The sequence below is a fragment of the Budorcas taxicolor genome, chromosome 3 (genome assembly GCF_023091745.1).
Source record: "Budorcas taxicolor isolate Tak-1 chromosome 3, Takin1.1, whole genome shotgun sequence".
Classification (NCBI taxonomy): Eukaryota; Metazoa; Chordata; class Mammalia; order Artiodactyla; family Bovidae; genus Budorcas; species Budorcas taxicolor.
In genome coordinates, this window is record NC_068912.1 from 10306518 (window position 1) to 10429623 (window position 123106).

The 123106-nt window shown below is 45.9% G+C and overlaps 2 protein-coding genes and 1 long non-coding RNA gene across 3 annotated transcripts; 2 read left to right on the forward strand and 1 right to left on the reverse strand.

Annotated features, from left to right (window-relative positions):
- Nucleotides 1-20265: 20265 nt before the first annotated feature.
- Nucleotides 20266-45570, reverse strand: LOC128045301 (uncharacterized). The gene is made up of 3 exons (XR_008199143.1): nt 45330-45570; nt 35538-35621; nt 20266-20401 (listed from the first exon to the last, which is right to left on the reverse strand). It is a non-coding gene; the product is annotated as an uncharacterized LOC128045301 (long non-coding RNA).
- Nucleotides 34009-35148, forward strand: KCNJ10 (potassium inwardly rectifying channel subfamily J member 10). The gene has a single exon (XM_052637798.1). It carries the CDS (start codon nt 34009-34011, stop codon nt 35146-35148), a length of 1140 nt encoding a protein of 379 aa, XP_052493758.1.
- Nucleotides 45571-45799: 229 nt separating the features above from the next.
- PIGM (phosphatidylinositol glycan anchor biosynthesis class M) lies at nt 45800-47544 on the forward strand. The gene has a single exon (XM_052637731.1). The coding sequence runs from the start codon at nt 45854-45856 to the stop codon at nt 47123-47125; it is 1272 nt and encodes a 423-aa protein (XP_052493691.1). The 5' UTR covers nt 45800-45853; the 3' UTR covers nt 47126-47544.
- The last annotated feature ends 75562 nt before the right edge of the window (nt 47545-123106 follow it).

The window sequence follows — 123106 nt, forward strand, 5'->3', positions numbered from 1 at the left end:
TGCTCTTCTAGAACATCTAAGTGCTTCTAACTGTCCTGTCCTGCCACACCTTGAGTTTCCGTGAATGACTTTTCTGAATTACACAGAAGTGAAGACCTTTTGTAAGGAACTTCTCCAGAGACGTCTTCACCACTAGGTATCTCTTTCTGCTTCTGCGCTTTGATTCTTCCGCCCCCCACTCCTCAGAGGAGTACTCTAAGCGTCAAGCTAGCGAGTTTGGGTTGTGACCTGTTAGCAAGGGCCACCAGTTTGGGGTTTTGATCCAAGGACACAAGGAATGACATGGTGAATATAGGCTGCCTCTTCCTTTGAGACTGGAGGGAAAGGTGAAGGGCGGGTCAAGGTCTGGGGCTGCTAGGGATCGTCCTGACCCTAAAAGTGGCCATGGAATGAAAAAGAATATCCTAGAGACACAGGCCAAAGGGAGACATGACAGAATTTAGTTGACATGCCGATGGATGGAGCACAGGGTAAGGGTGAGAATGAAGATGACTTCTAACTTTTTAATCTGATTGACCGGGAGAAACACAGAGTAAGCCATGAGAAGTCACGGAAGTCATGAGGAGTGTCACACTTGGGGTGGAAGATGATGTGTTCAATTTGGTGCCTGTCCAGTTAAGAGTGGAAATCCCCAGCAAGGAACTGGAATTGTGGAGGTAACCCTCTAAAGACAGCCTAAGACTGAAGACAGAGATCTGGGTATAACTCAGGAAACATTTAAGCCATGTACGCCATGAAAGCTCCAGCGGCAGGACAGGGAAAGAGAACATAAGATTAAACCTTGAGTGTCGGAGAAGGAAACTGTAGGTTGGGATGTAGGGGCAGTGGAAGAAGATGAGACTGGAGTGGTCCAGGTCACCAGAGGCCTTCTGTTCCATGGTTATGAATTTGGACTTGATTTGTAGACAATGGGCAGTCATTGAAAACTTAAATTGGGAAGTGAAACAGTCAGATTTGTGTTTCAGAGGCACTGGTGTTTCTTTTTAAAAGAAAGACTTCATGATTTGAAGGATTATTAGAGTGGAGAATGACTAAAGGTAGGTGTTGGAAGGCTGCTGCAGTAATCCTGTGAGAGGTGATGGGGTCCTGGACCACTGGCAGGATGATGCGCTAGGGAGGAAGGGAGCGGGATTTAGGGGATTTAGAAGGTAGATGCAGTGCTTAGATAAGGGAGGTGAAGAAAGAGTCTAGGATTGCTGCCAGGTTTCATCTTGAGTCACCTTTTTGTTCAGGAAAAGCCTAGAATTGTTGCCAGCTTCCCTCCTGACCCACCTTTTTGCTCAGGAAGAGTCTAGGATTGCTGCCAGATTCCCTCTTGAATCACCATTCTGCTCACGTCCAGATCAACCTCCCTAAAATTCTGCTCTAGCTTTGTCTCCCCCCTGCTCAAGACACCTTCATAGCTCTCCATCGCCTTCAGAGTTGACCGTGAATGGGCACAGCTCTTTATTTGGTCCAGGTCTTCCCCCACCACAATCACTATACCTGTGGCGCTAACCTTCAGCCCAGTACAACCCCCTCTGCCCCTGTGCCCCGCCCCATGGGGGCTGTTTGAATGGACATTTATCCATCATAGGGCATTTAGCAGTTGAACTAAGCTAAAATTTCAAGTTTCTTTCCTTTTCTCCCCCCAAGATGTTTATCAACTCAATATGATAATACGGTTTACTGATTAGTAGTTAAATATCTCGGAGAAGGCAATGGCACCCCACTCCAGTACTCTTGCCTGGAAGGTCCCATGGACGGGGGAGCCTGGTAGGCTGCAGTCCACGGGGTCGCTAAGAATTGGCACGATTGAGCGACTTCACTTTCGCTTTTCACTTTCATGCATTGGAGAAGGCAATGGCACCCCACTCCAGTATTCTTGCCTGGAGAATCCCAGAGACAGAGGAGCCTAGTGGGCTTCCGTCTATGGGGTCATACAGAGTCGGACACGACTGAAGCGACTTAGCAGCAGTAGCAGTAGCAGTTAAATATCTATGATGTATAGAAACGGGGAAGTAAATGTTTTCTTTCTTAATACATGCCAAGAATGGTAGATTGTAGAGAAAAACCTCTCAAAACATGGATTCAGATAATCAAGTAAGTCCCTTGTGATGATAAGGTTGAGAACCGCCACTCTATATTCCAGTCCAATGGACCACTTTGCTGCTGTTTCTTTCCCAAGCCTACTTGCATTTTCCTGTCCTCCCAGAACTGTTGAATGCAGTTGTCTCTGCCTTAAATTCCCTCCCCATCATCTCCTAGTACCTGAATCCTCTGCATTCTTTAGGGACCTTATCGGAAGTCTGTCCTCCCACCTAAGACCTCCTAAGTAGAGTGCTCTTTCCCTTTCTGCAGCCTCTAGCACGTCCCAGGCACTAGGGCTGCGTGTTCTGCCCCCTCTCAAACCAAGCCACTGCAGGTGGGAATGATGTCTGCGCAGTTCGCAGGACCTCACTCAGAGCTTAGAAAACGGCAAACAGCGTAGAAATGGTGCCGAGGGCTATAACCCCGGAGCCCCCGGAGCCCGCCCCTTCGGCGCTGCCTGTCGGGCCACTGGGCGGGTGCTGAATTCATTTCCACATCATTAACTCGGCCCCAGGCCCGCCCCCGCCAGCTCCCGCTTCTGTTCCCCATCCCTGACACGACCGCCTCCTTTTTCTTCCTTCTCTTTTCCTCTGTCACCTTGCCAGCTCGGCTTCTATCGCTTCGCCTATCGTCTCTCCCTCTCTTTCTCCTGAGTCTGTCTGGGTCTCTGTCTTTGGGTGTTGCTCTCTGCCCCGTTCCTGCAGCTGTCTGGGGCTCCGCTTCGTTGCTCCACACGCCCCGCCCCCTGCCCAGGCCCCTCCAATCCCGGCGGCTCGGGCCTGGCGCTCCACGTTCCCATTGGCCTGCCCGGAGCCCCCCGCCCCCGCCCGCCCGGCCCCTCCAGGTCCCTCCATTCACGCAAAGTTTGGCTCTGCGCTGCGGAGGGAGGGGGCGGCCCGGCCCGGCCCAGCTCTGCCCCCGGCCGGCCCGACCCCAGCCCCGGCCCCTGGACCAGCCCTTATCTGATCCCAGCTCCGGGTTTAAGAGTCCTGGCCCTGCCGGTCGCACAGCTCCGTTCCTCACGCCTGCCCGCCCCATCCGTCCGTCTGTCCCGCTGCCCATCCGAGGGGCCACTCCACCCTGGACCCAAGGTAAGACCCTGGCCCTAATGAAAGAGTGCTGCCGCCTAGGCCGGGGTCCTGTTTGCCTCACTCTTCAGAGATACCGGGGCCCCCAGTCCCTGGGTCCCTACCCTGACTGGCCTCAGTGGTGCGGTCTATTCCTTAGCTTTCCACCTTGGGCGTCTGGGAAGGGCTCTCCAAGAAGGGAAATTTACCTAAGCTGGTCACCTCAGCGCTTTCAGCCCAGGAAGGGGCTTTCCTAATACCCCTTCCTATTGGGCAGACCTGCAGTTGCATCACAGCTTTCCATCTAATGCAGTAACTACCGCAGATAACCATGCACGCCCCACAGGCACTCCAGACAGCGCCCCCTTTTCCCAGGATCATCAGGTTACTCCCACTCCCATGCCCAGCCCCTTTCCCCCTCCCCATGCTGTGACACATAGTGACACCCACACAGAATTCACACAGGGGAAGAAAGCTGTATGTGTAACTACTGCTCATATTATTCAGCTCAGATTAGGGAGATGTAGTAGCTTGGTATAACTGGGACCCCCTGCCCACTTAATTTCTTCCCTCCACTCCAACTTGCCTCCCATTTCAAGACATGCCTCCCCGTTAATAACCCCCTCCCCACTGCAAGGTGAGACAGTTGGGAAAGTGGGGTGGTGAAGAAGCCAATACAAATTTGGACCCCGAGGAGGCCTAGACTTAAAGCCTGATGCTGTTGCTTATTGATACACATTCTGGCTAAAGATTTTTAGCCTGTCTGCCTTGGTTGTGGTGCTTGAATTTTTTTTCCCCAGCAGGACTGCTTTAGGCATTTCTGGGTGGGAAGGAGATGGTGAGAGATTTGGTGTCCTGTGAGGAGTGACGCTTGTTTAGGAATGAGGGGGGGCTTGGGGTGGCTATCAGGAAACTGGTTTGAGGAGAGACCAGCAGCTACCACTGAGTTCCATTTAGTTTCATCTTGAAACTGTCTCCCTAATCTCCAAGGATTTCTGTTCTATGTTCCTGGCATGATGGTGGGCACCATCCTGTGCTGAGGAGCAGGCTTATTAATTCCTCATAGTATAAGCTGGGTTCTAGGGACCAAGTGTAGAAGGAACCAGGTGTCCTGGTTTATAGTTAGTTCTTCAGGGAGGAGGAAATGAGGGAGGAGGGGAGGGAAGGCATCATGCCAAGGAAGGGGGCCAGGGCTGGTCCACAGAGGCAATAGGCATGGCCCAGGCAGTGCCAACTCCTTTTCACCGCCCTCCAGTCCTTTGGTGGTGGTGGCGCGGGAGGGAGAGAGGGGGTGTTGGGGGTGATCTGGGCCAGTCCAGCCTCCCAAAGCCCTTGCCAACCTAGGTCCTGAAAGGAGCTGCTGTTTTCTGAGTCATCCCCCCACCCTCCACCCTGAGCAGAGCAGCCAACTTGTCTCAGTGGATATCAAATGGCAATGACAGGGGGGGTTGGGGGGCAGGGTTATGGTCTCATCCCTTGTGTGGTTCAATGCGAAATCCCACTGCTGCCCCCTACTCTGGGGGAAAAAAATCTGTCTCCCCAACATTGCCCCACATGCAGTCTGTGGACATGTCTGCTTGTGTGGGAGGGTTAGTTGTCAGGCCCTTGGCATCTCCCACCTCGTCCCTGTGCCCCACTGGACGGTGGGTGCCCCATCTCTGCACCTGTACCTCTGTGCACACTGGTTTGGGCTAGAAGGGAAGGGCATGGCATAAGACCCAGGGGCCTCCTTCCCCAGTCCTCCCTAGGGACCAGAAAGGCCAGGACACTTGGATCTGGGTGAGCTTAAATGAAGTCCTCTGGGGCCATGCTGGGATTGATGGAATAAGGGGTTTAGGGCTCTGGGTGGGGGAGTGAGTCAGGCAGAAAGACCCACTTCTACAAAAAGGAGAAACGGCCTCTTGCACCTTTTAGTAAAATGTTTGATTTCTGCACACAAGATGGAAGGTAGGCTGAACCCCCTGGCATTGGTGGGGAGGAAAAGAGATGTTGGGCCATAGAGCCCCTCAGCTTTCCTGCCAAGGGTTATTTAGGACAGAATGAAGAAACTTCCACTCTCAATCCCCTCCCCAGCCAGCCTAGATTCTTCTCTTGCCTGACTGGTCAGTGCTATGGTCCGGGTTGAGGCCAAGCTGTCCAGGATGGTGGTGAGGCCCTGGAAGGGGCAGAGAGAAGGGAGAGTCCAAGGCACACTGTTAAGATGAAACTGCAGAAAGATTAGAAAGATGGGAGATCTGGAATCCAACTGTTTTAGCACCCAGTGAAGGGTGGTTGGAAGGGGCACCTCTTGGGAATCAGAACTTTCTGAGTTTATCACATCACCCCTTCTCTTCCACAGGCTGAGTTCAATGCTTTTGTCCCTTCATCCAAGCTTATTATAGGTGTTGCCTCCATTTTCATGGAGGCTGTGGATTTGCGTGGTCCCTCTTCATCCCCTCCTCCCATCAGAACCTTGAAAGGGCAGAGAGAAAGGGATTATGGGAAAAACCCTCCCGTGGGTGTCAGCCAGCTGGAAGCTGGATTTGAGGTGGTGGGGAGAAGGGAGGGGTTGGCTGTGGAATGCAGGAGGGAAGTGAGAACTGAAATGGTGGCCTGGAGAAGGAGCCTGGAGAAGCATGGGCTTGAGAGGGCTTAAACAGCACTTCAGGTCCCTGAAAAGGTGTAGTATTGAAGGAGTGGATGTGGCCAATGGCAGAAGACCTGGGGAAAGGGTTGGGGCTGCAACTTGAAGGACTTAGGCTAGATTTCAGGAAGCATGTCCATAGAAGGAAAGAGATCTGAAATGGAGTTTGGAAAAGAGGGGGAGATCACCCTGTGGACTCTAGCAAAAACAAAAAAGCTCCAAAACAAACAAAAAAAGCCCATCATTAAGGCTTGTGAGGGGAGCTGGGAAACTCAGAGAAATGCACAGGTTACTGTAACAGGTCAAGAGGCCTCTTCTGGAAGGAAGGTGCGACCCGCAGTGCATCCCAGGGTGCATTTCTGTTGCCTGAGAGGCAGAGGCATAGCAGTTAGGAACACAGCCTTGGAGTCGGACTTCCTGGGTTTACAATCTATCTTCTGCCGCTTCATAGCTGCACATTCCCTCATCCTTACAATGGGGCTAAAAGTTATAGTTATGGATTAACAGAGTCAGTATTTGTAAAGGGCTTGGAATGATGCTCAGCAAGTGAAAACTAAAAAGTGCAGTTGTTGGCTGTTGTGGTTCCCCCCCATACGTGACTCTTTCTGCTCCATCATCTTGCCTGGCTCCTGGGCCTGCCACAGCCCTTCCCTGGGGCTTTTTCTGAGGTCTGTCCTGAGTCTCTATCTCTCCACCCTTCTAGACTTTGGAAGGGTGGGAGAATTATCAAGTTGTTTAAGATGAGCTTCCTGTCTTCATTCCAACAGTCTGGCCACAGCCAGAGCCTGGGTCTCCATGTTCCTGGCCCTTTCATTCCATAAGTTTTCACCTAGCAGTTGTCTTGTGTTCAGCTCAGATATGACAAATGTAACTGAGCTGGTGAGCTTCCCTAAAAGAGTGTCTTTCCCCATTCTGGGCAACTTATTTCTTCCAGCCAAAGATGGCAGCTTCTTTCTGTCCCCTCATCTCACCCTGGTCCCTCCATGGCCCTGCCTGTCCCCTCCCTGCCCATTTCCCCCCACCCCCCACAACTCCTTTCAGGTGTGTGAGCCAGCCTCTTCCCTGCCCCCCGATCAGCCTGTCCATCCCATTAGCCTGGGTGCCCATAGCAGCCTCCTTAGGACTGTCCTGACTCCCGCCTTTCTTTCTCCTTGATTCTCTCCCTTTACTTCATGGACTCAGCACTGGAATTGTCATCATGAAGCATCAGTTTTACCTTGCCCCTTTCCTACCCAGACATCTCTATCGGTTTTCAGACTAAAGTTCCCAATCACAGTCTTCAAGCTGCTTTATATAAGCCTTTCTCCTATCCCCTCCAGCACCCCCTCTTTAGGGACCCCAATCTATTCAGACTTTGTACTGGGGGAGCATATCCCACGGCAATCCCTGAGCCACACCCTTCTACCCTGGGCCCTCACACAGGCCTATGGATCTTAACCTTGTCCCTCCTGCAAATCTCCATTCTCCTATTTCCCTATCTGCTCTATCATCTTGTACCCCTTCTTTTCAGCATCCTGCATATCCCTTGTCCTTTGTGTCTGTGACTTTGCCCAGGACAACCTGGGCACTGGTAATATTGGAGGGGACATCCTGTCTCCTTCAATAATGGGAGCTCTTCTAGGAAGGGGCCTACACTCCTGTCAGACTGTGGACTCCCTGAAGCAAGCGGATCTTTTCCCTCCCTGAATCCCTCTACCCCAGGGCACAGAGTGCCTACTGACCAGCTTGATTCTAGGGAAAAAGTCTTTCTGGTTGCTAATTCTGGGGGAGGATCTTGACCTTTAAGGCTTTAGAAACTTAGGAGTGTCCTAGACTAGGGTGCACATTCGTGCATGCTAAGTCACTTCAGTCATGTCCAACTCTGTCAAGAATACTATAGTGGGTTGCCATGCCCTCCTCCAGGAGATCTTCCTGACCTAGGGATCGAACCTGCATTTCTTATATCTCCTGCATTGGCAGGCAGGTTCTATCCACTAGTGCCACCTGGGAAGCCCAGACTAGGGTATACATAAGGCCCTATTATCCAATTCTCCTGGGAACTGCCAGAGACATTTATCTCCTACCAAGCTCCCCATTCTGTGGAGACAGTTTCATCCTAAGATTACAGGAAGCAGATTAAGCATTGCTGGCCCAAACACAAAAATCCACACGGGTATCCACAGAAATTTTCTCTCCTCACCAGGAAGGTCTGCCCCTGCCCGATGCTGGACTTGTCAGCGGGTATCTGGATTGTGAAAGGGGCGGAGACCAGAGTCCAGCCTGAGACAGGCCCGTGGTCTTGAGCATACTTCTGGGCGGGAGCTTGCAGGCTAGGAGACATGTGGAGATAGTTCTCAAGTGGGGGTAGGCCTGACCTTTTAGCATTATATACTCAGCTTCAGCCCTCATCCTAGTTCCAACCCCAAGACCTTTTCCCCACATCCAAATCTCCCTAGTTGATCTGCTTAAAAAAAAAAAAAAAAAAAAAGCCACAGGCAACAGCAAGAGGAGAAGGTAACGATGTCTGAGTCTAAAACGGTGGCTCTCACACTTGTTGATTTCAGGACTTCCTTCACATCTTAAAATTTATTGAGTTTTGTTCATGTGGATTACATCTGCTGATAGGTTAGAAAGGAAAGCAAACTTAAAATATGCATTAATTCATTCAAAAATAACAATCAACCTGTTTTGGATGTCAACTTTAATGACTTATTTTTAATGAAAGATAGCTATATTTAAAAACAAACAAAATTTAGTAAGTGGCACTGTCTCACTATCTCAAATCTGTGTGATATCTGGCTTAACAGAAGACAGTTGGTATCTCATATCTGCTTCTGCATTCAATATGTTACAATATCACATTGATTCTGGAAAATTCTACTGAACACCCATGAGAAAATCAAAGTGAAAAAATAAAAAGCAAATGACATATTAGCATTATTATGAAGATAGGTTTGGAAAAGCCCTCAGTGATATGAATATCCTGGCTGATTGCTCCCAGCTGCCCATGGTCTTCTGAATATTTTCACTAGGGAGGCTGCATGGGGTAGTGATTCATCATGTGGGCTCTGGAGACAGACTACCTGCTTGAGCTTGAATCTCAGTTCTACCACTCGCTAGTTGTACAAGCCTGGGCAAATTATTAACATCTCTGGGCTTCAGTTGTCTCGTCTATAAAATGGAACTTTTAAATAGTGTCTAGTTTTTAGAATTGTTGAGAATTAGATGATGTAAGGCTAGAAAAGGGCCTAACATAATGCTGAATAATATGAGCTCTTAGTAAATCCCAGAGCCTTGTCCCTGAATCCCCTGCCCATGGGCCCAGAAGGCAGGGTGATGCAGAATTGACCTTTCCCATGTTGCAGATGTGGGCTTCTTGAACCAGACAGAAAAAGTGATTTGTGCGAGGTCCCAGAAAAAGTTAACAGGGTTGTTGGGCCTGAACCCAGGAGTCCTAATTCTTAGTCCTGCACGCTCCTCATCAGACTGTTTCAGTGGAGGGAAAAAACTCAAGATGCTCAGAGAGGGGAGCAGACCTTACCTTTCCCCCAGCAATCCCAAGTGTGCCATCCATGGCTAAGGGCAGAGCAGAAGGCGGGTAGCAGGGAGGACCTCCTGACATCAACAGCAACTGTAAAAGGAGAAAGCAAGCCAGGAGAAGACATTCCTCAGCCCAGGTTTTCCATTGTTCCTTGGGGGAAGCACTTCTGTAAAGTGGGCCCAACCCTCTCTCCTGTGGGTTCCTGACCCAGGGCAGAGGATGTCTGTAACCAGCAACACTGCTTCTCCGTGGTCCCTTTCCTGTCCCTTCCCTGCTGTCTGCCTGCAGCCCTTTCTCGAGCATCACTCCCTCTGTCTGCCAGCCCTGGGGTGCCTTTCTGCGTTGCTCCAACCCTGCCCTTTGTCCTGTGGTGCCACAGGCAGTGCACCTTGGGAAGGCAGGGGTGGTCCTGAAGGTGCTAGTTGAGGTGGAGGAGGGATGGGGGTGGGGGTCCCTGGCCAGGAGGAGAAGCCTCTTCCCACAGCCTGGGGAAGGGGATGAGGCAGATGGGGGAGACACACAAACATATGGTGGGGGGGGGCAGGGGTGGAGGGGAGCTAGTTCCGGCTCTTCATCTATCAGCCAAATCCCCCTGGGCTGAGCCGCAGGCACTACCTTGTCTGAAGCCTAAACACCCCGAACTCCAGGCACACACCCTGAGCAGAAGGATTCTGGACGGTCAGGACCCACATGCAGCCTGGCGACTCTGAGACATGGCAGGCTGAGGTTTGAGACCTTGCTCCCTATTGCTTGGTTTTGCCTCTCCCACCCACACAGTTCCCTTGAATAGATGGGAAAACTGAGGCCAAAAAGTGGGTGGGCTCAGACAGCCCACGTGCTTCTTCAGGAGTCCAGCCTGGGAGGAAGGAGCCTGGTCTCCCACAGCACTGCCCCTCCTCCTCCCAGTCCCCCTGGCTTTTTCCACTTGGAGAGCCCTGACAAGTGGCAGGTTTGGGGGCCCCGGTCTAGTTTCCTTCCCTGTCTCCTGGGCAGTGCCCCCAGGGGAGCCCTTGGGGGCTAAGATCTCTACAGCCTCAGCCCTGCTCCATCCCCTGCCTCCACCCACGAGGCTGGCAGCAGCGCCCCTCCTCCCCCTGCCTCCCCTGGGCTGTGGGACAGGGAGAGGGCCGAGGGGCTGGCCCTGCATACTAATGTCCTGCCCATTGTCAAAGCCCCTTTGTGCCCGGGAGCTCCATTGAGGCGGCTCCGGGGCGGGCACAATGGGGGCTCTGTCCCCGAGTTCCCCCAAACAGTCACCTGCTTTCAGAGCCTCCCCCCCACCACCCCCACCCACCCCAGTGTCCAGAGGGCTCAGTGAGGGCGGGGGAATGAGCCCAAGGCCAGGGGGATGGGCAGGAGGCGACCCCCCCTTCTCTGGGCAGGCTGGGGAGATGGGCACCCGGCAGGGAGTGGCCCCGGCTCCCAGTGGGGCGGGGCCGGGCAGTCTGTGGACGGACTTGGAATTCAGGTTCCATGAGGCCGGCCAGGGGAAGGGGCACGCAGCCTGCCCACTCCTTGGCTCCACAGGCCCAGCCACCGCGGCCGGTGGCTGCCCGCCTCTCCTCCCCCTCCCACCACAAGGCTCATATATGCAGAGACACACAGGCGCACGCTCTTGTATGCGGCCCCACACACGCTCTCGTCCGCACATCTGAGCGGAGGAGGCGCCTGGATCCAGCAGGCCGACTCAGGTGCACCGACCCACCCCCCACTTGCATATATGCACCTGCACACCTGCCCTCCACACCCTTTGCGCCCCTTCCACCAGCCTCGGGCAGCTCAGCGCAGGCGCTCCCGCCCCCCACCATGCCCTCGCTGCCCCCTGCTGCTCCAACACAGGTTATAACAAGTTTGCACTTGTGACTTCAAGAATGTAGCCCTGAGGCGGGAAATGTCCCACTGCTCCAGACCGCTCCTGCTTACCTGTTAACCACAGACACCGCCTCCGCTGAACACTGACCAGGCTCCCCCTCGCACCCCCACCCCCCGCCCGCCCCGTTTCACCTCCCACAGAGAGGTGTGGTGGGCCCAGGATCCCCGGCCCCAGGGCTCAGCCAGACACTGAATGGAGAGTGTGGGGAAGATGAACCCCAAGCCGCCCCAGCCCAGCCCCAGGGCGACCACCCCTGCACCCGCCCAGTGCACTCCGGGTCACAGCCTCTTACAACCCTGTGAGGTAGACGGCAGCGTTACTATGTTCCCATTTTACGGGAAGGCTCTGACCAGCTGACATGATATATCCAGTTGGCACTCTATTCTGGAATGGGGGTTTCTTGCTGCTTGGTGTTTTTCTGTTGTTGTTTTTTTTTTGGTGGGCGGGGGGGGGGGGGTGTTGGTCACTGTCTGCCTAGGGGCTTTCTGGTTGGCTTGGTGGTAAAGAATCCACCTGCAATGCAGGAGACTCAGTAGACTCGGGTTCGATCCCTGCGGCAGGAAGATTCCCTGGAGGAGGGCATGGCAACCCACTCCAGTATTCTTGCTTGGAAAATCCCATGGACTGAGGAGTCTGGCAGGCTACAGTCCATAGGGTCGCAGAGTCGGACATGACTGAAGGGGCTGAGTACACACACACACATACACACACACACACACGCAGTCTCTGCCGCTTGACGTCCTCAGATGACCTACTCCATGTGGAATTTTATCAGAGCTATCTTTTGCCCATCTTTGTTGGGAAGAGTCAGGGCATATTGGGATGGGTGGTAGAGGGGGGAAAAAGCCTAAATGGGATTCCCAGTCTAGAAAGAACTTTGAAAGGTCACCTTGACCTCTGACTGCCTCTGGGCAGAGTGAGTCTACCTCCTTTCATTTCCTGCCTTCCCATGAGCCCCGCTCCCCGCGGCTGAGGGAATCACTGGAGAGAGAAGCCACATGGCCTTCTGGGCTAGGGTTTAGGGATTGAGATCTGTATTGATTTTAAGTGCATGACACCTGATTCTGACCTTCCCTGTTAATATCCTATGTCTGTATAAGGATCTATGGGCTTTCCTGGTAGCTCAGCTGGTAGAGAATCTGCCTGCAATGCAGGAGACCCCGGTTTGATTCCTGGGTCAGGAAAATCCCCTGGAGAAGGGATTGTCTACCCACTCCAGTATTCATGGGCTTCCCTGGTGGCTCAGACCTGGGACCATACCCAGGTCTCCTGCATTGCTGGCGAAACCTTTACCAGTAGGCCCCTTCTATTGCTTACGCCACTGCTCCTCTTGGATGCTCCCTGGCTCGCTACCAGATTCAGCTTCAGCTGCATGGTTCATCCGTCTTCCTCCATGCATGAACCCTCTGCCCCAGTCTTTATTCTCTGGTTCTTCCGTCTCCAAGTGCCCCTTCCAGTGCTCCCTGTTGGAGAAGGGGGCCTGGCCAAAATCTTCAGCCCCTCCAGCAGCACTCTGGCTCAGAGGAGGGATAGGGAGAAGCCACCTCTGAATCTAGTTCCACATCTAGTCAGTATCTTCATGCCACCCTGCCCCCAAACTTCTACTCAAACAAGGACTGTGGATGAGGAATAAGTGGAGAGCTGGGGAAGGACGGAGGGATTCCCTCCCAGGGCGACAGGAGGCCTTCCCTGGGTTTCTCTGTATGAGGGTCAGGGATTGTTTCTTATGCGTGAAACCAGAGAAGGAAAGGGAGTGGCGAGGACACGAGTCAGGGAAGGTGGATCAGTGTCCTGAATACACATCAGAAGCACAGGGTACCTATGGGTTTCCATCTCCATCGAGGGTAAAAATAAGAGGAAATCGCTTAGGCAACAGCACGTCAATTTTGTCTTAACGGGAAGCACTTCCTGGGTGTAAGGGATTACCAGGCAAAGGGGAAGGATGGAGAGAGGTGGGCAACCCACTCCCCTTGAGGAGAAAGAGAGGCCTGGTTAAGTCTCCTATTGAACAGAGGTGCTGGGGGGGGGGGGGGCGGCGGGGGGGCGGGGGGGTCGTCTAGGAGACAGTTCCAAAGGGGCTCAGAGCCCCTGTGGGCCACGTGATTTCCAGCTGTCTCAGAGAAACTCTCTTGATCAGCTTCACAAACCCCACAGAGAGTGTCATTGTATCTGCCCTCTCCTAATGGGCCCCCTATCTGCTGTTCCTTCCAGCTCCTCTGGGTCTATCTCTGGGCCAGCTGCTGTTGTGGGAGGGCGGGTTAGGGTTTGGGTTAGATTCCTGAGGCCTGCTGATGGGCGGGGCACACTGCACACCCTGGGCTGGGGCTGTGGTTGGAGGGGAAGACCTCAGTGGCGAATGCTCTCAGGTTGGCCCTTCAGCACCCGAGGATCAAGAAAGGATCTTGTAGGAAGAGAGAGGCTGGGATGAAGAAGCAAGCCAGGGTCATTCTCTGATTCTGGTGCTACAAGCCAGCTCTGTGACTGTGGGAAAGTTACTCAGCTTTTTTGGGACTTGGCTTCCCCTTCGGTGGGATGAGGGGATTGGACAAGATGACCATGGGGGCCTCCCAGTGCCGACACGCCATGACGGTAGGGCGGTCAGAGGAGAAGCACTGACCTCGATTTCAGCGGGCCTGGGTTCACCTTGCAGTCACCTCCTCCTCACTAGTGGTCCTCCTGGGCGAGGGTGGTTCCCCCCATTCATATGAGGGCAATGGCATCACCTAGCTCCCAGGGAGGATATAGGATGATGCAGTGTGCAAACACGCAGCACTCGGCCTGGCTCATTGTAAGGCCCAAGGCAGGGAAGTCCACAGCACACGGGGACACGGAGGAGGGGCAGCAGCTCACAACGAGGCTGTGGGCATCCAGAAGGGCTTCCCAGAGAAACTGACATCCACACTGAGGCTTGAAGGAGGGGTAGAGATCGACCTAGGAGAGCGGGGAGAGGAAGGGAGCTTCACAGAAGAGGCCCCGCTGTTTGCCGAGAACTGTTGGTGAGAGAAAGTGTGGCCCGTTCAGGCGCTGGGAGCAGCTTAGTGTGGCTGGAGGACAGAGGCCGTGTGTGAGGGGCACGTGGAGGGCCGAGAACATTGATGCTGGAGAGGGCAGCGGAGGGCAGCTTATTGCACGGTCTGTGCTGCCTGTAACCCTAGGAGCTTGAGAGCTGGGCGCCTCCACTTCTACCGCATCTTCCTTTTCCTACTTTTCTTTTCCCCAAGCTCAGTCCCCTTGCCTTTGGTCATGTGGGTACAGGGAAGCACTGGGCTCCCCAAGAGGACCTGGGTGGTCCCAGGAGGAGCTCTGGGCCCCAGTCGTCTGACTTGGGCCCAGTCTGGGATCCAGGTCTGGAGTTTTCTGCCTCTCCCCTTTCCCGCCATTAAAGAAAGATCTGCTTTCTGCTGAAGACTCTGGATTTCTGGCCTTGAGGCTCCCTGTGTACCCACTGTGGACCCTGGCTGCCACACTGCCCCCTCATGATATAGAGGTGTGAGAGTGTTGGTGGAGGTGGGCTGAGGGCAGTGTGGAGTGAGCACGGAGGGAAACCAGAGGAAGACAGGTCTTCAGCCTGGAGTAAAGGCTGATGGGGAGACTGAGTCGGCGCCCTCCGCTGTTCAAAGGCTGGCACTGTCATGGGAAACTCGGAGGAAGGGCTTCCCAAGGATGAAGCAGGTCACACGCCAGAAAGGGGGCCTGAGGGAGGGAAAAGAGATGTACAATATCAATCCTATGGGTTCTTTTAAAGCCAAAAACTACTTAGCGAAAGCTCTGTACTAAGCACTGAGGAGGTTACAAAGATGAACACCGCACTGGTCAGGAAGCAGTTCAGAAATGATTCTCCTGGGGTTTTCCTGATGGTCTAGTGGCTCAGACTCCACGCTCCCAGTGCAGGGAGGCCCGGGTTCCATCCTTTGTCTGGAACTAGATCCCACCTGCTGCAGCTAAGACCCAGAGCTTCCAAATAAATAAATAATTTAAGATAAAAGAAACGATCCTCCCGCTTGGGAAGGGTTGCATGATCCTTCCTGGAAGAAGTGGAACAGATAAAAGGCCCCCTCTGGCAGCTTCTGAAGGTGCTTCCACACTGTGGGTAACGCTCATGCCTCCTCCGCTGCCTACATTGCCTCTTGGAGCCTCCACCGACTAGCCACACAATGTCTAAGGTCCCAGACAAGAAAGGGGATAGAGAAGGGGCCCCTCAGCCAGGAGGTAGTCAGCCTCCCTGTTCTCTCTCAGGTGGGAAGTCGCACTGGCCCCAGGACCCTAAGGAGCCAGTCCCATCAACCTGGCCTCTGGTCTCCCAGGTTCTGGTTGCAGACCTGGTGATAGCTCAATGGCTCCCTGGCCTCCACCCCAGAAACCTTATCTCCCGGGGCCTGGCATCCTGGGCTCCGTACAGTTTTAAACAAAATTTGTTTGATCATTGCTTAGTGATTTATTCTTTTAAGGCTCCATCAGGAGGGGGAATGGAAGACCGCTTCCACCCTGACACCTTGGGTAAGCAAGGCATTTTCATCCTTTGGACCCACACATCAGTGCCTTGTTTCCTGAGGTGCTCCACGGTTAATGGGGGTACCTTCCAGGCCTCAGTCACCCCCTGGCCAATCGCAAGGATCTGCACACCCTTCTTGACAACTTCCTGCTCATCTGTAGCCTGCACACCAGGAGAATTCTCAGTTCCTATCAAGACTTCCCCCAGCCACACTTTGTAGTCCTTATAGGTTTTGGTAGAGCCTGGTATTTCATTTGCCCCCGTGAGAGGGTAGCAGTTTCAGATGAAGACATAAGGAACTTAACTGAAATCCAGTGTGCTCTCTTCAGAGATGCATTTTGAAACAGCTCTGTGCTTTACCCCTCATCCTGGGCTTTGAACAGCTTGCCAGCTGCCTGGAGTCATTAAGGTGGGGGGTGGGGGGAGCAGGAGGGCAAAGGGCTGCAGGGCATGATGGAGGAACTGGATTCTATTGGGCATCCCTCACTGAACACCTTTCCTACCGTTTGGTAGGGTGAATGGGTTTGGAGGGAGCTTCGCCTTGGGAATTATAGGGAAGTAGGATGAAGGAGGTGGGCTGAAAGCCTCCTCCAATTCCAGGGCTATAGTAAGTCTTACTTCATGAAGCACTGTTACCCTGGAGAAAGGAAAAATAAGACGGGGAGCTGGAGCACCGTCAAGCCCGAGGAGGTGTGCAGAGGCTCCACGGGGCTTGGAGAACAGAGGGTCCAGCTTTGCCATTATATAAACGTTAGCAAGTTACGTTACCTCTCGGAGCCTTGGTTTCTCTAATTTGGTAGATATTTTTCTTTCATCTGCAAAGTAGGCTAATAATAATACCTTATATTTACATAAGGGCCATAGAGATTTCACAAACGTTAACTTCTGTAATCCCAACCACACAATGGAAGGTTTTATTGCCTCCTTAGGTGAGGAAATGGAGCCCTAGAGAGATGAAGAGATTGATTGGAGTTCCCGTGCCTGGTAAATGGCACAGACCAGGATGGCAAATAGTGGAAAAGAAGAATAGATAGGGACCTCTGGCTGTGACTCAGACCTGCCAAGATAATAAACAGGTTTCCTGTGTAAGGAAAATGGCTCTTTGTATCACCATGTTGAGAAAGATTCTGAGGCTCAGTAAGAAAAAAAAAAAGGACTGTGATGAACTGGTGATATCTTTGAAGGGCGGGAGGTGGAGTAAGTGGCGGCCCACCTGCAGTATGGTTGGCATCCCCAGCCAGGAGTCAGACCAGGACTGCATGTCTAAGTCCTTTCCCTATACTAATCAACTAGGTTAGGTTCAAAGGCACCTGCTTAAAAGAGAACTAAGATATAGCCTCTGCCTTCAAAGAGCTCACCATCTCTCAAGGACAGAGGAGTGCTAAACTGATGACGTGGTAAAACGTCCCAGGAATGTAGAGGGCATCTAGAGGGCATTCTAGGTGGAGGGGCCTGCTTGATAAAGCTTGGGGACCAGGCAAGTGGGGGTGCAGGCTGCATTTGAAGAGCCAATGGCAGTTCTGTATGGCTAGAATATGAGGCCCGAAGGGGAAAAGAACCAGAGGGAGAGGCTGTGAAAATCAGGGTGGCATCAGATGGGGAAGGATTCAGAATGCTATGTCTAGATGTTTGGGTTTTATTGCAGAAGCTGTGGAACTCCTTGAGGATGGAAAGCCAGAGTGATGGGATGTAACTGTGTTGTTGAAAGGCGCTGCTGCGGCTGAGGAGGTGGAGGTGAGGGAGGCGAGGCTGGGGGCGGGGAGACAGAAGATCACTGCAGTGTTTCAGGTGAAAGAGAACTTGGGCAGCCTCAAAGGAGACTGAGAGAAGCCCACAAAGGCAGAATTGATAAGACCTAGTGAGCCGCTGGATGAGGGGCAAGAGAGAAAAGGAGGGTGACTCTAAGGTTGCAGCTTGGGTGCTGAATGGGGGGGTGATTCTGCGTACAAGAGGGGAAGCACAGAAGACTCCCTTTTGAGGATAGCGCGTGAGTCTGAACATGGTAAAACTGTTATCTCCAGTTAGAGGGAGCCTGTAAGGGTTGGACCTAGGGGGCAGAGGTGAGGGGAGATCCATGGGAGTGGCTGAAACAGCTGAGGAAGTGAGAGCAGAGAGGTTAGAGATGAGAGCCAAGGAGGATCCCTGAGAAACATCAGTAATTCAGCGTCAGCAAGAGGCCACAGCAAGAGAGATGGGCCAAATGTAGAGACAGGGAGATGGGATTTCCGTGGTGGTCCAGTGGTTAAGACTCTGCGTTTCCAATGCAGGGAATGCAGGTTTAATCCCTGGTTGGGGAACTAAGATGCCACAAGCTGTACTGTGCGGCCAAAAAATTAAAAAAAAAAAAAAGAAAAGAGAGAGGGAGGAGAAAGCCTGGAGGAGCAACTCAGAGAGTGATGCTGAGCCCTCCACACCGTCTGTACTGGCTCACCCAGTGCTCTTGGTACATCTGTGTGCTTATCTAACTCTCCCAACACCCTGGTGAGGTAGGCGTCATTAGACCCTTCTTTTTTGCAGATAAAGGAAAAGGAAACTCAAAGAGTTTAAGTGATTTTTCCCAAATCCCAAAGCCTAGACGTGGCAGAGCTACTAAGAGCTAATCAAGGTCTCCAGATCAGTGGGTCCCCATCACATCACAGTTAAGAGTCAAAGGGCAGTCAAAGGAGAGAGCGTCCAGAACAGACAGGCTGGTCATCAGTCTCACACGAGGCAGAGAGACGGCTGGGGTCAAGGGCTGACAAAACGCCCTTGGATGTGATGACTGGAAGTTCAGCTGTGACCTTGGAGAGAGCTTCTTGGAGCTCTAGCTGCCGCCCAGCTGGCTGTGAGAATCAAGTGAAATTGCTTCTAACATGCTTTGCAGAATGCAGACCCTGGTAGTTTGAAGGAGACTGGTTCTCTTGTTTTTATTGTTATTAAATATTAATGGCGTGGACCACTTGAGATTGCTGACATTTTAAAAAATGGGTAATTTCGTATGCTTTAACCTAATAGTAAAAGGAAGGGGCTGGGGTGGAGGTAGGGCGGCTAGGGCACTGAATGGGGAGACTCCAGCTGCCCTGGGCACAGGCAGGCTCCTGGGGCTTGGGTGCCCTGCCCCCTGGTGGTGGGAAGGTGAGCTTCAGCACAGACCAGGGGGCAGGGTGTGGGGGGCAGGTAACCTGGTGAAGCTTGAATTTGTGGAGTCCTCTCTTCTGCCCCTCCAGCTATCTGTAATCTTGCCAGCACCCTCTATGCTAAGTGCAGCTGGGCGTGGGGGTGAACTCTCCCAGCGGGGCTCTGTCTGGAAGAATACTTCTAACTTCCAAACTAGGGTGATCCTCTCAACTAGTACCACTGGGGATCAGTTGGGTTCTATGGACAATCTCAGGAACCCAGGCCAGGTGGTGCCTGATTAAAGAGTCCGGGCAGGCTGACACATGAACATGAGGTCTTGAACCAACCCGTTGGTCATCGCCAGCCCAGCTCCTCTGAAACCTCCCCCAGTGTTCGTGGCGACCTCTTCGGTGTCTCAGATCTTACCGAAGACAACAGAATAACAATGACAATTATTTGTATTAATGCTATTGCTTCTCAGCGCCTCAGCTGTGTCTTAGCACCTGCTTTTTCCGGTTCTTCAGTCGAGGTGAGGAGAGGTGGGTTAATATCTCTGAGACGTTCTTCTGAGGCGAGGACCCAGGCCGGGAGGCTCCCGGGATGGCTGGAGCTGGGGCTGAGGAGGCACTGGCGTGTCCTTTGTCCTCAGCTGAACTCTGGATGGTGCCAAGCTCCTCACACAGGACCAGGATGTGCAGCCCTGCTGCCCCACACAATGGGTAGGGGCAGACGCTATGGCCGGGTGGTGACTCACAGAGGGAGCGCACGCTGGGGGCAAGGGGAGGCAGGTGCATCAAAGAGGCAGTCGTCACAGGCTGCACGTGCCAGGAAGTCTTCTCCCTCTCCAGCTGGGGGATGGAGGTCCCCCAGGAACCACCCCCCTCCCCCCGCCCCAGTGGTTCTTTGCAGGAACGCTGGTCCCTTCTCGTATGGGACAGAAGTCACTGCCAGGGAATTGAGGTGGAGGAAGGGGCTGTGGTCCTAATCAGCCCACACTGACTGGGGTGGCGTCTGGACAGAGGAGAACATCTGACAGGGATCCACCCCTGTGTTCTTCCCTCTTCTGACCGGAAAGCACAAGAGGGTCAGAAGGGCCAGATGGAGGTCACAGGCTCCCAGGAAATGCTTTGAAGGCTTTTATCCTTTCTTTTGATCAGACTATGAGAACTTTCCAAACGTTGACACAAGGGAAGAAAAGCCTATTCTTCCTTGGGCCAGGGCCTTGTGTCAGGCCGAGGCTAGAGGATGGGAGGGAAGGGGAAGGAGACAGGAGGGTGGGAGGCAGAGCCTGCGGTGACTCAGCTGGCAAGGCAGGCCCCGGACACACACACGGCCCTTTTTTCCCCACCTCAAGATTTGTGTGCATCTGGCTCGGTTTCTATTTGTTTATTTTCTTTGGGGCAGGACAGCAGGAAGATAAATGAACAAAGATGTCAACTTTCAAAAGAACCCCAAACCCAGCTCCATTCCTCTCCCAACCTCGAGGGCTTACATAATCCTGCAGTGCTTTTCTTCCAGGCCTTCCTTGACACCATCTCCTTTCTCCTCTTCCCCTCACTCGCATTTGGAACACTTGGAAGCCTAGAAATGCTTCTTTTCAGTCCCCACTGTGCAGCTGATCTCCTCCTGGAGGCCTCCAAGGTCGCTATTCAAGTTGGAGCTGGTATCCAAAACAGAGATAATACGGTTGGTGAGAGGAGGCTAAGTAGTAGTCTCCTGTCTCCACCAAGGCCAGTGGGAGGGATGGGACCCATCTGCATGGGGAGAGGCTCAGGCTAGACATGGACTTTTAAAGCAGGACATGACCTTGATAACTCTCAAGCACAGTGCTTCCCAAACTGACCCAGCAACAGGTTCTAAAAGGCAGAAGGAATTTTATCCCAGAAGATACAGGGGTGGGTCATAAGCTCCCACACCCTGGATATCCTTGAAATCTGTTTTGTCTTTTAAATTACATAAAATTTTCACTCTACTCCGTTTTACATCGTTTGTTGAATACTGGGGCTTCCCTGGTGGCTCAGACAGTAAAGAATCTGCCTGTAATGCAGGAGACCTGGGTTCGATCCCTGGGTAGGGAAAATCCCCTGGAGAAGGGACATTCTCTGGTATTCTGGCCTGGAGAATCCCATGGACAGAGGAGGCTGGCGGGCTATAGTCGATGGGTCGGAGAGTTGGACACGACTGAGCAACTAACACTTAACTGTAATATTAACTATGTTTAATAGTAAAATAAGATTTCCCCTCAGAATCCTTGAGTGAAATTGATATCTTAGGAAGGTGTGTTAAATTTAATCCTGTGGCTTTGGGCACCTCCTGGCACCCTAGTTTGAAGTATGGAGCTAATCTGATGCCCTTTTTTCCCACAATTAAGGAAATAATGGCTGAAGAAGTTTAAATACTTACTCAAGATCACTGTTAGTCAGAGGCAGAGTTGAGGCAGGTACTGAAAGCTCTTGTTCCCAGTCCAGCCCCCTGCCTACCTATGAGTTCCTGATACCCTGGCTCCGTCTTCAGGACATAGGCTCAGACACACACCTAACTCAGCTGTCTAAGATGTGTATGGGCTTGGAGAGCCGCCCAGCCTCCAGCTCTGAGCCCGATCATGCTCACAACCCCACTGTTTGTGCACAGGGCTCTCCCAGCACACAGCACCTGAGCATGATGGGCAGTTGTTGGGACAGAGTGAGCTGGCACTATGACTTCCTGTTTCTAGCCCCCCATTCATTTATCTGTACCCCACTGTGATTGGTTCAGGTATTCCTGTACCTTCAAATGTAGAATAATTGGATAGTGGGAACTCTTCCTATCTTCCTAGAAACTGCCTCCCTTTCTGACCCCACTTCCAAATCCCTGCATCAAGAAGCCATCTCTGGAGGGAAGAAACAGGGCGAATGGGAGGTTGTGGGGCTTAGAATGCCTCTACTAACATGGGCACCTTGGCTTGGGGATGTGGGTGGGGATATAGTGTGACAGATTTTGGAGGTCAGAGCTGTGATTTGATGGACAGCACAGTATTCCTTCGGGCTTCCCTGGTGGCTCAGACAGTAAAGAATCCACCTGCAATGCAGGAGACCTGGGTTTGATCTCTGGGTCGGGAATATCCCCTGGTTAAGGGAATCTAACCACTCCAGTACTCTTGCCTGGAGAATCCAATGGACAGAGGAGCCTGGTGGGCTATAGTCCATGGGGTGGCAAAGAGTGGGACACGACTGAGCGACTCACACACACACACACAGTATTCCTCCATATCACCATCTTCCAAAATCACATGTCCAGGTTGCAAGACAGGAGGCAGAAGAAAGGTGGAGGAGAAGAAGGGATGGGCCAGACAGATGTAGGGGGAGTGAAAAGACAGAGAGGAAAGTGAAAAGGAGGACAGATAAGGGGAGACACATTTTGGTAAAACAGCCAGTATGAAATATGAGCAGGGCAGTGCAGATGATAGAAGAGATGAGAAGAGAGTTGGGAGCAGAGTACAAGGGAAGGAATGGGGAGGATAAAGACCTGTCACGAGAACCTAGAAGGAACACTAGGACGGAGCGGTCACACAACAGAGAGCATGACCACCAACCCTCAGACGCACCCTGGGTGATTGCTGTGCATTCTTCACACCTGGCTGGCTCCTGCGAGCCCCCATCCTGCTCCAGGTGCCCATCTTCTCTGTGAAATCTGCTCAGCAAAGGCAAGGTCACTGTAATATTAACCTGAAGCTATAGTGGAGAGAACTTTGTAATGCACCCAGAACTAAATACTGATCTCAGCTCTGCTACTTATATACTGGGGCTCCTTGAATCCCAGTTCCATAAGGAACTGAAGAATGGAAATTCTGCCTGGGACATCCTGGGCAGTCCAGTGGTTAAGATTTCGCCTTCCAACACAGGGGGTGCGTGTTTGATCCCTGGTTGGGGAGTTTAGATTCCACATGCTTTGTGGCCAAAAAACCAAGACATAAAACAGAAGCAATATTGTAACAAATTCAATAAAGACTTTAAAAATGATCCACATCAAAAAAATAAAACCCTTAAAAAAAAAGAAAAAAACAAAACTCTGTTTCTGAATTGCTGCGAGGATGAAATGTGATGTGCTGGCCTAAAGGAGGCATTCAGGAAATGATAGTTGCCCTCATTCTCTCTCCTTCTGTTTGAAGAAGACTCCCCTGGGGGGCTCTGAGTGGGTGTGCACTACAGGGAGGGGACCAAGTCCCTGCATCTGATCCCCGTGGGAGGCGCCGGGCTCCATACCCAGGCCATGTGGCTCTTGCCCCTCATTCTAACAGCCCAACCTTTAAATCCATGAAGCTGACCCCAAGGCAGGAGGGTGTTATGGGATCAGAGCCCATCGTTGTTTTCCCATTTGTCCCATTAAGTCTCATGTGCTCTCAACGATTCTCCCAAAATGACTGGCTCCTCTCCCCTGCTGGCCCTGGATTGCCTCAACGCTATACTTTTTGTTCCTACTGCTCCCTTCCCTGAGGGGCCTTCTCTTTGACCCCACCCCAAAACTCCAACCTCTAAGGGTCCAAATCTTGCCTTCAGGCTCAGTCCCAGTGCCACCGTCCTCTAACATAATCTCCCCTGGGTGAAACAGTCAGGTGTGCAGAAAAATCTCAACTCTTGCTTGTTACTTACTGATTATGTTTCCCGGTAAAAAAAATTAGGATAATAGCAATTATATAACGTTAAAATATCCCCAACAACTTAGCCCAGTGCCTAGCACTTAATAGGTGCTCCATCAATACATATTGGTTGTCTTTCCAGCCCCGTCACCTTGAGCTAGATGTCACCTTTCCCTTTGCAAAGTCCCCCAGGACTTCAGGGATCTTCCCCCCACCCCGTGGCACTTATCACAGCTTGCCTGCTTTGTGGTTGCCTCCTTTGATTGTAAGGTCCTCAAGGCTAGAGTCTATATCCAACTTACCTCCATAATTTCAGTGTCCTGTTCAGAATCTGGCACCTAGTAAATGTTCATTGTATAAATGCACGAACACACACCTGAGACTGCATAAATATGCCTATGCAGCGGGTGCATCATTACAGATGAGGATGTTTGGTTTGTTTGCATATCTAATAGTGCTGATAATTAGTTATTGGCATTTCAGTGGATACAGGAAAGAGAAAAATCATCATAAGAAAAAATCAAAAGAGGATACAAATGAGAATGGGGAGTGGGAAGGCCCCAGAAGAAGAGAGACCCTGAACAAGAGTGAAGTTCAACCAGAGTGTTGTCCCCAGGCCAAGAGCTTCCATATGCCCTCAGTCCTCATGGAGGAGGATTCTCAATATGCTTACATTGGCCCCTGTGGCTGGAGTGACTTGGGAGTACCCTCCTCCTCATTTATTCACTCATAAACTACTTCTTGATAAAGAAGACTCTACACATGGACATCACCAGATGGTCAACATCGAAATCAGATTGATTATATTCTTTGCAGCCAAACATGGAGAAGCTCTGTACAGTCAGGAAAAACGAGACCAGGAGCTGACTGTGGCTCAGATCATGAACTCCTTATTGCCAAATTCAGACTTAAATAGAAGAAAGTGGTGAAAACCACTAGACCATTCAGGTATGACCTAAATCAAATCCCTTATGATTATACAGTGGAAGTGAGAAATAGATTTAAGGGACTAGATCTGATAGACAGAGTGCCTGATGAACTATGGACAGAGGTTCATGACATTGTAAAGGAGACAGGGATCAAGACCATCCCCATGGAAAAGAAATGCAAAAAAGTAAAACGGCTGAGGAGGCCTTACAAATAGCTGTGAAAAGAAGAGATGCAAAAAGCAAAGGAGAAAAGGAAAGATATAAGCATCTGAATGCAGAGTTCCAAAGGATAGCAAGGAGAGATAAGAAAGCCTTCCTCAGCGATCAATGCAAAGAAATAGAGGAAAACAACAGAATGGGAAAGACTAGAGATCTCTTCAAGAAAATTAGAGATACCAAGGGAATATTTCATGTAAAGATGGGCTTAATAAAGGACAGAAATGGTATGGACCTAACAGAAGCAGAAGATATTAAGAAAAGGTGGCAAGAATACACAGAAGAACTCTACAAAAAAGATCTTCACGACCCAGATAATCACGATGGTGTGATCACTCACCTAGAGACAGACATCCTGGAATGTGAAGTCAAGTGGGCTTTAGAAGGCATCACTACGAACAAAGCTAGTGGAGGTGATGGGATTCCAGTGGAGCTATTTCAAATCCTGAAAGATGATGCTGTGAAAGTGCTGTGCTCAATATGCCAGCAAATTTAGAAAACTCAGCAGTGGCCACAGGACTGGAAAAGGTCAGTTTTCATTCCAATCCCAAAGAAAGGCAATGCCAAAGAATGCTCAAACTACCGCACAATTGCACTCATCTCACATGCTAGTAAAGTAATGCTCAAAATTCTCCAAACCAGTCTTCAGCAGTACATGAATCGTGAACTTCCAGATGTTCAAGCTGGATTTAGAAAAGGCAGAGGAACCAGAGATCAAATTGCCAACATCCGCTAGATCATCGAAAAATCAAGAGACTTCCAGAAAAACATCTATTTCTGCTTTATTGACTATGCCAAAGCCTTTGACTGTGTGGATCACAATAAACTGTGGAAAATTCTGAAAGAGATGGGAATACCAGACCACCTGACCTGCCTCTTGAGAAATCTGTATGCAGGTCAGGAAGCAACAGTTAGAACTGGACATGGAACAACTAACTGGTTCCAAATAGGAAAAGGAGTACATCAAGGCTGTATATTGTCACCCTGATTATTTAATTTATATGCAGAGTACATCATGAGAAATGCTGGGCTGGAAGAAGCACAAGTTGGAATCAGGATTGCCAGGAAAAATATCAATAACCTCAGATACGCAGATGGCACCACCCTTATGGCAGAAAATGAAGAGGAGCTAAAAAGCCTCTTGATGAAAGTGAAAGAGGAGAGTGAAAAAGTTGGCTTAAAGTTCAACATTCAGAAAAATAAGATCATGGCATCTGGTCCCATTACTTCATGGCAGATAGATGGAGAAACAGTGGAAACAGTGTCAGACTTTATTTTTGGGGGGCTCCAAAATCAATATATATGGTGATTGCAGCCATGAAATTAAAAGACGCTTACTCCTTGGAAGAAAAGTTATGACCAACCTAGATAGCATATTGAAAAGCAGAGATATTACTTTGCCAACAAAGATCTGTCTAGTCAAGGCTATGGTTTTTCCAGTAGTCATGTATGGATGTGAGAGTTGGACTGTGAAGAAAGCTGAGCACTGAAGAATTGATGCTTTGAACTGTGGTGTTGGAGAAGACTCTTGAGAGTCCCTTGAGCTGCAAGGAGATCCAACCAGTCCATCCTAAAGAAGATCAGTCCCGGGTGTTCATTGGAGGGACTGATGCTGAAACTCCAATATTTTGGCCACCTCATGTGAAGAGTTGACTCACTGGAAAAGACCCTGATGCTGGGAGGGATTGGGGGCAGGAGGAGAAGGGGACAACAGAGGATGAGATGGCTGGATGGCATCACTGACTCGATGGACATGAGTTTGAGTGAACTCCGGGAGTTGGTGATGGACAGGGAGGCCTGGTGTGCTGTGATTCATGGGGTCGCAAAGAGTCGGACACGACTGAGTGACTGAACTGACTGAAACTACTTCTTGAGTACCTACTGTGTGTCAAACATTGTGTTAATCATATGTCAGGCTAATCGAAATATGCTGTACCTGGATCCTTATTTCAATAAGCTTCTTGGTAGTAGAAGATACATGTTATACCAAGTAGATGTGCAATAGAAGATATAGATGGAATATAAATACACACACATATATATATATTTTCAGAGGCTTTACGTAAGGCTGTGGGGGTCAGAGAAGTCCTCATGGAAGAGGAATCATTTGAAATGGGCTCTGAAAGATATCTCGGCTATACGAAGACAAGGAGAAAGGGAGACCAGGAAGAAACAAGAGCATGGACAATCCTTTGAAGGCAGGAAAACCTGGGTTTGTGCAATCGGGAGCAGGGGACTGCTGGTTTGTCTGAAGTTTGCCAAGGACAGAAGAGGCAGGAAATAAGGCTGGAAAGAAGGTACAGAAGCAGACTCTGCTAATGCTCCAGACTGAGTGTGGCCTCTCTTTGATATGTAGTGGACACATCATCTGTCAAACCTACACCAAGAGTAGAAGGGATTGAGCTGGGGAAGGATCTGAGGTAGTTACAGGACAATGACAAATGGAGTTTGGAGGCAGAAAGGTTTGGGAGGCCAAAGACCTCGATTTACCGATCACAGCCTCTCCCTTAGCTGTAGTTTCCTCATTCATAAAGTAAGGATCGTAACCTCCATACCTCACAGGAATGCCATGAGAGTAGACGTGCTATGTGAAGTACTGATGCGTGTGCACTGGTTCGTGATCAGAGGCGCAGCTTAGGAAGAGCGATCCAGCAGCAGTGTAGGAAGCATTTGGGGAGAGAAAGAGTAGAGACAGGCAATGAGTAGGAGGTTGATGATTCAGCCAAAAGGTATTAAGGACCTGAACTCTGACAATGAAATGAGGGGGAAGAGACATAAGTAACAAATCCACAGCGTGTGGCGCCTGATGAATATTGGGATGAGGAGGGAGCAGAGTTTGAGATGTTATCAAACATTTTCAATGCAGTTAACTTGGAGGTCATGGCACTGTTAACTATTTAAAGAATCTTTGGCTGCACCATTCAGGCAGGATCTTAATTCCCTGACCAGGGATCAAACCTGTGCCACTTACATTGGGAGTACAGAGTCTTTTTAAAAAATTTTTTCATTGCAAGGTATTTGCTTTACAATATTGTGCTGGTTTCTGCCATACATCAACATGAGTCAGCCACAGGTATACATATGTCCTCTCCCTCTTGGACCTCCCTGCCAGCTCCCTCCCCAGCCAGCCCTTCTCGGTTGTCCTGGAGCACTGGGTTGAGCTCTCTGTGTCACACAGCCAATTCCCACTGGGTATCTAGTTTACATGTGGTAATGTATGTTTCCATGCTACTCTCTCAATTCGTCTCATCCTCTCTCTCCCACACCGTGTCCACAAGTCTGTTCCCTATATCTGCATCTCCACTGATGCCCTGCAAATAGGTCCATCAGTACCATCTTTATAGATTCCATATATATGCTTAATATACAGTATTTGTCTTTCTGACTTACTTCAGTCTGTACAATAGGCTATAGGTTCACCCACCTATTAGGACTGACTCAAATGCATACTTTTTAAAAGCTGAGTAACATTCCATTGTATATATGTACCACAATTTCTGTATTCATTCATCTGTTGATTGACATCTAGGCTGTTTCCATGTCCTAGCTACTGTAAAAAAGTGTGCAGCGAACATTGGGATACACGTGCCCCGTTCAGCTACGATTTTCACAGGATATATGGCCAGTAGAGGGATTGCTGGGCCATATGGTAGTTCTATTCCTAGTTGTTTTTTTTTTTTAAGGAATCTTCATGTTGTTCCTTAGAGGCTGTATCAATTTACTTTCCCACCAACCATGCAAGAAGGTTTCCTTTCCTCCACATCCTCTCCAGCATTTATTTGTAGATTTTTAAATGATGGCCATTCTGATTGGCATGAGGTGATACTTTATTGTAGCTCGTATTTGCATCTCTCTAATAATGAGTGATGTTGAGCATCTTTTCATGTGTTTGTTAGCCATCTGTATGTCTACTTTGGAGAAATGTCTGTTTAGGTCTTCCACCCATTTTTTTTTTTTTTGATTGGGTTGTTTGTTTTCCTGGTATTGAGCTACGTAAGCTGCTTGTATATTTTGGAGATTAATCCTTTGTCAGTTGTTTCATCTGCAATGATTTTCTCCCATTCTGAGGGTTTCCTTTACTGGAGCACGAAGTCTTAACCACTGGACCACCAGGGAAGTCCTGGCACTGTTAACTATTTAGGAAACGAAAGAGGGGCAGAAGTAGAAGAAAGAGAATTCATTCACACGTGGAAATGGATGCATTTAGGATTCGTATCCCAAAGCTTCTTCATTAGGCTTGCTCTTGCCAGAGAGGACAGATAAAGCTCTTTGCTCAGGGCTGCTTCCCCGCCCACCCCACTCCCAGCCTGACAGGCACACAGCTCTAACCTGCCCCTCCTCCACTGCCTCAGGGAGGGGGCTGAAGCATCCTTTCTGGTCATGCCGTTTGGCAGAGTCCTCCCCAATGCCCACAGCTGTGTATAGGCATGTTCTCCTCCTTCATCCTCTTGGAAAGGGAACTGCAGATCCAGAGGGAGCTGGGACCTGTGCCTGGGGCTTGCTCTATCCCACCTTTTGAAAAAAGAATTTGTAAACATCTGTGCACGTATAAACTTGGGTCCTTGTGAGGTAGACCTGGCCTCTGTTTGTCCAAATCAGGGTTCTAGTCTTCCTTTTACTCAGACTTTCTTAACAAACTGCACTCAGTACTAGTGAAACAGGTGATGTGCACAGTCTGTGGCCTTAAATTCAGAACTCACAGATGGCAAACAATTGTAAACAAACCGTTGCAAAACACCATGATGTTTGAAAATAGGAATGTGTACAAACTATGCTTAGTAAACTCTTGCTGGAGGCGGGGAGGTGGAGATGAACTGTTTCTTCAATGGTCAGGCAGGCTTCCAAGGGTGCAACTAACACTTGAGTGAGTTTTGAAAGATAAGCTGAAGGTCATCATCCTGGCGGGCAAGGAGCGGGGCAGAGCAAAAGCAGATCCAGAGGTAAAGGTAGATGTGAGCGGCTTTATGGAGCTGGAGTCTAGGATATGAGCAGAAATGTGGCCAGACCAAAGCCAAGGAGGAGGCAAGGACCAAATCACGAAGAGCCTTGAATGTTGTGCTCAGAGCAATGGGGCGCCAGGAATCAGTTTTAATCACAGGAGGAGTGTGCATACTGCAGAGCAGTCTGGTACTCAAGAAAGGCTCTGATAAATCCATTCTGGAGGGTAAATGACTCATGAGCTCTTAGATAAAGAAATAAAGCTTAGATCCATCTGCAGGTGTGAATCAGGAGGGAGAGGTGTTTGCTAAGGGAACGTGCCGGACATCACTGTAGGTGTGACTGGCCTTTGTTTTAGGGACTCATTAGCTTAATTTTTGGAGTAGAAAGAAGGTGATTGTGTCTGACTGCTGAGAGGCTGCTTTTGTTTTCAGAATTCTTCAGCTACTGTCCCTGGTATCTGGCTGGGACTGTTCTGGGGAAACAGCACCCTCTAGAGGAGACAGTTATGTATGTTTCCGGTGGGGCAGCAACAAATCATTTCCAGAACTCTATGCTGCCCCCTTCTCCGGGGCCCAGCCAGCCCTGGGGGTGGAGTGTAGCAGATTTGTTTATACGCTTCTGATTCTCACTACTGTGGAGAACAAAGCTGCCTGGCGGTGGGAGGTAGCGCAATAGCTGGGAGCAGCATATAACAGCTGGAGCAGGCAGATACAAAGGCTGGCAGCAGCAGGCCCACAGTTGGAGGCGGCAGTCACCACTAGCCAGTAGCCAAAACCTCCACTGCCCAAGAAACTGTAGTCTTAACACTGGCCTCTAGAAGCTCTGGGCCCCGTCTTCTCTGTCTCAGCTGTGCTTCTCTATACAGGAGACTACAGAGGTGCCTCCTGAGAACATGAGATGGTGAGAACGAACTTGGGATATACGGAAGCACCTGCTATAATTTAAATGTCCTGGAGCCAGAAGACAGGTTCTGGCTCCAAATTCACTTGGAGCAAACGTCTCTGAACCTTAGTTTTTAATGATGTGTTTCCTACTTACCTCATGGTGTGGGGGTCAAATTATATGTCTCATAAACTGTAAAATGATATAGAAGTGAAGTAAAGTGAAAGTCGCTCAGTTGTGTCTGACTCTTTGCAACCCTGTGGACTATACAGTCCTTGGAATTCTTTAGGCCAGAATACTGGAGTGGGTAGCCTTTCCCTTCTCAAGGGGATGTTCCCAACCCAGAGATTGAACCCAGGTCTCCCACATTGCAGGCAGATTATTTACCAACTAAGCCACTAGGGAAGCCCCCAAATGACATATAATCATAGGCTATTACATTGGGAACGATAAGCAAGACTTTCCTTGAGCCCCAAGAGCTTCCATTTCCCCAGACAGGGTCTCTCCACAGCACAAAGTTAGGACTTCAGTGCAGGATCTCTGGATGTCAGGGTATAAAGTGAGGGGACAGAGACGGGGAGGAGGCAGGCATCTTGATCTTCTATGAATGTAGTCAGAAACTTAAAGACAGTCTTTAAACCTCCCATCCAAAGCTCTAGTCTCCTCTATAGAATCTCTGTAAAGTTCTCATCCTACCCGGCGTCGAACACTTCCAGGGACAGGGTACTCTCTACCTTTTGAGATGCTCTTTCTACATTTGTTACAGTGTTCTTCATATCAATCTGGAATCTTTTTCTTGATGGTTTAAACTCAGTGGTCCCGGTTGTTCCTCTTGGAGCTTAAATTCAAACTTCTGTTCACATGGCAGTGCATTCAAGTAAACTTCTCCATTACCTTCAACCACTTCTCACGTGATTTGGTTCCGAAGACCCTCATGTCCTAATTGTTCCTGGAGACTCAATACTGCAGATGTGAGATGAACAGAGCAGACTCAACTGAATCCTTAGATACTTTAGTTCAACTCAAGGAACTTACAATTGCACTGCTTTTTTGGCAACCAAAATACATAAGTAACTCACATTGGATTACTTTCTGCTAAAATGCTTACATTTACTTTCATGGTTCTGCTTATGAAATCACATCTTTCCAATTGCAGAACTTGCTCAGGTAATTTTTAGACCCAAATATGTAATCCAATGTTTATCCTTTTTGTTATATTTGGCCCACTCATCTGGCTTCTTTTTGATCTGTCCCAGCTCTGTGTCATCTGCATAATCGATGGCCACGTGTTCTGTATTTTTGAGTAAAATTAGTGTTAAGAACATTGACTGAGGGCAAGACCAAAGATAAAGCTCTCTGGCACATCATTAGAAAGCTTATTTCAGGCTCTCATGACCCACTCACCAGTAACACTGATTTTTTATTTTTAAGCCACCAATTAGAGACACATTTTGTTCATTTGTCTCTATCCCCAAGGACATAATGAGAGATCTTATTAAAAAAAGAAATCTTGCTTAGATGCACTTTCTCTATTGCATTTCTCTGATGTGCCAAATTAGTAACCTTGTCAAAGAAGAAAATTAGGTTAGTGTCATTTGACTTGTTCTTAGTAATGCCATGCTGGGTCCTACTGATAACTGCCTTTCCCCAACCCTGTCCAAGTATTCACTATCTTAACGTTCCATTCTAGAGTCTTGTCTATGGTCTACCTCTTTGTAATTTGTGAAATGCACTTAAATTTTCTTTTTGAAGATTAAAATCATGCTCACTCATCCACAACTTTCTAGCATGCCTGTTTTAGATTCCCCTGTTCTGCAAAATCTTCTATAGAAGTTTCACTTCTTTCAAGAGTTTCAGGGTCAAAGGAGAAGCATGCTAACATGTAAACTGTGCATGGCACACAGATGCAAGTTTTGTGGTGATTGTTTCTTTTATTAATATTACTACTGAGTACTGAGTGGGACTTTACTTGGGCCCTAAATAAGATTTTTTCAAACTTCAGAATTATAGGGTCTCCTTCTCCAAAATAGCCATGTCTGGCTGAGGAGTCTCATGTTGATGAGTTCCAAGTGGGCAGTGTAAAATGCGCTGCTGGTTGTCTCTGAATATTCCTGGATTCTTGTCTGTTGGTGATCTCCAATTTTGTGTCTACTTGGGTGAAGCTCCAATACTTTGGCCACCTGATGCAAAGAACTGCCTCACTGGAAAAGACTCTGATACTGGGAAAGACTGAAAGTAGGAGGACAAGGGGATGGCATCGATGACTCAAACTCGAGTCTGAGCAAGCTCCGGGAGTTGGTAACGGACAGGGAAGCCTGGTGTGCTGTAGTCCATGGGGTCGCAGAGTTGGACACAATGGAGCAACTGAACTGACTGACTGGCTGAATATATGAATGGACCTAGAGAATTTAGAGTTTTCTAGCAATAAGGCCATGGAAATACAGGCTAAGGGGCAATGTGCAGAAGGATAAAATGCAATGGGACAGACTTCTGAGAATGGAGAATGTGATGAGCCTCTCTGTGTTCTCCAAGAAGAAACAAACTCCCCAGAGATCACCTGCTCCTCCCCAGAAGGTCTGGCTGGCAGATCTCAAGTCCAAGGGCTCAATTTATTATAATTCTTTCTCTGCAGGGAAAAAACAAGTTATTCCTTGGGCAGAGGTGCCAAGCACCGTGTATTAAATGAGTTGTCTCCTATTTCAGAGACTTGTCCCACTTTCTACTATCAGGACAAACAGCATTCCTGAATCTGAACTTGAGCACACATAGTCACAAGCTAATATACTCTCCCCTCTCTCTACTTCACTCAGTCAAGACAATTTTGCCACTACAATCTGGCATCTCTCCCAGTCCTTGGGAAAATGGCCCAGTGCTGCCAGGAGGCTTCAGTTGGATGTTTTTCCTACACCATCGCTTGTTTACTTTTACTCAGTTCTGTCTATGCTCTTTCTGACACCACTCCAGACCCCAACCTAGATAATGAAAAAAGATGATGATAATAATGATGATGACAATAATAAATAGTGAAACGGGCTGGGTGCTTAGAGAACATCTTGAGGGCTAGAAGAATGGGTAGTTTCTGCTATCTTCTCAGCTAGAAGAGTATCTTAGTATCGCCAGTGAGCACTGATGTGGAGGTTGAGGACAGAATGGAGAAATTAAGGGCATATGTGTGTTCAGGGGGACTGACTTGGAAGGATAACAACAGGATAGTCTTCCTTGCCGGTGCCATTCAAGACGGTAGGGAGGGATCCTATTTCAGGATTAGGGATCTTCCCAGGACCAGTTTTGTGGTGAGAGGAGACCAGCAGAGCCCTCTTTAGTCCCACTGCCACCTTCAAGGAACTGGGAACGTATTACTTTTTCTTCTCTGCCTTTCCTAATAATTAAAAATATCAGACTACATTGCAATTGTTTGCTTTGCTGAACAAGTATCTTTCTCACTAGGCTGTGAATTCTTGGAGAGCAAGGTTGCTGTCAGCTGTCAGATTCATTTTTGACTTTCCAGCATCTTGCACTACAGGGCCTGGCATGTTGCAAGTGCTCAAGAAACATTTGCTAATAAGAGAACAGATCAGTGGCACTGAAATGAATACTTCTTCTTCCTTCCCGTTGGGAAGGGGGTGGCTGGGAGTTGGCTGGATTTCAGCAGTAACTCTCATTATGCTGTCTTGCTCTCTGCAGATGACTTCGGTTGCCAAGGTGTATTACAGCCAGACCACTCAGACGGAAAGCCGGCCCCTAATGGGCCCAGGGATCCGGAGGAGGAGAGTCCTCACTAAAGATGGTCGAAGCAACGTGAGAATGGAGCACATCGCTGACAAGCGCTTCCTCTACCTCAAGGACCTGTGGACCACCTTCATTGACATGCAGTGGCGCTACAAGCTCCTGCTCTTCTCTGCCACCTTCGCAGGCACCTGGTTCCTCTTTGGTGTGGTGTGGTATCTGGTGGCCGTGGCCCATGGGGACCTGCTGGAGCTGGGTCCCCCGGCCAACCACACCCCCTGCGTGGTCCAGGTGCACACGCTCACCGGGGCCTTCCTCTTCTCCCTCGAGTCCCAGACCACCATTGGCTATGGCTTCCGCTACATCAGTGAGGAGTGCCCACTGGCCATTGTGCTTCTTATTGCCCAGCTGGTGCTCACCACCATCCTGGAAATCTTCATCACAGGTACCTTCCTGGCAAAGATTGCCCGGCCCAAGAAGCGGGCGGAGACCATCCGTTTCAGCCAGCACGCAGTTGTAGCCGCCCACAATGGGAAGCCCTGCCTTATGATCCGAGTGGCCAACATGCGGAAGAGCCTCCTCATTGGCTGCCAGGTGACAGGCAAACTGCTTCAGACCCACCAGACCAAGGAGGGGGAGAACATCCGCCTCAACCAGGTCAATGTCACTTTCCAAGTGGATACAGCCTCTGACAGCCCCTTTCTCATCCTCCCCCTTACTTTCTACCACGTGGTAGATGAGACCAGTCCCTTGAAAGACCTCCCCCTCCGCAGTGGTGAGGGCGACTTCGAGCTGGTGCTCATCCTAAGTGGGACAGTGGAATCCACCAGTGCCACCTGCCAGGTGCGCACTTCCTACCTGCCGGAGGAGATCCTTTGGGGCTATGAGTTCATACCCGCCATCTCGCTGTCAGCCAGTGGCAAATACATAGCAGACTTCAGCCTTTTTGACCAAGTGGTGAAAGTAGCCTCTCCAAGCGGCCTCCGTGACAGCACTGTACGCTATGGAGACCCCGAAAAGCTCAAATTGGAGGAGTCATTAAGGGAGCAGGCTGAGAAGGAGGGCAGTGCTGTTAGCGTGCGCATCAGCAATGTCTGATGGCTTGGAGTCCCACCTCCCCATCCCTCTGGTTTCTCTTCTTCTTGTGGCTCCTGGGTGAGGGATGTTTGTTACCCAGGCTTACTGGGGAGCCCCAGGAACATCCTTCTCCACTTCTTCTTCTTTAACCCAGAGGCCCCCTGGAATCCACATTTTCCTCCCTTCACCTCACCCCACTTTGGGCCCAAGATGCACAACTCCCTTAAGCCAGGATGGGGGAAGGAGAGGGAAGATTAGGCTGAAGTGGCTTAGAAGGCCTCAGCCATGCTTGGAGACTCCCATTAGAAGGACCGTGCGGCTGGATGAATAGACTCCCCCCCACCTCCCACTACCACCAATGTCTGGTACTTTGAGGCTGGAGCCCCCTCCCTCTCTATCTTCCCACTTACCATGTTACCTAAGGCAAGACTGTCTCTGATGGGGTATATGCCCTCAGAAATATAGTCTGCAGAATAATGTTTCTCCGCCGAAACCTGTGGAGAGAAGCCAGGGTTTTTCATGGTGTAGTTTACTTTCTGTTGGCAACTTCTGACTCTAACCTAGGATCTTGGTCCCCACTGTTCTCCTTTCTAGTTTCTAAACTGGACTCTCTCTTTGGATACCCAGCTCCTACACAGATGTCCTCTACTCCCAGGGAATATAAAGCATAAAGACGCAACCACCACACCTGTACCCAGCCTGAATACTGAATTCTTCACTGTGGGGTGACTAACGCAGAGCTACTGTTTCAAACCTTGAACCTGTCCTCCAGGTAGCCCTGTTTCCCTGTGTCCCATAAAGTGATGACCCTCCCCAATTCATTCCCCTAGAAAAAGTCCAATGCCCAGGCCCCAGAGAAAGGTCTGGAAATAGTGTTCCTGATTACTCTGCCCCTGGCTTCCCTGATTCTTTCCTTCCTAGCCCACTCTCCCCTTAACCCCAGCTCTGAAGGAAGGGATGGAAAATGCAACGGCCTTCCTCTCCTAACACTCATGCTTGACTAAAACTAGACTCACAGGGCACAGAGTCGCAGGAAAGTTAACCCAACCCACCAAATGCGAGGAGTACATTCTCAGATTTCCAGACTGCTGTATACAGCTTCTGGGAATCGGCATGGCTTTAAGGTTTCAGCAGAGGCAGAACTCTGTGGCTGGTAGACACTATTCACTGTTACCCCTCCCAGTGCCCTTCTGAAAAGTGCCAGCTATTCTGTTAGGCAGTGCTGGGAGGGGAGGAAATTACACCTCCTGTTCAAGTAACTATGGTCTCCCTCAGCCATTCCCAAGATAGTATAAAACGAGTATCAGTCTTCTCTCTTCTCTCCTCTGCCATGAAGCCAGTTTCAGGCAAGTTAAAAGGCATATTTTACAAGATCAGACTCAGGCCGTTCCTTGTTCCCTGATGGGGACTGTGGTATGAGGTCATGAAGGGTGTATGGATGCCAGAACTTTCTCTAAAGCTCCAAATCCCAAGAGTGTTCCCTGTTCTCATTTAGGTACCAAGGAACACTCTCCCCAACCCCAGATGGATTCGTATAGAATCAATGTATGAATCAAGTGGCAAATTATTTAAGGTAGACCAGCCAATTATTATGGGTTTCCCTGGTGGCCTAGATGGTAAAGAATCTGCCTGCAATCTGGGAGACCCAGATTTGATCCCTGGGTCAGGAAGAGCTAGAGAAGGAACTGGCAACCCACTCTAGTATTCCTGCCTGAAGAATCCTATGGACAGAGGAGCCTGGTGGGCTATAGCAACTAATGCACACACACACACACACACACACACACACACACACACACACGATTGTTATAAGTTACACACTTACACAGAATGTGTATTTGCATCTGTGTAAAGATTAGCCTTACAGAGAAACCCACAAAATCTGGAGAGTGGACCCATGGTTATCATTTACTACAACTGCCCAAGATCCTCTTATATTGATCTCTCCTTGAACTCAACTAACCCTTCATTCTCCACTTACTGTAAACCCCGCCATTACTCCATAGCTCTCAAGCAAACAAGAACCAGAACAACTTGAAAATCTGAGACAGAAAACAAGGCAAAGAGTCACCTTCTGGGCTCTACACTTTATTCAATGTTTGACTCGCTTGATTTCTTTCAATGTGTAAGGGCAAAGAGCATTGCGTTGTGTGTGTATGTGTGTGTATCTTCTTATCTATTTGCAAATTATCCTCCATCTAGTTTCTTCTACACAGTTGCTTCCCTCCTGAGAGAAATGTTCTTCCCATTCCCTCGCTGTCTATTCCAAGCCTCCAGACTCCTCAGATTCTTGGATAACAAAATGAACACTTTCTGACTTACCCTTTTTCATTCTCCTGCACAATCCCTGACTTTGCTCTAAATTGCACTTTAAATCATACCATCCTTGTGATACAACCTGGCTTATAAGCCCCATCAGAGAACAACACTCCCTTGACCTCAACCCTAAGTGGTTTTCTAGCCTACAGCCCCCATCTCTTCTGAGCTGAAATCATTTTTCCGGCTATCAGGCAAGCTTTAGAAGCAGCCAGGTCTGGTGAGCAATGGGATCCCTGACCACACCAACGATGGACCTGGACTGTCGGGAGAGCACTGGGCACAGATCTTAAGGGAGGAGATTTCAGAGGATGGGCAACATGACTCATGTGGGAGGATACTCAGGGTGCAAAGATGAGAAAGGGTGGTACTGGGGGGACCTAGTGAAATCGATGAAACCCTTGAGTCTTACTTGGGCTAGCAGACAAGAAGTAGCTGGAGGCTCGGGGAATTAAGCTATGATAAATAAATGAAAGGTTTATCTAAGAAAGAAACAGAGATAATATATATATATACATACACACACACATATATAGAGAGAGATGTAATATAGATGTACATAGGACCAAATATACAGAATGTACAGAAAGAAAGTATTCAGAGAGCTCAGCATGGGGGCAGGTATCTTGCTCTCGTTTGGGAGGTAGGACTCCCAGGTTCCCAGAACTTACAGCCAGTGATCCTGATTTCAACATGCAAAGCCTGACAAAGGCTTTCAGGTTTGATGATGGGAAAGGGAGGGGTGGAAGTTGCTCTTCAGAATAAAGAGGTGTCCACTGAGGCTTCTGATAAACCCTGTGCTGCTGACAGGACCAGGAGGAGGGGAGACACTCCATCCATGGAAATCTAGGATGGCCTACCACGTAGCCGACGTGCTTGCACACCCAATGTCCTGTCCCTGTGGGACTTAAGAATCCTGTTTCCCTCTCTATTTCCCTGCTGTCATGGGGTGGGGCAACTGCAGCTCCAGTCCCAGGAGGTGATGGCTATTAAACTGAGAAGCTGAGCACTTTGGTGTATCAGAGGTACTAAAGGGAAACCTCAAGCCTAGAATCTAAATGTCAGGACTAAAGAGCTGCTGGACCCAAGATATTCTCAAGGCAGAGGTGCAGCTTTCTGTGTGGCTGCAAGCAGCCCAAAGAGAATGCCTTCTGTGCTGGAAGAGTCCCAATTCCAGCACCTGGGCATGGGGCAGGGCGTGGTGCTTTAGCTTTGATGGGAGAGGCTTCTGAAATCCCCACTCTGTGCTTTACCTCATTACCCGCCTACCCGCCTAACCCCCTAACCCAGCGTCAGCTAGTAAGACCATCAGGGATTTCTCTCTCAGACCTGAGCAGAGAAAAGAAGCCAGTTATACTACTGCTACTAGTCAAGGACACTGCCCCCTCCCAAGGCTGCTACCCTGGTCCTTTACCCTTGCTAGTTAACCTAGCTTATTTGTAACATAACATAACACACTATCTTTGCTGTAAAGTTAGTCTGGGCTTTGGGCTCAGGCATGGCCAACTCTATTGAAAGCAGAAATATCTAGGGATGGTTTTTCCATTCACTGCATTAAAGACTAAACCAGGTCAAACGTACCTAGGAAAAATATGTGGGGTTGTTTTTTTTTGTTGTTGATTTTTGTCTGTTCAGAACAAGTTACTATTACTAAATAAAATGGCTGAATCTCTGTTCTTCACTCCAGCTTCTTTTAGAACTCAAAACCAAACCTGTTATTAAGGCCTAAACTCACTGGCCTTCCTTTGGGAAAGGAGGGTGGAACCGGGCTGTGCTGGAGGAGCCGCTGACAACATGGTCAGGTCTTTCTCCTTTAGTGTTATCATCAGTCCCCCAACTCCTTTCCCACACCTCCCCTCATTAACTTTAGGACCCTCTAGCAAATACCTTTTACACTCAGTTTTAAAAGGATTACAAAAAAGTTAAGAATGAGAAATCTGAAAACTGTCTCAGCTTAATCCAGGAAAGTCAAGTTGCTTTGGAACCCAGGCATTGCCCCTTTTAGCCAGCGATCACGAATGCAACTTCCCTCCCACGCTGCCATGTAGTAGTTCCGTATATGTCCTCAAGGCTCTATATGCCTATGCATTTAATCATCAGGTATTTCTTGCCCCAGTTCTCAAAGAAGTGGGTTTCTCTTCTATGCTTATCTATCAATAGCCTGAAAAGGGCTTGGTTGGTAATATCCAGTCCTGAATTGAAAAAACAGACCCCCATGGTTACTGACTCTTGTTCTCCAGAAAAGGAAGGACAGAGGGAGAAGACTGGGTCTCTTACCATCATCAATAAATACTTATCTACAATGTTTGGGAAACACTAGGTTTTAGGGATGAGTCATGGGACATGGGGCTTCCCAGGTGGTACTAGAAGTAAAGAACCCGCCTCCAGTGCAGGGGACGTAGGAGACTGATTTGATCCCTGGGGTTGGGAAGATCCCCTGGAGGAGGGCATGGCAACCCACTCCAGTATTTTTGTCTGGAGAATCCCATGGACAGAGCAGTCTGGTGGGCTATGGTCCACAGGGTCACAAAGAGTCAGACACAACTGAAGTGATTTCATGCATGCACACATAAAACAGGTTTTCATATATCATATATGAAATATACAGACCCATAACATTTGAAGAAACTTGTCAACTTGTGAAGAAAAAAAGATAAAATAAATGTAGCATACACTAGGGCCAGATACACCATTAACATTATATTCTAAACAGTGAGATCTCTGTGGGAAATGTTCCCCAAGGATGGGCACCAGGCAACGGATGGTATCAATCTAAGAGGTGTGGTTAGAACACATCTGACATAGGATTCAAGAAAAATCAGCAAAAACTGAGTTCCTATTATAAGAAATGTACCATTCAAGACACAAACAAGACACGAAACATACCATCAAGGTGCATACAGTTTTTTCTGACTTTATACCTGCTATTCCTTCTGGGGAACTCTCCGTACTGCTTGCAAACTCCCATGTTAACTCTCAGTAGACAAAACCCTGTTAAAAGCTGTGACTGCATCATGTACTCCTTTCATTACACTTGTCACAGCTGCAATTTTGCTACTTGTCCGTTATCTGACTAAGATCTGCCTCACTCACTAGACTTTAAGTGCCGTGTGACTTTAAGTGCAATTCTTGTCAGTGCTGGGTCACCAGTACAGCTGGGCATCTAGCATGCACCTGCAGGCACGCGTGCCAAGTTGCTTCAGTCATGTCCAACTCTGTGCGACCCCGTGGACCATAGCCCTCTAGGCGCCTCTGTCCCTGGGGTTCTCCAGGTAGGAATCCTGGAGGGGGTTGCATTCCTTTTCCAGGGGATCTTCCTGACCCAGAGATTGAACTCACGTCTCCTGCATCTCCTGCATCGGCAGGTGGGTTCTTCACCACTAGTGCCACCTGGGAAGCCCACCTGCAGGTGCGATGTTCAGAACTGGAGAACGAAGGATGGAAAGAAAAGAGGGAGACAAGTCTGTTCTTGTACTGAAAGATAAGTAATAGATAAATAAGTGAGGAGAAACAGGAACCTTTGTAGGTAGGACAGCATGAAAAAAAGTATCACAGTTAAAAAGGCAAAACGTATATTTAAGGAATGGTTAATAAACCTAAGATATAATCAATAAGGACCTAATGCATAGCACAAGGAACTGCACTCAGTATTCTGAAATAACTTACATGAAAAAAAAAAAAAAAGAAATAACTTACATGGAAAAAGAATCTGAAAAAGAATGAAAAAAAATATATGTGTGTATAAATGAACCACTTTGCTGTACACTTGGAACTACCACAACACTGTAAATTAACTGTACCTCAATATAAAATAAAAATTATATTATAAAAAACACCCTAGAATAGAGGGCTTTCTCGGTGAATAAGTTTAAAACACAAGATAATGGAAGGATTTAATATCAGGTTAAATAGTTTACTATTTTTTTCTACAGGCTTGGGAGCTATTGAAGATGTTTGAGGAAAGAAAGCATCTAATTAAAATACTGTTTATGAATAACAATCTGGCTGCAGAATTGAGAACCAGGAGACACTGAACCAGTTCGAGACTGGCAAAATCTTAGGGGAAAGGCAACTGCCACAGATCCTAGTGTAATACAAGTGTCAATACTGTTATCAAATTGAGCTGTTGAAGTCTGGACTAAGGTGTAGGATGCTGAGCACAAAAAGAATTAGGGACAGACTCAAAAGAAATTACAAAGCAGGAAATATAAGCAAGATCCAGACAAAAAAAGAAGGGGATTGAATTAGGGCATCAGCAGGAAGCAGATGCTTATACTCAAAGGGCTAACTGGACATGATTTAATGAAAAGATTATCTGCAGAGGTATCGGGAGGCTCAGGGCTGGTGAAGCACCCAGGGACTTGGAACAGTAGGAAGACTTCGTGTGTGTGCCTGCTAAGTCGCTTCAGTTATGTCTCTTTGTGACCCTATGGACTGTATCCCACCAGGCTTCTCTGTCCATGGCATTCTCTAGGCAAGAATACTGGAATGGGTTGCCATGCCCTTCTCTAAGGAAGCTTTACTAGCCTTAAATCTGAAGGGACTGTCATTGAAACCTGGTGAGAGTTGTAGCCAAGGGAGAGGGCTATAATTTCAGCAGGAGCCTTGGCCTTAGGTAGAGGAACTCATGCCACTGCCAAAGTTCTGCTAATGCCTGCCACTGGCCTATTCTAATGAGAAACCAGGGGGCCAGGGAAACTGTGTGACGCTGAAAGAACAGGGACGAATAGACAGAGTGGACCTAAAAAGCTAATGAGAGCACACACAGCGCAGTAACCAAGGCCAAGGTCCTCACTAACGATGCCAGGGCTTAGGTATGCGTGTCTGTGTGTTTTCCCTAGCCACTCGTTCTAAAAAACTGGAAAGCAAGAGACAGACAATGAGAAGGAGAATTAGGAAGGATTTTAAGTAATAGTTCAAGAGGTAACGAACAGTGGAGCATTTGAAAAAATGTAGCTTTTTCAGGGAGAAGTGAGAAGACACAACTCCTATGCCCAATGCAAAAAGCTCAATATGGGGCCCTCAGGGCCGTGATACTTCTGTCTCACCTAGAAATAGGAATGTTGCCTAGAATTACCTTTCCTAATCTACTCCCTTCTTAAGTCCCACAAACACTATCTACATCTTGCTTTGAGCCAAACTTGTTTCTTTTGATTAGCTGTTTACTGTTTCCTTAATTTCCCAAATTTGATGTGTTTTATGTTTACTAGGTTAAGCTCTATAGGGACAAACTGGTTGAGGCTTTTCTGCCACACTATCTAAACCAATCCAACCAAAGGAACCCCTTTCTCCCTCTGGGGGATTAACTAAGTTAATACTCAGACATCTACCTCCCATATCCTCTACCTTCTGGGACCAGCCCTCACTTATCTATCACTAGCAGAGGGAAAGAATATCAGAGATAAATTACAGTGAGAGAAAATATCAGAAAGATTCAAACAAGAGATCGATGAAGGGAGGGAGAGGGGGAAATTAGATGTCATAATCAACATTCTATTTGCAGGTTAGCCATACAGTAGTTAAGAATACTCTGGGCCATCTGCTTTTGAGTTCCAGCTCTGCCACTAGCTGACTATGTGACTGAGCAACATTACTTAACCTCCATAAGCCTTGATTTCTTCATTTGTGAATGTGGGACTATCTTACATGGTTAAGCATTTAGTGTGACGATGGACATACTGTAAATAAGTTGTCAGCAAAGCTGGCTATTAGAAATCATCATCATCATCATTTGAATGATGCAAGAAACTTAACTGCAAGGAAAAAAAAAAGGTTAAAAGTAATTATTGGGACTTCCCTGGTGGCTCAGTGGCAAACAATCTGCCTACCAACACAGAAGACACAGGTTCCATCCCTGATCTGGGAAGATCCCGCAAATACTGAATGAAGTTCATGTGCCCTAGACCCTGCGCTCTGCAACAAGAGAAGCCATCACAATGAGAAGCCTGCACACTGCAACTAGAGAGTAGCTGCTGCTCTCCACAACTGGAGAAAAGCTCCCGCAGCAACGAAGACCCAGCACAGCCAAAAAAATTGAAGTAACTATTAATATAAGGTATATATTTATACTAAGGCACAGATTGGAGAAGGCAATGGCACCCCACTCCAGTACTCTTGCCACCCCACTCCAGTACTCTTGCCTGGAAACTCCCATGGACAGAGGAGCCTGATAGGCTGCAGTCCATGGGGTCGCGAAGACTCGGACACGACTCAGCGACTTCACTTTAACTTTTCACTTTCATGCATTGGAGAAGGAAATGGCAACCCACTCCAGTGTTCTTGCCTGGAGAATCCCAGGGACGGGGGAGCCTGGTGGGCTGCCGTCCATGGGGTCGCAGAGTCGGACACGACTGATGTGACTTAGCAGCAGCAGCAGCAAGGCACAGATAATGACAAGGAGATATCAGAATGTGAATACAGGCTGTGTGAGATTAAGACAGTTCATTCAAAGAATAAATGTAAATTGTATGAGGGATGAATGAATGGAGGGTAGTCCTGGGAGCTGCATGCTCAGACGAGATGGAGTCATTTACTTTCCTTATGCTAGTATAGAAGACTTCCCCTAGGAAGTAGGATCAATCTGTAAAGTCAAGAAAGTCAGCATTTACTGAACATGTACCATGTGCCTAAGACTGTAATAAGTTACAAGTAATTATAAAAAAAATAAGGATAAGATATAACCCCTGGCCTCAAAAACCCTACAATCTCATTGAAAGGGTTATGAATACAATATAAAATAAATGATGAAATTCCGAAGTGCAGACTATAAGTTCAATAAGTGCCCACAGAAGGCCAAGAGATCATGGGTTAGAGTCCTTGGTGAGAAATTCATGGGAACAGGGTTTTGGAGTGGGATGAGTAAACGGGGTAGAACTTGAAATAACGGATATTTCAAAGACAAAAGGACTGGGAGTTGGAAGCATCCCTAAAGATGACACTCCAGAGGTTCTGCTATGAGTAACCTGGAAAATCAATTCAACGTGAATCGAATGCCATAAGTCTGGTAATGCGATATTCGCTGAGGTACAGAGAAGAACAAGATCATCTCTATTCTCAAAGAACTCAAAGTGTCCTGACAGAAAACAAGGAAAATGAAACCAAAAAAGTTACCACTGACAAATGGTATATTACAGGGATAGTGATTCCAAAAGGGAATTTTAGAGCAACAGGACAGCAGGCACTGGACACAGGAGCTTCTGTGTGAATGATTTTCTAGAACTTAGAAAATCTCTGTCTGTACATCCTCAGCCAAAAGAAAGAAAAGTGAAAGTGAAGGCACTCAGTCGTGTCCGACTCTTTGCGACCCCATGGACTTCAGCCTACCAGGCTTCTCAGTCCATGGGATTTTCCAGGCAATAGTAATGGAGTGGATTGCCATTTCCTTCTCCAGGGGATCTTCCCGACCCAGGGATCGAACCCGGGTCTCCCACATTGTAGACAGACGCTTAACCGTCTGAGCCACCAGGGAAGTCCCTTAGCGGAATGGCATCTAAATCACAGTGCCTGATGAAAAAGTGAGCTGAGAGCCAGGATATGCTTTCAGGAGTTAACAGGTGAGCCGAAGATTGAAGGGCTACGTAGTGACTGAAGAGGAGACGGCAACGTTGACAGAAAGAACAGGAAATACAATGACACTGAAGTACGAGGGCATGACATATTTTAGGAACCCTACGAAGCTTCCCGTTCTCCCTTCCCGTTCCTCCACCAAGCGTTGTCGGATAATATACAGACTGACCAGTTCAATTCAAATTTAGATAAACAATAATTTCAAAATATAAGTATGTCCCAAATACTGCACACACGTTGGGCCTCCTTTCAATTCATCCCAGCTCGGCTCTCTGGTAGCCCACAACCCACCTCATTTCCGCCCCCGGCCCCCGAATTACCCTCGAGCAGGAGACGTAAAGCGTGAGAAATCATCACAGGTTTATTTTTCCTTCACTCCTATTTTTTTCACTCTCGGGTCTCCCGCCCAGGCCAGAGGGATGTGGCTAGAAGTTTGCTCCGCTCTAGGAGTCAGTCTCTCCCAACTGGAGTTGAGGCGGGGGAAGTACACGGCCACCGACAAATAACACACTTCCAGCTCTGTAGAAGTCCCCCCTGAGCCAGCCGGCCCGGCAAGCGAAAGTGGCCTATCCCAAAGACCGGAAATCCCGCCTTCGCCGGAGAAGGAGCGGAAGCGAGACAGCCCGCGCAGAAGGGAGTTCTGCCGCAGGGGCCGCTGAGAATCCAGCCCCTGGTATGTGGCCGGAAGCAGGACGGGGGAGGGTCTTCCTGCCGGAAGTTGTTTTCGATTGGCCGCCTAGCTGATAGATGTGCAGGCATTCTGAAGCGAGGAACCGAAGCGAGGATTAAACATTCCGGGGCAGTTTGAGTGCTGGCAACTGAGCTGCTGTGGTGCCGTCAGATCATGAGCCCGACCACACACTGGGGAGAGAAGTTCCTGAATCTGCGGGTTCCCCCCGCTGGGGTATTTGTTGTGGCCTTCCTTGCCCGAGTGGCCCTGATTTTCTATGGGGTCTTCCAGGACCGGGCCCTGCTAGTGAGGTATACAGACATCGACTACCAGGTTTTCACGGACGCCGCGCGTTTCGTCACGGAAGGGCGCTCCCCCTACCTCAGGGCGACGTACCGATACACTCCCCTGTTGGGGTGGCTACTCACTCCCAACATCTATCTCAATGAACTGTTTGGAAAGTTTCTCTTCATCAGCTTCGACCTCCTCACCGCCTTCCTCCTATACCGGCTACTGCTTCTTAAGGGGCTGGGTCGCCGCCAGGCTTGCGGGTACTGTGTCTTTTGGCTTCTTAATCCCCTACCTATGGCGGTGTCCAGCCGAGGCAATGCGGACTCGATTGTCGCCTCCCTGGTGCTTACGACCCTGTACCTAATAGAAAAAAGACTCGTCGCGTGTGCCGCTGTATCCTATGGTTTCGCAGTGCACCTGAAGATGTATCCGGTGACCTATATCCTTCCCATTGCCCTCCACTTGCTTCCGGAACGCGACAGTGACGAAGGTCTCCGTCAATCCCGATATTCTTTCCAGGCTCGTTTGTACGAATTCCTGAAAAGGTTGTGTCATCGGGCTGTGCTGCTCTTCGTAGCAGTTGCTGGACTCACGTTTTTTGCCCTGAGCTTCGGTTTTTATTACAGATATGGTTGGGAGTTTTTGGAGCACGCCTACCTTTATCACCTGACCAGGCGGGATATCCGACACAACTTCTCTCCGTACTTCTACATGCTGTATTTGACCGCAGAGAGCAAGTGGAGTTTTTCCTTGGGAATTGCCGCATTCCTGCCGCAGTTCATCTTACTTTCAGCAGTGTCTTTCGCCTATTACAGAGACCTTGTCTTTTGCTGTTTTCTTCATACGTCAATTTTTGTGACATTTAACAAAGTCTGCACCTCCCAGTACTTTCTTTGGTACCTCTGCCTCCTGCCTCTTGTGATGCCACTAGTGAGAATACCTTGGAGAAGAGCTATGGTTCTCCTGATGTTATGGTTCATCGGGCAGGCCTTATGGCTGGCTCCTGCTTATGTTCTTGAGTTTCAAGGAAAGAACACCTTTCTGTTTATCTGGTTAGCCGGTTTGTTCTTCCTCCTTATCAACTGTTCCATCCTCATTCAAATCATTTCCCATTACAAGGAGGAACCCCTGACAGACAGAACCAAATATGACTGATAAGCTCCAATCCTTCTGCGACTTGGCTTCTGATTGTTCTGAATGGATCAGAGAGAGCTTTGGAGAAATTTTTTTGAACATCCTAAGCACTCTAGTGAAAGTTCAGTTTGAGCATAAAACTATTCCAACAAATTTTAATGAATGTTTGCTTACTTATAGAGGGCTCAGTAATTGAGTTTCACCCTTTGGGAAATCTCAGGACTCATTCATCCGGGACATGATGGGAAGTAAAGGTTCAGTTCAGTTCAGTTCAGTCGCTCAGTCGTGTCCGACTCTTTGCGACCCCATGAAATGCAGCACACCAGTCTTCCCTGTACATCACCAAAATTCACCCAAACTCATGTCCATTGAGTCTGTGATGTCATCCAGCCATCTCATCCTCTGTCATCCCCTTCTCCTCCTGCCCCCAACCCCTCCCAGCATCAGGGTCTTTTCCAATGAGTCAGCTCTTCGCATGAGGTGGCCAAAGTATTGGAGTTTCAGCTTTAGCATCAGTCCTTCTAAAGAACACCCAGGACTGATCTCCTTTAGAATGGACTGGTTGGATCTCCTTGCAGTCCTCTTGTTTGAAAATGGAAGGGCTAATGAAATAATCAGATACTAAAAGGTTTTTGTAGAAAGGATAGAGAAACACAGTCAAGATATGAAATCTAAGCCAGTATTTGTTACAGTTATACTGTGGTACTCTCTGAAACTGTCTTTTATCTCCCACTTTTTTGTTCTAAGGCTTTCCTGGTAACTGAAAACTCAAAGTGTTCCTAAAGTATAGCTTTTAGATATAAAGTCTTAAGTAATACTACTGAAGTTGGGAAAGTTAATTCTGTATTAAAAGTGGGGGCTTAGAAGATAAAGAATCCAAAGAATTTAAATTATAGTTATGTTTCATGTATTTGTTTTATAACTTAGTTTTTCAGCACTTAATTCTAGTGGTATTAATTTACTGTTTGGTTTTATACAAAAAGGATTAAATTTAAATTCATCCGTCTTGGGACTTCCCTGGTAGTCCAGTGGTAAAGAATCCACTTTGCAATGCAGGGGACTTGGGTTTGATCCCTGGTTAAGGAACTGAGATCCCACATGCCACAGAGCAATTAAGCCCATGTGCCACAACAAAAGAATGAAGATCTCGCATGCTGCAAATAAGACCCAGTGCAGCCAAATAAATATAAATAAATATATATTTTTAAAAACGATAAATTCATTCATCTTTAAACTTCTCAACATTTTAAAATAGCATCTTGCTTTTGATGTTTGAGGTCACATACTGTTATGACATTTTAGAACTCTCTTTTGTCTCTGTTTTTAATTTTCTAATCACTAGAAAAGACTTTTGATACAGAATATAAGTTAATCAAGTATTATCAGTGTTGTCAAAATGATTAGAGATTTTAGGTGATAAAAAAATCATTAATAGGCATTTACCAGCTTAAAAATACCTCACTTATGAAAATTTTATGATAGAAATGAAGACCTGCATAGGAGGCTCCTAAAAAGTATAAGAAGCATTCTAATAGCCATTAGTCTTTTAGACCAGGAAATTGATGGAGAGATTGTGAAAATGGGCTTTAGCCAGATTCACTTTCCTTATTACTCTTAATTTTCTAGGAAAAAAATGCTTTGTGAGTTTCAAACAAGCAAGCTAAAAAAAAACCAACCCATCTAGACTGGGGACTCCCTAACACTCTAAATGTATTAGCAATGAGTGACTTTGGTTTTATGATTTTGATAGTAAAAGATGAGTAATGTGACAACATTGTTCTTTCACTAAAACCAAAAAACTGCAGAGGAAGTAGTATATTTCATGTCAGTTCAAGCCTAAAAATGTCTGAAAATAAGATGTCTGTAGACAGGTCATAATTAAGAATGCTATTACTGGCAGCACTTCTTCAATGGGTACCTTTTACAACCCACCATGAAAAAGAAAGAGTACTTCTCTGGTGGTTCAGTGGATAAGACTCTGTGCTTCAGATGCAGGGGGCCTGAGTTCAATCCCTGGCCAGGGAGCTAGATCCCACATGCCACAACTAAAGGTCCCATGTGCTGAAACTAAGACCTGGCAGAATGGAGCCAAATAAATATTAAAAAGAAGAAGAAGGGGAGAATGGGTGACTTTGCATGGGCTGCTGTTTGGATGAAAGTAGTGGAGAGAATTAATTGTTGAGGACAGAGACCTTTCTTTTAACAGTCTCATATGCAACATTAACGTTTGTATATGACTGTTCAATAGTGGCCTTCCAGCCATAGCAGTCTTACTTTTTTTTTCTTCATTCTTTTATAATAATAATTAAAAAAAATTTTTTTTCCTGGTAGAACTGGGAGGGAAAGGGAATCAGAAATAGATTTCCAACATCTCAATATAATTGGTTTTTTGGTATGTTTAATAGTCACAAGTGTATTTACTTATTCATTTCTTTTTTACTTTAACATTCTTTGTTGTGCCTTACTCTTCATATTTACATTGAAATTGCTAAATAATACTCTACATATGAATGTTCACATTATAAATGCATCATAAGAGTAAACATTTTCCACATTTTAAATTACCTTAACATTCTTAGAAATCAGTGGGGTTCTGTTGGGATGTTGGAGGGAATTTCATCAGCAAATCCTGCCTTATAAGAAATTCTCTACCAAAGAACTACAGGCATTTCTTAGAAGATGCTGAAAGTGTTCTTTTATGCTACAAGTCATTTAGTAAATTAACTCAAGAAAAGATCTTATTTGATCTCTTGGGCTTTTAAATTTTTTTCATTTGTTTTTGTTTTTTGGTTTTGTAAAATTTCTTGTCTTCTTTTCATGTGAAGTCCTTTGGTTTCATTGTGAATCCTATGATAACACTTTAAAATTGAATAGCACTTTGGATTTTTTCCTATATAATACTTTTTGTTCTTATGCCACCCTTTAAGATCAATATACCCATTTATAGATAAACATTAATTATTAACATGTGAAGGATGCTTCTCAAGATGGTGTGTGTTCTAAACAGAGGGACTGCATGACTTATTTTCTTCTGTGTTTGCCTTAATGTCTTCAAAATGTGGTCCCTAAATATCCCTAGATAAAGTCCCTGAATTAGGTCCATTTGAAAGGACCTCTTTCTTAAAACCATATTCTTCAGTTACTGACTTCTCATCACCTTGCTGAATGACTCTGAGTGACATAACATGGTTTCAAAAGCTTTGCAGTACTTGTCTTTTAGTTAATTCACTTGTTGAATATATTACTGAATATATTACTTCTCCAGCTATTTTCTGTTGTACCACCCTTACCTCAACCATCTGTGCAATGAGTAGAAATGGAAAAGATGGAAACCTTCATGTGGGACAGGCCTTAAAAGCAATTTCTTGTTTGTTTCCCCCCTCCTCATACCCAGTACTTTACCATGAGCAGTTTTAAACATTATCCATATGCCTACCATATTTAAGTTCAACAACTGACATTTTGCCATGCTTGCTTTATTTACATACAATTTTTTCCTGAACCACACAAAGTTGAAAACATCATTGAACTTTACCACTAAGTACATCAGCATGCATTGTGTAAAAATACTCTTCCTGTAAAACTATTATATTGTTATCTAATATAATTTTGCATCCTGTCCATTTTCAAGTTTCTCCAATTATTTTGTGTTTAATTTTAAAGAATAGACATTCTTGGATCTCAAAGATTCCCTGAAAGAGATGATAAATAATCCATAATTAGGGAGTTTGGATCTTTCCCTGTTCTTGAAAGCAAAGTGAGAACTAAGGGATTTACCTTCTATCAAAGTCGACTGAACAATTCTTTTGTGCAAATCTTTCTGTCTTCCTCCTAAGAAAATGCAGGGCAGTAATCATCCCTAATAAGTTTTCCAAATAAAAGATTACAGGTTTAGATTTTTTTGGCTGGGCCATGAGCCTTGAGGGATCTCAGTTCCCTGATCAGAGATTGCCCCTGGATCACGACAGTGAAAGCCAGAATCCCAACCACTAGGCCGCCAGGAATTCCCCGTGTGTAGATTCTTGATATCTACTTCTCTCTTCCAACAAGTGATTAACTGATTTTATATCTTGATGATAAGTTCTGGCTTTTCATGGCTAAATGATTCGGGGTACCTATGCTGACATATGTGGTTTCATTTAATTTTCACAGCAACACTTTAGAATTGATATTTGTACTTCCATCTTATAGATGAATGAAGAAGCTCAAAGATTAAATGGCTTAGAAATAAATTACAGGGCTAGAATTTGAAGCACATTTTGCCAGACTACATGTCATAACCTTTCCACTATATTAGGCTTTGGGATTTTCCGAAGTGTCTAGATGCAACAGGTGGAGATTCTGGCAAAATAAATGAAACTCAGCACTACTCTTAACAATTGCCTTGCCAATCAATTTGTCCTTACTTTTTTATGTATTTGCTTGAGGGGCAGTTCTCTTGCAGTTGGGCAAAAGTTTATGTCATTCCCCAACTTTAGTAATTCCAGACATTTAATAACCCCTTCCCACGTCCAAACCCTCTCACCAAATTGTATAATTTCTTTGTTACTGCTGACTTTGTAATGTCCTTTCCCTCCATAGCCTGGTCTAAGAAGTTGATTTGCTGAGCCACATGTTAGCCTTCTATTTATAAATCAGTGATTTCCAAATTATTGTTAAATTCCTCTTGCTCTACAATTTACCTTCTGCAGGGTGCATTCATATGGTTAAAACTCATGTCCTATACTAAAAGTATAACAAAAGAAAACACAGATTTATATAGTTTAGGTTTAAATCCCAGTGTGTAACTTTGGACAGATTTCTTCTATCTAGATAAATTAGTTTTCCATCTGTGAATTGTGGATGATAATATAATCTTCATAGAATTGTTTGTAAGAATTAAATGAGTTAATATACCCAAAGTGCTTATGCCCGCCTAGGACAAGCTGTTCCCCATCACCTCCCCAGGTTTCACATCTGTTTACAAGCCTTTAAAGAAGGAACTCTTTTTAGAATCTAGACTTGTCTTTTTCTCCCAATTTACTAGAATATAGGAAAAGAACCTGGATTTGTATTAAATAATTGTTTTCAGTTCAGTTCAGTTCAGTCACTCAGTTGTTTCCGACTCTTTGTGACCCCATGAATCGCAGCATGCCAGGCCTCCCTGTCCATCACCAACTCCCGGAGTTCACTCAGACTCACGTCCATCGAGTCAGTGATGCCATCCAGCCATCTCATCCTCTGTCGTCCCCTTCTCCTCCTGCCTCCAATCCCTCCCAGCATCAGAGTCTTTTCCAATGAGTCTATCTGTTAATATAAGCTATATTCCTTCTAATTATGATCTGGTTCTCTGAGAAGATAGTAGTTATGTGTGAGAATGTATGCACAGGTTTTTCAGATTTCTGGTTCTGACCTGACAGTTTTGTATTTGTGCATTCGTGTCATACCTTGGCTGACACTACACATTGGCGATTTGGGTCTAGCCCCTAAGTTACACAGCACTTCTTTTCTCCATTGCGTTGAGGGGTCATTCAAGGGTTGGCGTTATGTTGATGGAAGTACATGTCCTCTGTCTAGCTGAGAACCATCAGAATAATAGCGCAAGCATTTATTCAGTGCTGATCCAGGAGAACCATTCATTTAGTCAAAACAAGCATTCATATTCATTACCCTGAACAAAAACCAGACAAAATGGGAATATTTCTAGCTGCTCAGACACTTTGCTAATTGTTATGTCTGCTATATAAGATGAAATGACATAGAGACTATTTAAAGATAATTTGTAGTGTGAATATTTGAAGCTCAGTGATTTCACAAAGGGAGTTTTTAACCTTTGCTCTCCATCCTTTTGGTGATTATAGATCCAGGCATATGCCAAGTCTAATAATAGATGAGTAAGACAGGGTCCATACTATTGAAGAGTTAACAGTAAAGACAGACATTAATATAATAAATTCTATAGGAGACCTCATTAAGTTTCACAACAATTTGGTGATTCTTAAAATGAGGCAGTAGAAAGTATTCTTTTATTTCCATTTTACAGATAAGAAAATAGAGGCTAAGAAGCATGTGACTTTCCAAGACCAAACGGCTTGTTAGTGAAAAGAGTAAGTGTTCTGATTCTAATTCTGTATTTTGCAAGTCCTTCTTAATTCCGTATGGTCACAGGTGATTACAGTGAGAAACTTCACTTATTTACCAACTGCTGTTCACATAACAAAGGCCCCAAGTATCTTTTATGTGCCAGACATTGTTCTAAGCAATGTAGATGCGTCTCTGAGTGAGTGAGGCAAAGAATGTCTTCACAGAGCTTACAGTTTCATGGGAAGCAAAGAGTAAGCAAATACACGACTGTGGCGACTGTCACGAAGGAAAATTAAGCAAGCTAAGAAAGTAAAGAGTGACGGCAGTAAGAAGTAGGGGTGCTATTTTAGATAAAGTGGTTGCAGACGGCATCTTGAGGTGGCATTTTAGCAGAGACCTGAAGGGAGCAAAGCCCTAGCACTCGTGAAGCTCTCTGAAGAGTGTACCTTGCTGAGTGGAGGCCACTGAGACAGGAGAGAGCTTGGCAGGCTTAAAGAACACCAGGAAGGACGGTATAATGCACGGGAGTGTGCGAGGATGAACCAGAATTGCATGCACAGTATCCAGTAGAACATGAATGCTAGTTGAGAAATACAATTAACATTAGTATTTTTATTGGCCTGTAATAGAATAACTTGGAGGTCTGTTTTTCCTGACTTTTGATCACATGTTAATTTGTAAGGAAGATAATATATATATTAAAAAAACTAATCTGAGCAGAGTTACAAAGTACTTTCACGTGTTATTTTGAGATATGAGGATTTTCTTGAATCTGTTGTCACAGATGAGAACCCTAAGGCTCAGAATATGTGCCCAAGGTCAGAGTTAGTACATAAGATAGGACCAGAACCCACATCTTCCAGAGCCGAAGTTACCACTCCTCTCTCTGTGTTACTCTTATCATTTACATGTGGACTCTAGAAGGCAGAAGTTTGGGGGAAAGTTGTCCAATAGAGCATTCACTCATTTAGTAAATTTTTCCTGAATTTGTTTTGTTCCATGCTTCGGTCTTGTTCCATGCACTCAGCTAGGCTGGGGTTGTGAGGATGATTGTGACAACATTCCTCGCTTCAAGGAGCTCACAGTGTCTCACAGAGGACACAAATGGAAAAGTGATTATAATTCAGTGTGACAATGGCAAGAGCAAACACACATAAAGTAACTGGAAGCGCTTCACTAATCCACCCATTGGACAAAGCCAGCACAGAACATGGTGCATATTAGTGTTAAACTCGTTAAATAAGGAGACCATTTAACTAAGGTGGTTCTAGAACCTTAGCAGCCTGCATGAGCAAGCTAAAACCTAAGCCTGTAAAGGTTAAGAAGGCCTTAACCTCTCAAACCGAAACCTAAGGAAAGCTGGTTACGGACAGCTAAGTAAGTTTTTTCCAAATAACGCAACACCTTGAGCTATAGCCAATCACATAATTTCCTTGCTCTGCTTCTGCTTCTTCCCTGTAAAAGTCTTTCCCCTAGTTCCTGTAGGTAGACTGCTCTTAACCACTTCCAGTTTGATCTGCCCAATTTGAATCAATTTTTGCTTATATAAGCTTAAAAAAATTAATTGCGCAAGTTTATCTTTTAGCGATAGGTTCTGAGATGTTTGTTACTTACCTGTTTTCCTTCCATACTGAGTAAATATTGGGGGCTGTCTTTGAAATTCCCTTGCTTAAGTCACTCAGTGATTAAGTACACTTTAGATTATCCTTAGCTTAGGCTCACGAGACCTTTTATGATGTGGCCCTGGCCTATGACTCCAGCTTCCTCTTGGGCCTCAACCCACCCTGCAGTCATACCAAACCACACCACCTCTTCACGCCTCTTCATCTGCCATTTCTTTGGCCAAAACGTTCTACTCCTCCCCTTGTCTCTCTCACCAGCCCCTGTTCAGTTCAACAACGACCTTCGTGAAACGTTCTCTGATTCAGTGCCCCTATTACACAGTGCAGATAGCACTGTGCAGTAACTTCCCGCTTGTGTGTCTGAGCTACCCAGACTGAGTTCCCCAGGGACAGTGATTATTTCTTAGTTACTGATGTTATTTTCCTTGGGTGTTCCCGGGACCAAGAAGAGCCAAACAGCAGTAACACATGTCGCCGAGCTGTTGTGGGTGCCACATACTCTCCTGGGTTTGTTGAATTAAGTTGTACATGAATCTGTCAAGTGGGAACCAGGGATAGTGAGCTTCTTTGCCCAGTGTCAATGGTGGCAGCTGAGAAAAGAAAGGGAGCAGTTTCTGGGTGCCTGTCATTTCTAAATGCCGTCTATCCACCTAATTTTCTAAGCTAGAATCTTATAATCACCTCCTATTCCTTCTTCTTCGCTTGCTGCCTGCCTTCCCATCTAATCAGTCACTGAATCCTGTCAGCTCTACCTTTTAACGTCCCTGGAGCCTGCTGGCATCTCGCCATTGTCACTGCTGATTCTACAGTTCAGGTCCTCATTATCTCTCATCTGGAATCGATGGCTCCTGACTGGTCCTCGCAGATCCCATCTCTCCCGCCCTCCACTGGGCCTCTCATTTATCCTCCCGACTGCTGCCAGAGCATGCTTTCCAAAGCAGACTGATCCTCTCACCATCCCGATAAAAGCGTCCTAGAGGACTCCGTGCGTGACCGGCAAGAGAAGGTCTAAATTCTGTGGCATCCTCCATCTTGGGCCAATTTCTTCTGCTCAGCCTCTCTCTACCTGCTGAATGATGCAGGGTTTTCTGAAATCACCACACTATTAAGCCTTTGCCCTGGCTCGCTCTCTTTCTCTGCCACATGTGCTTCTCCTGTTCTTCAGATGAACAGTCACTCATTTTTTAAGACCCAACTCACAGGCCCCTGTGTCTACTAGGAGGCATGCAAAGTGAGTTTATACAGAGATATTAATTAGTAAGAAAAGAAAGAAAAATAGGACCAGAGTTGTAAGATGTGGCAAACATTATTACTGCACTTGGTCGAGTGTAGTATTATACTATTATAATATGTGTCCGTATGCCGTTTCATGTACATGTGGAAGCCGGCAGTATTATCTCCTTTCAGAGTGGGTTGCCTCCTGGAGGACAGGAATTGCTCTCTGCTTGTATCTTTAGCATCCAGCATACGTTCTCAATAAATATTTGTTAAATAAATGAAGCTGGAATGGGGAGGGAACAAATGCTTACTAAACACCTGTTGGGAGCTCAGTGTTAACGATAATGATAATATACGCTTTTCACACATTTCATTTCATTCTCAAAACAGCTTTTGAGATCAGCATTTGCTGACCTGAAAACAGGCTCAGGGACTTCCCTGGTGGACCACTGGCTAAGGCTCTGTGCTCACAATGCAGGGGGCCGTAGTTCAATCCCTAGTCAGGGAACGAGACCCCACATTTCACCTCTAAAGACCCCGCGTTCTGCAACTAAGACCCGGTGCAGACAAATAAGTAAATTTGTTTAAAAAGAAAGAAAATAAGCTCAAGTAAATATTATTTTGTTTGTTTGCTTTTTAAGGATGTAAAGGATGGAGCTAGAATTGGAACCTAAACCTGAGTCTGCAACCTTCCTCTGTTGAGTGATTCTCAGCCAGGGGAGATCTTGCTCCCCACCCTTGGGACATTTTTAGTGGCCACAACTAGGACTTGCTACTGGCATCTAGAGGGTACAGATCAGGAACGCGGCTAAACCTCCCACAGCGCACAGGACAGTGCTGACAACGGGCTTTTTGGCCCCAGACGTCAGCAGAGCAGAGGTTGAGAAACCCCACTCTACACCATGTTGACTCTATTCAAGAACGAATAATCATACAAAGTAAACGCATCTACCGGGGAGGCTACCTGGGTGAAGAGACACCTTAGGGGCTTGAGGCCAATCAGGAGCCACTGGCTTTTATAAGAAAAAAATAAGACTCATCTGATCAGCTTCTGGTTTTCCCGTTCTTTCTCTAATGCACTCATCCAGTCTTTCGTCGCTCAGTTGTGTCCGACTCTTTGCGACCCTGTGGACTCCCGGCGCCCACCACACTCCTTCGTCTATGGGATTCTCCAGGCAAGAATACTGGAGTGGGTTGCCATTTCCTTCTCCAGGGGATCTTCCGGACCCAGGGATCGAACCCAGGTCTCCCGCATTGTGGCACTCTGAGCCACCAGGGCAGACCCCTAACAGACTCTGATTTAGCTTGTAGAAGGCAACCCAGAAAACACCAATTTTTTCTAAGCTCTAATTAGAAGGCAGAGTCAGTATATGGGAAGCTGCAGGTTCCAAACTGATAACATCTCTAGAATCTGGGAACAGGGCCAAAAATGTCACCTTCTGAAACTGACAATGAAAAATGGATGAGATTAATTACTGTGATAATCTACCCAGGAAATAACCCACCTAAGAAACTCTTGATAAGTGTGCTACTGATAAAACTTGTCTGTTTTCCTAACCTCAGTCAGAGTCCAAGAGTGCTTCCCCGTGAAGGAAAGCACTTAAAATGTAACTTGTGTGAGATGAACTGTAATCTAGGAAATTTTTAAATGTTTGTCCTGGGGAAGTGTTCTAATGGGGGAAGCTTCTGATGACTCATAAATTTAACTGCCTATAATTGTTAAGGATGCTTTGGGTGTTTTTTTTTTTTTTTTCTTTTCCGCCAGCAGAATAAACCCTAGAAGGGAGGAACCACATTTAATTTATCAGTATCTTTGACAGCAGAGGCATGGATGAGTCATTGGTAGAGAAAGGGGAGAATTAGTGGTGTGTGTGTGTTTATGTGTATGTATGGGGTTGTAGGAGGTCACAGAAGTCCTCTTTCTAGTGAAGTGATTCTCAATCAAGAATCTAATAGCTTTTTCTTGCATGCAAGATTGTGTGTGCTTGTGGGGAGTGTGCATTTATTTGTGAAAAAGTAGGTAGCCTTCATCAAAAGTCCTTAAATTCCAAAAAGAGAAGCTCACTGTCTTGGTGATGAAAATGTAACTACTAGGGAAAATGAAATAGAAAGAAGATTAACTCAGGAAAGGCAAGGGAAGTAAATTCCTCCTAGAAGAGAGAGATTTCCTTCTCAGAGTTTGGATTTATTGCTGTGTTTGCACAAGGCCCTTTCATGTACATGTACAAACATGCAGTGCAGAGAGGAGATGAGCTGTGAGCAAACATCAAAACAGAACAGAGTTTATCCTCAAGGATGCTGGAGAAAGAGGACCTGGAGAGACTTCAGGAGCATGTGTGTATGTATCAGTCAGAGGGGACAAAATGACTATTAAACTGCCGAAGTATGCCAACATCAGGCTTCCCTTATGGCTCAGCTGGTAAAGAATCCGCCCGCAATTCAGGAGACCTGGGTTCGATCTCTGGGTTGGGAAGATCCCCTGGAGAAGGGAAAGGCTACCCACTCCAGTATTCTGGCCTGGAGAATTCCGTGGACTGTTTAGTCCATGCAGTAGCAAAGAGTTAGAAACAACTGAGCGACTTTCATTTATCACTTATGCCAACATCAATGCTGATTTTGGGTTCCAAGGATGCCCTGGGTTAGCCAATCATCTATCTATCTGTGCTCAATTGTGTCCAACTCTTTGTGACCCCATGGACTGTAGTCCGCCAGATTCCTTTATCCATGGGATTTTCCAGGCAGGAATACTGGTGCAGGTTGCCATTTCCTACTCCAGGGGATCCTCCTGATCCAGGGATTGAACCTACATCTCTTATGTCTCCTGTATTGGCAGGCAGGTTCTTTACCACTAGCTTCACAGTGGAAGCCCTGGGTTAGCCAGTAGTCATCTGTAAAAGAAGGATTCTGTGAAGCTGAGTTCTAGGAAGCAGTCCAGGCAATTAAGATGGAGTCCTTCATTATTTTAGTCAAAGTTCATTTCAGTTGTACATTACGGGAACAAAGATTAGCCAAGGGACTTATTTGAAGAGTACCGAGTAGCTCATAAACTCCACGGAGAGGCCTGAACAAGAGAATCTGGGAACCAGCTCCATCGAGACCTCCAGGCTCTAAATCTCTGTGTCCAGGTTTTAAATTGCAGGAGAGAAGCTAGCTGTTTGTACCCGTCCTACAGAAGGGGAAGCTGTGAGTAAAAGCATCTCCTCGGTGGTTGCTGGCTGCTGGGATCACTATTGGTTTGGAGCAGGTGTCATACCTTGAAAACAATGGGAGACAAGCACCCAGGTCTTCTGTTTGCCAGTGACACACTGTGCCCTCAGTGCTTATTATTTCTTTCTTTACTGAATTTACAGAATTTTGTTGCTTTCTGTCCGTGCATATTCTTAATTTCTTACTGTTTTAAAAATGAATGAATGGGAATGGGGTGGGAATTGGGTGGGAGAAGTTTGAGCCAGAGGAAACAAAAAGTGCAATGGCCCTCGGGTAGGATGAACTTGGAATCCCAGAAATAGAAAGGAGGCTCTTGTAGCTAAAGAATAATTTGCAAGGAATGGGGAGTAGAGTAAAGGCATTCACCGAAGCTGTGGGCAGTGGTGGGAAGTTAGGGTTTTTTCTTCCTGGGTGTGATAGAAAGTCACTGGAGGGATTTAAACACATATAAATTACATTTAAAAATTCAATTTGGCGATGGAGAATGAATTCTAGAAAGTTCAACTTGGAGGTTATTGCAGTAATCTACCTGAGAGGTGATGGTGGCTTGAATCAAGGGGTGAGAAGGGGATATATTCAGCGTGTATTTTTGTGTTTTGGAGAGAGAATTGACAGGAATTGCTGATGAAATTGATCCAAATGTTTCTTAAGCTTTTGGCTTGAGCAGCTAAGAGGCCAGTAATGCCCTTTGCATGTGTGTGAGCTAAGTTGCTTCAGTCGTGTCTGACTCTTTGAGACCCTATGGACTATAGCCCGTCAGGCTCGTCTATCCATGGGATTATCCAGGCAAGAATACTGGAGTGAGTTGCCGTGCCCTCCTCCGGGGGATCTTCCCAACCCAGGGATCGAACTTGTGTCTCTTATGTCTCCTGCATTGGCAGGAAGGTTCTTTACTATTAGCTCCATCTGTGAAGCCCGGTAATACCCTTCACTGAGCTGCAAAGACTGAGAGAAGGAGCAGATTTAGGGAGGAAGATGGAGTTGGGAATTGAATGATATCATGTCAAGTTTGAGGGGTCAGATGTCCTAGTGGGGAAGCATGTGGGCAGCTGGATGTATGTCTGGGAGCCACCAGATTACAGACTTGACCTAAAACAAGAGGTGGGATGAGGTCACGTGGGAGCACCTAAGACTGAGCCCTGGGTGCTGTCACAGTCGAAAGTCTAGCTGGGCAGCAATGGGCAACAGAGACAGGGAGTGGTTGGTGAGATTAGGGAAATGCCATTTTGCTTTTAAAGTGCAGGCCTTTAGTTTGCAGGTTAACATGTACCACTCAGTTTATTTTGGATACTCATGTTGTTTATGAATACACTCCAGATTCATCTAGTAAATGTCAGACCCTTCACAGCTCCACACTTTTCCTTGCCTAAATCACTGGCAAAATCTTTCTAGCTTCTTTATGTGTGTTTGAAGGGTTGGCAGGAATTCACTGTTAGGCCTGGCAGGAAGGCCAAGTCTGCCAATAAACCTCTCTCTGGGCCTGTAAATATTTGTATAGCGTCCATTAAGTTACTGTGGCTAAACCAGGTACTTATAAGCAACTCTAATAAACCACATGTAGAAAATCCATTTTGTGGAGTATTTGCAATAAAATTTTAATTTTTCAGATTAAATTAAATCCTGCCTAAGCTCTCTTATTGCATTTCACATATTTCTGGGGTGGCTCTCTTTACCAGCGTTTAGCAAATGACTTTATTTTAAAAGCAGTCCAAGCAAAACATGAGTAGAAAGCAAGCCTGATTATATTCAGTATACATGTTTATGTACACATGCAGAGCAAACTAAACTATCTGAATGCTGTCTAGTTCCTTCTAATACTTACAGCCAAGCAACTGTAATAATCAATCAGTCCACCTGGTACCCCTCAGTTCAGTTCAGTTCAGTTCAGTTCAGTCGCTCAGTCGTGTCCGACTCTTTGCGACCCCATGAATCGCAGCACGCCAGGCCTCCCTGTCCATCACCAGCTCCCGGAGTTCACTCAGACTCGCCTCCATCGAATCAGTGATGCCCTCCAGCCATCTCATCCTCTGTCATCCCCTTCATCTCCTGCCCACGATCCCTCCCAGCATCAGAGTCTTTTCCAATGAGTCAACTTTCGCATGAGGTGGCCAAAGTACTGGAGTTTCAGCTTTAGCATCATTCCCTCCAAAGAAATCCCAGGGCTGATCTCCTTCAGATTGGATTGGTTGGATCTCCTTGCAGTCCAAGGGACTCTCAAGAGTCTTCTCCAACACCACAGTTCAAAAGCATCAGTTCTTCAGTGCTCAGCCTTCTTCGCAGTCCAGCTCTCACATCCATACATGACCACTGGAAAAACCATAGTAGCTTTCCTTATTTTTTATTTTAAAATAAAGCTTCCCTCCTTGTTATCAAAACAAAATGTTCATTATAGAAAAACAAAAACAAAATATTAAAAAAGGAGATTTGGAACACAATAATCATATCTCCACAATCCAGAGATGACCACCGTAAGAACTTCTGTTGATATCTTGAGATATATTCTTTCTGATCTTTGTATATACAACCGCGTAGTTTGGAGTCACACTAATTTAAAAATAAAAATATACTTAATTTTATTTGTCTTAAATGTAATTAAAAATAAATTTTAAAAATCTTCAGCAATGTATTGTGAATGTCTTTCAATAATAATAAATATTTTTCAAGACTTCTTCAGACTTGCAACTGAATGCCAAGAAGTTCCCACTATGAATGTACTCATTTAGGTATTTCTCAGTTAGTGTTTGCATTGTTCTGTTTTTTGGTTTGTTTGTTTTTGGGTTCTGATATTACATCAACATGGGCAGAGGAGCCTGTCGGACTACAGTCTGTGGGATCCCAATGAGTTGGACACAACGAAACAACTAAGCACACACACATTATATCAATAATAACATTCTTGCAACTAAATCCTTGTATATATTATTTCCTCAGGCTAAACTTCCAGCAATGGACTTGCTGAGTTAAAGCATTCTGACCTATACTGTCAAATTGTTCTATAAGCTGTATTCAAAGATCCTTCTACCAACGATAAATGTTTTTGTCAACACTGGACCTCAAAAACAAACAAACAAAAATCTTTGTCAGGGACTTCCCTGGTAGTCCAGTGGCCAAGACTCCGCACTCCCAATGCAAGTGGCCCGGGGGCTCAATCCCTGGTCAGGGAACTATATCCCACATGCTGCATGTAAGATCTGGTGCAGTCAAATAAATTAAAAAATTAAAAGATAGTTTAAAAAATCTTTTTCAAGTTGATAGGGGAAAATGGCATTGAGTCACTGGCTTTATTTGTATTTCTTTGATTAGTGACATGGGACATTATAACATATTCATTGGCTGTTGGCATTCCTTATTTTGCAAATTACTCTTCCACAGCCTATGCTGGATATTTTCTGAAGGTGCTTGTTATTGATTTGTGCAATCTGTCTTTCTATGTAAGGGCTATTGATCTTTTGTGTTTTAAATATTTTTCCTAGTCTGCCACCAGCCTTTTATGTTTTGAGAACTGAAATGTTTAAAAACTGTATGGTCAGTTTGTTCCTTTTATAATTTCTATATTGTTGTTATTTTTAGAAAGACTTCCCCACCCCAAGATTATATAAATATTCAGCTATATATTTTTTCCAGTACTTGTCTAGCTTCATATTTTTTTAAATCTTTACCCTCTAGCCTTATTTGGTGTGATGTAAGAAGAAATTTAGTTTTATTTCAAAAGGTGAGCTATTGCAAAATTAATCAGTTTTTGTCTTATTTCACATTTCCCTCCATTCTATTTGCAGAGTAGTTAAAAATAGCATAATACGGATCAAAAATTGCACGCTGGAGGCTCCTGGTCATATTTAGCCTATGGATATATTTTAGTTGATGTAATTTTTGAATTAGTTATCTATATATAAAATCAGAAAATTTTCATACAAAAACATAATTTTATGAAACTTCTTAAAAAGTCGGAATATCTAGCAACTCAGTGGTCACTTTTTCTCTTGACGAAAATGTATGGGTGCTGAGAAGCTGCTGCTTCTATCGTCCCAGAAGATCCCCACCAGTCTGCATCATTCATTTTCTCTGTCTGCCTGAAGGCCTTTGAGGTTGTGATCACTGCTATTAAGTTTTGTGTATTTATTTTGCAATTAAACACAACACAAGAACTCTCTCATTAGTACTAATCATTTTTCTTCAGTTAATTTTCTTGATTTTTCAAATAATTATATCATCATGCAAAACATTGTAACTGTCTTTTCTTTTCCAACATGTATGCGTCTTTATTCTTTTTACTTACTTGCCTAAAACTTCCTAATAATGTAACAGTCATGATAACAGACGTCTTTATCTTACACTGAATTTTAATAAGAATGCCCCTAGTGTTTGACTTCAAAGATGTATACTTTTATAGCTCTCTGGCACTTCAACTTTTTATTAATATTTAATTTTAAATTAATTTTTGTTGAATTTAATTGAATGACTTTTTGGCATCTACTGATATTATCCTGAGACTTTTCTCTGAATTTAATATGAGATGTTCCAGTGTCAAACTCTGTGCATATTTTTATTATGAAGTCTAACAATACCTAACAGTACCTGATAAGCCTTAATAATATACCTCTTAGTCTAATATCTTATTTTTAAAAAGACCTATTGGGAATTTTGCATCTATTTTTCACAAATGAGATTCATCCATTGTAATCTTCCTCTCTTTCTCTTTTTGGTGAGTTTTTTCTTACAATATACTTTATATGATATTCCTATTTCTGCCCATGTTTAATTTTTAAAAATTGCATTAACTGGTACATTCTTTAAATCTTAAAAAAGTTAGTTTTTCCTTTATGCATTTCATTTTCTATTTGAGATGTCTCTGTCCTAATTTTTATTTGAAACATTATATATATGTGCCTGTGTGCTCAGTCATGTCTGACTCTTTGCAATCCCATGTAGCTCGCCAGGCTCCTCTGTCCATGGAACTTTCCAGGCGAAAATACTGGAGCGGGTTGCCATTTCCTCCTCCAGGGGATCCTTCCCACCCAGGGGTTGAACCTGTGTCTCTGTTGTCTCCTGCCTTGTCAGGCAGATTCTTTACTGCTGAGCCTCCTGGGAAGCCCGCTGAATAGTGCATCACGTGTATCTGTACAATTTAAAGGATAATAAGAAAGCAAATGCCAGTGTAGCCACCGCTGGCCTGAGAAACAGAACTTCACCAACACCTGGAAGTTTCCATTAGCATCTCTCTACTTCTTTCCCATATGAACTCCTGAACTTTGAGTTAGTGTAATCTTACTTGTTTCTTTATGGTTTAACCTCTTAGATTTGCACCCTTAATAATACAATGTTTAGATGGACTACTTTTAACCTTTACATATATAGAATCATACTGTTTCTCTATGAAGTGGCATAGTGGTAAAGAATCCACCTGCCCATGCAGGAGACACAAGAGACTAGGTTTCAATAGCTAAGCCTGGAAGATCCCGTGGAGATGGCAATGGCACCCCACTCCAGTGCTCTTGCCTGGGAAATCCCATGGACAGAGGAGCCTGGTGGTCTACAGTCCACGGGGTCTCACAGAGTTGGACATGACTGAGCACACCACCACCAAAAACAACACTGTATTTTTATGACACCTTTTTGCCCTGTTTTATGAGTGTGATTCCTTGGTGCTGAGGGTATAGCTGAAGCATGCTGTATTTTCTCTGTTGTATCACCTTCCATTATACAAATGAATGATCTGTTCTGCTACTGAATGACATTTTTGCATTTAAGCTTCCAAAGCAGAAATCTTTTATACTATTTATTTATTTTATACTACTTATTATACTATTTATTTATTTTCAGTATAAATAGCCTGTTGGTTTTGCTTTTTACCTGGATGGCTACAGACCCCTTTCCTCTATCTTTGACATTCAGTCTTTGCTGGAAGGTATCCGTATAAACCTTCTTTTATTAAACTTGCCTGGCACTCCTCATACGGGCCCTTTTATTTCTACATCTGGTAATTTCCCCCTTTGTTCTCATCCTCACAGAGGAAGATCGGTGCTTGTCCAGAAAAGATGATAGATGTTCTGTTCGAGGTTATGTGTCCCTATTGAAGTCTTTCAGTCTCAGCAAAGGAAACAAATTTTTATTTCCTTGATCTTATCACCTTAGAAATTTCACGGTGGGTGACGATAAGAAGTGGCCAAGGGCAGCCAGTCTCACCTCTGACTCAAGGGCTCCCCCTGTGGCCCCCGAGGCCCATGGGACAGCCAAAACTCCCTCCAAGTGACATGGTGGCGCCAGACGTCATCAGCCTCTTGTTCCATCTCATGCTTTCTGTGCGTCGAGCCAGCCTTGGGTGTGTCCCTTTGGCACCTGCCCCTCCTTGGGGACTCCAGTACCTGCCCCCTTTCTGAGGTGACGGTGGGGTTCAAATTTGGCACCACCCTCCCCAAAATGCTAGTCTTACCAGCATTTGTCCCTCTTTGTTCAGAATGCTAGACTCACTCATCTCTGGTCTGTGTCACTCTGAGACGCAGAGGATCTGTCTTCTTCTGCCCCGGAAGTCTCTTCATCTGGGAATCATGAAGGGACAGTGTTAACTGCATTGACGGGGACTGCTGTCATTTTTGGACTGGAAACACCAGTTATGTCATTTGCATTGACTCTCAGATTGAAAGGTGGGCCTGCTGTGCATCTGTGAGGTCTCTCAGAGCCCAGCTGGGAGGGCAGAGGGGGAGAGGCAGCTTCTGTTTTCTGATCCACACTTTGTGAAAATCGTAGCCCATTCAGCAGGTTACTGCCCTGAAGCCTGCTTGCAATTTACAGCCTCCCAGGAGATAAGCATTTGTCTCTAACGTTGAATTAGATGGTCTTTTCCTCTTAGCTTCTGGACAACAAAAACGGGGAACTGGCCACATGCTGAGGCTATTGTGGGAGGGAGAAATACACTGGATGGAGGGTGGACAATGTCCTTAATACTCTTCATTTCCAGAAATTCTGTGCCTGGTGTTTTCTTTTGCTGTTAAGGGGAATCCATCTTGCTAATCCTGAAATCCTGAGATACGTGCCTCTTTGTTCAATGTTACCTAACGCTTTTTAGTCAGTGTGTGAAGGATGAGGCTGTCTTGTCATCACACAGATTTTTTTTCTTGTCTTAAGGACCTAACAAATCAGAGATGCTTTCCCTCTGGGGAGATCTCTGGTTAAATTCCCCTTTATTGGCCTGAAGTCCCCCTAATACTCATCATACAGTTAAGATTTTCCCCTTTCTCCTGAGAAACGAATGGGAGTAGTGAACGGTGACTTTGTTTATTATTCTTTAGCAAGTTGCATTAAAATTTATATGTACCTTTCCCAAAGAAGATAAATTATACATATTACAAGAGAGGATGAAAACACACACATAGTGATGCTGACATCCCCGCGAGAAGAGTCTCTTTGTTCTTTGCTTGCTGCATAATATATCTATCAGAGCAGACCTGACTATTCAGCTGGTCTAAGATGTCAGTGAGTTATGGCTGGGAGTTTCCAGCTGATCATTCCCGCTCTTGGGAAGATAATTAAAAGGCGAGAACACTTTCCTTTAAGAGTTATCTGTTTGTGCCCACAGGGCTTGCCTACGGTCTGGAGGTCTTTCTTGCAAGACCAGGGGTAAGGTAGAATAGGGAAGGTGGTCTTAGAGAGGTCTAAGATACTTGAAAAGAGAAAGTCATCTTCAACTGAAATCTGATAACTACACATGTTATAGTCAAGTATTTCTTGGATTTTCTTGGCTAGAGGAAAAAGGGGAAAGTAAAGGAATTCTTTGATTTTTTAAAAATGCCTGTTGGAATCTTGAAACTCTCATCTTTTTGCCTTTAATATCAATCTGGGGGGCTGAACCCCCCAGGGAAGGATTGGATAATCCTCTTTTGTTTCTGATTTAAAGGATTTGATCAATCTAATCTTATCAAATATAGATTTATACAGGATGCTTAGAGACAGAGACAGGCCAGAAGAACTTGACTTTCTCTTTTTAAATGTCCCTTTCCTTACTGAATACAATGCCAAACAATATTCGGGCACTGGCTGTGCCACTGCTGACCCCAGAGCGGAAAGAAGATGGGATTCTTCATCTGTCCACATAGTACTGGAACCCAGAGCAGCGTGCAGGAGGGGGTCCGCAACAAGGTCTTGAGAGTAACCCATCAACTGGGGGGTGAGGAGAGCTAGTCTGACTCCCTTTTATAACTTCCTCAAGGGCAGAAAGTCTGGATCAGTGGTGTCAAACAATGATAACTGCCTTGTTATTTAATGACTTTGAGGCTCAGTTTCTTCCTCTGTAAAATGATAAGAATAAAATGTACTTTTAAGGGATTTTGTGTTGATAAAATGAGTTAATGCTCTTAGAACAACTCCTGGGCCAATATACTTAATCAATACCAATAATTCATGATAGTAGTATTACTTTCTTTGGATCATTGAGGCATATACTGCTCCCTTTCCCATAATTGTTGTTGCTAATGTTTAGTTGCCAAATCATGCCAGCCTGTTTTGCAACCTCATGGACTGTAGCCTGCTGCTCTCCTTCGTCCATGGGATTTCCCAAGCGAGAATACTGGAATGAGCTGCATTTCCTTCTCTAGCACATCTTCCTGACCCAGGGATCGAATCTGTGTCTCCTGCATTGGAAGGCCACCAGGGAAGCCACTGAGCTCCCAGGAAAGTCCATTCCTTAATAGAAATGTTTAAAAAATCAAGCAACTTGATTACTAAGTGAAGATGAATGGAAAATTTGAAGATATCTATATGTCTTTCTTTGTTGCAGATATACAGCCTGTTGTCTGGGCTGGGACCCTCAGAGCCTTGTATACTTTGCTTACAGCAGAGAATACCTGTCAAGTCTCGCGATCTGATGCGCTTCCCACGAGAAGGAACGCTGTCGCACAGTGATGACAGTGGATCTCAACTCCATCACAGTTTCTTCCCAAGAGACTCCTGAGACACTGGTTTTATAGCAAAGATGCCTTCCAGCAAGACTGACTATAAAAAGAATTCTCTCTCTCGTTGACTAGTGTTATAAAATCAGAAATATGATCACATGGAAAAAAAAATCCCAATTGGTTTGACAAAAATGCTTAGCTAAGGAAGGAGCCGATGCTGTGCTTGTTTCATTCCTTAATCATATTGTAAGTTCTTCAGGAGAAGGGGTGGGGTCTCCTATGTTGTACTTGGAAAGAATTATGCAAGACCTTAAAATGTGATAGGCCCAGTAAATGCTGACATAGGTTGGCCAGGTCTTTATAGTAGAAAAAGAATTTTGAGAAACTTTTGAAGAGCTGTGAAATTCTTTTTGAGGATAGAATATTATTTCTAAAATTAGCATGTGATGAGATAAAAAGAGAAGTGCCTGCATTAGAGAGAAGATAAGCCACACTCCCTGTGGCACGGTCCCTTCAGGTGTCCTTGGTGCTTTGAGGGCAAAATGGTAAAGCCCTCATGATCCAAGACGAGTTCTTGTCCAAGGCACCAAGGGACATGTCCAAGGCACCAAGGGATGTGTCCAAGGCACCAAGGGATGTAACCAAGTCTATACAGCTATTAATGGTAAATCTAGGCCCATAACTTGGGATTTTAACTACTGGGAACTTCTACTATCTCCCCATTGCTCTCCGTATAGCAGGAATTTCTCCTATGTCAATACATACCTGCAACAGGGTAGAATTTAGTCACTGGCTTCTTTTATGTTCTGTTAAGAGGAAGTTGAGTGAAGTCTGGGAGTTGGTGATGGACAGGGAGGCCTGGAGTGCTGCGATTCATGGGGTCGCAAAGAGTCGGACACGACTGAGTGGCTGAACTGAACTGAACTGAGGAAGTTGAATGCAATACCATTCTGTGCCAGTAGATGGCACCATATTCCACATTATTGTGTGTATGGGCTCCCCCTTGAGTTTTCTATGTCGCAGAGTCGGACCCGACTGAGCGACTGAACTGAACTGAATTTTATCAACGCTTGAATTTCTTTGCTGCTGCTCAGTCGCTAAATTGTGTCTTTGAGACCCCATGGACAGCAGCGCTCCAGGCTTCTCTATCCTTCACTACCTCCTGGAGTTTGCTCAAACTCTTGTTCTTTGAGTCAGTGACGTTATTTAGCCATCTCATCCTAGGCTGCCACCTTCTCCTCTAGCTCTCAATCTTTCCCAGCATCAGGGTCTTTTCCAGTGAGTCAGCTCTTCACATCAGGTGGCCCAAAGTATTGAAGCTTCAGCTTCAGCATCAGTCCTTCCGATGACTATTCAAGGTTGATCTCCTTTAGGAATGACTGGTTGGCTCTCCTGGCCCTCATGCATCTTCTCCAGCACCACAATTGGAAAGCACTGATTGATTCTTAGTGCTCAGCCTTCTTTACGGTCCAACTCTCACTTGAAGGATAATTGCCTTACCATGTTGTGTTGGTTTCTGCCATACATCAGGATGAATCAGCCATAGGCATACATATGTCCCTTCCTCTTGAGCCTCTCTCCCACCTCCCACCCCATCCCACCCCTTAGGTTAATACTTGAATTTCTTCATTGTGGATCTGCAGACTCCTGGGAATCCCTGAGTCTACTGAAGAAGGCAGACTGAAGCCAGATGACCAAAGGGAACTATGAGAATTTTAAAATCTGTTTTAATCATCATGAAAAAAATTTAAATTACTTGACCAGATATAAAGGCTAAACTTTTAGCTGAAAAAAAATTTTTTTTTTTAGGAAAAAACTAGATATTTCCTAAATTGAACTCCTAGGATGAGAAGTAGAGTTAGTGAGGCCCTGGGGAGTGCCCCCCCCCCAACCCCTTCCTCTCAGTCAGCAGAGTCCCCATCTTTACTTCACAGAGAGGGCTTCAAATGATTAAAGAACACGCGGTTTGAAGCTGACAGAACTGGGTTTGAATTCCGGCTCTGTGGTTAGCTCTGTGATCTCGGGTATGTTGCTTAACCTCTTCTGGCCTCGGTATCTTCAGCTTCCATATGAGGACACTGATCACACAGTGTGGTGAGGATGCAATGTGAAACCACAAAGATTATCTGTCTTATTAGCTATGATTACTTCACTTGATAAAAGTGTTTTCTTAGCTAAAATCATTTGAAAACTACAGACTAGTCCAAGCTTTCATTTTAAAAACGTGGGAAGAAGGACTTAAGAGACTAAGTCGTTTTCTGATTAAGTTTCACAATTTCATGACACAATACAATTATTTATGTAAAGCAAGTCATGCTGGTCCTAATCTTTCACAGGTGTATCCCTCCCTACTTGGGGAAACTTGATATGTCACCATGTGAATTTATAAAGCTGATGAAATACAAAACAATTCTTCACCTAATAATTTATTATGCTAGGTAGTTCAGTTTATTTTAAAATTTAATTTTTATCTTATTAGTTCGTCTTACAAAAGTAATTCGAACAAGTTAGTAAAATTTAAACAAATGATGTGCTTAATTAATGATTCTGTTGATGAAGTTAAAACATCATTTAAGAAATAAATATAACTGGTTTCATAACTTTTCAGCCACAGATTTAATGCCTTGATTTAATTGATTTGGCACTATTTGGGATGGGAACTTTCACATTCACTGAAAAGCTGTGTAGGCTGCCAAGTGGAGGTTTTAATGAAATGAGAATTCATGGATCTGTGACCTTATGATATTGGTTGCTCTGATAGCTATTAGTTGAAAGAATAATTTAAAAAGTGTTCTGGATCTAACTTCACATGTAAAGTAAATTTTATTATCTCTTTCTATGTAAACCCACCTTACACTAACACTTAACTTCTGTTTCTCAGAATTCTTAAGGTTTCAAACAGTTATTTTTAAGGAAATGCGATTTTATAATGATAGAATCCCATTGCAACACCACATGCTCCATAGTCCAGATTCAGAGAAACCTCAACAATTCAAGGACTGGTTTGATTAGACGTGTGATGTGCTGGCTACTTTGAAGGTTGCCGTGGTGTTCAGGGAGAAGCAAAGAGGCCACCAGGATCACTGTCACTGTCCCCTTAAAAGAAAACTCCCTCGGCTCCCCTGAGGCCCACTGGGGCTGCTGCAGTTGCCGATGCTGACCAAGGGCACAGGCGTGGGCACCTCAGGGGATAGGCCAGTTTGCGCACCTGTGCAGTGGGGTCTTCAGTTCTGCAGGGCATGATCTGCCCATGAGGCACGGGAATCACGTGTCTAGGGGCCATGATATTGAGTGGGAGGGGCTCATGAAGACTATTTAAATTTAATTTCTTTTGAAATCAAAATAAATGTAATTATAAAAATGAATAATGAATCCATTGTATATTACATTTGTTTTTATACTGACAATCTTGAAATATAATTTAAAAAAAAATTATTTTTAACTGAGCAAGAGGCTGACAAAGACCAAAATGCCTATGGCCCACGAAAGTCATAATGTATCCCTGAGTTATATTCCACCAGTCCTAAATTTACTGTCAGGGGAGACGGAGATGAGGGGAAAAGTTGGAAGAAGAGGATTCCTGTCCAGAAGGCAGACACTGGTCTGGGACCCGAGGTGGACGTTGGGTGAAGTCGTGGTCCATCTGGGCTCGGGCGAACTGTAAAGGAGGTGGCGTGGGCATCTAAACTGGCCTGGCCACACAAAGACCTTGACCTCATAGCCACTAGCTTCTAGCCTCTGAGCTGCCTCCCAAATCTTCATAAGGGGATCATTTACTCCCCTTGCTTTGGTCTCCAAAACAGCTTGTGATCGGTGCAACATCACAGATCTGGACAGGTGGACTCGGGGTGGGGACCTGGGTGTTTCCTCCCTTACAGATTGGGGGTTGGGGGCGAGGGGCATTTCAGGAAAACCAGTTGCTTGAACCAACTTTTCCCTCCTTGGGCAGTAACCTTTGGAGCAGTTCTGAGATTTCCAGACAGGTGTCTCTACCTGGACCTCCAGGATACAGGGGATCACTCCCTGGGTGAATTGCAGGCCTTGATGGTTAATGTAGAGAACCTTTTGCTGTGGGCGAGAGAGGAAGGTTGTTTCCAGCTTTCTCTCCCCAGACAGTGACACTGCGGTCTGACACCCTACGCCCTATGGCCTGACCTTCTGAGGGTGGCCCCGGTACCCTCTGGGCTGGCAATCCAGAGCTGGGGGCTTCAAGGGCTTTCCCCCAGGAGGGGTGGGGAGTTGGGGGTGGGGAGGAGGATGGAGGCGGGTTGCTGGGTTCCTCGGCGGGGCGTGCAGTGGAGATTCTGTCCACCAGGTGGCGCTGGGCCAGCTCCAGCAGCCCCTCCCATCCGAGGAAACACAGCCTGATGGTGTGTGGGAAACAGCGTCCATCCATCATGTCAGGGTCCCAGGATTAAGTGGTGGTTATTCGACCACTGGGGTCACCAAGGCAGCGCTTACCCTCTGGCCTCTCCTTGATCCCTTCATTGGGCTGGCTCTGGTGGGACGTAAGGGGAGGAGTTACTACCGCTTTCATTTCTATGTTCATTTACGGTTTCATCTTTCAGCCTTTATGGAGCCAGGACTGGGTACAGATGAGTAATATGTGGTCCCTTCCTTTAAGATGCTCAAAGGTAGGGGAAAAAGCAAGCAGACCATTGGCACACGGTGACAAATGCTGGGCTAGAAGTCTGCCCAGAGGACTGGCGGGAGCTGTGAGGCACGTGCTGGACAGAGCAGGGCAGGCCTCGCCGGGAAGGTGAGTCTCGAAGGGTGAGAGGGGCCAGCCAGGTGAGAAGGCAGGGAAGGACATGTGAGGCCCTGTGCCATGGAACACAGTGCTGGGGCCGGCCAGCTCCAGGTAAGGCCAGGCTTAGGGTTCCAGGTGGGGACTGAGAATCCCCATCTCTCGTGGAGAGAGGCAGGGCTGCAGGTTGGTATGCCCGAGAGCCAGGATTCCCCTGCCAGCAGGAGAGAAACTATTGCAAGATTTCCTCAAGGGAGAGACACAGTCAGATTTGAATTATACAAAGATTGACTCTGGGAGAGGTGAGGAGATGGGAGCTGGAGGCAGGGGAGCCTGTTAGAAGGTGATTTGATAAGTTAAGCCACCGCTCAGTCACCTCAGAGCCCTCTTGCACACACTCACCCTTGTTTTGCTTTTCTGATGCCCATTATCTTTAGTCTGGTTCACAAGCGCTGGGGCCCTAAGTGTCAGTCGCTCAGTCGTATCTGACTCTTTGCAATCCCATGGACTGTAGCCCACCAGGCTCCTCTGTCCGTGGAATTCCCCAGGCAAGAATACTGGAGTAGGTTGCCATTCCCTTCTCCAGGGGATCTTCCTGGCCCAGGGATCAAACCCAGGTCTCCTGCATAGCAGGCAGATGCTTCACCATCGGAAGCACCAGAGATTCTCAAATTGTTTCCATTTCTCCACCAGTGAAACACGAATAGCTGACCTCCCAGGTGAGGCTGGGCGGGTGAGAGGGTTGGTGGGACTGGTGGTCAGGGAGCCATTCACAGTGCAGCCCCCTCTGCAGTCCTGGTGCCCATAGTCTAAGCCACTGAGGAAGGGAGGGGCAGGGGCCTGGGAGGCGCAGCGTCAGCCCGATTTGGGGACGAGCAGAAGAGAACAGCAGACCCCAAAGTGATCAGAATCAGGCGTACATGCTCCCAGGAAGGGAAAGGACACCTTTGCCACGGAGGCTGCAGAGACTCAGAGGCCGGGGTGTATGACCAGGGAGGGTCGAGCAGCCAGCCACCCCCTTGCCCTAGTCCTTTGTTCCGTGTGGCATGTGATCTGGTTTAATTACCTGAATCGCCACCCAGCCCCTGCTTTTCCCTTTTCCCAACATGATCTGGCCCCCTGGTGTCTGTTTCATTGGCCCCCAGGAAGGCCCCAGAGGATGGTAGTGAATGTCAGCCCTGGGTCATAGTTCTCCCTATCCCAGACTCACAGGGAGGTAGGTGGGGGTGGTGGTGGGTGGGTTGGCGGCGGGGGGGGGGGGGGTGTCTTGCACAAGCAGGCCTGAGAGCTCAGGCCCCAGAGCAGTTGACTGAGGGGAGGAAGGGATTGAAAGGTTGTTGCTGAACCATGAAAGACGCTGGGATTCTTGGTCTCTGGAGAAGAATTCAATCCAGTGCCAGAGATGAGGCTTGATCACTCAGAGCTTCAGTGCAAAAGTCTTATTAAGTATAAAAGAGATAGAGAAAGCTTCTGACATAGACATCAGAAGGGGGCAGAAAGAGTGCCCCCCTACTAGTCTTTAGCTGGATGTTATATAGCTACTGCTGCTGCTGCTGCTAAGTCGCTTCAGTCATGTCCGACTCTGTGCGACCCCATAGACAGCAGCTACTAGCAGTCTGCTAATTAAAGAAAGGAAATGTCTCAAAACTCAGAGAATGGCACCAGGCCTCTCACCCACAAGATGCATTTTGAGATGACCTTGGCACCAGGGGAGTCATCCCGGGCCATAAAGCGATTGACATGAATCTTGAAGAAAGGCAGATTTCTGTACAAATATATAGTTTCGTTAACATAGTTTACGAGAACAATGTATAACATACTGATTTGTCAAGTGGGTTCTGAGTCTTTAGGCCAACCGACTTGAAGACAGAGTCTGGGGTAAATACAGAGCACATTAGCATAGCTTAAGACAAACATTTCCATAAGGAAAATGCATTGGTTAGCTCAGGGTTTGAGAAAAGTTAAGTTCAGGTGGAATCAGGTGTCATTATAGCAACATAGAATTTTCAGAGAAACCTTTTAAATTTGTATCAGTTCAGTTCAGTTCAGTCGCTCGGTTGTGTCCGACTCTTTGCGACCCCATGAATCGCAGCACGCCAGGCCTCCCTGTCCATCACCAACTCCCAGAGTTCACTCAGACTTACGTCCATCGAGTCAGTGATGCCATCCAGCCATCTCATCCTCTGTTGTCCCCTTCTCCTCCTGCCCCCAATCCCTCCCAGCATCAGAGTCTTTTCCAATGAGTCAACTCTTCGCATGAGGTGGCCAAAGTACTGGAGTTTCAGCTTTAGCATCATTCCTTCCAAAGAAATCCCAGGGCTGATCTCCTTCAGAATGGACTGGTTGGATCTCCTTGCAGTCCAAGGGACCCTGAAGAGTCTTCTCCAACACCACAGTTCAAAAGCATCAATTCTGCAGCGCTCAGCCTTCTTCACAGTCCAACTCTCACATCCATACATGACTACTGGAAAAACCATAGCCTTGACTAGACGACCTTAGTCGGCAAAGTAATGTCTCTGCTAATTTGTATAGAGAAGGGGAAAAAATATATCACTAGTTTGATTTCTCCTGCCTCTTAAGAGAGAGAGAAAATGTCTGACACTTGTAGCCTATTTCCTCCGTTTGGAGACCCCTTGCCTTCCTGCCTGTTACCCTCTCAGGATCCAAGTTTCTCGAGGACTAGAACCCTGGACTCTGAAGGGCTGGGCCTCATCCTGCCTGTGTTCTCAGCAGAGTGGCCTTGGATAAGTCTATTCAGTTTGCTAAGCAATTGCTTTTCTCCTCTTCACAGTGAAGGAGTTGGACAAGAAATGGAATCCTTAAGGCCCCTTCAAACACCTACATTCTGTGAAAGAGGTGCAGCTTTCTGCAGTACGGGGTGGCTCTGCAGTACGGGGTGGCTCATCATCCCTGCGGGCCCTGCTTTGGCCCCCCGGGTTTCTGGGCTGACCGCTCTGATGGGTGTGTCCCGCAGAGCACCTTCTCCTCCCCCTTTTTGTTACCGGCTCAGAGGACGCTTTCAGTCTCCGGCCCCCCGCCCCCATCCTGGCACTGCTGGGGACTCTGGGGGCCAGAGTCACTGCTGGTTTGCATTTCACCCCAGAGGCTGTTAAGAAGATTAAGGATTCCTACTTTGACCACAGCTACCTACTTTGACTACTTGACTCCACAGCTCTAAAGCCCAGGAGTCGATTCCTAGTCCCCGCTCAACCCCAGGACAAATATCCCCCGTTCCCTCACTGCAGCTTTTCTTCAGAGACCTTTTTCCTGCTTCCAATACAGGGTAAGACTCCGGTCCTGTGTGGTCCGTGTAAGCCCCACCTCTGTGCCGAGTGTGGTGTCTTCCGAGGAATACTGCTGCTGGCCTGCATCCAGGCTTGGGCGTGAAGATGGAAGTCAGAGTACAGCAAGGTGGAGCTGGAGCAGAGGCCCTGGGCAGCAGGGAAGGCGGGTGTGGCTCAGTCTTGGAGAGACGCCCTTTGGGGCAGACAGGAGAGGAGAGAGTGGGGGTCACCCCACATGGTCCTGTGTTTTCCCCAAGAGTGAACCTCAGGCCATTTCTCCTGCAGAATTGGCAATGTGGGGTTCATCTGTCTGGGCAGGCAGCCTGGGGTGGGGCTCTCTCCCAGGAGACTCTCTCTAGACTCTGTTCCAGTCCTGGCTCTGCCACTTCCCAGCTGTGTGGCCTTGGGGAAGGAATCTGACCTTTCCGGGTTTCTTCCTGTGAAACGGAGATATGACCTCTGTATGGTTGAGAGATCAAAGTGAGACCTTGCTTCCAAACCACACCTTCAACTCTTAGATGGCCAGTTATAAATGGTAACTGAGATAATCAACAGAAAGCACCCAATAAGGGAGCTGGGATATGGCAACTGCTCAACAAATGTTAATTCCCTCCCATGTGACTCAAATTTCAAACACAGCTTATTCCCAACTCCCCTCAGGTCGCTCCTCCACCCACTCACAACCTCACACTTGCACCATCTGCACTTCCTTTATCAGGGTGTGGTACCAAGGGCTGCCAGCCCAGAGACTGGAGTCATTTTCTCCTTTTGCCCTATGTCCCCTGGGTTCCCAAGTCCCATCTACTCTGCCTCCAGCTCATATCAGTCTTTCTCAGCATTAGCGCTAACACCATCTCCACCATGGTGGAGGCAAAGACTTAAAGACTTCTAACTGAGCTCCATGACTCCATTCCCTTTCTGGCTGCAATCTGTCTTCCATGCACCCGATTAAAGTACAAAGCTAAGGAATTCCCTGGTGGCCCACTGGCTAAGACCCTGTGCTCCCAATGCAGGGGGCCGGGGGGTTCGATCCCTGGTCAGGGAACTAGATTCCACGGCAACTAAGAGTTTGCATGCCTCTACTAAAGAACTCATGTGCAACAATTAAAAACCTGGTGCCGACAAGTCCATAAATAAATATTAAAAAAATAAGACGCAAAGTTAGCATGCCGCGCCTACTTCAACAGCTGCCCCCGCCCCCCAGCACCTGTGGGTAATACGCAAGCACACTAGCCTAAAGGTCCCAGGTCAGGCTTGTCCAGTCCCCATAATGCTTTCATGCCTGAAGTCTTTGCCCATGCTACTCCTCTGCCTAGCAGAGTTCCCTCTCATTCTCATGATTAACCCTTATTTTCCCATGAAGGCACAGCTCAAGGGTCACATCCTTCAGACAGACTTTTGTGACCTATTCCTTCCCCATAGCTTGGGTTAGGAGCTGCTCCTCCAAGTTGTGGTGTCATTTGATGCTGGAAGTAACTCCCTGTCATAGAGCACTAAAATTGTCTCATTGTTTGCCATCTTTTCCTACTAGACTGTAAGCTACATAAGTGCAGGGTCTGTTCCTATTCATTAGATATTAAACACATATTTACCAAAGCCTGCTTGGTAAGCCAGAAACAGAGTTAGGCTCTTGAGATGCCAGGGTAAGGGGCAAACGAGCCCCAGCAGTGCAGGCATGGATCTTAGTGTTGAAAGTGTTAGTTGCTCAGTCATGTCTGACTCTGTGCGACCCCATAGACTGTAGCCTGCAAGACTCCTCTGTCCATGGGATTCTCCAGGCAAGAAGACTAGAATGGGTTGCCATGCCCTCCTCCAGGGGATCTTTCCTGGGCCAGGGCTTGAACCTGGGTCTCCCACATTTCAGGCAGACTCTTTACCATCTGAGCCTCTGGAGAGTTTGTGTTAATTGAAGAATCGCACCATGATGGAGAGGAGTGCTACCCTATGAGAGCTCCTGGGGGGTATCTATATTAGTTGGGGTTCTCCAGAGAAGCAGAGCCAGTAGGGTGGTTAGACAGATGGATGATAGATAGATAATAGAGATGAGTGATATGGGTTTTTTATTTTCTTTTTTTAGCTGAAGTATAGTTGACTTATAATATTGTGTTAGCGTCTGGTGCACAGCAAAGTGATCCAGTCATATATGTACATTATATAATACATATATTGAAGATTCTGTTTTATCCTAGGTTATTACAAGGTATTGAATATAATTCCCTGTGCTACATAGTAGGACCTTGTTGTTATCTATTTTATATATAGTAATGTGTATCTGTTAATCCCAAGCTCCTAATTTATCCCCCTTCCCCTTGATGTTATGATTTATAATAAGGAATAGATATTTGGTCTTCATTCCTGTTCCTGGCACAGAGCTCCTAAAACCCTTGGAATTTCCTGTGGTAAGAGACATAAAAGTGTTTTTTGTTAATGAAACAAAGCCCCGAGGTAACCTAAGGATGGGGCTTGGTTACCTTCTAGTCCCATTCACTGACCTTCAGGGAGGCAAGAAAGGAGGCAGACTAAGTTCAAAATCAGTGGCCAGTGATCTAATCAGTCATGCCTGTGTAGTGAAGCCTGCATAATCCCCCAAAAGTATTGGGTTCTGAGACTTAAAGCTTGGTGAACGCGTGGCGATTTGGGAGAGGGGTGCCTGCAGAGGGCATGGACACTCCGTGCCCCTTTTCCTATACTTTGCCCTACACATCTCTTCCATTGGCTGTTCCTGCATTAGATGCTTTGCAGTAAACTGTAATCGAGTGAGGAGGCTGAGTTCTGTAAACCACACTAACAAATTAATTGAACCCGAGGAAGGTTCAGTTGTGGGAACCTACAATCTGAAGCTGGTTGGTCAGAAGCGCAGGTGACGATCTGGACTTGCAATTGGTGTCTGAAGTCTGCTCGGGTTGGCGGGGAGGTGCGGCGCGCAGTCTTATGGGACTGAGGACTTGACCTGCGGGACCTGTTTCTGAGTAGATAATGTCAGAATTAATTGCTGGGAGGTATGGAGAAAACCATACATGTTGGAACTATTAGAATTAAAATATAAATATGGGCATTTAAAGATATATGTAGAAAGAGATTTATTATAAGGAATTGGCTCTTGAGATTATGGAGACCAGCAAGTCCAAAACTCCAGGAGGTAGGGAAGAACAGGGCAACCTGGTGTGTTGCAGGCCATGGGGTCGCAAAGAGTCAGACGTGACTGAGCGACTGATCAACAAACAGAGCTGTATTGGAACCTGGAAACCAAAGGAAAAATGGATAATATTGATCCTATCTTCAAATTTTGATATTTTGTTCACAAAGAATTGAGGGGGCAATGGTTTAAGATTTTAAAAATATTGCATCAAAATATTATTGATCTTGATTGCTGAGTTTGGGGGCAGTTCTGAAATTTGTACCTAACGTGAGGTCTCACTCACCATACCTAGTCCCAGAGAGTCCCAGAGCCAGAGAAATCTACAGCCAGCATGCCTGATAGGGAGCCATGCCACTCTCCCTATTAAATCGAGGTTCCTCAGAAAGACTGGAGGGCCGTTGGGAAGGCGGGGGTATCTGTAATAGCACGGGTTCTTTACAGAAAGGGAATGAACCCACATTCAAAGCCAGCAGAGAGAGAGAATACAGTATAGGCCCCACCCTATGTCTGTCACAGAGACTCAACGACCCAGACTGTAATAGGAGCACACCTGAAAAGTAGAATCACTCTATCAAAAGCTGTAATAAAAACAGAGTAATAGTATTATCATTTTAAACTACTGCACTCCATTTTTCCTTTTTAGCACATAGATCCTTTTTTCCCGGGAGATCTTTTTTTCTAACCTCTTGCATTATGTTTTTCTTTAGTTATTAATTAAATCATTTTGGGTTTCTTGAACACAGGCATCATTTCACAAATTTCTGCTGGGATGATAGGGACAAATCTGCTTAGAAGGAAAAGAAAAAAAAGAAAACTATTCATGATCCATAAAGGGAATAATCCACATTTTCAATTGCAATTAACTGAGATTTGGTTGGAAACATCTTAATCAGGTAACTTCTCTGAATCTAGGAACCTGGGGTAAACCTCTCCCAGGCCGGGTGCTACCAATGTCACCCAGTCCACCTGGTCCTGTGGCTACTGGCTCTGCCTGCAATGAAGATGAGAAGGTTTTGCATTATCATCATTTGTGAACTGAATACTTTCCATGCAGGATGTATTAAATATAAAAACAGCATCTGACCCTGAGTTATTCACAGTCTTTTCTGCAGAGACAGGTGAGGCAGATGGTGATATTGGTGGGTTAGATTCTTGCACCCTTGGGTTAGTATTTCAAATAGGCCTGTACCATACTAATCACATTCTAGCTGGACCCTAAAGCTGGGGAGCTTCTGCTTAGACCGTTCCAATATCCACACAGCTCTCTCATCACCGACACACCTTTCAGACTTCTCGACCTTTCTCTTCTCTGATGGGAGTCGGTAATCTTCAGTTGCCCATCCATCCTGATCCCTGGGGCCCCAGCCCTTCTCATCCAGCCAGCCAGCTGCCAAGGCTGTGCAGTTGTGCCCTCTTGCTCTCTTCTTTAAGGGACATCATGCTGTTTGGGACTAAATGGCACCCAGACTGAAGCCCAAGTGCTCATTCCTCCAACTCCATGATGTTCACATCCCCTCTCCTCTTTAATGGCGAGAGCACCCCAGTGAGAATCTCCTGCATCTGTGGACCTTGGTGTAATCTCTCCTACTAATTAACTATACTTTTTGTCTTACACTCACTCTCTTTTAAATTCACAACCAATGGAGGAGTTAATTATATCTGTGCATTTTTAGGACACACTTTGAGGTTCTAGGTTGATATGAATTTGGAGGATACTATTCAACTTACCGAGCTTCCCAGGTGGAGTCAGTGGTCCAGCCTCACCTGCAAATGCAGGAGACTTAAGAGATGTGGGTTCGGTCCCTGTGTTGGGAAGATCCCCAGGAGGAGGGCATGGCAACTCCAGTATTCTTGCCTGAAGAATCCTATGGACACAGGAGCCTGGAGGGCTCCAGTCCATATGGTTGCAAAGAGTCGGACACGGCCGAAGCGACAGAGTACATCAGCACTCAACTTACTGTGCCCTCCCTCAGATATGATATTATTACATATTTGATTCAGCCTAACAGTCTATTGTTCCTTATGTACTTTACATAGACAAATGGCTGATACAAATATTTTTATAAACCTAAAGATCAAGGCTGATAGATTTTACCAAATTTTATCTCTGATTAAAACTCATGGGCCAGGAATCTGGCCAAATGCCTGCAAGTCTGATTGAGCACTGCTGTGAGGCAACCCATGGTATAAATCCAGGAAATACTTGGTGTAAATCCAGCCCAGTCTTCACCCACATTTTGAACCTAAGGCTCAGTGCTGCAAATCAGCTCATGGTTGCTTTTTCTTTCATCTTAAGGATTTTATACTGTAACAATAGCTGTCCATAAACCTGTTTTCCCCTTAAATGTACTGGTGAGCGTTGAGGTTAAAGGAAGCTAAGATAATGTGGAAGGTATTTACGTTTGAAAAGTAAAATTTTGTAACAAAAGAATATTTTTGTTGCTACAGATGATTACTTAAAAACACAAGGTTCATAAATATAAAATGAATTTATACACACATTGCAGAAGACTTAGAAAAATACATCAAAATACATCATGAAACTACTGAGGCCCATGTGCCTACAGCTTGTGCTCAGCAGTGAAAGAAGCCACCACAGTGTGAAGCTTGCTCACTGCAACTGGAGAGGAGCACCCACGCCCGCCACAGCTAGAGAAAGCCCATGAACAGCCATGACCACTCAGCGCAGCCAAAAATTAAAAATTAAAAAAAGAGGCAAATGCTCTTGTAGTTGCAACAATCAGAATGAACTGTTGTTAACATTTTGGAGTGTACTTTTTCAGTCTTTCTTTGTAACCATATGCACATGTAAACAGGATGTGTCTAGAAAAGGAGACATGTTTATATATATATATATACATTCACAGGACTGCAGCTGCTTCTGCCTTTAGAAGGATGATAGAATTCATCTCAAGTAAGATTTTTTTTTTTCCAAACTTAACAGTTTTAATTTTGTATTAGGGTATAGCCGATTAACAACGATGTGGTACCTTCAGGTGAGCCGTGTAGGGACTCAGCCATATATATACATGTATCCACTCTCCCCCAAACCCTCCTCCCATCCCGGCTGGCGCATAATATTGAGTAGTCCCCTGTGCTATAGAATAGGTCCTTGTTGGTTATCTATTTTGAATATAGTCATGTGTACGTGACCCTTCCAGACTCTCTAACCATCCCTTTCCTGTGACAACCATAAATTCATTTTCTAAGTCTGTGAGTCTCTTTCTATTTTGCAAGTAAGTTCATTTGCATCATTTCTTTTTAGATTCCATGTATAAGGGATATCATACAATACTTCTCCTTCTCTGCTTGACTTACTTCACTCAGTATGACACTTTCTAGGTCCATCCGTGTTGCTGCCAATGGTTTTATCTCATTCAAGGAAGATTTATTTTAACTTAGAAGCATTCCTAATGGTCTGTATAAAGTGTGAATGGTGGACACCTCCAAACCCTACTCCCTTCCAGGGCAAGACAAATAAATTACTCCCAACAGGAGGAAAGCTTGAGCTAGCAGCTGAAGAGGCTGGGGTGAGGGGTGGGTGAGCACGTGGAACGTGAGGAGGGCAACGGGGAGGAACAGCGGAAGCACAGAAAGGGTAGGTTCTGTGAAGGAACACTAGTGAGGAATTCCCTGTGGCAGATAGTGTCTGGTATTAAATGTGAAGCGATTTCCTGCTTGCCTTGTGCTGTAATTGTACTCCATGACTCAACCCTCCAGTAACAGTATGCTATTAACAACACCCTGGGGTTTGGTTGCTTTGGTTGAAATGAAGCATGGAGGAAAGTGGGGTGGCAAGGGAGCAAAGAAGCTGGGAGTGGAGGCTGGGAGCAGACATTAGGGAGAACCAGGATATACTGTGCTTGGAGAATTTTGTAGTCAGCTTTATGCATAGAGCAAAAAACTTCAACAGCATGCCTGCATATCATTCCTCTTTCACATAACCAGGTATTCAACCTCGTATTTATAACACCCTTTAGAATTAGCTGCACAGTTGAAAGAAGGACAAGACTCAAGACAACATTTAATAAATCCACAATAATTATGGTACAAGCGGGAATGCAGTGAAATAGCACTTACAGTTTATTCCCCCAGGGTCTAGGTAGACACCCTGCTCCTAAGTTATATACATAACCTATAATAAACATCCTTGTACCCACAGCATTACCCACATCTCTAGTTATTTCCCTTTATATCCCAGAAGTGGATTTTACAAGGGCCAGAGAAGTATTTCAGAACATTTCACTGGCATTATTATCTTCCCCAAAAGAGGTAGTGATGTTACCTTATTCTTTTTCTTAATATGTATATTTTCTTGACGTATAGTTGACACAATGTTTCAGGTACACAGCAAGGTGATTCAGTTATACATATACACATATATTATTTTTGATATTATTTTTCATTATAGGTTATTATAAAATATTGACTATAGTTCCCTGTGCTATACAGTAAATCTTTGTTGCTTGTTGCATATCTATTTTTTAATTAGAAATCTAGCTTTCTATTCATGCTAAGTCAAACAACTGGAATCAAAATGTCATAGATTTTTTTAAGCAAAAATTCCTATTTTCTGAAATATATGTATTATACATATTATATATGTGTATACAGAGGCTTTATACTACACTTGATAAAGGCTTGAGAAATAATATAAAAAAGAAGAGGTGGAGAAATTGGAAAATATAAACTAAATGAAATGGGAGCACTGAATATGAAGGAGAAAAAGTGAGACAAACTAGATAAAAGTAAAAGATCCTGATATAATCCAGTTGTTTTTAAACATGACTTCTCATTAGAAACATCTGGAGCTCTGGAGGGAAAAAAAAAAAGCAATACCTGGTCATTTGTATTTTTCAAAAAATTTCAAGATAATTTTGATATCCATCTGGATTTTAAAGTGATTACAGGGTTTTCTGTTAAATGACAGTTTTGGTGATACAGATTTCTGGTATTTTTCTGTTGACCAATCATGATACAATTGTTCTGAGTAATAGTTAACATAATCACAATAGTAAAGATGTTTATCAGTTTTCACAATCAATAGTCAGACACAAAAGATAATTATAATTGCAAGCCATAATGGGAGAATGATTAACTTAACAATATAAAATAATTACATACAGTTTGGGGGGTCAGGCAGAGTGATGTGGTCAGTGCACACACGCACAAGTTTTCATCTTCCCAACCTGTCTATGCCTTTTGATTCTTGCATTTAATCCATTTACATTTAAGGGAATGATTGATATGTATGATCCTATTACCGTTTTCTTAATTGTTTGGGGTTTATTTTCTTTAGGTCTTTTCCTTCTCTAGTGTTTTCTGCCTAGAGAAGTTCCTTTAGCATTTGTGGTGCTGAATTCTCTTAACTTCTGTTTGTCTTGAAAGCTTTTGATTTCTCCATCAAATCCAAATGAGAGTCTTGCTGGGTAGAGTATTCTTGGTTTGTAGGCTCTTCCCTTTCATCCCTTTAAATATGTCATGCCATTCCCTTCTGGTTTGTAGAGTTTCTGTTGAGACATCAGCTGATGGCCTGATGGGAGTTCCCTTGTATGTTACTTGTTGTTTTTCCCCTGCTGCTTTTAATATTTTATCTTTACTTTTAATTTTTGTCAGTTTGATTACTGTCTGTCTCAGTGTGTTCCTCCTTGGGTTTATCCTGTCTGGGACTCTCTGTACTTCCTGGACTTGTTTGACTATTTCCTTTCCTGCGTTAGGGAAGTTTTCAGCTACTGTCTCTTCAAATATTTTCTCAGGTACTTTCTCTCTCTCTTCACCTACTGAGGCCCCTATAATGTGACTGTTGGTGTGTTTAATGTTGTCCCAGAGGTCTCTTAGGCTGTCTTCATTTTTTTCATTCTTTTTTCTATATTCTGCTCCGCAGCAGTGATTTCCACCATTCTGCCCTCCAGCTCATTTATCTGTTCTTCTGCCTCAGTGATTCTGTCATTGATTCCTTCTAGTCCCACTCCAGTGTTCTTGCCTGGAGAATCCCAGGGACGGCGGAGCCTGGTGGGCTGCCATCTATGGGGTCGCACAGAGTCGGACACGACTGAAGCGACTTAGCAGCAGCAGCAGCAGCAGGGTGTTGTTCATCTCTGTTTGTCTGTTCTTCACTTCCTGGAGGTCTTTGGTAAACTTTTCTTGCATCTTCTCCATTGTTTTCCTGAGATCCTGGATCATCTTTACTATCATGTTTCTGAATTCTTTTTCTGCAAGCTTGCCTATCTCCACTTCATTTAGTTATTTTTCTGGGGTTTTATCTTGTCCCTTCATCTGGGACACAGCTGTCTGCTTTCGCATCATGATTACCTTTCTGTAATGCGGTTTTTATTTTAGCCACTGTGAGACTGTGCTGCTTCTTCCTTCTTTTGTCTGCCCTCTGATGGATGAGGCTAAGAGGCTTGTGTAAGCTTCCTGGTGGGAGGGACTGGTGACGGGAGGCCTTGTTCAGTAAAGCTTTAACCCAATTATCTGCTGATTGGTGCAGTGGCACTCCTTCCCGGGTAGTTGTCTGGTCTGAAGTGACCCAGCTCTGGGGTCTATGGGCTCTATGGCAGGGTTAAAGTCAAACTCCAAGAGGGTTTATTCCAAGGGGGACCTTCCCAGCCTGCTGCCACCAGTGCTCCCATCCCTGCGGTGAGCCTCTTCCTGTCCAACGCAAGCAGGTAGTTTTGCTTCAGTCTCCTGTGGGTCACTGCGCCTTTCCTCTGGGTGTTGGTATATGCAAGATTTGGTTTGTGCCCTCCAAGATTGGAGTCTCTGTTTCTCCCAGTCCTCTGACCTTTCAGGGCAGACTCCCTGGGGATTCCCAGTCCCTTTGTCAGATCCCCAGGCTGAGCAAGCCTGACATGGGGTTCAAAACCTTCGCAACAGTGGGAGAACTTCTTTGGGATTATTGTTTTCCAGTCACCCACCCAGTGGGGGTATTGGATTTGATTTTATCATGATTGTGTCCCTCCTATGATCTTGCTGCAACTTCTTCTTTGTCTTTGGATGTGGGGTGCCTGTTTTTGGTGGGTCCAGTGTCCCCCTGTTGATGGTTGTTCAACAGCTAGTTGCAGTTTGGGTGCTCTCGCAGGAGGAGATGAGTGGACGTCCAATAGCAATGTTACTTTAAAAAACCAACTCTTTCCTCAATCTGAGTATCAACACTATTTCATATTTTTTCACAGTTTATAGTTAAAAAAAAGAGCACACAACCATTTCTATTTTCACTTTTGATCACTACTTGTGAGGTTGTACTCTTTTCTGCCCATCTGTTTTTTTTTTTTTTTCCTTTATGAATTGTCTGTTTCTATCCTTTGCCTATTAGAGGGTTCATTTTTTTCTTATTGATTTTTGTGACCCCATAAAATAAGAATATTAACTCTTTGTTGGTTAATATATTGCAGGCATTTTGTCCTAATTGGTCACTTGCTTTTACTTTTGGCTAAAACACTTTTAGTGTTTTGGGACCAAGAGATACTTTAAATTTTCATGCAGTCAAATCTGTCTACTCCTTTATGGATCCTACATTTGATGTTATAGTTCTTTTAAACTTTTTCAAAACCCACGATTATAGGTTTTTGTCTAGTCTTTTTATGATTTCAGCTTTTTAAATGTTCGATTCCTTATTCCTTTTGGAATTTAAGGAATGAGGGGAAACTTTAGCTTAACTTTTCTCCTAAAGGCTATCCAAATATCTCAGCACCCTTTATCAAATAATCCATCTTTTTCTACTGATGTAAATGTCACCTCTACAATATGCTGTGCTGTGCCATTCTTAGTCCTCAGTTGTGTCCTACTCTTTGTAACCCCATGGACCGTAGCCCGCCAGGCTCCTCTGTCCATGGGATTCTCCAGGCAAGAATACTGGAGTGGGTTGCCATACCCTCCTCCAGGGATTATATTAAATGTTCATGTGTACGTCAATCTGGGCTTAACTACAAGAGACATCCCAATATCCCTTCTCCCGTTCATCTTTTGTAATAAAACTTTCTAATTTACCTGGATACCTTATTCCCCTAAATCAAAACTATGTTTCCCAGCCTCCTTTGCTGATGGGTGTTGTCATGTGGCTTATTCTGCTCACTGAGATACAAGGAGAATGTTATTTGTAAATTTCAAGATATATCCTGAATGAGAAGGGCCATGCTCTTCTTTAGGTCTTTTCCTCATTTCTGACAACTGTAATGTAAATGTGATGACAAGCACTCTGGCAGCCATTCTGGACCATATGTAGAAGCTACATGTTGAGCATTATTGCAAAATAGAATAAGTCTTGGTATCTGAGGAGATCTTGATGACTTTCTATCAGCTGTGGATTGCTTGCCTTTAGACTTCTAATAAAGGAGAGAAAAATAAATTTCTATTGTGTATACATTCAGCCATGAAATTAAAAGATGCTTACTCCTTGGAAGAAAAGTTATGACCAACCTAGATAGCATATTAAAAAGCAGAGACATTACTTTGCCAACAAATTTCCATCTAGTCAAGGCTATGGTTTTTCCTGTGGTCATGTATGGATGTGAGAGTTGGACTGTGAAGAAGGCTGAGCGCCGAAGAATTGATGCTTTTGAACTGTGGCGTTGGAGAAGACTCTTGAGAGTCCCTTGGACTGCAAGGAGATCCAACCAGTCCTAAAGGAGATCAATCTTGACTGTTCATTGGAAGGACTGATGCTGAAGCTGAAACTCCAATACTCTGGCCACCTCATGCGAAGAGTTGACTCATTGGAAAAGACCCTGATGCTGGGAGGGATTGGGGGCAGGAGGAGAAGGGGACGACAGAGGATGAGATGGCTGGATGGCATCACCGACTCAATGGACATGAGTTTGGGTAAACTCCAGGAGTTGGTGATGGACAGGGAGGCCTCACGAGCTGTGATTCATGGGGTTGCAAAGAGTCGGACACGACTGAGCGACTGAATTGAACTGAACTTTAAAATGTCCCATGCACACAGTGCCTCACTCACTGCCCCGACCCTGCAGCAGGCCACCACTGACCCACACCTCCTCTCATACCCATAAAGGGAAAAAAATTACACCAAATTGAAAATGGGATTTTATAGCCACAGATTAAAACTAAAGATCTAAGATTAACACATCAGATTAATTTTTTTAAATCTATGTAAAAACTCATGTCAACTTATTTGCAAATCTAAACAAAATGGGAAATTTATGGGAAAATAAGAAGTATCAAAATTGACTTAAGAGAATGTAGAAGGCCTGAAAAGACTAACAAACAGGGAATAAATTGGGAATCATTGCCAATGAATCCGTCCTCCAAATATAGTAGGTCTAGGTGTAATTCCCAGCATGACAAAAACCATGTATTTCAAACCAACAGCCAGTTGTTAATGCTAACAAAAAAACTACAGTATTAACAGTAGATGAAATAGATTTCAAGTCAAAAATCTGACTAAAATAACACCCAAAAGAGAAAATTACAGAGCTAGCTTGACTTATGAATATAGATGCAAAAATTCTGAATAAAATATTAGCCAATTAAATGCAGCAGTGTATTAAAAGAATAATGCACTGTGATCAAGTAGGTTTATTTTTATAAGACTACAAGGACTAAAATTAGAAAATCTATTAATATGTTATTACCCATAGGGAGAAAAATAAAAAGATCAACTCAATAGACACTAAAAACATCATTTTCTGATATTAGTAGAGAAAAGCCTAAATAAACTGGAGATGAAAATAGACTTATTTAATAGAAGAAAGAATATCCGTTTCAAACCATTAGCCAATATTGTATTTAAAGGCAAAACTTTAGACTTTCCCAATAAAGCAAGGAGTAAGATAATGATAGTTGTTATTGCCATTGTTAGAAGACATTGTTGTGGTAGTTTCAACTCTATGCAACAGGACAGAAAAAGTGCATAAATGTATAAGTATTGAAAAAAGAGAAGTCTTCATTGCAGTTCACATAGTTGTCTGCCTGTAAAACCCAAGAGTATTGTGGAAAGGAACAAAGGCTACCCAAGTGAAAACAATTAGGAGGCTATTTACTCAGAACTTGCTGTAGGAGGGAAATCAATCACATTCACTCGATTTGGTGGAACTCAAATGCAAGCAGGAAAGGTTTATAGTCAACAAGAGGTGGAAGGCTTCAGATATGCTTTGATAGAAGATTGTTGGCACGGGAATGTTGGCCAACTAGATACATCCTATGTGATTGTTTTGGGCAGTATATTTGTTGGTTGGTCTTGAGCTGGAATTGTAGCAGAAATTTGGCCTCTGTAAACTGCTACCAAATTAAATTTCAGAGACAGAGTTTTGGGTGAAGTAGAAAAGAATAGCTTTATTGCTTTTCCAGGCAAAGGGGGACACAGCAGACTATGCCCTCAAACTGTATGTCCTGACCGAGAGGAGGCAGTAATGGTTCCAAGAGGCGGGCGTGGTCAACTCATGAACACTCTTCTGATTGGTTGGTGATGAGGTAAGTGTGAGTCAGCATCTTCAACCTTCTTGTTCCAACCAGTCTAGAGTCTGTGTGCTTGTGGGTAGCATACATTTAAGTTCAGTATCTGCAAAACAGCTCAAAGATACTGCTGTGAGTGTCTCTTGAGTGGGAACCAGGGCCCTGGCTCACGTTGCACTATTGTTTCTTTTCTTGTATTTTTTGGTGGGGGGAGGGCTGGGCAGGTGCATGGGAACTTTTCTAGTTGCTGAGTGTGGACTTAGTTGCCCCACAGAATGTAGGTGTTAGTCCCCCATGGTGGCATGTGGTAGTTTAGTCACTAAGTCGAGTTTGACTCTGCAATCCCATGGATTGTAGCTTGCCAGGCTCCTCTGTCCATGGGATTTCCCAGGCAGGAATACTGGAGTGGGTTGCCATTTCCTCCTCCAGGGAATCTTTCCAACCCAGGGCTTAGAACCTGGGTCTCCTACTTGGCAGGCAGATTCTTTAGCACTGAGCCACCTGGAAAGCCCACGGATCAGACCGTCATCCCCAGCATTGGAAGGTGGATTCTTAACCACTGAACCACCAGGGAAATCCCGTACTATTGTTTCTTGGCTGCTTCTCCCATGTCTCTGCATCCCCTCCTTCCCTGAGTAGCAACTGTATGAACATGCCCTTTGGAACTCAGGGAAGGTCATGGAGGCTGAATGAAGCCTATTTCCCAGACACAAGAAACAGGAACACAGAAAGGCTTTTGCATCCAGGAGTCCCACAGGGTCCTGCTCAGTTCAGAATCAGGAGCAAAAATTGGAGGAGCTGATCACCACCAAGTACGCTTGTATCTCCACTGCTTTCTCTCCAGTCCCACTCCCATTCTGTCTCTAGGCATTCCTCACACTCCTCTTACCTTTCTGTTCTTGGCCCCTCAACCCTTCTTCCAGCCTCCCTGCAGACACTTGAAATCCTTCCCACTTTATAATAATGCATTCAGGCCTCTTTGAGTCTAGCCAACCCAAATGATTGGATGGCATCACTGACTCAATAGGCATAAGTTGGAGCAAACTCCAGGAGATAGTGAAGGAGAGGGAAGCATGACATGTTGCAGCCCATAGGGGTCACAAAGAGTCAGACACGACTCAGCGACAGAACAACAAAACCCCAATTTTTTTGTTTGCTATAACTGACTTTCTCAACCAGAGTGCCCATGAAGGCATCTTCTTAAGACAGACAACCATGAACCCCAGAGGTGAGTTATGATATTCCCGTAGGAAGCAGAAGTAGCTGAGTTGAATTTTTTGTCTGTTTTTTTTCCTACTCTTTACACAATATAAATTTGCGAAAACCGACTACATTTTAGAGTAATAATTCATGGGGTAAGTTCCATTTGCAATATAAACAGTTTAAAAAATCAGTAGTAAATATAAGAAGTATATGGCAAAAATTAAAAAAAAAGTATATGGCAACTCGGCTCATGAGCCACAACTACTGAGCCCAAGCTCTAGAGCCTGTAACCCACAGCAAGTGAAGCCGCTGCAGCGAGAAGCCCCCTCGCTGCAACTAGAGAAAGCCTGTGCACACCAGCAGAGACCCACCAGAGCCAAAAATAACTTAGTTAATTTTAAAAAGTGCATGAACTGACACAAGGACAAATTATACCGAGGAATATAATAAAAAACTTTAAGAGACATGTACTATATTCCTGGATGGTAAAATCATAAAAATAACAGTAATTTTACACTGACTTATACATTTAATGCAATTTTAATCAAAATTCCGAAGGAAATTTTTGTTTTTGAACTGATTTACTTATCATAAAATGTACCAAGAAGAATAACAGACAAGAATAATAGGCAAAATATTTTAAGAGAAGTATCTGCATTGTCACATATTAAAATATGTCACAATGTTAAAATCTAATTTCATAGCCTTGTTACATGAATATGCAGATACCAGTGGAGCCTAATGGAAAGACTCATCAGTTAGAATTAGGTTCACCTGCAATGACCAATAAAAACAATATAACAACAATGTATCAGTTCAGTTCAGTTAAGTCTCAGTAGTGTCAGACTCTTTGCGACCCCATGAATCCCAGCACGCCAGGCCTCTCTGTCCATCACCAGCTCCCGGAGTTCACTCAGACTCACGTCCATCGAGTCGGTGATGCCATCCAGCCATCTCATCCTCTGTCGTCCCCTTCTCCTCCTGCCCCCAATCCCTCCCAGCATCAGAGTCTTTTCCAATGAGCCAACCCTTCGCATGAGGTGGCCAAAGTACTGGAGTTTCAGCTTTAGCATCATTCCTTCCAAAGAAATCCCAGGGCTGATCTCCTTCAGAATGGACTGGTTGGATCTCCTTGCAGTCCAAGGGACTCTCAAGAGTCTTCTCCAGCATCACAGTTCAAAACCATCAATTCTTTGGCACTCAGCTTTCTTCACAGTCCAACTCTCACATCCATACATGACCACAGGAAAAACCATAGCCTTGACTAGACAGACCTTTGTTGGCAAAGTAATGTCTCTGCTTTTTAACATGCTGTCCAGGTTGGTCATAACTTTCCTTCCAAGGAGTAAGTGTCTTTTAATTTCATGGCTGCAATCACCATCTGCAGTGATTTTGGAACCCCAAAAAATAAAGTCTGACACTGTTTTCACTGTTTCCCCATCTATTTGCCATGAAGTGATGGGACCAGATGCCATGATCTTCGTTTTCTGAATGTTGAGCTTAAAGCCAACTTTTTCACTCCTCTTTCACTTTCACCAAGAGGCTTTTTAGTCCCTCTTCACTTTCTGCCGTAAGAGTGGTGTCATCTGCATATCTGAGGTTATTGATACTTCTCCCAGCAATCTTGATTCCAGCTTGTGCTTCTTCCAGCCCAGCATTTCTCATGATGTACTCTGCATAGAAGTTAAATAAGCAGGGTGACAATATACAGCCTTGACGTACTCCTTTTCCTATTTGGAACCAGTCTGTTGTTTCATGTCCAGTTCTAACTGTTGCTTCCTGACCTGCATACAGATTTCTCAAGAGGCAGGTCAGGTGGTCTGGTATTCCCATCTCTTTCAGAATTTCCCACACTTTATTGTGATCCACACACAGGCTTTGGCATAGTCAATAAAGCAGAAATAGATGTTTTTTCTGGGATTCTCTTGCTTTTTCAATGATCCAACGGATGTTGGCAATTTGATCTCTGGTTCCTCTGCCTTTTCTAAATCCAGCTTGAAGATCTGGAAGTTCATGGTTCATGTATTGCTGAAGCCTGGCTTGGAGAATTTTGAGCATTACTTTACTAGCGTGTGAAATGAGTGCAATTAGTTTGAAGCGGTTAGTGCTGTAGTTTGAGCATTCTTTGGCATTGCCTTTTTTTTGGGATTGGAATGAAAACTGACCTTTTCTAGTTCTGTGGCCACTGCTGAGTTTTCCAAGTTTGCTGGCATATTGAGTGCAGCACTTTCACAGCATCATCTTTCAGGATTTGAAATAGCCCAACTGGAATTCCATCACCTCCACTAGCTTTGTTCATAGTAATACTTTCTAAGGCCCACTTGACTTCACATTCTGGGATGTCTGGCTCTAGGTGAGTGATCACACCATCGTGATTATCTTGGTCGTGAAGATCTTTTTTGTACAGTTCTTCTGTGTATTCTTGCCACCTGTTAGGTCCAGACCATTTCTGTCCTTTATCGAGCCCATCTTTGCATGAAATGTTCCCTTGGTATCTCTAATTTTCTTGAAGAGATCTCTAGTCTTTCCCATTCTGTTGTTTTCCTCTATTTCTTTGCATTGATCGCTAAAGAAGGCTTTCTTATCTCTCCTTGCTATTCTTTGGAACTCTGCATTCAGATGCTTATATCTTTCCTTTTCTCCTTTGTTTTTCACTTCTCTTCTTTTCACAGCTATTTGTAAGGCCTCCTCAGCCATTTTGCTTTTTTGCATTTCTCTTCCATGGGGATGGTCTTGATCCTTGTCTCCTGTACAATGTCACGAACCTCTGTCCATAGTTCATCAGGCACTCTGTCTATCAGATCTTGTCCCTTAAGTCTATGTCTCACTTCCACTGTATAATCATAAGGGATTTGATTTAGTTCATACCCGAATGGTCTAGTGGTTTTCCCCACTTTCTTCAACTTAAGTCTGAATGTGGCAATAAGGAGTTCATGATCTGAGCCACAGTCAGCTTCTGGTCTTGTTTTTGTTGACTGTATAGAGCTTCTCCATCTTTGGCTGCAAAGAATATAATCAATCTGATTTCAGTGTTGGCCATCTGGTGATGTCCATGTGTAGAGTCTTCTCTTGTGTTGTTGGAAGAGGGTGTTTGCTATGACCAGTGCATTCTCTTGGCAAAACTCTATTAGCCTTTGCCCTGCTTCATTCTGTATTCCAGGGCCAAATTTGCCTGTTACTCCAGGTGTTTCTTGACTTCCTACTTTTGCATTCCAGTCCCCTAGAATGAAAAGGACATTTTTTGGGGGTATTAGTTCTAAGAGGTCTTGTAGGTCTTCATAGAACCGTTCAACTTTAGCTTCTTCCGCATTACTGGTTGGGGCATAGGCTTGGATTACTGTGATATTGAATGGTTTGCCTTGGAAACCATTGGAATAGAAGATCATTCTCTTGGAATAGAGATCATTCTGTCATTTTTGAGATTGCATCCAAGTACTGCATTTCAGACTCTCTTGTTGATCATGATGGCTACTCCATTTCTTCTAAGGGATTCCTGACCACAGTAGTAGATATTATAGTCATCTGAGTTAAATTCACCCATTCCAGTCCATTTTAGTTTGCTGATTCCTAGAGTGTCGACGTTCACTCTTGCCGTCTCCTGTTTGACCACTTCCAATTTGCCTTGATTCATGGACCTGACATTCCAGGTTCCTATGCAATATTGCTCTTTACAGCATCGGACCTTGCTTATATCACCAGTCACATGCACAACTGGGTATTGTTTTTGCTTTGGCTCCATCCCTTCATTCTTTCTGGAGTTATTTCTTCACTGATCTCCAGTAGCATATTGGGCCCTACTGACCTGGGGAGTTCCTCTTTCAGTATCCTATCATTTTGCCTTTTCATACTGTTCGTGGGGTTCTCAAGACAAGAATACTGAAGTGGTTTGCCATTCCCTTCTCCAGTGGACCACATTCTGTCAGACCTCTCCACCATGACCCGTCCATCTTAGGTGGCCCCACAGGGCATGGCTTAGTTTCACTGAGTTAGACAAGGCTGTGGTCCATGTGATCAGATTGGCTAGTTTTCTGTGATTATGGTTTCAGTGTGTCTGCTCTCTGATGCCCTCTCGCAACACCTACTGTCTTACTTGGGTTTCTCTTACCTTGGGCGTGGGGTATCTCTTCACGGCTGCTCCAGCAAAGCACAGCTGCTGCTCCTTACCTTGGATGAGGTCGACCCTCCTGACCTTGAACCTGGAGTAGCTCCTCTCCACCCTCCTGCACCCGTGCAGCCGGCGCTCCTTTGACGTGGGGTAGCTCCTCTCGTCCACCGCCCCTGACCTCAGACGTAGGGTAGTTCCTCTCAGTTGCCACCCCTGACCTTGAGGGTGGGGTAGCTCCTCTTGGCCCCATGGTCTGTCGCAGCCACCGCGCTTCCGGGAACATTTTGAAAGAAGTTACCATTATGTTCATTACCTCCACCATAGTTTGGCCTTAGATTAAACAACAAGCAGGGAACACAGCCCCACCCATCAATAGAAAATTGGATTAAAGATTTACTGAGCATGGCCTCGCCCATCAGAACAAGACCCAGTTCCCCCCTCAGGCAGTCTCTCCCATCAGGAAGCTTCCATAAGCCTGTTACCCTTATCCATCAGAGGGCAGAGAGAATGAAGACCACAATCACAGAAAACTAATCAAAGTGATCACATGGACCACAGCCTTGTTTAACTCAGTGAAACTATGAGCCATTCCATGTAGGGCCACCCAAGACAGACGGGTCATGGTGAAAAGTTCTGACAAAATGTAGTCCACTGGAGAAGGAAATAGCAGAGCACTCACCTAGAGCCAAACATCCTGGAATTTGAAGTCAAGTGAGCCTTAGGAAGCATCACTACAAACAAAGCTAGTGGAAATGATGGAATTCCAGTTGAGCTATTTCAAATCCTGAAAGATGATGCTGTGAAAGTGCTGCACTCAATATGCCAGCAAACTTGGAAAACTCAGCAGTGACCACAGATCTAGAAAAGGTGTTTTCATTCCAATCCCAAAGAAAGGCAATGCCAAAGAATGCTCAAACTACTGCACAATTGCACTCATCTCACATGCTAGCAAAGTAATGCTCAAAATTCTGCAAGCCAGGCTTCAATAGTATGTGAACCGTGAACTTCCAGATGTTCAAGCTGGATTTAGAAAAGGCAGAGGAACCAGAGATCAAATTGCCAACATCTGTTGGATCATTGAAAAAGCAAGAGGATCCCAGAAAAACATCTATTTCTGCTTTATTGACTATGCCAAAGCCTTTGATTGTGTGGATCACAACAAACTGTGGGAAATTCTTTAAGAGATGGAAATACCAGACCACCTTACCTGCCTCCTGAGAAATCTGTATGCTGGTCAAGAAGCAACAGTTAGAACTGGACATGAAACAACAGACTGGTTCCAAATAGGAAAAGGAGTATGTCAAGGCTGTATATTGTCACCCGGCTTATTTAACTTATATGCAGAGTACATCATGGGAAATGCCAGACTGGATGAAGCACAAGCTGGAATCAAAATTGCCAGAAGAAATATCAATAACCTCAGATATGCAGATGACACCACCCTCATGGTGGAAACCAAAGAACTAAAGAGCCTCTTGGCTCTCGAAAGTGAAAGAGGAGAGTGAAATAGTTGGCTTAAAACTCAACATTCAGAAAACTAAGATCATGGCATCTGGTCCCATCACTTCATGGAAAATAGATGGGGAAATAGTGGAAACAGTGAGACTTGATTTTGGGGGGCTCCAAAATCATTGCAGATGGTGACTGCAGCCATGAAATTAAAGGACGCTTGCCCCTTGGAAGAAAAGCTATGACCAACTTAGACAGCATATTAAAAAGCAGAGATATTACTTTGCCAACAAAGGTCCATCTAGCCAAAGCTATGGTTTTTCCTGTAGTCATGTTATGGATGTGAGAGTTGGACTATAAAGAAAGCTGAGCACCAAGGAATTGATGCTTTTGAACTGTGGTGTTGGAAAAGACTCTTGAGAATCCCTTGGACTGCAAAGAGATCAAACCAGTCAGTCCTAAAGGAAATCAGTCCTGAATATACATTGGAAGGACTGATGCTGAAGCTGAAACTCCAATACTTTGGCCATCTCATGTGAACTGACTCATTGGAAAAGACCCTGATGCTGGGAAAGATTGAAGGCAGGAGAAAGGGACGACAGAGGATGAGATGGTTGGATGGTGTCACTGACTCGATGGACATGAGTCTGAGCAGGCTTTGGGAGTTAGTGATGGGTGGGCAAACCTGGCATGCTGCTGAAGGGTGGGGCTATGTTCACTCCCTGTTGTTTGAACTAAGGCCAAACTATTATGGAGGTAATGAAGATAATGGTGACCTCCTTCAAAAGGTTCCATGTAAACAGTGCCTCACTCAGGGCCCCAACCCTGCAGCAGGCCACCGCCAACCTATGCCTCTGCCTGAGACTCCTGGACCCTCACGGGCATGTCTGGGTCAGTGTCTTGTGGGCTCACTGCTCTTTTCTCCTGGGTCCACACAAGGTTTTGTTTGTGCCCTCCAAGAGTCTGTTTCCCCAGTCCTGTGTAAGTTCTGGTGGCTCTATAGTGGGGTTAATGGTGACCTCCTCCAAGAGGGCTTATGCCATAGCCCGGTCTACTGCACCCAGAGCCCCTGCCCCTGCAGCAGTCCACTGCTGACCCATACCTCCCTAGGAGACACCCAAACTCAGTTCTGTCTCAGTGTCTGTGGGATCTCTGGGTCCTGGTGTGCACAAGGTTTGTTTGAGCCCTCTGAGCATCTCTGGTGGGTATGTGGTTTGATTCTACCATCTTGCTGGGGCTTCTCCTTTGCCCTCAGACATGGGGTTATCTTTTTTTTGGTGGGATCCAACATTCTCCTGTCGACAGTTGTTCAGCAGCGAGTTGTAATTCTGTAGTTCTCAAAGGACAAGATGAGCTCGTGATACAGAGATACAGCTATGCAATTTATTTATTCTTTATAAAATGTTTTAATTTTTTAAAAAATTTCAGTATTTATTATGGCTGTGGTGGGTTTTTGTTGTGGTATATGGACTTCTCTAGCTGTGGTACGTGGGCTTAATTGTCATGTGGGGGATCTAGTTCCCTGACCAGGGATCAAACGTGATCTCTTTGCATTGGGAGTGTGGAGTCTTATCCACTGGACCACCAGGAAAACCCCAAGAGCAGTTCAGTTCAGTTCAGTCACTCAGTTGTGTCCAACTCTTTGTGACCCCATGGACTGCAGCACGCCTGGCCTCCCTGTCCATCACCAACTCCCAGAGTTTACTCATACTCATGTCCATTGAGTCGGTGATGCCATCCAACCATCTCATCCTCTGTTGTCCCCTTCTCCTCCCACCTTCAATCTATCCCAGCATCAGGGTCTTTTCAAACGAGTCAGTTCTTTGCATCAAAGTATTGGAGTTTCAGCTTTAGCATCAGTCCTTCCAGTGAATATTCAGGACTGATTTCCTTTAGGATGGGCTGTTTCGATCTCCAAGATATGCAATTAAATAAAGAAATACTAAGGTAAGATTGCTGGATTAGTTCTAGATGCAAAACATTTTAAACTGTAATCTTGGGGTCATCTGTTCCATTATACAGTAAATTATTCACATTATTTTTAGTGGACCAAAAGCTACAAGTTAACTTCATAAGTACTGTAAAATAACCTCATCAATAGAAACCACGCTCAGCACTGCACTAAAAGAACCCAAGAAAAATCTCTTTTGCCTGATTCCCAGATACAGATTGTTTTTGTAACAGAGGTGCTGTTTTTCCCTTCTTACTGGTGTTATTTCTGGACCCCGTAGAGGTAGAGGACATTTTCAGTCCTTTTGTGGCCATCTTTCACAGAGGACCCAAAGAAATATGTTCTGTTCTACTGCAGCTGCATCTTGAGAGGTTTTTACTTCTCTTAATAATGGGTTATTGGCAGACTCAATAGACTCTTGGCTAAATGAGGGATCTTAAATTATAAAGGAAGCTTCTCCAAAATTTGACACAAATGTCTTATTAAGTTAAAAATGCAAACACAGAAGCTCAAATAAAGGAGAATTACATTATATACTTGTTGAACTTAAGTTCAACAATAAACTGAGCCAGAAAACACTTTCCATAGTAAGGCAATTTCCACCTGCTTTCTTACTTAATGAATATGTACCGCTGAATGAGGGTGAGAGGGAGACACAAACTGGCTTTATTTTCATAAGTCTCAGTTTCCGTGTGTGAGTATCTTAGTATGCTGAGTGTGATTCTCATGTTTAAAAGCATATGTATTTTGGAACCACATGGTCCCTAAATGAAAGCCACCTACTTCAACTGGTACCATAAGTTCCAATGTAGAAGAAAATATCTAGCTATCAGTGTCAGCTCTCTTAGAAGATTTTCAAGGGTAATTTTAACACTATGCTTAATTTATCTCATACAAAGTCTGTAGACATGGTATTAGTTTTCTATGGCTTCATAAAGGATTTCCATACTCTGAACAGCTTAAGAAAACATATACATTTATTAGCTCATGGTTTCTGTGGGTCAGGAGTCCAGGTGTGGCTTAGCAGAGTTCTCTGCTCAGGGTTTCCTGAGATTGCAATCAAGGTTTCACCTGGGCTGCATTTTCATCTGAAGGTTCAACCATGAATAGCTACTTTCTGACCTCATTCTGCTTGTTGGCAGATTTCATCGCCTTGTGGTTGTAAGGCTGAGGGCCCCATTCTGAGTGGTCCTTTATCACGTGAGCCTCCTCAAGACAGCTCTGACTTCACCAAGTCAGAGCTTCCCTAGTAGCTCAGCTGGTAGAGAATCCACCTGCAGTGCAGGAGACCTGGGTTCAATTCCTGGGTCAGGAAGATCCCCTGGAGAAGGGATAGGCTACCCCTCCAGTATTCTTGGGCTTTCCAGTTGACTCAGCTGGTAAAGAATCTGCTGTAATGCAGGAGACCTGGGTTCAATCCCTGAGTTGGGAAGATCCCCTGGAGAAGGGAACAGCTACCCACTCCAGTATTCTGGCTTGGAGGAGTCCATGGACTATATAGTCCATGGGGTTGCAAAGAGTTGGACACGACTGAGTGACTTTCACTTTCATCAAGTCAACCAGGAGAGTCTCTCTGACCTCAGAGAAAGCTTAGTCCTCGCTTAGGTCCTTTCACCTGATTAGGTTAGGCCCATCTCAGATGATCACTCTTTTTATTTACTCAAGTCAACTGTTTGAGGACCTTAATTACCTCTGAAAAATTCCTTCGGTTTGCCATATTCTACGCAAACCATAGGTCCCACCTACACTCAAAAGGAGATTATACAGGACCTGGACACCAGGGGGCAGGGGTCATGAGGGTCACCCTAAAGGTCTATCTTCACAGACCCTAACCCCCAAAACAATCAGGGCCCAGTCAGGAAAATGGTAACCACATTAACAGAAAACATTTAACATAGGAAATTGTTCAAATAGTTATTAGACAACTAAAAACGTTTGAAAAAAAATAGTGAGGTCTTCCCTGGTGGCTCAGTAGTAAAGAATTCTTCTGCCAATGCAGGAGACGCAGGTTCAGTCTCTGATCTGGGAAGATCCCACATGCTGTGAAGCACCTAAGCCCGTGAAGCACCTAAGCCTGTGCACCACAACTATTGAGCCTGTGCTCTAGAGCTCAGGAGTTGCAGACACTGAAGCCTGTGCACGCTAGAGCTCCCACTCCACAACAAGAGAAGCCCAAGCACCACAAATAGAGAGTAGCCCCTGGTCGTTACAACCAGAGAAAGTCTGTGTGCAGCAATGAAGACCGAGCACGGCCAAAAATAAATAAATCAAATAAAACAAACAAAAAAAGAAATAGTGAGGTAAGAAAGGAAACAAGTGCAAGAAGCAGCTACCTCTATTGCTGGGGGATGAGGGATGAGGTCAGGGTCATCAGGACCTGTGAGCTTGGAGGAGAAGTCCACACGGCTGAGCCTTAACCTTGGAGTAAAGCCCCTCCTGTGACTACCCCTGTTTTTCAAGGAGGAGCAGCAGTAGTTCAGACCTCTGAGGAGGGGCACTGTATGGCTGGGGCTGGTACCTCTGAGGTGTGGAAAGATGCTGTACCAGGTTGACCTGCTACCAGGATGAAGGGTTGTTGCTAGGCCCACCTGCCAGGAGGACTGAGCAGATCAGAAGAGCATTTTCCTCACTCCTGCCTTCCAGTCTCTCTCTAGCATCCTTCCTGGCAGAATGTAACAGCTGCAAGCCAGCAAAGGGGAATGTAATTTCCAAAGTCCTGTATCCATCATCACAACACAATATGAAAGGGTAGATTTGGAACCTAGAGACAATAGCTTGATAACCAGCATACACCTTTCTTAGCTAAGTCTGCTGAAATCTAGGTCCAGTAGAAAATCCTGCCCTTGGCCTCCTGTCTAATCCCAGCGGTGCTGGGATTTTAGGTGGTCAGTGAGTAACATTACTCTCTTTCCTGTTTGAGTTCTGATCCAACCAAGTCAGAGTGTCAGCGGCTAGGAAATGAAGATTAAAAAATCAGCTTTGTATCTGTCTATGTCTATATCTATAGATATCTTTATCTCCATCTCCATATCTAATCTAGATCTAGTGTCCTTGCCTGGAGAATCCCAGGGATGGAGGAGCCTGGTGGGCTGCCGTCTATGGGGTTGCACAGAGTCGGCCACGACTGATGTGACTTAGCAGCAGCAGGCTTCCCTGATGGCTCAGTGGTAAAGAATCTGCCTGCAACGCAGGAGATGTGGGTGTGATCCCTGGGTCAGGAAGATCCCCAGAGAAGGAAATGGCAAGTCACTCCAGTATGCTTGCCTGGGAAATCACACGGACAGAGGAGCCTGGCAGGCCACAGTCCACGGGGACACAACTTAGTAACTAGACAACAGCAACTAAGCATACTTTGGCTGTGCCCTGTGGCATGTGGGATCTTAGTTCCCTCACTAGGGATTGAACCCAGGCTCCTGGAATTGGGGACACAAAGTCTTAACCACTGGACCACCAAGGAAGACCCCAAAATATCAGCATTATTACTAACAAAGTCTCTATTGTCAACTCTGCAGCCAAATGTGTTTGCAAACATCCCTGGACAGACTTCCTGCCCCAAGCTTCAGGCTTCCCCTGTGGATTCATGAAAATCTGTGTTCTCAAGCAGCCCACAAGTTCCAGTGAGAGACAGAGAAAACATCTGAGTGAAGCCCACCCTTGGGCTCTGCCTGGCGGTGCTGAGAGGGGCCTGGGGGCCCCCTGGTGGAGGTTCCTTCACCAGGGAAGGCAAGGAAATTTGGGGGCATGTTTGATCACAGCCCGGCTCTGGTTAGAGATGTTGTAGAAACACAGATTATCTTTTCTCTTAGTTAGAGGTATTATTTATAGATTGTAGCAAGATATCTATAACTTAAAATTTATGAATTTAATCATTTTTACAGTGTAGAGTTCAGTGACATTAAATACACTCGCATTGTTGCACAGGCATATCCATCTCCATCGTCCAGAACTTTTTCATCTTCCCGCATTAAAGCTCTGCACCCATTAAACAAGAGGTTCCCATTACCCCTTCCCCTGTACCCTGGAAACCTGTGCTCTACTCTCTGTCTCAAAAGCTGACTACTTTAGCCACATAAGTGGAATCATAGTCTCTGTCTTCTCATAACCAGCTTTTTTCACTTAGCGTAATGTCCTCAAGTTTCATTCATGTTGTGGAAAGTATCAGAATATGCTTCCTTTTTAAAGACTGGCTAATAATATTCCATCATGTGTACAGACCACATTTTGCTTAGCTATTCGTCATTGGTGGACATTTGAGTTTCTTTTACCTTTTGGCTATTGTGAACAATGCCACAACTGCTCTGAACGTGGGTGAACAAAGATCCATCTGAGTCCCTGCTCTCAATTCTTTGGGATATATACCCCAAAGGAGAATTGCTAGATATATGGTCATTCTATTTGGTAAGGATTGTGAAGAGCACCCCGAGGTATGGGCAGAGAACCCGTGAGGCGTGCATCACCCAGTTTGGAGACTTCTTAGGGGCAAATTGTCCTCTTAGCTGTGTGTATCTGCCCCTGCAGCCTCTGCAGGCCTGCAAAGTGGGGTCGGGGCTTCTTGAGGAAAGGAGCCTGTGTGTTCCTCAGGTGTGGGGTGGTGAGCCCCGTGCTCAGGAATGAGGGCAGGGCCTGGAGTCTACCTGAGACCCCATCACCCAGGGCCTGGCTGTGGGACCTGAGTAAAATTCTGGAGCCCTTGCAGCTTGCTAAGTTTTGCTATTTTTGCCATCGTTTCCCCAGTGGCTCAGCGGGCAAAGAATCTGCCTGCGATGCAGGAGACACAGGAGCTGCAGGTTTGATCCCTGGGTCGGGAAGACCCCCTGGAGGAGGAAAATGGCAACCCACTCCAGGATTCTTGCCTGAAAAATCCCATGGACAGAGGAGCCAGGCAGGCTACAAGTCGAAAGAGTTGCAGAGTCGGACATGATTGAGCAACTAAGCTCAGTTGCTTAATTGCAACTGATAAGGTCATCAGCATCACTGTAATGATTGGCACTCAAGCCTTTAAGGTGGAGCCAGCTGTGTGCATGTTTTGGGGGACAGTTGAAGGGAGCTGGAAGGTCTTTTCCTGGTCTAGGGCCACTCTTGGGGAGAGGCTGAGGAGAGGAAAGCAAGCTGAATTCCTGATGGTTGCTGAGGTGTAGTAGCTGTAAGACCCATGCACCATTTCTAGACAGAGTTGAACTTTCTATCCAAAAGAGGCACCTAAATGATGACCCCTTGAAACTTTGTGGAACAGATTGGTAGGCATTAAAAATAGTGTATAGTATGGGGGGAGCAGACTCTTGCTAGGCCACTTGGGAAGATGGTGCTCTGAGCCCATTGGATGCCTCAAAGAGAAAGTGATGGCTACATTCTTCTGCCCTGGGGCAGGGACTTGAGCCATCTGAGGTCAACTGAACTTACTCTGTTGCCTTAGCTGGACCTGGCTAAGAATTAAAGATGATCCCAGGAATGTCTCTTGGGCAGATACAGAAGAGAAGGAGCAGATGAATGCCAGGGGCATTCATAAAGAAGTCAGCGTGTTTGACTGGTTTCCCTGAGTGCTCCAGGCCTGCTTTTGTGTGTTCCATTCAGCAAGGTTCAGAGAATCAGAGAGCTCCGTTTGGCAGAAACATAATGCAAGCCACACAGAGAAATTTAGTTTCAAAGAGCCACTTTGATAAAGGGAAAGGGAAATGGGTGAATTTAATTTTAATAAAACACTATATTTATCCACTATATCCATAATATTATCATTTTAAATCTGTAATCAATATAAAATTTATTTAATTATTTTACATTCTCTTTTTTTTGGTACTGTGTCTTTGAAATTTGGGTATATTTTACCCTTGTGTCATAACTCAATTCAGACCAGCCACACTCCAATTTCTTAATTGTCACGTGTGGATTTTGGCTTCCCTGGAGGCTCAGATGGTAAAGAAACTGCCTGCCATGCAGGAGACGTGGGTTCAATCCCCGGATCAGGAAGAACCCCTGGAGAAGGGGTTCCAGTATTCCAACTACCCATTCCAGTATTCTTGCCTGGAGAATTCCATGGACAGAAGAGCCTGGCAAGCTATGGGCTACAGTCCACGGGGTCCCCAACAGTTGGACACGACTGAGGGACTAACACTTTCACTTTCATTGGGTAGTACAGCTCTGAGAAATCCAAGGTTGTTTATAATAGGGTGCATTTATTGTGTTTCCCAGGTGGTGCTAGTGGTAAAGAACCAGCCTCCCAATGCTGGAGACATAAGAGACCTCGGTTCATTGTGCAACTACTGTTCTATATATTAAACCATTTAATTCTCATAGTGATATTCTGAGGTAGTTGCTGACTACTAAGGCATACCAATAAGGCCCGCTTTCTGCATGGTTAAAAAGCCGATGGCATAGCGTGCTTCTCCGGTGCCTCAGAGGGTAAAGAGTCTGCTTGCAATTTGGGAGACCTGGGTTTGATCCCTGGGCTGGAAAGATCCCCTGGAGAAGGGAATGGCTGCCCACTCCAGTATTCTTGCCTGGAGAATTCCATGGACAGAGGAGCCTGGGGGGTTACAGTCCATGGGGTCACAAAGAGTCGGACATGACTGAGCGACTTTCATTTTTACAACATCTTCTGTTTCCGATCAGCTTCTCTCGTCACACCATCAGATGGCGTTCTTCTGACGCTGACTTCTCCCGAGTCCCTTCAAGGACCCTAGTGATTATCTCAGGTCCATCCAGTCATCCAGGATAACTCCCCATCTCAAGATTCTTAATTTAATCATGTCTGTTAAGTCTCTTTTGCCAAATAAGGTAACACAGGTTCCAGGATTAGGGTTTGGGCCTCTTGGGGAACACCCTTCAGCCCACAGAGAGGGAAGTTCGTTTTCATAGTCACGTAGAGAACACACTGCTCCAAGACCACACATCTTCTACTTCCTCTTCGCATCGTCTGTGTTGGTCGGCCCACTCTGCTCCTAGAGGGGACCAACTCCTTTGCTCCATCAAGCCTGAAGTACTGGTTGCTGCTGGGACAAGAGGAGACGGCCTTCTCCGGCTCCCGGGCCGCTTGCTGCTGTGAATGACTCTGCTAGGACTTCCATGTGTTTCTTCCTCTGAGGGAGCTGGTGATCTGTGAGCCCTTCTTACTGCAAAGCGTCTCATTTGGGGGAGTGGAGGGAGGAGTCCGACCAAAATCACTGACCAGAGGAGGTACCTCTGTCCTTTCACAAGGGCTCTGAGAGCTCTTCAAGCTCTGCTAGCCCACCCCTGCCCTCCCACCACTCTGCTCCACTAGCCAACACTGACTTTCCACCCAAACTCAACCTCTCAAGCCAGTCATTTCCTTCCCAACAATGCTATTCAAGTGAATTCATGAAATTCCTTTGTTTGCAAGTCACAGAAACTGACTTGAATCAACTTAAGGGAATAAAGAAAAAGTGGCCAGAAAAATCTTTTCTTGAGATGATCTTGTTTTTCTTGGCAACCTGAGGGTTCCTTCTCCAGGAAAGGGAACTTTCCCCCATCCACCTCTGACTCCCAGCACATAAGCAGTGATTGCGATATTCAGCCCACGGCTCCTCCAACACCCACATGCACTTCACTCCGCCTGAGATGAAGAATCACAGACCTGTGATTGCCCTGGGACGAAGATCCTTGGTGGGAGGGTAAGTCAATAAGAGAGGAGCCTGGCCAAGGTGCAGATGACTGACCAAGGCATTTTCTTTCATGTGTTATATTTAATATTGTGCTTATGTACGCATATAGATTTACTTAACATTACATAAAGTTTGGGCACCTATTATGTGTTAGGTATTGTGCTGGTACTGAGGATACAGAATGACTTTATTCTACCTTAAACTTTTTCCTAAGAGACAAGGAATTGCAGGACAGTTTGATAAATGCCATAAGAGATGTTGGTATTGGGTATAAAAGCGGTGCAAAAAGAGGCATGATTTCCTCTGCTTGGGTGTGTCCAGGACATTTAAAGTGGGTCTTGATAGGAATTCAAAAATCACTATGTAGCGTGTGTTTGTATGCTGGGGGTGGTGGTGCTGGCATGCTGGGAATGGAGAAGAATGTTCCAGGAGGAAGGAATTTTATGACCAAGAGTCTTGATGTTAAATGAACTGGAATTCAGAAAAGTGCAGAGAGTTACTATGGCTGTCAGGAGGGGGACTTGGAGTAGGGAGTCTGAGAATGGACAGTCAAGTGCAGGCTGAATCCAGAGAGGCTTAAATCTTTTCATTTCATCTTGTAAGTGACCAGGCATCCAGGAAAGGATGAAAGCAGAGAGTGGGGCAAGATTTGAATTTGAAGCGAAGGAGGAGTCTAGCAGTGTGGAGGATGGGTGGAGGGAAGGGAGACCAGGGGCAATGAGATTGGTTAACAGAAGCAGAGACCACGACAAAAGGAAAGTCACTGGGGGGAAATGCCCCATCTGTGATGGATAAAGAGGAGGGAACAGGAGTAGAGGAGAGCCTTTGTAATGTAGTTGTGACACCTGTGAAAGGAGGAGAGGGGAGGCAAGGCTGATGGGGCGCGCAACAGCAACGCTCCACATCAGGCACAAACGCCCGTCTCGGCACTCTGCTGAGCTCCTCACCGGCTGGGAGCCACGTGGGGGGTGTGGCCTCGGGATGAAGACCTGACACGCCCAGAGGGGCCGCGGCTGGAGGCTGCCCACACCCAGGCTCCTCGCAGCACGTCTGAGGGTCCCTCTCCCAGCACAGAGGTGACTGTAACAGCCCCGTCTGAACCAAGGCAGTCCCAGGGAAACAGAAGAAAGATGTGAAAGAGGAGCTGGCCTCATTAGCACCTCTGGCCTGGGTAGGCTGTTTTCTGCCAGCCTCCTGGAAGGGTGTAGGCTGTTCTCTCCTGGGTGTGTGCTTGTGGGCCCCTCCCTCTGTCCAGCGGGTGTGTGAAGTCTTCCTCTTCTTGAGCACGCCACAGCCTTGGGAGGTGTATGAGTCAACTTGAGCTGCCATAACAAATATCATAGACTGGGGGCCCAGAGAACAGAAACATGTTTTCTCAAGTTCTGAAGGGTATGAGTCCAAGATCAAGGTGTCAGCAGAGGGGTTTCTTCAGAGGCTTCCCTCCTTGGCTTGCAGCTAGCTGCCTTCTCACTGCGGCCTCACATGGTCTTTCTTCCAGGTGTGTCTGTGATCTAACCTCCTCTTATAAGAACGCCAATCTCATTGGACTAGGGTCCACCCTAGTGACCTCATTTTAACTTAATCACCTCCTTTCAAGACCGTATCTCCAAATATAGTTACATTCTGGAGTGCTGAGGGTTAGGATGTCTACATATGAATCTGCAGGGGACATAATTCAGCCCCCAACAGTGGAATATATGACTTTTATTTTGCTGAGACTGAGGTCATTTGTCAGGAGTGTTTCCAGTTTTCTCTCCTATTCCTCAGGACTTTTTTACATGCCCAGTTTCTGTTTTTCTTTTTCTTTCTTGCACTGCTTGATCAGTTTCACATTTAATTCCATTCTTTTCCCTTTAATTAAGGGTTCTGTCCTATCAATTACTGAGCATCTCTCATCCTCCCCCACCTCCATTCACCAATGTGCTCAGTGAAACTCCATCATTTAAAGAGTTTCTTTCAAGCTTGTTAGTTAGTGTTAGTCGCTCAGTCATACCCAACTCTTTGCGACCCCATGGACTGCAGCCCTCTGTCCATGAGATTTTCCAGGCAAGGATACTGGAGTGGGTTGCCATTTCCTTCTCCAGGGGATCTTCCCAACCCAGGAATCGAACCCAGGTCTCCTGCACTGCAGGCAGATTCTTTACCAACTGAGCTACAAGCTTGTTACCTCCCCTCAACTTTCTCCTTCCTTTACAGCCTGATTGAGATGTTCATGCCCTCTTCTCTATTTCCTTATCACCTGGTTTATTCTCTGTGCACTTACATTATTTTACATACACATACAAAGGGCTTCCCTGGTGGCTCAGATTGGTAAAGAATCCACCTGCAATGCAGGAGACCTGGGTTCAACTCCTGGGTTGGGAAGATCCTCTGAAGGAGGGCATGGCAACCCATTCCAGTATTCTTGCCTGGAGAATCCCCATGGACAGAGGGCCATAGGGTCGCAGAGTCAGACATGACTGAGCAGCTAAGCACAGCACACACAGCATACAGAACACACAGGTTTGTTTCTAAGCATAAATGTGCTTATGCTGAACAGATTGTTTTCCAACTTGTTTGTTCACTTAAAATTGTCTTTCAAATCCTTTCGTATCACTGTACACAGATCTATTATGATTTATTTTGTTTGTGTTTATGAGTTGGAGGTAGGTAGGTACATCAGTATTCCTCTCTGGAAAAGCATTAAACATTGGGCCTCAGGAGCAGCTTGGTCAGTGAGCAGGGCCATCACCCCAGAATGGCTGCTTGTCTGGGGGAAAGTCAAGGGAGGAAAGCTGACTGGCTGGGAGGAAGCCTGCTGGAAGTGCCTTGGTTTTAGATAAAGACCTACTTGCTATTAACTATAGCTACCATGCTGTGCACTCGATCCTCTAAACATAACTAACTGGAAGATATGTTTACTTTTTAAAAAATTAGCTAATAACTGTATGCTATACTTGAGATTTGCTAAAATGCAAGGGGTAGTAGCTCAGTCGTGTTCGGCTCTTTGCCACCCCATGGACTGTAGCCCATCCATGGAATTCTCCTGGCAAGAATACTGGAGTGGGTTGCCATTGTCTCCTCCAGGGATCTTCCCAACCCAGGGATCTAACTCAGGTCTCCAACACTGGGGGCAGATTCTTTACTATCTGAGTCACCAAATTTGCTAAAAGTATATCTTAAACATTCTTACGGAAAAAATGGTAACATTGTGAGGTGATTGATGTATTAATTTGATTGTGGGAATCATTTCATCATGTGAAACATTACCTACATACATCATCACATTGTACACTTTTAAATATAGTACAATTTTATCTGTCACTTATATCTCAATAAAGCTGAAACATTTTTTTAAAAATTAAAGACCTGTTTGTTATTGGCTGAACTGTGCACACGCTCCCAACTCTCATACATATGTTGAAGTCTTAACTCCCTGCACCTCAGAATGTGACCATATTAGGGTATAGAATTAAGAGGCAATTACATTAAAATGAAGTCATTAGGGTGGGTCCTAATCCAACACGACTGATACCTTTATAAGAAAGGGAAATTTGGACAGACATGTACAAAGGGAAGACGTGGGGAGAAGACTGCCATGTACAAGCCAAGAGAGGCACGTGTCCTTCCCTCAGGACCCTTAGAAGGAACCAACTCTGCCGACCCCTTGATCTTGGACTTCCAGCCTCTAACAGTGTAAGACGGGACATTCTGATTATATAAACCACTCAGCTTGTGGCACTTGTCACAGTGGTGCTAGCAAACTAAAACACTATCATAGTGGGTAGGTTCTTTTAGGTTGCAAGAAAAAGAGAGCTTGAATGGCAGTCAGCTCAGTCGCTCAGTCATGTCTGACTCTTTGTGATCCCATGGACCACAGCATGCCTGTCCATCACCGACTCCCGGAGCCTGCTCAAATTCATGTCCATCGAGTCGGTGATGCCATCCAACCATGTCATCCTCTGTCGTCCCCTTCTCCTCCTGCCTTCAAACTTTTCCGGCATCAGGGTCTTTTCCAATGAGTCAGTTCTTCACATCAGGTGGCCAAAGTATTGGAATTTCAGCTTCAGCATCAGTCCTTCCAATGAACATTCAGGACTGATTTCCTTTAGGACTGACTGGTTGGATTTCCTTGCAGTCCAAGAGATTCTCAAGAGTCTTCTCCAACATCATAGTTCAAAAGCATCAATTCTTTGGCACTCCACTTTCTTTGTAGTCCAACTCTCACATCTGTACATGATTACTGGGAAAACCATAGCTTTGACTAGACGGACCTTTGTTGGCAAAGTAATGTCTCTGCTCTTTAATAAGCTGTCTATGTTGGTCATAGCTTTTCTTCCAAGGAGCAAGCGTCCTGTAATTTCATGGCTGCAGTCACTCTCTGCAGTGATTTTGGAGCCCCACCAAAATAAAGTCTGTCACTGTTTCCCCATCTATTTGCATGAAGTGATGGGACCAGAGATGCCATGATCTTAGTTTTCTGAATGTTGAGTTTTAAGCCAACTTTTTCACTCTCCTCTTTCACTTTTATCAAGAGGCTCTTTAGTTCTTCTTCGGTTTCTGCCAGGAGGATGGTGTCATCTGCATATCTGAGGTTATTGATATTTCTCCTGGCAATCTTGATTCCAGCTTGTGCTTCATCCAACCTGGCATTTTGCATGATGTACTCTGCATATAAGTTAAATAAGCTGAATGACAGGGATTCACTTAAAGGATGCAAGGGCAAGTAAGGAAACTGTCTCCACAGTCTCATAGTCAGGCCTCACAGGATAGTGGGAATTACTCAGCAGCAGCTCTGATAATCCTCTCAGAAGCCAACTTCTGCTCTAGAGGTAGCTGTTCTCCTTACTCAGTCTCTCTCTCCTGTCTTCTCTTCTCACATTCCTATTTCTATCACCTCTGCCTTCCCTGCTCTTTTACTGTTTCCTGTTTACAAACTAGAGGGGTGGGATGGGGTGGGAGTTTGGAGGGAGGTTCAAGAGGGAGGGGACATCTATGTATCTCTGGCTGATCCATGTTGATGTATGGCAGAAAACAACACAATATTGAAATTATCTTCAATTAAAAGAAAAAAAAAAAACCTCCTAGAGAGTATCTAACTGGGAAACCTAATACTCTATGATAGAAGCCTCCCATAAACACATGGGTCTAAAGAGACCGTGATCCTTGGTCCAGTCAGTTGTGCCCAGGGTATCAGGACAGCAAGTCTCAGGGCATGGCAAATTTTGCTGGTGTACCAGGACAGAACTAACTTTTTTCTTTCTTTTTGGCTGTGGTGGGTCTTCACTGCAGGGCAAGGGTTTCTCTTTTTATGGTGAAAGGGCTTTAGTGCATTAGGGCTCTGTAGTTGTGACACATGGACTTAGCTGCTCTGCACCGTGTAGGATCTCAGTTCCCTGACCAGGGATCAGACCTGTTGGAAAGCAAATTCTTAAGCACTGGACCAGCAGGGAAGTCCTCAGAACTGATTTCGTCTGAAGAATGTTATGGATGTTGTAGACACTGGTAAGGTAAAAAATCTTTCCAGTCCATCCACTCCAACACAGTCTTGGGAGGGTCTATTTTTTGGTAGGGTTTCCATAACAAAGTGCCACAGACTAGGTGGCTTAAACAACAGAAATTTATTTTCTCACAATTCTGGAGGCTGGAAGTCTAAAATCAAGGTTCTGGCACAGTTGGTTTCCTCTGAGCCCTCTTTCCGTGGCTTGCAGATGGCCAGACTTTTGTTGCTTGTTTATAGGGTCATCCCCTTGTGCACAAGCAGCCTTGGGGTCCTAACCTTTTTGTCTTATAAGAACACCAGTCATATTGGATTAGAGCCCACCCTAAGAGCCTCATTTTCCCTTAATTACCTCTTCAAAAATCCAACCTCAAAATACAGTCACATTCTGAGATATTAGCAGTTAAGATTTCAGTTATGAATGGAGTAGTGGGGAGGGTGGGCACAATTCTGCACATAACAGAGGGTGTCTCATCCTTGCAACTCTCTCACACATTTAGAGGCCCTAGTCCTTTGGTGTATGTGTTGCTGCTCCTTCCAGTGATTCCTATTTCTGCCATCTTACAAGGGAAAGGAGAATCCGAGGGTCCAGGAGACATGGACACAGTGATGGAGAAGGACATAAGAGTTGGGGACTGAGAAGTATACATGTTAAATAGGGCTGAGATCTCCAATTAGCACTTAATCCTCAGGAGACTCTGTTGGCTATCAATGAAGGGCCTGGCACATGGGCCTTGGGGTTGGGTACCTTCTATCACTAGTCACTTTAAAGAGTGGACAAAGGTAGTCACGGCTGAAAGGACAAGAGGCTGAGAGGTATCTGGGCTTGTGGAAAGGTTTGGGATGTGGCAGATGGGAAGAGGCTGGGAAGAGTGGCAAAAGGACAGACACTGAGCTATGTGAGGTGAGTCTTTCTAAGGGCAGAACCAAAGACTCAGCTCATGGTGGAGAGGTGCCCCAGAAGCCCGTCCTGGAAGTGTGCTAGGAATTGTTGCTCCAGTGGGTGGTTAGGGACGAGCTCTCGGAAGCAGACATGGGAAAGAACGGAAGACTTACTGTAAATTGGCCCTAAACTTCCTTTGCCTCGGTCTTGCTCAGAGGTTTCTAATCTTCTCTCCCATCTTCATTTTCCACTACCTTCCCACTGTTACTCTATGTTCCATCCAGACCTGACCGTCTGATATGGCCTAAAATATTCCTGTGATTCCCTATCTCTGTGTCCCCCTTAATGACAATTCTTTCACGTACAATCTATTTTCCTGATAACTGCCTCTAAATCCCTTCTTGATGCCAGCTGAGCCCTGCAACTGGGCAGGCTCTCTCCCCTCACTGAGCTCTCCTAGTACTCTGACACTTTGCTTTGTGTCTCTGTAGTTTGTCCTGCAAAGTAGACTCTCTGGGAAAGAGGACTGTTATTTGCAATCTTGTGTCCCTAGTTTCACCCACCACAGTCCTACATATAGTAGTAGAATGAAGTAGATCTTTGCTGAGTTAAACTGAAGTAGAAAAAATATTGCCTTATGTTATTTTCTCTAGGTCATTCGTGATAAAGAGTCCCATGGGCGTCTCTTCTAGTTAATAAAATATTTTTTGGCTACCGTACTTTGATGCTTAACTCCTGGCCTTGGAAGTTTAGATTGATGTAAATCTCTTTGCTTTAAATGCCTAAGCTTGCACATTTACCAAAATGAGCTCATAGTTTCATCTAAGCCTGCTTACCCAAGGAGATTTACATTTTTTCCCCTGAACATTTACAAACATATTAGAACAGTTTTTAAACAGAGCTATGTTGAGGTTTCCTCTTATCTTCCTAGCAGTATTTGCATATTAAAGAAGAACTTGGAGGAAAGTAGTGACAATCAAAAAAGGAATCAGTGGACTTTCATGTTGGGGGTGGGGTCTGAGAGAAGAGTTTCTCTAAAACAACTCAAACTTTACCACCTAGGTAGCCTTCTACTTCTCCTGATTTGTAACCAATATGACAGCTTCCTCCTACCACATTGATTTTGCAAGGGTTTCTACTCAACAGTCACACCAAGTAACCACCACAAACTTGGAAAACCAAACAAGACCAAACAGAAGTTAATAAAAGGAAACAATACTGACAGCATTGATGAGATGTATTTAATGACGTTCAAGGCTCAGGTCGTGGCCTCATGATAAATAAGCACAAGTGAATCCTCTATTCCTTAAAAGCAAAAGTAATCTGTATTTTCACACAGTCAGATGAAGTCTTTTCTGGGGTCAGCTTGGAAAAAAGATGAATTGGAGTAAGAGAAACTCCCTTTCCTACAAGAGGAGGGAGCCAGCCACTGCTTGATCTGCATCTTCATAATCGCTGAAGTTGGGTCTGCAGCAAGAATCTTAAGGCGCAGAGGTCGGGGGGGGGGGGGGGGGGCAGGCGGGTGCGGGGGGACAACTGGGCCACAGCCTGAGGTTCTTTCTCCTTTCGAGGTTCACCTTCTCTTGGGGCCTCTCTTTGGCTACCATTCCTGGTGTCCACCACACTGAGTTTTGGAGAGCTCTGCTTCCTCTTCAACACATGGCTGAGCTGGGCTGAAACTTTTAGACAAGAATTTACTAGAAACTAGGGTAAGTAAAGGGCTTCCCTGATAGCTTAGACAGTAAAGAAACCACCTGCAATGCAGGAGACCTGGGTTCGATCCCTGGATTGGGAAGATCCCCTGGAAAAGGCGATGGCTACCCATTCCAGTATTCTTGCCTGCAAAATCCCATGGACAGAGGAACCTGGCGGGCTACAGTCCATGGGGTGGCAAAGAGTCAGACACAACTGGCAACTAACACTCTCACTTTCTTTTCAGGGTAAGTAAAAGGGAAACTTAAAAAGTACCAGGAATCTGTCTTGTAAGATATAATCTAGGCATTTTTAGCTGCCTGCCTTCTTAGTTCCTGGCCTGTGCGTATGCCATCCTAGCATCTATCACCTAGGTAACTGCAAGCATCCATTATTCTCCTTCAAGTTGGAACCAGGCTCCTAAGAGATGAGAAGTCCTTTCTGCCTGCTGAGAGCCACCTCATCAGATCTGATGTCCTCTATGAAGATCCGCATTTACTCTCATAACAGACCCCCAAATCACTTCTCCTTTCTAAAGTCTCCACCGCTACCTCAAGCCTTATCCCGCTTGCCACTTAGAGAACTGGTTGTCAAGTCCCATCTGACTTCCTTGCCTCATTCCTTCTGAAGCAGGGAAGATGGGGAGTGGGGAGAGGTTCACCACACCCTTGCTCCTTGGAGACCCTAAAGCCAGGACAACCAGGTGCTGTACGGAAATGTTCCTACGAAGCATCTCAGGAAACATAGTTGCACGCATGCTCAGATGCTTAGTCGTGTTGACTCTTTGTGACCCTATGGACTGTAGTCCGCCTTCTGGGAAGCCATGGCCAGTTAGGGATGGTGCAGTAGTGGGAGCCGGCACTTTCCAAATCTGTGCAGGAAGAGGGAGTAAGGGGGCTCACTCATCCCCCAGGACCCACCATTCCCATGTTGAATCTCTTTCGCCAGGAAGTCCTTATCGTCAGGTCTAACCCCCATCACTTTTCTCCACTGCAGAGCCCTATGATGGAAAGTTTGGTGCATCCTTAGTTTCATGTCCCTGTTGTTTCTGTATGTGTGGCGGCGTTCGCATCCCCTTCTGATAACCCTGGGTGGAAATGTCTGAGGGGAAAGGCGTCTGACTGAGGTCACTACGGCCACCGACTCTAGATCAGTCGGTAAGGCTGGCTCTGCAGTGCTGAGCTGGTGCTTGTGTGCCATATGTCAAGGCAGGGAGGTCTCAGGGTCTCTTCCTTCCTGCAAATGGCCTGAACCTCCCCCTCCTCTGAGAGCCCAGTGACAAACATCTGCGCCTACGCACATTCAGCTTTTCCCTCTCAGCCACTCTATCCCATTCACCCCAGGCCTCTCCAACTGAAGTCCCTGTCCTGCCAGCTGGAGCTGTGGGTGGTTCTGCTGGGAGCTCAGCGGACAGGACACAACAGATGTTTCCCATAACTGAAGAGAGAAAGATGCCAGAACCAAAGTCTGGCAATAAACCCTTCTCTGTGTCTCTGAGTGAAGACTGCGTCTGCGGACCTTGCGTGTCTCCCAGCTTCACCTGGGACCTCGGCTGTAACTCCAGGGACACAGGCCCGCCTCTGCTTTGTGTCTCCCCTCTCTTCTGCCACCAGCAAGAACGAGAGCTTATCATCAGCTGTCAGTCTGTTCAGCTACTCATCCTGCTCTGCCCAAGCTGGGGTTGCCCGGCTCACAGTCTGTTCCTTGCCTCTTTCCTAGCATCCTCCCTGTTCACCTAGTGACTCAGCTCCCAGATCTTCAGCTGCAGGAAATGGATCTCTGCTCAGGCAATTTGGGTGGCAGGGATTTATGGGAGGATGGAAAAGCAGAAATAAAAGTTAGAATCTTTTGTTTTACTTAGCCTTTTGTTAAAACAGGTTGGGACTTCCCAGGCAATCAATCCAGTGGTTGAGACTCTGCACTTCCACTGCAGGGGGTTCTGGTTCCATCCCTGGTTTGGGAAGTAACATCCTGTGTGTCTCGCAGCTATAAATAATTAAAATAAATCTTTTAAAAATGTCAATGTGATAAAAGCATTAGAAAATGTTTATAAAGAACAAAGAAGCACGTTGTGAAAACTGTTTTTTCCCAACCATAGTCCACGAGTTCCCAGTCTACCCCTATCTTCTAAAGATCTTATATGGCTACACAAACTTATAGACGTGTGAGTATGTACATGCATATCTTTTTATATCTGCTGCTGCTGCTGCTGCTAAGTTGCTTCAGTCGTGTCCGACTCTGTGTGATCCCAGAAACAGCAGCCCACCAGGCTCCCCGTGCCTGGGATTCTCCAGGCAAGAACACTGGAGTGGGCTGCCATTTCCTTCTCCAATGCATGAAAGTGAAAAGTGAAAGTGAAGTCGCTCAGTTGAGTCTGACTCTTAGCGACCCCATGGACTGCAGCCCACCAGGCTCCTCCGCCCATGGGATTTTCCAGGCAAGAGTACTGGAGTGGGCTGCCATTGCCTTCTCCTTTTTATATCTATATCTATACAAGTAGAGGTACATTGTACACAAGGATCCACATGTTGTTGTTAATTTTCCTTCACGAAGACTTTATACTGGGGCTCATTCCATTTGGTATTTACGGACCTACCTCTTCCTCATGGCCACATAGTATTTCACTATACAGCTGGGCCATAATTGTTTAGCTGAGGTCCCCATTACTAAACCATCTAGTTGTTTCTCGCTCTTTTGCTGTGTTTTAGACACACATATATGTGTGTGTGTCTATATGTATTTAGCTTTCTAGATTTTACCTCCTTAACATAACTGCCTCCTAGCAGCCGAGGAGGGAGACTCCAGGCTTTACTGGTATGAGATGGCCCTTGAGGGTGGTGGGGTCCAGAAACAGAGCCCTCAGCTGGAGATCAGGGCGTGGCATAACTGGGGGAGGGGAAACACTACTTAGAAGCCTGGGCAGTGGGGCCCCTGGGAGTGTTGGGGTGGGGGAGTCCCTAAGGGAGGAGCCTGGCTGGTCCAGCTGTCCTTCCCAACTGTGTGCTCCTCAGCTCCTGTGTCCCGTCTCCTGCTCACCCTGAGAACCACCAGCCTAGTTGTGGGGGACGAGGTGGAGCTCCTCTGTGAGGTCCAGAGGGGCTCCCCTCCAATCCTGTACTCATTTCACCTCCATGGGGACATCCCGTGGAACCATGTGACTCCCCGTGGGGGAGCCACCTCCTTCCTCTTCCTGGTGATGTCATAGCAGGATGCTGGGAACTATTCCTGCGAGGCTGGGAACAGTGTCTCCAGAGAGACAAATGGGCCTGAGACACTCGTGGATGGTAGGTCTTGTCCCCCAGCTGGTCTCTGAGCCCCAGCAAGCTGACTAGGGTCAGACTTCACTCCTCTGTGTTCCTCTCACCATGGCCTATGCTGGGCTCAAAGCATGGGGAGCTTGGACCGAGGAAGGAGAAGAACCTCAGGCCACATGAAAATAAGCAGTAAGATGGGCCCTCTTTTTACATTTGCAGATGTTATGGACCCTCTAGAGAACCATTTTCCTGGGATCTCACTAAATCTGAGCCATGTGGATTTTGGTGTGAGACACAGACAACTTGTCTCCTGTGGATAGGCCATAGGGTGTGTGTTATAGGCTGAATGTTTGTGCAACCCTCAAATTCACAGGTTGAAGGCTTATCCCCTGATATGGTGATATTTGGAGATGTGGCTTCTGGAAGGAAATTAGGGTTGGATGAGATCATGGGGGTGGGGCCCTCGTGATGTGATTAGTGCCTTTGTAAGAAGAGATACCAGAAAGCTTCCTCCCTCTCCCTCTCTCCCGTCCTCCTCCTCTTCCCCCTCCCTCACCCTCCTCCCTCCCCTCCTCGCTCTTTCTCCCTAGACTTGCAGAAAGAAAATGTCATGTGAAGATACACCGAGATGGCAGCCACCTACAAGTCAGGAGAAGAGGCCTCAGCATGAAACTACCTTGCTGGCATCCTGATCTTGGGCTTCTTGCCCACAGAACTGTAAGAAATTACATTTCTGATCTTAAGCCTCCCAGTCTGTGGCACTTTGTTATGGGAGCCCAAGCTAAGACAGCGTGTGTTAGAGAGAGGGCAGAGGGTGGAGAGCTCGGCGGAAGCACACACAGGGATGAGGCAAGAGAGGCAGGCGCTGGAGCCCCAGGGGCAGACGGGCTCCAGAGGCCCACGTGAAGCCCCCCAGCCGCAGCGTGGCCCCACTCCTCCCCGGGCCTGCTGATGCCCTCTCCCCAGGACTGGCGGCGCTGCCTCCTCCCCTTTGCTGCTGGGGTGGACTGCCACACCGTCTGCATGTCTCCCGGCAAAGGGGGCCTTGCGGCCATATGGCCTGGATGTACTTCAGGAAACACAGGCCTCCTCTTCCTGGGACTCCCCAGAGTAGCAGGGGAGAAATGGCAGCTGCTTTGCCCAGGTGCTGCCTGAAGGCTTGTGAGAGTGGATTTGAGACCCTGGACTCTCAATGCCAACTGTGACCTTGATTCGGTATCCTTCCCAAACAGTTCTGCAAAGCTGCCAGAAACCCTACCTTTTACTGCCTATGTGCTTATCTTAGCCTGCTCTGCCTGGAGAAGATGGCACCAGTCTGAACCCACCTCCACATCAGCATTCCCTTGCCTGCTCTGGCCGCAGAGGGCATTGTCTCTCCCCTCACTCAGGGTAGAGCAGCAACCCTGGCTCCCTCTTCCAGTCCTGGGTACCACGAGAAGCATGACCAGCCCTTGGAAGGGCTCAGGCTGTGGGCTCCAGTCCCTGCTGGAGACCCTCACCTTGATTTGTTCCTGTGGCGTTATTTTCAGTAGGGGACTATACTCAGGAGTCTGGTCATGTTTGGACCGATTCAATTTGATTGGTTGATTCATTCCTTCTTTCCTTGCTGGAAAAATGAATTTAACACACTGTGTCATGAAGAATTAACTTTCCCAAAGAGATGTCTGGCCTTTGCTATTGGCTACTGGGAAACAATCTTTGGACCTTTAGAATATCAGGTCTGATAAGTATGTCTTTGTTTGCACAGGGACCTTGGCTACCAGACTAACAGTGTGATCTATGATTAGGGCTTTGGGCCATGCATTATCATTTCTCTCCCCTAACTTTTGTAAGGACTCGAAACTAAAGGTCAGCCATGAGGGCTGTATGTCATCAAGACACCAGAAAAATGGCACCACGGTTTGGCTGAGCTTCTCTGTGAATAATGTCACATACTGATGCCAAGAGCATAACACCGTCCTAGGATTTCACAGGGAGAGGACATGTTTGGTACTTTTCCTGGGCCTCTGCACGTCCTTGCTAGGCTGATTTTAACCTATGAGTATAAAAGCTCTCCGTGTGTGAAACTGAGAGTGGTTTGGGGGAACCTCTGAAATTTGCAATTGGTGTGAGAAGGGAGGATGGTCTTGGCTTTGTGTTCTCTCTAACTGTATGCTTGACTAAACTCTCACACATGTTTTACAAAATGCATTCAACGTGGCAAGATGAGACGTTAATCAGTTAGGAGAATGAGATTAAAAGAAAGCAGGGTAGGAAGATAAGCTGGTGCCAGGAACAAAGACGGTATCCAAATTGCATGCTTTATGTTCTATCCTGGCCATGAGAGGCCACCAAAGTGGCTCTCTACTCTCACAGCAGCAACTCCAAGCGGACAGTGAGGTCAGCTCTACGGTTACAAGACCATTCAGGGAAACAGCCCTGGGCCCTGCCATTCCCGGCACTGGGAGACATTTTTCCCAAGATGACACTGTGTGCCAGTAGTGAGCAGTGTCTTTAGCAACAGATAGCCCCATGTGCCAGGGCTGCCCCAGGGGCTCAGCAGTAAAGAATCTGCCTGCAATGCAGGCTTGGGTTTGATCCCTGGGTGGGGAAGATCCCCTGGAGAAGGAAAGGGCAATCTACTCCAGTATTCTTGGCCTGGGAAATCTCGTGGACAAAGGAGCCTGGATGGCTACAGTCCATAGGGTTGCAAAAGTCAGACACAACTGAGCAACTAAACCTCAAGCCCCATTTGCCATAGCCCCACTGAATATTCCTACTTTATAAGAAATGTCCACAGAGGCTACTGGCCCTGCAGTGGATCCATATATAATGTGGCTTGGGGTTCAGTTTTCTGATCATCCCACTTAACTGGGGTTAGTAATTCTCAGTGGGGACAAAATCCCTTTAGCCCAACTTTGAGGACCTCTGTCAAAGCAAATCATGCTTATTTTTAGGAGCATATGGTACCCTTTTGTGTTTTCAAGGCTCCAAGTTGGGTGATAGACACTGTTTTAAAGGATTTTGAGTAGCAGACACATTTTTTAAAAAAGGAAAGTCTTTTTTCCCCCACAGACTATCTTTTCATAAGTCCAATAGGTAACTAAGTAGGTGAAATTCCAACCATTCTATTTGAAATGTGTTAGAAGTTCGAAGGGCTTCCCTGGTGGCTCAGATGGTAAAGAATCTGCCTGTAATGCAGGAGACCAGGGTTCAATCCCTGGGTCAGGAAGACACCCCAGAGAAGGGAATGGCTATTCCACCTGCTCACTCTGTCCCATTTCTTTGCCCATCTGCCACCCCTGAGCAGAGGAACTCCATAGAACCCTAAGAGCTCCAAGGAGTGGCCTTGGGGTTTAAACTGAGAGAGGCTCCATCCTCCAACTTCCACCAGAGTAGTGCACCTTTGTCTGTTTCATGTATTGGGTTTCTCGGGATATTTCCTCTGAGGAAGGGGTTGTGTGGATATTTCTAAAGTTCACTGACCACTGTTCTAAAGGAAGGGCTGGATTGCATAGCTGTTAGGGAACACCGCATCAGATGAGCTTTAGACAAGCAAAGAGTTAGGGGCAGTACTCCTGGTCACTGCCCTGGGAAACACCAGCCTGCCTACCCCAGCGTCAGAACTGGCAGTCCAGACAAGTCTCCTCTCCACTGCTTCCTCCCCCGCCCGCAGAGTGGCTGCTAGCAGGGCCTGCTCCGAATTCTCTGGTTCCCCTTCTCTGTCACGATTTCCTCTTCTCGCGCATTGAGGGGATCCCCGGAGCCTTCCCCAACTCCTTAGCCATTTCCACAGGTTGGGAGAAAATGTCTCCATTCTTGATGTTCTGTCAGCACTCTGCTTTCCCCTCAGAGGAAGGAAAGCTCTCAGATCACAGGGTTCCTGCGGCGCAATCCCGCGGCTGAGATTCAAGCCGCCTTCAGTGCTGTGAAGGCAAGACTTCAGACAGCCCCTCTTTCCCCTGGGAGGAAAGGTTGAACCCTGACAGTGGATTTGACTGTGGGGTGTCAAGAAACAGTTATAAGAGGTAAACTCTTTGAGGGAATTTGATAGGGAAAGGGAGGTTTTCCTGTTGAAAGTACTTTATATCTGATAAAGGAAGACCTGCAGCCTTCATCAAGAAAAACATCTTGGGCTTTCCTGGTGTTCCAGTGGTGAAGAGTTTGCCTGTCAATGCAGGGGACAGGGGTTTGATCCCAGGTCAGGGAAGATTCCACATGCCAGTGGGCAACCGAGCCTGTGTGCCACAACTCCTGAAGCTCAAGTGCCCGAGAGCCCACGCTCTGCAACAAGAGGAAGCGCCACAATGAGCAGCCCTTGCACCCCCGCTCGCCACAAGGAGAGAAAGCCCGAGCCACAGCAGAGAAAGACCCTGCACAGCCAAAGATAAATAAATAAAAATTTAAAAAGAAAAAGCATCGAATGTGTATGTGGTGGGAGGTGGTGTTGGTCGCCACGGAAAAGGAGAAAGCGAGACTGCTTTCTGAGTTTCAAAAGTGTTGTTACTAAGTCAATACTTAGTGGATTGTAAGTAAGTACAAGTAAGTCTCTCTCTTGCACATCAGAGATGAGATGTGCAAATTATTCCAAAGAAACAAACGATCAAATGAAAGTATTTACCTTCTTAGAAAAATGTGGTATGGAGGACGCTCCTTGTGACTCACTGCAAGGAGGGGCACGAAAGTAAACCCTGACAGGGCCACCTGAGTTTTGTTTAGAAAATGTCAGCTGGACAGCAGTGGAGGAGGAGCTCACTACAGAGATGGATGCAACAGGCTGTCGGCAAACATTTTATTTTTAGGTTTTAAAAAACTTGTTATTTTGAGGTATCCTTTTAGACTTACAGATCTACGGAGTGCCTGTATAGCCTTCATCCAGCTTCCCCTAACTAACCTTAGTCCTTCACATGAGCGATGGATGTTTGTCACCAAATTCCTGCAACATGGCTCATCTCCTATATTCTTTTCTTTTTGTTGTGGTCTTTAAAAAAATTAATTGATCGATTAATTTGGCTATGCTGGATCTTAGTTGTGGCACACAGGATCTTTCATTGTGACATGTGAGATCGAGTTCCCTGCCTCAGGGGTCCAACCTGGGCCCCCTGCGTTAGGAGCAGGGGGTCTTAACCACTGGACCACCAGGGACCACCACCTCTTGTCTTCTAACACCTTGCTCCCCGGGGCTGCCTCCTGCTCACAGCTCCTCAGACTGACCTTGTACAGGGAGGAAATGTCAGGGTAGCGCAGCTGAAACTGATCTATTTGATCAGAACCCCTTCAGTGAAGTATATTTCTTGCCTTCCCCCACCCCTGGGAGCACCTTCTGTGTCGCTTCGTCCTGTTTTGCTTTCCCTTGCGGTACTTTATCACTGGATGTTGCTGAGTATCTGTGTGTTGTGCACTGCCTATCTCCCTGCAACCCACCCGGAACTGGGATGTAAACTCCATGTTTCTTACTCACTGCTGTGGTGCGCATCTAGTGCCTGGTACTTTGTTGGAACTTCCTAAATATTTGTAGGATGAGTGGCTGATTTTATATATCAGTTGATGACTGTTCTGATAAGATGAAGCAGCCTCCCAGATTCTGATCATCCCTGGCACATCGATGAAGTGGAGTTTGGAGCCTGCGGTCTGCCGATCAGTGCTGAATTTGCTGAGAAGAGTATCACTCATTCTGTGCAGAGCTGCCTGGGCGTCCAGCTGGCATCGCCCAGGCCATCCCCCTCTGTTCGCCTCGGGCTCTCTTTGAGCGCCTCCAGTCTCAAATACAAGTTAACAATAACAAACGAATACAAATACAAATTAATAATGAC

Excerpts from the sequence above, each read along its gene's own strand:
- KCNJ10 (XM_052637798.1), top strand. The coding sequence starts at position 34,009 with ATGACTTCGGTTGCCAAGGTGTATTACAGCCAGACCACTCAGACGGAA.
- PIGM (XM_052637731.1), top strand. The coding sequence starts at position 45,854 with ATGAGCCCGACCACACACTGGGGAGAGAAGTTCCTGAATCTGCGGGTT.